This window comes from Rhineura floridana, chromosome 10 (genome assembly GCF_030035675.1).
Source record: "Rhineura floridana isolate rRhiFlo1 chromosome 10, rRhiFlo1.hap2, whole genome shotgun sequence".
Taxonomy (NCBI): domain Eukaryota; kingdom Metazoa; phylum Chordata; class Lepidosauria; order Squamata; family Rhineuridae; genus Rhineura; species Rhineura floridana.
The window spans coordinates 28249565-28359325 of record NC_084489.1 but is presented as its reverse complement, the minus strand read 5'-3'; the positions used below and the strand labels follow the sequence as shown (position 1 = coordinate 28359325).

The following is a 109761-nucleotide window of genomic DNA, read 5'->3' as shown; positions in this document are numbered from 1 at the left end:
TGGCACAGTAGGGCCCCACTCATACGGCGGTTAGGTTCCAGACCCCTGCCGAAAAGCGAAAATTGCTGAAAAGTGGGGCCCTACTGTACTCCTTATTGAACTTGTCTTCCTCCCATTTCTTCTTGCACCGCCGCATCCAGCTCCAGCAGTTCAGCGAAGGCTGCCTGAGGGAGGAGCTGGCATGTACCAAATGTGTGTGGAGCCGGGACACCCTCAACACCCCCCCGCCACCTTCCAAGTCTCCACCTCTTCTGGCCAGGGAACCTGTGATCTGCTGAGCTCCATTAAAACTATCAACAGAGCGTCGCTGCGGCTCCAAGGGAAGGCGCATGCTGTGCACACCAGCAGTAAGGGGAGAAGGCAGCGTGGCGTTTCTCTTCTCAGAGCCAAGCGGCTGGAAAAAGCAGCCACCAAACCAAATCCAGCTGAGGGGGAGCGGCAACAGCCAACCACCTCCACAGACACTGCCGCCATGAGTGAAAGAAAGGGAGCTGTCGCCGCAAGCTCAGGAGAAAAAGCTGCCATTGCAAGCTCTGCCTCAGTAGCCAGTGAGCTCCAACGGCTGCAGTAGTGAGCTGTGGAGAAAGGAGCCGCCTCCGCGAGCTCCGCTTCAGTAGCTGGCGAGCTCCAAGGGCCGCAGTAGTGAGCCACGGAGGGAGGAGCCACCGCCGATCAGAAGCGGCGTAGTGTAAAGCGTGAGATGGAGTCGCCGCTGTGAGCTTCCAACTTGCCGCTTCAACCAGCTAAGGATGGGGGGCACTGCCGCTAAAGCAAAGGCAGCCGTAGCAGCCTCCGCTGACCCAAAAAAACAGCCACCGCTATTCCCAGAGGTGGCAGTAGCAACCTCTGCTTTCCCAAAAATGAGGACAGGCAGGGAAACAGTTGGGTAGAAGGGAAAAAAAGGGGGGGAAACACCAGCTGTAAAGAATCACCCCCAAAACAACCTAACCAAAAAACAGAAAACACTAAAGGTGAAAGAGGAGGGAGGGAAAGACAAAGCTGGGTACAAAGGAACAACAGTGACAGCCCCAATACGCACTCTTACACACGCATGCTACCTGGGGAAAACCGCCGTATTAGTGGAATGCCGAGAAGCGGGACGCTGAAAAGCGGGCCCTACTGTAATATTAAACAATGGTCTTAAGGACAGGGAGAAGCATTCTATTTTACCTGTTAGTACAAAGAGTAGCTTGCTACATTACTAATGTGGAAAGTTATCCTGGTAAGATGTCAGTATAGAGCTAGATAAGTGACTACTCTAAGGCTGCAATCCAATACACACTTACCTAGGAGTAAGTCCCATTGAACCCAATGGAGTATTTCTGAGGAGGCGTGTATTGGATTGCAGCCTAAGAGTGGACGATATCTAGTGGTAGCATGCTGCTTATGTAATAGTACTCTTCCTCCCATTCTGCAGGGTTAGGGGAAGCCTCAGGAGCAGATGAGGGGAGTGCATTTGCAGGCTCAGAAATTAATTACAGCTGCCACAGCATTGGACCTTCCCCTTAAATACAGGGGCAAAAATCTAGCACCAAGGAAGAGCTTGCGGTCTTTTGAACGAGAGAACAGAATGCAACTTCATTTCTCTTACCAACCCTAGTCTTAACCTTGCCTTCAGCATTGGCTTCTTGCAGTTCTCTCTCATCCCTACCCATCTTATTTTGGGGGTGGGGGGGTTGGTGATGGTGGCAGAGCCAACCATAGCTCAGTGTTAGAGCACAGATATTTGCCAGCAAAAAGTCCCAGGTTCAATTCCTGACATCTCCAAGATCAGGTTGGAGATATGGATGGAAAGGGCTGTTCACAAAGTTGTATACCAATTCTTTTGTAAATGGGACCTTCATCCTGTTTGTAAGCTTTCATGGCCACTGAGATGGTGAATATGGCTCTGTCAGCTCAGGTAGGGACTACTCTATGCATAGTTGCATGCCTATAGAAAATAAAGTGTCAGGGAGGATAATTCTATATATGGCTACTAATTGTGGTGACGATATGTGTCCTCCAGAATCAGAGACAGTAAGCCTGTAAGTACCAGTCATGAGGAAAGTACAACAGGATAGGACTTCTACTTGCAGGTTTCCCCATAGTCATCTGGTTTGCCACTGTGGAAAAACACAATGCTGCAGGAGAATAGGCCATTGGTCTTATCCAAAAGTACTCTTATGTAGCCTGTCATTCACCACTCACTTACTGATTTTCCTGCACCCAGGGAATTTTTTCTAAGAATATGTTGTTAACCGAGCAATGCTCAGGAATTTTAAGAAACCAAACCTTTGAAGGATTCAGGCTGCCATCTTGATTGAAAATGGCATCCAGATGTAGAGTCAAACCTGCTCCTTGATCTCAGGAGCCATCATGCAAAATTTGTTTACACTGTCTTAAGAGGTGTCCAAATGCATGATGAACAAATGAACCAATTTTCAAAAATATATAGTAGACTAACAGGTCCTGCGTTGCTCAGGAATTCTAAGAAAGTTTTACAGATATTTATAAATAAAAAAAATCTAATTTGTTAGTTTCTTGGGCTGTGTGCTCCCCAGGCCAACCCAGGGAACAACAGACAAGGATCCAACCCTGAAACAATCCAGGGGAGGAGCTAATATTTAATTAGGGCATTTAAAACCATGTAAGGTAGGGGAAGGAGAGTTCAATCCTGCCAGTTGCTGCTTTGCCAGCATATTCCCTGTAGGGAACATGATGGTGAAGCAAACCTCTGCAGCCAACAGGATTGCACCCTTGGTGAATGGCTCCTACATGTGCTCAGACACTATGCCAGGCCTGCTTGCCCTCTACACCATCCCCTTTCAATGTGTCCTAGACCACTGAGGTTGAGGCCCAGCTGCCCCTGCCACACCAATGCCATCTCCCCCTCCATGGCTACCTACCATTGCTGTTACATTATGGGAAGTGCCTATCTGAGCCACACCCACATCAGCTGAGCCAAACCCACATCATTTGCCACTGCCCATGCAACTGCCTCCTGCATCAGCTATTACCATAACAGATGATAAGAGATCAATCAACTTCTGGCTCAACACAGGCTGGTAGCCAGTTCTCTCTGCTGGTCCTGGGGCTTGTCTCCTCTTCCAGCATTTATTTATTTATTTTTATTTATTTAAAATATTTCTATCCCGCCCTTCTACCCTATAATAGGGCACTCAGGGCGGCTTACAATCAAGCACATACATAATAAAATTGTACGCAATAAAAATCACAAAAACATTAACATAAAATACATAAAATGCAATTAAAATACATAATATATATATATATATGCACATACATATATGCATATATAGGGAGTGGTACTGAAGGGACTACTGAGGTAGAAATTAACATAGAAGGCATAAAATCAGTGTCAGGCTCTACCTTCAGTCCCTCCCAAAGGCTCTCCGGAAAAAGATCATTTTCAGAAGTCTCCGGAAAACCCTCAGGGAGGGAGCAGAGTGAACTTCTTGGGGTAGGCTATTCCAGAGCTTGGGGGCCACAGCTGAAAAGGGTCTCTCCTGCATGCCTGTCAGTCTAACATCTTTCATTCCAGGCACGCAGAGGAGACCCGAGGCAGATGATCTTAAATCCCGGGCAGGTACATATGGGTGTAAGTGGTCCCTCATGCACATTTGTCCAAGGCCGTTTAGGGCTTTAAAGGTTAGAATCAGCACTTTGAATTGGGCCCAGAAACAAATTGGGAGCCAGTGGAGTCGATAAAGCACAGAGGTGATATACTCCCTGCACCATGCTCCTGTTAACATTCTGGTTGCTGCATTTTGAACCAACTGCAATTTCTGAACCACTTTCAAAGGCAACCCCACACAGAGTGTGTTACAGTAATCAAGCCTCAATGTCACCAATGCATGTATCACTGTGGCCAAGTCAACTGCTTCCATGAACGGACGCAGCTGGTAGACCAGTTTGAGTTGGCCAAAAGACTCCTGGCTACCACAGCCACCTGATATTCAAGCAGCAGGGCAGGATCGAGGAGGACTCCCAAACTGCGGATCTGCTCCTTCAAGGGGAGTGCAACTCCATCCAGAATAGGTTGCAACCCTGTCCCTGGTGGAGTTTTCCCCACGAACAGCAACACTTCCGTCTTGTCTGGATTAAATTTCAGTTTGTTAGCCCACATCCAGCCCTTCACAGCCTCCAGGCACCGGTTTAGGATGAGCACTCCCTCCCTGTGATCAGGTGGTAGGGAGAGATAGAGCTGAGTGTCATAAGCATATTGATGACATTGTACTCCAAATCTCCTGATGACCTCTCCCAGGGGTTTCATATAAATGTTAAAGAGCATGGGAGACAGAATTGAACCCTGCGGTACCCCGTAGGCCAATGGCCAGGGGAACGAGCGGTAGTCTCCCAGCACCACTTTCTGCGTCCTGTCCATCAGTTAGGATTGGAGCCACCATAAAACAGTGCCCCCTAATCCCATCCCAGCTAGACTGCCCAGAAGGATACCATGGTCAATCGTATTGAAGGCTGCCGAGAGGTCAAGGGATGCACTCCCCCTGTCTGATGCCCGGTGTAGGTCATCAAGCAAGGTGACCAAGGCAGTCTCTGTCCCATGACCAGGCCTGAAGCCCAACTGAAAAGGATCTAGATAGTCCGATTCATCCAGCAAAACTTGGAGCTGAGCAGCCACTACCCTCTCAATCAACTTGCCCCAAAAGGGGAGATTAGAGACTGGGCAGAAGTTGTTAAGATCCACAGGGTCTAATGAAGGCTTTTTTAAACAAAGGTCTTATCACAGCCTCCTTCCACAATGTTGGCATAGAACCTTCCCTTAGGGAGGTGTTAATTAAACATGCCAACCAGTCAACCACTCCCACTGGCAGATTTGATTAACCAGGATGGGCAAGGGTCAAGAGAACAAGTAGTGGCCCTCAATTCTCCCAGAATCCTGTCTACATCCTCAGGCTTTACAAGCTGAAACGTATTCATAGAAAAATGACCAGAGGAAGCCTCAAGGACATCTGGCACAACTGTAGTTAGTGAGGAGTCCAAGTCAGTCCAAATATGAGCAATTTTGTCTGCAAAGTGTCTTGCAAACATGTCACAATGAGTAACTGAGGGCTCAGAGTCTAATGTAGGGCCAGAGCCCAAAAGACCCCAGACCACCCCAAAAAGCATTGCCGGACAACACTGAGCAGATGCAATGGTGGCAGAGAAGTGAACTTTCTTTACTGCCATCACCGCCACATGATAGGCTCAAAAATGAGCTTTAGCCTGTGTTTGGTCAGAAGCAGATTGTGTTTTTCTCCATCGTCACTCTAGCCGTCTTTCCTGCCGCTTCATCAGGCCCAAGGTTTGAGTAAACCAATGTGTATTACAGGCCTTCCCTGGTGGGAGAGGGCGCTTTGGAGCAATAGCGCCTACTGCCCAGGTCACCTCCGTATTCCAGAGATTGACCAGGGCTTCGGCAGTATCGCCAGCCATGCTGGGACTATCCCCCAGAGCATTCAGGAAACCATGTGGATCCATGAGTCTCCGGGGGCTGACCATCTTAATCGGCCATTCACCCCTGCAAAAGTTACTGGGGCACAAATTCTAGACATTGTCAGGTGGTGATCTGTCAATGACAATGGAGTCACTAAGAACCCCTCCACCCTCATCACCTTTTTCCTGTCCCGAATAAAACACAAGATCAAGTGTGTGTCCTGCCACTTGTGTTGGTCCAGATGATATTAGAGACAGCCCCATGGTTGTCATGGCAGCCATGAAGTCCTGAGCCAGGCCTGTGAGTCTAACCTCGGCATGTATGTTGAAGTCACCCAGGACAATCAGCCTGGGGAACCTCAACACCAATGCCGAGACCAGCTCCACCAGCTCAGGGAGGGAGACTGTTGGGCAGCGGGGTAGATGGTACACCAAAAGAATCCCCACTCTGTCTCCCTGACCCAACACCAGGCACACACACTCAAAGCTGGAGGTGTTAGGGACAGGGTACCTGACGGGAGATAGATTCCCTGCAGACAATTGCAACCCCACCTCCCCGTCCCCTGCATCTAGGCTGCTGGAGTGACACAAAAGCTGGTGGGCAGAGCTGGGAGAAACCTACTCCAACTTGGTCATTTAGCCAGGTTTCAATAATACAAGCAAGGTCAGCGCATTCATCCAGGTTTAAATCCTGAATTAAAGTGGTTTTATTAGTCACTGACCTTGCATTCATCAGCAGGACAGTAAGATCCAGGGAGTTCCCAGCATAGCTACCAGTGTCCCGAGGGTTGGAAGGGGGACCAGAAGGGATGCAAGCATGAAGATGTCTTATATCCCTTCCCCTGTAACAGCCAGTCTGCCTCCCACCGCTATTAAGTCCCCTGCCCAATATAACCTCAATGGCAGGCCCCCAGACTACGCCTACCCCGACACATATTGAAAGGAGCCTGATGCTGAATTTTTTTTAAAAAAAAAGTTAAACAAATGAATAAAACCCTCTTATGTAGTTCCCAATAGCAAACCAATTCCCACCTCCCCTCTCTCTCCTGCTCCCAGCAATTTATGTAACTTCATTTGCTGTCTTAGTAGCACTTCCGTGTCAGTTTGAATAGACAAAAGAGCGTGCCACAACTGACTGCTTCGCTTTGGGCGTGGCAGTTCTCTCCCTTGTTAGCCCCAACTGGCTTCAGCTGGCACCCAGGCCTTGCAGGGAGTAGCAGCTGACACCCGAGGAAGCCTGCAGTTGGAGTTTTGCAGGAGGCCACAGCAGCAAGGTGTAGGTCCTGCTGGGTTTCTCTCACCTTCCTCAGGGCTTGCCTTGGCTAAAGGTGGCTCTTATGAAGGGGAGCTCTCTTCCCCGCCCTCTGGCAGTTGACCTCTCCCTTGTTAGCCCCAACTGGCTTCAGCTGGCACCCAAGGCCTTGCAGGGTGCATTGGAACCTTTGCAGCGTTGGCTGCTCCCTTTTCAGTCCTGCTGGGATCTGCATTCCCTGCAGGCAACATGCTGGTGAAGTACGCTCCTGCAGCTAGCAGAATTGCACTCTCCACTTACCAGCTGGTGAATGGAAGATTCAGTCCTGCTCAGTTTGATTGCATGGATGTGTGTACCCCTACTGAGATCAGACGCACATAGCCAAAGTGCAATGTGGGACAATTTGAAAGCTCTCTTGAAAACAGCCCCCTCCTGCTCTTTGCACACTCTGCCTGCCCCTCTTCCTTCCTGCCCAACACCCCACCCCTTGATCACTCCAGGCAGCCTGACATAGGGTTATCTGGGATTGTCTCAATGCAACATGGTCAAAGCCCAGATTCACCTGATGCAGTTTAGGATTCAGGATCCAATTGGGGATTCAGTTTCCCACCACATTTGATTAAAATCATTGCCGTTTTCATAGGTTCAGTCCTCCATTTTGATTCAAAATGGCATTCAAAAGTATCCAAATATAAATCAAAACCTCGTGTCTAAGGAACTATCACACCAAATTGGGTGATATTAGAGGTGTTCAGTGCAGTCTCGGACACCTAAGCCTGCCATCTTGATTCAAAATGGTGGCCAACAGTATCCAAATGTAGACAAAAACAGGCTCCTCTATCTCAGGAACCATCACGCCAAGTTTTATTATTATATCTCAAGAGGTATCTGAATGCATAGAAGACAGACAAATCACTTTCCATAATATATAGATCCTGCAAGCCTTGTAAGCAGTAGCTTATACAAGTATAACTGATTTCTCCATTTACCATCCAAGTAAGAACTCTTACCAAGCTAGCCTTGAAAGCAATTCTCAAATACTTATTTTGAGAAGTGTTGCAGAGAGGGTACTGTTATCCAGAGCTTGGAAAAGTTATTTTTTTGAACTACAGCTCCCAGCAGCCTAATCCAGTGGCCATGTTGCCTAGGGCTGATGGGAGTTGTAGTTCAAAAAAGTAACTTTTCCAAGCTCTGCTGTTATCTCTACCCCAGGGGCACTGCTGACCTCCATGCCATCTTTCTGAAACCACACCCATCTGCCCCACACTTGATGTCATGTGACATCAGGTATAGGGCAGGTAGATATAAGTGCAGAAAGCAGGACTGAACTCCTTACACATTAGATGATTGGTAGGGAGTTCAATCCTGCTTGGTTCCACTTAGAACTGGCTGGTTCACCTGAACCCTACACAAATTAGACTGAACTTCCTGTGCATCAGCTGATTACAGAGTAGTGTACTCCAAGCTCTACCAGAGCTTTGCAGAAGCTATACAGATTGTGTGTACACCAAGCACTGTAATATAATCCTCACTTCCTTTTGCAGAATCATCACCCTAGTTCTTTATTCAAAAGGACATGAACCATGGAGGAAAATAAATATATTCAGATAAAGTCATACGCTTATGTAGAACATAAAGCTCTTTGCAGACCCTGGAGCAATTCCAAACATCCATTGCAGCTTTTCCCTGCCTTTCCATGGGAAGCTCACCAGAACTGTCTAAGCAATGGAGGCTAGTGGAATTATACCTGCTGGGTGCCTGTGAGGTCACTATCCTCGCAAAAATATCTATATTATAATAAACTATTGAGTTGTACAAATACATAGCACCACAAAGTATCTTGATACAATATTCACCAAGATAAAATTATAGCAGTTATCCCAATGTCATACAATGAGCTTCGTGGCTGTATGAGGATTTGAACCCTGGTTTCTTAGGTCCTAGTCCAACACTAACCATTACAATTTACTAGCATGTGACATGGTTAGGATTATGCTACATGGAACACTATAGGCTGCCAAGATTATCAAGGGCTGCAGCTGGTTTTTAACCAGCTGATTCTCAATGCAAAAGTTTCCAATGGTGAAGGTTTAATCCTATATATATATATATATATATATATATATATATATATATATATATATATATATATATATATTAATGATGATCACTGTAATTGTTACATGCACAGGCCCTATGGCAGTGGTAGGCCTAGTTGTAGGGGAACTATTTCTGGGGTTGCCAGAGCACAGCGTTACTCTCCTGCAGTGCTTGGTCAATCTAGTCCTGCATTTTGCTTCCTACAATGGAAACTAAATGAAGACCATAAGCAGGGTTTGATGTCAGTAATGCTTTTTTGTTGTTTGCCTCCTTCAGCATATTCAGAGTTAGACTGCCTCTAAATTGAAGAAGGAAAGGTATCTGTCAATTTATTGCTATATGGAACCTCCAGCTTCAGAGACAGTCTATCTTTGAATATGTTGAAGTTGGGGAAAATGCTGAAGTTTGGTGATTGGGGGGGCTGCTTGAAGGGGGAGAAGTGTGTGTATATTTTGGGGCCAAAAGCACTTTCTGTTGTTCAACACCCCAGCAATACCATGCAATGAACACACACACACTCTTTAATCATCCTCCCCACTTGCATTTCAATACAGAAGTCTCCAGAATGCTCTCTTCTCCCTGCTCAACAAAGTAATTGCCAATGAACACACACATACCCCGCTACTCTCCCTGCTGCCTCCCCTTACAGCCCTGACAAGGAGACAAGAAGGAAGGAAGGCATGTCCCCAAATCAATATAAGCAAACAGCTCTCCTTCTCAAACCCCAGCTTAGCTAAGAAGGAAAGACCAGCTGCTGCTACTGCTGCATGAATTAAGTAGCCACCATTCTTCTCTCACCCACCACAATAAAAGCAAGGGCTTACTATCTCCTCATCCAAGGAAACCTGAACTGTCTCAATCAGTTCCTCTCTTCTCCTTGTACACACAAAATAAGTAAAATCAATGACTGCCGCCCCACCCAGTTTTTTGGTTCAGCTATAAGTGTGTGTTGAAAGTGAGGGAATGGACTCATGCAGGGCACAGACTCAGAAAGAACAGCAAGCACCCAGAGGAAGAATGCATGGTCCTGATTGGGGGGGGGGCATTGAGGCCCACCTGTATCTCTGCTTATTTTCCTAGTCTTTTGATATGGGAATGAGCCCATTAGCTACTAAGAGAAGGGGGGGGGGAGAATGGGCAAGCATCTACTACCCTCCCTAACTAAGCCTTCTGTAACCATGCTTGTTTTTTGTAACCATTTCCCTTCCAGGAGACAGAGGTTAAGTGCTTCTAAGAAGCCTCTCAGTCAGTGAAAATGTATTAATTGTGGGTATCAGATAAATTTATTTATTTATTTATTTATTATTTTATTTATTTATTTATTTTGTTGCATTTATATACCGCCCATAGCAAGTAGCTCTCAGGGCGGTAAGCAGCATAGGATAAAATACATACATCGTAATAATAAAATCACAAAACATATATGACATAAAGAAAAAACAAAAATACAATTAAACAAAATATAAGAAGATAAAAGGATTAGTATACAAGATTAAAAAGCTAAAAAGATTAGAATGATTAAAGACTGGTCTATGGCTTTGGAGGTTTTAGAAGATTCAGAATTGTGGGATGGCACCGCTACACTTGGCCCAAGAGACCATCCTCACCTGCCTCTAAGGGTAGGGAGAGAAAAAGGCCTACATCACTTGATCCATAGCCTAGCTTTAAAAGGCATGGTGTGAATTTAGGACCAGTATTTGAGATGAATTCCCTGTGGGAATTACTAGCAGAGCAGAAAGCACTGAGTCTTGGTTGGGAGTACAGCTAAGAGAGCAAAAGGATCAATGTAAAGAGCAGGGATCAGCAACTTGTAGCCTCCACCTGTTGGAATACAACACTCATTGCCCCTAATGACTGGCTAGGCCCAGGGTGGCCACTCTGTGGCTCTCCAGATGCTGCTGAACTACAGCTCCCATCAGTCTCAGCCAACACAGCTCATGGTCAGGGATGATGGAAGCTGTAGTCCAGCAGCATCTGGAGAGCCACAGAGTGGCTATCGGGCTGATGGGAGTTCATATTCTGGACAGTCACAACTCCCCCACCTGTGATGTAAAGTAAAAAAGGGTGGGGAGAAAGGAGGTATTGCTACGATGCTAGCAGTTCGTAACTGTTTAACATTCCACTTGTTTTTCTTCTCTGCAAAGTGAAGCTACACCTTAACTTAGTGTAATAGTTTCAGTCCAGTTCTGTCATGTTAAATTGGATATGCAGCAAAGGAAGCACACTGTTGACTAAATGAAATTTAACTCAAAACTTTCCTAAGTTTAAAAAGAAAACACCCTGAAACTTACCCATTAGCCGAGGTATCTCTTTCAGCACTTCTGGGAATTTCCAACTTTCACACATACTTTCATATTGATCAAACTGGCTGGATTTGTGTATACAAGGCAGCCTTCAGTCTTTTTTATGGTATTTCAAAGCAAGAGCAGCAAGTCTTTGGTGTGTGTTTTTTAAAGTAGGAAATATTTAAAGGGACAGCCTTATTTAGTATAATTGCAGACTTTTCTGTTTAACCAATGCATAATGAATGCTTCATAAACTCACTGGTTCCCAAGTGATGTCAAACTCATTTTTTTTTCTTTGGGGGAGCGGGGTCAAGGGCAGTTAGGATTACAAATCCAGATGAAAGCAATACTTTTCTGCTAAGAGTACTAGCTTTTCTCCATAAACTAGCCCCATCTATGTTATCACTACATTTCACTGCAGTGTAGAATACTAAAGGAGTTGCGTTATATCAAGACAGAACATTGGTCCATCCATCTCAGTACTGTTCATTTTGACTGGCACCAGTTCTCAAGGGCAGGGTTAGCCAAAGTGGTGCCCCTCCAGTTATTATTGGACTACAACTCCTATCACACTCAACCAATGTCATGAATGGTTAAGGAGGGATGGAAGTTGCAACCCAACAACATTGGGAAGGCACCTCATTGGCTCCCCCATGCTCTAGTGTTTCAGACAGGGAACTTTCCCAGCGTTACCCAGATAGGCTGGGGATTGAGCGTGGGACTTTCCGCATGCAAATCAAGTAATCTATACCACTGGATATCTACAGGTAGACTTGTACAACACAAACTACGTAAAATGGGTCTCAAGGGTTCTTCAATATGTTAATTCCAGTGTCTAGGCTGGAATGAAAATGCATGGAACATGAAAGTGAAAGAATAATCACCTCAATAAGTAACTCATCCCAAGAGACTGAGCAGGTTAATATTCTCAATATATCATGGCAGCTCATAAAAGGTGCGTGTCCTCCCAAGTAAGAATGAATTTACATACAATGTATATAGACTATATTCTGCTATGCACGTGAATGGGCAAGGAGCAACACAGAACCTGATGTAAGGCTTTCAAGACAGAAACCTGAAAAGAAACATCAAGGCAGAGATTGCCCAGGTGTAGAATTAAGCAGCAGATACCAAGATGTCATACTTGTATCTTGCAATTGTGGACACAGCCTTTGCCAAGAAGACGTAGCTCACATAAGTCGCAGTCAAAAAATTATTTGTATCAGTTAACAGAAAGACATTTTCAAACAAAAATAATTTATTTAAAAATATGACCATTTCTTCAGTACATTGTTCAAAATGTTAAGCGGTCAGCGGACTGGCCGGTGATACTTATCCAAGTCTCTGTAACCTAAGAAGCAGCCCTGAAAAACACATTTGAGCTATGCAGCCACATGAGAAATGGCTTTTGTTGCTTTATTACACAGGTAGTTGGTTCTATCAGCTGAAGTCTAGTGATTTGGATTTATGTTATGCATATTGGATTCTGTTCTATTACTCTTCAGGAGATTGTACTCCCTTGAGTCAGCTATGTTCATTGGTCAGAATAAATTCCAGCATCTGACACCATTTCCATTAATCATAGACAAGCCAGGTTACGTGAGGAAGATAAGGAAAAAAATCTGGTGAATGGTATGTATGTTATTTATGTATGCCATTCACTAATGCAGTAGAAGACATTGTTCGTTCCACAGATAAAACTCTCTCCAGTATGAGACAAAGAAAAAAGCAGCCAGCACTGAAATATTTAGAGCTGTAATGTAAGGAAGACTAAGCACTTTTCCTTTTAGAGAACACCACTGATAACAGTTGTACTGCTTAAGAACACAGCTTCTTGGCAGGTCATTTTTAATTGTTTAAGAACATGTGTCTATTACAGGGGGAAGGAACCTTTTCTCTCTATGGGCTCATTCCTCTCAGCACAGTCCATCAGGGGTCACACACCAGAAGCCAGGAGCAGGCAGAGCCAGAGTGGAGTAGGTATAGCCACCTTTTCTCTTTCCCCACCCAGCAGGTTGCCAGAGAAGGGACATGTTCAGACTGAAGGTCTGAACTGATCCCTTGCAGGGCTTTTGAAATTAGGCCAAGGCTCACAGGTTGCCCACCCCTATTCTATTAGGTCCAATGAAGATTTTAATTTTTCCAGTGCAGTGTTTCCAGTGCAGATTGGAAAGGAGGAGGGGGATGAAATGGCTGAAGACACTTGTTTGTAACTGTTGGAATGATCAGATGGGAGTCTGGCATAGAACTAACAAAACTGACAGATGGTCCCTCATTGTGTTGTCAGGCTCTGGTGAGACTTTGCCAAGGAGGGAAAACTAATGCTGGAAATCTGGACATTAATGGACCCTGAAGGCATCCACTCTTCTTTGCTTGAAAGTAGCTCAATATGGATTAATAGATTCTACTACTAAATCTTGACTACAAGCTAATCAGTAATACAGGATAAGCAGGAGGTTAGGAATTGTTTGATTGCCAAGAGAATATTGAGTTACCTATCTACATAATGTTTTGGATACTTAATGCACCGTATGAATATAGGCCATAAATTATGAACTATCATCAAAAGATTACATGCCTTTAGCATATTGTAGTTCGGCCTGCTTATATTGCGGCGCCTGGAGTTTTCAACATCAAAGCAATTAGCAGGCTTAGGAGTCATAAAGCAAAGTTTTTGGTAACTGGCAGATAGGCACCTGCATAGTCACAGCATTTTGGCTAGGGTAATGCTAGACCACCACCACTTGTGAAGACAATATCTGCCATGAAGTTTTAAAAATATTCTTTCTTTACTACCTCAGATCCTTCACTCTAAGTGCAACAAAGGCACATAGTTGACACAAGGAATCCTAGTAATTTGGCTCACTGTACGAGGCACAATCGTTTCACTTGTTTATCTTTTCTTCCCATTGCCAACACACACCACATATTAAGGAAAAAAGGACACTGTGTCAGAACTGGAGGTAAAAGTTAAATCACATTCTATTCTTTACCTGAGAGGCCTAAAGGAGGAGCCAGTGTCAAAAAAGAGAGGACATTCTGACAGCTTGTAGAAATGTCTGAAGATACTGTATTTCATAGCAATATTCACACAATTGCAATGTACAACTTTTGTTTTACTCTGAGACTTAATACTCTATAATTTGCAGGTGTGCAATTGGAACCTAATGCATGTACACTAGGCCTTATATGCCATTTCTGTTGATTTAAATGGTCTGCTTTCAAAACTAGATAAGGGAAGAGTAAAACCTGGCTTAGATTACCACACTTTCATCCTCCTCCTTCCCATTAGCTATTTTCCTCTTACATGTACAACAGCCTATTCAAAGCTAAATCAAGTGCCTCCTAAAGTTCTTAGCTCTTGTGCAGGCAGTTTTGGTTACAGTGATCCAAATTGTTTTCTGGAAAGTTTAAGTGAGACACTCGGTTTTTCATTTCCCAAAACATTGTCTCGCTAGGTTTTGGAGGGCTTGGGAAGACCCAAGAATTATCTTCCAGAGAGCTCTTTCCATACGAGTTATGTTCCTGAAATGGAGAGTCACAAACTGGGATAAGTCTCTCATCCGTACATGAGGGGGAAGACACAGCATTGCTGAAAACATGGTCACTTGGTGGAAGTTGCCTCTTTTTGCACATTGCTCCAGAAGCAGCTGAATAAAGATTTGTGGTGTCCTTTTCAAAGTCTTCAATACTCTGAGCAGCGGCATAGGATGACACTGCAGAAACAGAAGATAAAGTGTATTTGATTTAACACACATTCAAAACTCTAATATACTTTTTATATTTTGGTTCAGTAAACAAGATCTAATTACTAATAATGTACTTAGATTCTGTCCGTTCATTTGGCTTTATTGCAACTCGGTTCTTCAAATACCCCATTTTAACTCTTCAAGAATTAAGTAAAGGACATCACCTACACAGAGGAAAAAATCCAATCTTCTCATCAAATGTGACTTCTGGAGGAGACAGAAGGAATTATATCTTCTTGCTGTTACTTCTTGAGGGCTGCTTGTTCCTCCCCAGATTAGCTCTCATACTACTTCCTGCCTGGTGAGGACACTCACCAATTCAGCTATAAGAGTGTGTTTAAGAAGAAGAAATGCTAAAAAGAAGGGGACAGGAACAAACCTCTCCCCTATCTTAGAATCCAACCCACTGCTGCTCCCTCTCCTATCCCCGTCTAAAGCCAGCCAGCAAGGAGAAAAAGCCTTAAAGCAGCAGAGCATGGGGAGGTAGAGTGGGGGGTACATTTTGGTTGCATCCCTTTGTGTTCCTTTTAGTGTTAACAGTTAACACAAAGCTACTGCTTTACAGCTGAACAAGCGAGCTGTGTCAAGTTGGTCCAAAGTTGTACGGAAATAGGTGACAGTCTGCCTTCCAGAGCAGGAATGAGAAAGCTGTGGCCTTCCAGTTGTTGGACTCTCAGTTAGCAAGGTCACTGGTCACAGATGATGTGAGTTGTAGTCCAACAACATCTGGAGGACCGCAGAGTCCCCCTGTTTTAGAGCTCATCAGTGCTGAAGGGAAAGTTAGCTAAGCTGCTGAAAAAGTCAAAAGGGCATGGGAGGCTTCCTGATCGAGAGGTAAGTTTCAAGCTCAACAAAGACATATAATGTTTCGAAGTGCTGTGTGGGTAGATATTTCATTGTGTATAAAATGGCCCTTAGGATAAATGAACTATCCCAGTAAACCACTAAGAAAAACATAGCATGTGCTTTGGGTTTTGCCCTCAACTTTGGTTTGTTTTAAGAGACCATTATTTGTAAAGGAAAGAATGTGAAAAATGAAATGCCTTTTGGTGCTTTTTCTAATGTGAAGTAGTTGTGGTAAAAGGTCAAATACAACTAAATTTAACACCTCAGCCTCGTACAAGCAACACTTGACTGAGGACAAAAGCCACAAGGGAAGAGAAAACAGCATAAAAAACCCATCAAGCAACACCTTTACGTGTTAAGTTGGCCAGTATAAGACAGAAGACAAGACAGAAAATGGGGAGGTTGGAACAATAATAAAAATGAGGTTTATCAGCTTCAATTGATGAGGTTTTGATAAGAAAGAACAGCAAGCTATACTCCAAAATGGTACAGCTTAGGCCGGTGGTTTGCATTTTTAAGACCTCATCCTGCAAACTCACTTACCTTTCTTGGTTGCAGATGGAATCAGTTTCAGTTTTCTCAGCATTTCAGCTTGCACTTCAGTCACCAGATGAAGATTAGACATCTCCCTCTTCAGTTCCCAGTACGCTTGCTGAATATTTTCACTGAAACATTTTAAAAGTTAAAACCATTCAGCTGCATTATACTAGAGCAGTACAGTTCCTGTACTGCTATGATTTACAAAAAACTACTCAAAGCAAAAGGAGTTCATTCAAATAGCTAGTGTATTGAGCAACACCATTAAACAATTAAACACCATTAGATCCATGTCTAAGTATTAAAAATTCAGATCTCACTGGGGGACCAGCAGCAGCTATTTTGGCCAGTGTCTCCTATATCTATAAAAGGATGCATAAACCAAGGAGTATCATGCATTTTAGTCTGCAAGGCTGTCACACATTTGAGAGGACCCTGGGCAGGGTGCCCTCCATGGCTCCTTGCAGGCTTAGCTCTCTTCATGTTAGGGGCAGGCCAAGAGGCATTAAGAAAATGGCTACAGGAAATTTGAAAAACAAAGGTAATTTTTTAAAAAGAGGAACCTGACAATTGGTCCTGTGGGCCCCTACTCCAGGGCCTGGCATTTACTCGGCCATGTCAAGTATTGACATGGGGCCTAGCAGTTGGTGTAATGCACAGTGATCAACAGTGACGCAAGAGCTGGGAAAATGTCAGAAAAATATATAAATAATGACTTGCTGGAGCAGACAAAGATCCACCTAGCCCAGCAGCTTGTTTCCAAACAGCCAACTAGCCTCTGATCACTCTGTAATAGGACATGCCAACAGCTATAAGAATGCAAGCAGAGCCTGGCTGCTGGATCTGGCCAGTGGCCCAACGAGTCCAGCATCCTGTTCTCACAGTGGCCAACCAGATGCTCATGGGAAGCCCGCAAGAAGGACCTGACCACAACAGCCATCTTCCTGCAGTTGCCCCTCTGGCATCTGATACACGGAGGCATTATCATTGTTCTATTAATAGTCCTAGATAAACCTGATTAATCATTAAAAAAAAAACCCCAAAGTGAATAACGTTCCAACACATCTTGTGGAATATAAATTCTATATATTCATTATGCATTGCAGAGAGAGGTATTTCCTTTTGTCTGTCCTCAACCTATCACAAACCAACTTCATTGGGCAATCTCAAGTCCTAAAATTATGAGGAGACTGTCCTCTTTCTCTCTCTTTCCAAACCCCCATTCATGTTTATTGTACTCATGGTACAGTGAGAAGCGTTATAATGAGCTTCAAATGTAATTGCATCTGTTACTACAGATGCGTTTGCCACCCTGGGCTCCTTTGGGAGGGAGGACAAGATATAAATGCTGTAACAACAGACATATTCAAGCCCCTAACAGCTTATAATAAATATCTTAGAGAAGACGGGGAGATACGCATGCAGGGTGGTTAAACAATTCCTTCCCTACACTATATAAGCGTGGCTCAGGGTGCTCTTCCCTCACTATATAGTTATATAATGCTCAGGTCCGGGACCAGCAGCCCTCTAGCACTGATCAGGTCGGCAGGAAGGGGCTCTGGGAAAGGGAGAAAATGTCCTCTATCCTTTCTCCCCTCCTGCCCCCATAAAATAGAGCTTGAATACCACTGAACAGGAGCACTCCTCTTGGGGGATGGGGATAAACTCCAACACGTAGGTTCCACTTGCAGTAACTGGGTGATATCCAACCAAGTCATACTCTGACTATGACTTAAGACCATTATTTTCAATAGGTCTACTTTGAGTATGATTATCACTGTACCACCCCACTACCTCTGAAGTGATGTTAGGCACTACAAATCCCACAGTGAAAGAAAGCCGTATTCGTAAATTGAAGAACACCTCGTTTCTGTGAAAAATGCAATTTGTAGCCATTTATAGGAGTGCTCACAAGGACAAGACGTTGCTCTCATTCAGACTATCACAGCCTGAACTCCAGATAAAAATCTTACTCTGCTGAAGACTGCCCACCATGCACTTAAAATTAGTCTCCATGCAACAACTCAGCTTCATTCATTACAAAAAGGCCAGATCTTTGTGCTTCCAATGTGTATTGGTCAGAGTTTTCCTTCAAGATCTGCAAAGTATTTGCATCTCTGATAACAGTTGATTGACGCACCACTGGGAGATGCATTTGGTAGAGGCTTCCTCATGCTATTCATGTAAAGGGTTTCCCCATAAATGTAGGAAGTGGCCCATCAGTATCCCATGGAACTCACTGCAGTTTTCTGTTAAGACTGAATGACTAAAATGAACTACAGTTAAGATAGTTGTTTCAAAACTGGGTGTCAGCACCTTGAATTAATCATTTTTGCTGCTTCTCCATTTAGCATGGATGGATTTATTATATCCCAAGAAAAATGAAGATGTAGAATTTTGGTTTTAGACTTCTGTCACACTCAGTAAGGGAGCCACAGAAAGAATCTAGGGCTTGGAAACACGTTGAAAGGTCTAAAAAAAATCAGTTTCCATTAATATGAGCTATTAAAACTGAGCTTTATTCTTAGAAAAACCTTTCCCTTTCTTGGCTTGGCAGAATGGCTGCAGTGAAAATGGTCATTCTGCCCAAAGTCCTTTTCCTCTTCCAAACTCTCCCCATTTATCTCCCTGAGATATTCCTACAGAAATGGCAAAAATTGCTTGACTCTTACTGTAATGATGGTAAACATTCACACTTAATAAAGCAGTTCTGTATCGCTCGAGTAATAAGGGAGGTTTTGGCATGCCAAATCTGCAACTATATTACGAAGCATCGCAGATTAAACAACTAGCTCATATGATTAATTTTGATCTAAGTATACCTTGGATTTCAATGGAAATTACTTCAGAAATGAAATAGCCATCAGCACGATCACTCCCTTTGTTACCACTAAATGTGCTCTTTCCTCAATCACACACCCTTTCTTGAACACCACCTTGAAAATCTGGATGGGTCCACAAACTCATCCCCTCTTCTTTCATTCCTGATGATGATGTACTGCCTTCAAGTCGATCCCAACTTATGGCGACCCTATGAATAGGGTTTTCATGGTAAGCGATATTCAGAGGGGGTTTACCATTGCCTTCCTCTGAGGCTGAGAGGCAGTGACTGGCCCAAGGTCACCCAATGATCTTCATGGCTGTGTGGGGATTTGAACCCTGGTCTCCCAGGTCACAGTCCAACACCTTAACCACTACACCACACTGGCTCTGCTTTCATTCCTAGATCATACCAAATTTCATCATATTGACAAATATAGGCAATTTGAAGTTTGGGAACAGAGGGGATTGCTAATGATGGAATATCTGTTTGATTGAGGACATCCTTTACAAATTTCTCAATTAGTAAAACGACTCTCTGGGTTGAGAGTCAACTGATATAGAATCTTACAAGTATCCTCCTTTGTAAACACAATTTACAAAGCAGAAGGTTTGCCATTTTCTTTCACATCCTATGAAGCCCAGGGAACTTCTAGCCAAAAAGGCACTATCTCTATAGAAGGGAAAAAGAAAATTTGGCACATAAAGCTTGGGCTAAAGATTTGGGGAGGGAAATCACAGAAGCGGAATGGAGTGATATATGAGTAGGCCCACACTCATGAGCCACCTCAGCCCTCATCAAAGAAAATGCTTTGAAAGTTACACATCGGTGGCACCTCACTCCAGTCAAACTGAACTATATCAACCCCTTCCTCTCCCCTCTGTGCTGGAGGGGATGCCCAATCCATGGCTCTTTCCTACATTTATAGTGGGACTGTAATAAAGTGAGACAATTCTGATGTTTTTCAAATTGCTAGTAAAGTTCTTAAAGCTACAATTATCCTGGATCCGGCCTTGGCACTTCTTTTCCTTAAAGAGGGTTCCATTGTTCCTAAAACTCAGATGTCTCTCCTATCCAGATTCCTACTTGCAGCGAGGCTTGAAATAGCCAAAAATTGGAAGGGGGCAGAACATTTATCGATAAAAATTTGGTTTACCAGACTTTGGCAACTTGTACTAGATGAAAAATTAACCCAAGAGCAAAAAAACAAACAAAACTTCCTTTTGGTGGGATGTGTACCCTGCTTTTTAATTCTATTTTTCTGCTTTCTGGCATTCTTTCTATTTTATATATAAAGCTTCTGTTGCTGAATGTACTCTTTTCCTATTTTATATAGAGTGACATGTTTAATGTACTTTGATTGTTGTTTTACTTGTTTGTTGTTACATTTACTAGAAATCTCAGTAAAACACTATTCACCAAAAAAGAGAGAGAAAAACAGCTCTAGAGAGGTTACAAGGGAAAACAAGGTTAAGGTTATATCCTGACCTATATATACTAAGAATACATAGATTTTTCTTCATTTGTACGAACCCACAGAAGCTCATATGTTACCAGCTTAGGTTGCTTTTATTTAAAACTATTTGAATGTCCTTTGCCTGTGACTACTATTACTGTAATAAAAACAATGTAAGAATCCTCCACCACCACACATTATGTGAATCAAGTTAAAATAATTCCTGTTACCAACACAATTGAACACCATTATCTATAGAACAGAGTAGCTGTTTAAATAACAATTCATATTCAAAAAAATCACACGTGTTGCTGACAAGCGACAAATATTTCACAAGAATATTAGGTAAGTGAATATTGACATTCATATGAAACCAAAGGGTACTAGCTGAAACGAACATTTCAAAGACCTTCCTCTAGGTGTGAAGAGAGTTATGGACTTGTTTTCACAGCCAATGTGAATTACATAAAATAGTTGGATTTATAACATAAAAGTCTGCATGTGCTAATTTATATACCAGGCTGTTTACCAGACAGATGCTTTTAAAAATAAAAAAATTCCTCTAATAGAGTGAAGGGCTGAAAGTGTCACTTAGCAAATGCCTATTTGAATATAGTTCTGGAGAAGCAAGAACATTAGGTAGCTAGCTACCTAATTAAGATGAATATCTAAGAATAAAAAGTATACCATACAGGTTATTAACACAGTGGAAGCCCAATAAACTCTAACATGTCAAGCGTCCTTCCATTTTTCCAATGCAAGCCACAAAATAGCTATTGTGACCTTTTCTACCCAAGTCCTACTTCTCCCTCATGTGGAAAACACGGAAAATGCATTTTTGAGGACTGAAAACATCAATAGTATGCTATTCCTTTTCTCAGTAGGTAGAGTTCACATGCTTAACTTCACATTGTATATATGGTGCCTATGTGCTCAGTCTGTATACTGTGTGCTTGAAATGCCCTACCCTATCCTAGCCAGGACAGCTGTTACAAGAGCAAGAGTAAACAGTGCAGATTCTTCTGCTCTGCAGCTGCACCAGTTTCTCCTGCAGCTTCCCTCCTGTAAGGGATGCTAGGAAGAAGCAATTGGTAAAAAGCAAGACAGACATCTGCAGCGTTCCAAATAAGGCACCAAGTTATATGTTACCATATAAATTCTCACAAAAAAGGTGGAGCTATAATGTGTTGAATCCCTTTTTTTCCCCAACAGCACCTGAAATCTTGTTACTACTTCTTCCAACATGCCTCAGGCTTGGCTTCATCCATATTCAGTGTTGACTGCAGGAGTTAGGCTTCATTTAGAAAAAACTTCTTCTCATAAGTCATCTGAACTGTGACCTGATTGTGTGACAACATTTCTCAACCAGCTAGATCTCAAGCGCTGTCAGCTAATTGCAAGATGGCCACAAAAGAATCCTGCAGATACTTAGGGAGGTCCCACCACAAAGGGTTTCAAAGTATAAGCACTTAATGGGGAAAGATCAGGAAAGGAAGGTAATTGGCACTGGCCTTCTCCTTCCTATAGTTGCAAATTCTACAGTGTTTTGATTAAGAATGTGGTTGACTATATAATTATTATGTACCAATTAGATTCCTGTGTATCAAATAACGTTGCAACCGCTTTATCATTTGCCTTCAAGGTTTGAACCATCGTTCAGAATTGGATAGGTTTTCAGCATCAACAACTTATTTATACTCACAGCCTATTGATTTATTTTAAGACATTTTTACCCCTTGCTATATACGCAATAAAAAGAACACAGCAGCAGCCAACGAAGCATGAGAAACCAACAAAAGCCCAACAGTCAAGTAAACTTACTCCAAAGGTTCTCTGGAACATTACTCTTTCCACTCACCATCTACAGGCCATCAGGATCAGAGCAAAACAAGCCTCCTTAGGAAGACAGTTTGCAACCTGGGTGCCACCACTGAAAAGGGCCCCGACCCATATAATCACCAGCTGTGTCTTTTTAAGGAAACACAGAGCAAGGCCTCTATAGATGACCCAAGTGAATGGGTAAGTTTATAAGGGAAAAGGCTAAACTGACATAACTTTGTCCCAGTCTCTTGAGAGGTTTTAAAGAGGGTCAAAACCAGCACTTTGAATTGGGCCAGAGCCAACTATAAGCCAGTAAAGTCATCTCAAAAACAGTATTATGTGCTTCAAGTGTCCTGCCCCGCTTTTGCATTCTAGATGAATCATCAGTTCTGAGCACTCTTCAAAGGCAGGCCCAATTCAAACTAGTTTAACATCCTCTATCCGAATGCCAGTAGAGTATGACTAACTATGTTCAGGTCGTTCCCAATTTAGTCCATATTCAGTCTTTGGATTTATGTCATCTACCTTGCCCAGTCAACTGCGCAGTAGCTCTAACACAAAGCTGAAGAAAGTTCATGTGATCAACTTACCTAGGAATGCTGTTCTGCTGCTGGACAAACTCTCCATTTGCTAAAGCCCCTTCCTGGGATACAACCTGAAAAAATTAAGAAAACATTTCACTATCAGCTTTTGAAAAAGAGTTGAAAAAGTCTGTCTTACTTGAAGGGGAAAAAGTTTAAAAGAAAAGACAGAAGGCTCAGCCAGCAGAGGTAATGTGGGTTTTCATTAACATTAGGTATCAATAAAGTTTTGATCCTTTGCTGCTGCCTCCACTGCATTCTTGAGACACACTCCAACACAGATATTCTGAGTGGTATGGGGCTCAAAAACGTGGTGAGTAGCATGCTGGAATCCTCAAACGCCTGCCATAACAAGTTTGCAAGGCACTTCACGGATAAAATTGGTCACTTCCATGACAACCTAGATGCCATTGTGATGGGCCTACATGGGGTGTCTGACAGATGGGCCCGTTGTGATGGGCCCTACATGGGGTGTCCGACAGACTCTAGTTTTATAGGATCAGCCTCAGCTTTTGAGGCCTGATACATGATGCTTCCAGTGGTCTGACAACCACATACTCTCTTGGCACTTACCCATGGTGACCAGTTCAAGAGAGTGGAGGGAGGTGGACTTCACGGGCTGGACCAGGGTACAGTAAAAGTTTTTGCCTAAGGGAGTGGTATCTACCACCCTTAAGGAGACATCAGTGTGGCCACTCCTGAAAAAAAATTCATTCTGAGCCCAGTTACAAACTATTGGCTGGCTGCAGTTATGCTCTTCTTGGGGAAGGTGTCTCAGAAGGTAGTGGCACCTCAGCTCCAGGCATTCTTAGAAGAAACTTCATTATCTGGACCCATTCCAGTCTTGTTTTGGGAATGATTCAGCCATAGTTCTACCTGCAGAGCTAGTTTATGAAGCTGTTGGGAATGTCGTTAGAGGCTCTGAAACACAGTAGCATTACTATGCTGAGGACAAAAAGCTCTATTTCCATTAAATCACAGTCATGCGTGGCCATGCAAATCCTGGATTGGTCCCTGGGCACAGTGGTGGGCTGAATGAGAACCAACAAACTGCAGCTGAATCCTGATGATAGGGGTCTTGTGGGTGGATTGTTTGCAGGACCAGGAATTGAGACGGCACCTGTTCTAGATGGGGTTGCACTCCCACTGAAGGATCAGCTGCATAGTTTGGCTGTGCTGTCTGATTCATCATGCTCACTGGAGGCTCAAGTAGCCATGATGGCTAGGAGCGCCTTTTAACAGCTTCGGCTAGTGCACCAGCTAGGGCCATTCCTGGACACGAATAGTCTGGCCACAGTAGCCCATGTGTTGGTAACCTCAAGACTGAATTACTGTAATGTGCTCTATGTGGGGCTGCCCTTAAGGTTGGCCTGGAAGCTGCAAGCTTGTGTAGAATGAAGTGGCTTAGTTGCCAAGTAGAGCTACCTACCATGAGCATACGACACCATTCCTAAAAGAGCTGCACACTGAGTGCTAATTTGCTGTCACACCAAGTTTGAGAGGTTGTGTTGTTTACTTACAAAGCCCTAAACAACTTAGGAGCTTAGGGTTATGTGAGAGAACACCTTCTCCTGTATAGACCTGCCCGTTCATATCTAGATGAGGACCTCATTTTGCAGGCCACTGAAATTTATTTTGCAACACCCTGGAGGAGGGCCTTTTATATTGTACTGCCCAGCTTATGGATCCATCTCTTCTCTGAAATAAGGCAAGAACCAACTTTGCATCTTGGGCACTTGCAAAATACTTTATTTCATCACCCAAACATTTGCTAGTCATTAATACCAAGGTTGTAGTAATTATCTGGATTCCTGTAGATGTTGATGTATTTATCTTTATTAATGACTATTATTACTGTTCCAAATTTATAACCCACTCTTCCTCCCCAAATGAGCTCAAATGTAATGTTTTACTATCTTACTTTATTGAGAATGTATTTATATTGTTGTGAACCACCCTGGAATTTCTCAAGAAATGTTTTAAATAAATAAATAAAATTTGAATACGATAAATATTGTATCTCAACTTCCATTCGCCTCTTACATAGACTATTTGGGCAAAAATACTTATTCAGAAGTTAATGATGGGTGCTTTTATCCATTTTGCATTTTCTTCCCACCAGCAGTGTCATTCCCCTAACAATTAGAAGTGCAAGCATTTAGCTTTAATATAATCATAGTGATTCTAGGTAAACTTGCCCGAGTCATGCCACATTTACAGATGGAAATTTACTGAAGCAGAAGAGTATGACTGTTTAACAAAAACCCACACATAATGAAATTATATTTCAGTCAGTTTCTATGGAGAAAGAAGTGGAAGAAACGATTGTTTATGAATAATTCTACCAAAATCAGCAGGACCCACAAATGTGCCATAAATTACATGCTCAGTTCAGCAAATTTTAAGCAATAGGACTGAAAAGATGCCAGTTTCAGTATCTGCAGGGAGAACTAACATCAGTTCAAGTCAGCATCTTGTGTTTAGCTCCATCTAGAGGATCTTCTTGAAATATGCAATCTAGTTTCTGTTAGGTGAAAAACCTTATGTTAAGCCAAGCTATGTTAAACCAAAAGAATGATGAAAGTAATCAGCAGATTCATATATTAGCCATCAGATAGCATTAACTTGGGAGAGACATTCCATTTGCCATCTCCTCCCAAACTGTCCGCAATTCATTCCTTGGGGTTTTAAAACCGATTAAGATTCTAACTTGAGACAGCACCTACTAAAATGCAGTTATCTAGGTGTGAGGCCATGAGGATCGGCATCAAAATGAAGTTGAGAAGAGGCAGGGGTGAGGGGAGGAGATACTGTACCCACGGTGTACCCCTCATGAAGACCAGTAACCCAAGTAAGGACAAAACAAAACTAAAGTTGCATGATGCATAGCTGACTCCAGCTTCTATGCAACAGTTGAGAATAAAAAAACCCAAACAATTAGTTCTGTAAATGCAAGGGGACTCTGGGAGGGTGAGGGAGGCATACTTTTCAATAAGGACAAGCCTAATCATATTGCAAACCTCTTTTGAAAAGACTATCTTCAAAAGCAGTTTATGATATCCCATGGAAGTCTGCTGTTCAAAAGCTCACCAAATATACCAAAGCCTTCAGGTGTACTTAACAATTTTTGGGATCCTCGCCAGTTCTTTTACAACAATTGATTTTCCCCAAAAGTAGCATATCACCATTCAATTTTATATTTTCATGCACCATCTCTCCCCATCTCTTTAACAAAATCCATAATGCACTAGTACCTTCTGTATAGATTTCTGTAGTTCTTTTCTAAGATCAGTACATTCTTCCCTCAGCTTCTCCAAATCCTGCTCCAAACTGTGCACTTTTAGGGCATTATTCAGCTTGTCTATTTCCCAGCTAGATGGGGTAGAATTCAGAGTCTTCATCACTTCAAAGAAACAAGAAAAGACCTATTATTCAGTCAGAACACAATCTGACACTAAGAATGATAGGGTCAAATTCAAAGTTATTCTCCCATGAGCAAAACAAAGGCTTGAAATCCAAACCTTGAACTTTTAAATTAAAGTGATCATGTTATTAAGAAACATGTGGCAGCAGAATATTTCATGGGTGGGGAAAACTTTCCTGTACAAATTCTCAGATGTTAATTTACCAAAACTGAGTTCGTATTTTTTGTGTGTGCCATTCTTACTGGCAGATTTTCTGAGTTTATTGCCAATTTCCAGGCTTTAAAGTAAACACTTAAGACATCCTGAAGTTATGGAGTGGTTCCAGACCCGAGGCTCCTCAACACATATTGTCTTCCTCTTCTTATTTGCCCCATATGCAACTCCACAATCTGCCAGGAAAACTTGCCTTGAGGCTGCATATAGTGCATACTTTCCATTTGGGCTCCACAGCAAGGCAACACCATGGCTGGGGAGTGGCCCAAACTATGCACTGGGCCATGATTGGGCAGCTTTGGTAGATCCAGGGCCACTTCTTTGGCAGCAAACAGTTCTTCTGTCATTTAGGAAAGTCTTTGCTAGTGGGTTAATTATTAACAGCCAGCTGACACCCCGTTCTCAAGACAAGGTGCTTTTCAGCATGTAGCTGCAATGTAAATCAAGACAGCCTGAGTTTCTAAGTCCATTTCAATCAAATTTCAGACTTGGATTTGGTGCCGAGACTGCCTTGGTTGCCCTGATCCATGCCAGGAGAGAGACAGAGGAAGTGTGACCATGTTGATTTTCATGGTCTTCTCAGTGGCTTTTGATACCACTGATCATGGTATTCTTCTGCACAGGTTGTCTAGGCTAGAGATTGGAGGTATCATAGTGAGATGGTTCCACTCTACCTTGGATAACTGACTTCAGAAAATGGTGATGGGTGCATATTAGTTGCCACCCTGGCATCTATGTTATGTGGTCCCTCGAGGATCTATTTTGTCCCCCATCCTTCATAACATCTACATCAGGGTTGGGGAACACATGGCACTCCAGACGTTGTTGGACTCCTGATTCTCTTCAACCCCAGCCAGCATGGCCAATGATCAAGGATAATGGGTAGTGTAGTCTAGCAGCATCTAGAAGTTCACAGATCAGTCACACCTGCTCTACACAAAACTGTTGAGCAAAAGCCATCTGGAGATCTGGGGTGAGATGTCATAAATATGACGCTTAACATCCAATTCATTTTTCTTTTTTATCTGATTCAGGTGAGACAGCGATGGTGTTAAACCAGTGCTGGGTGCAGTAATGGACTGGGTGAATGCCAAAACACTGAAGTTTATTCTAAGACAGAGGTCTCATTGGTGGGCACTTCATCAGCCCAGTTTAGTGGTGCAAATGCACTGGATAGGGTTAGGCTCTCCTGGAAGAACAGGTTTACAGTGTAGGAGTACTCACTGGTCTATCTTGTCATTGGAGGCACAGGTTGCCTCGCAGCTTTGACCCTGTCTGGACAGAGATAACTAGGCCTCAGTGATTTATGCCCTAGTAATCCCGAGATTAGACTACTGTAATGCATTATACTGGAAGGCACCTTTGAAGATGGTTAAAAATCACATATTAATCAAAATACAGCTGCGAGGCTGTTAATTGCATTGTCACCCAGTTCATTTCTGGGCTCATTTCAAAGTACTAGTTTTGATTTCTGAAGCCCACCATGGCTACCAGGATACCCAAAGGACACTTTTATTTCCACATGTGCCACTGTATTTCAAGACCTTCAGCCAAGGCTCTCCGTGGGTGCACCCAAGCTCCAAGGCACAACAGGCAGCTACAGGGGAAAGGACATACTTATGGGTGGCACCCTGACTGTGGCATGTTCTCCACAGATAAGCTCACCTGGCATATACCCCAGTGTCATGTTGGCACAAGACAAAGATCTTATTTTACCACACTTTTTAATCCTCTGGACAATGTTTCTCTGCTGCTTGGTATTTGCTAATAATGCCAGTGACTGCTTTTATACCGCTCTATTATGACACTTTTAATGTTCTAGTCTTAATAGCTTTTGCTTTGTTCCCCCCCCCCCATTTTAATGTTTTGTAAGCTGCCCCCGGGAACCTGCTGAAGGGCAAGGAATAAAAATCAAGACAAAATAGTGATTTTGCTTGCATTGAACTAACACAAAGTATTTCCCCCTTAACTCATTTCTGCACCTAGTTAAATCAGAAGAAACTTTCCTTCTCTAAACATAGTGCCAGGCATTGTAGAATTTGCAAAGAAAATGCTGATAGCAATATCATCACCAAATACAAAGACACTGCATCCCTAGCCAGGCATTCATTCTCACATGATTATATGCAGGGGGAGGGGAATTCGGTTGCAACTCACTTGCCCCACACCCTCCATCATGTCTCTCTCAATAAGCCATGCTACCTCTGTGTGTCAGATCAGAAGAAGATCTGAAGCAGGAGCCTTCATGCATGTAGGGTCCCCTCACAATTTGAAACCATCAAATGGGAAGTCTACATGCATAGAGTGGGTTCCTGCTTCAGACCAATTCTCTCCAAGAAATAGGGGTTTCCCTGTGTCCCAGAGGTTTGTTCAGGCTTCACCAGGGGCTGAGATTTTAGTGTGTTAGGCCCTGCCCTTTGGAACTGCTTGCCAGTACAAGTCTGGGTGGAGTCATCCCCGCTTTCTTTTTGATATCCTTTGAAAAATGTGTCACTCAGATAGACCAATGGAATTCAACATTTTTTTATCAATCAATTTTTTTGTTGTTAATAATGCTTTTACCAATCATATTACTGCTGTAGTTATGTTTCTATGTTATGCACTACCTCGCTATGTTTTTTCATATGCAAGAAATGGCCATTAAAAGAACGCAAGCATGTGGCCTAAGCACATTCTTGCATTGGAATGTTTCAGCTGCTGCAGAACCTATGGCACAAATGTCATCTCCTGGCACAATTTACATGGTCTGTGTCAGTGTGTACATAACAATTTGTGTGGAGGGGCTGGCATGAACATAAAAGGAAATACAAATGCTTCCTTCCCGTTGCTGGAGATCAAGTCAACTTAGGAAGCAATTCTGAGAATTCCCAGATTGGATATACATTTCCTGTATGAGCAGACATTACCAATGCTAATTGAAGCCTGAGGAAGGAATTGTTATATTAATGTAAAGTTGGAAGGCAATGCCAAAGAATTTATATGGTTAGTAATTAACTCGATGGACAAACATACATCATGAAACGCAGCTAAGAGAAAGCCTATTTGAGGGCCTGTTGTGGCAGAAAAGCAGTGTGCCTATGTATAACTATTATATGTTTTGGAAGGTTATTTGTGCAAAATTTGGTTACCGTATTAAGTGCCCAAATGCATAGAGAACAGACAAAGAAACAATGGTTCCTGAGATCAAGGAGCAGGTTTTTCTCTGTGTTTGGACAGAGTTGGATGCCATTTGGAATCAAGATGCCAGAGTGAACTTTTCAAAATTGCACTGATTCCCCCCACCCCATTCCTTAGAATTCCTGAGTAACACCAGGTACTTTCCGCTAGACAGAGTGTGAGTATATATATTTTATGCAACATATATATATATATATATACACACACCCAATGCCTATCCTTCCCAGTACTGTGAAGCCATCGGTTCCTGGGTAAAGTTAGGAGCTGGGATTGTGAGGTTGCCCTTATAGTTATAAACATAACTGCAGTGGCTGCTATCTATTTCTATTGTCTATTTTATGCTGGCTTTCAGAGTTAGTGATGTTATAAGTAAAGATTTTAAATTGTTTTACATTGTATTTGGGCCTTGCTTTCAGCTTTATATTTACACTTTTGTTGCTCAAAAAGCTGGTTACAAATCTTTTAAAATAATACACATATATAAAACTGGCACACAAAGGAGGCAGGGCAGCAAGGGCAGTCTCATCCTCCCCCATACAGTCAGAATTGTGTGCGGATGAATGCCAAAACAGGGCTTGTTTTCCTTCTATAAAGTGCTTTGTAATGATAATCCTTTATTCAGACAGAGCAATTAGCAGAAATATATGTATAGTAGGCTACAGAGCTTTGCATATATGGATGTGGCTTTGGAGTCAGGCGCATACATTTACACTGATAACAAGGTGCACCTTGTTGAGTTTCCAGGTCGGTTCTTAGCTGCAGGAGCTCCACTTCCTTGGACTGCAACTGTTCATTCAAATTTTTCAGGGATTCAGTGTTCTCTTTCATCTAGTTTGAGGAAGGAACACACTGTCAGGGCTCTGTCTGTCCAGCTTTCCAATCAATAATAAAATCCACACATGCCTGAAGTCTTAGAATTATGTGCCAACCAGGTCTACCTCATGAAGAAATAGCCAAGCTGTCAGATGCTCACTTTGTTTCTAAAGCACTCAAGTCAAAACCAGATATGTTAACGCTTCACAGTATGAAAAGCAGGACATTTTGTTTTGAGAAGACGCAGCACCATATCCTGTGGCCATTAAGTAAGACTGCTCGATTGAGTTCAACTAGTTAGCAGGCTTTCCAAATCAATCACTACTTTGTTTGCTATTCTCTGCCTTTAGCTATTCTCTGCCTTCCAAAAATTCCATACCACACAAATGTATGCGTTTTTGTTTTAATTGCCACCTGCTGCACACTGCATCTCTGGAAGGATTCTATAATCTAAAACCTCTGTAGCATTCTCTTTCAATAGGAAACGCAGGTGGTTGAGCGATGACAGGGCAGCCCAACAGGCCCACTCAAACAAGAGGGAGAGATCAGCATGGCTGGGTAAATCCTGAAGTATGCAAAAGTAAAAGATAATAATTTAAGATCCAAAAGGTTGCAAAAAAAAAAAAAGACAGTTCAAAAAGGGCTGAGCACGCTCAGTGGCCTCCAGAAGCCACAGAAGATTAAATGTCAACTGGAAAACAGAACACTGGGGCAAGCAAAGTAGAGTGCACAGACTTGTTTGAATCCCTTACAGATTAGGTTGGAAATCTGGTGCCCTCCAGATGATGTTGGGCTACAACTCCCATAATCCCTGACCACTGCCCATGCTGTCTGGAGCTGATGGGAGGTGGAGTCCAACATCATCTGGAGGGCCACACACTCCCTACCCAGCTTATTAGTATCATGAGAAAGAACATGACTGGCTGGACCCTAACCTCTATCAAAGTCACAACATCCTTTTATACATTGTGCCCATATAGCATCCCAGCTTCCTTTCAACCTGCTCCAAAACACATACCATTTTATCCAGTTTACTTTTCAGATTATCTCGTTCAATGCAAGCCTCTCGATATGCTTGGTAGGCTTTGTTAACCTGCTCACGACCTACAGAGCTTGTTTTTTCTTCCAAATGGGAGCCAAGAAGCTAAAAGATTAGAGTAAAATGCCAAGATTACATTTACTTTAACTTTATTATTCAAAGTCTGTCAAATTTAAATATTTAAAATGAAACTAACTGCCAATTCACAGCCAGAACTCTTGGGTTTCGGATGGGCCATAGCTCAGCAGTAGAGCAGCTGCATTGGATGTAGGCCCCAGGTTCAGACCCCAGCATCTCCAGGTAGCCCTGAGACAGAGCCCTATCTGAAATCCTGGAGAGCCACTGCCAGTCAGTGAAGACAATACTGGGCTACAGGCACTCATGGTCTGACTCAGAATAAGGCACCTTCCTGTGTTACATTAAATAGACATACACATACTGTATAGACAAACATCCCCCTTTGTGTTTAATCATCCTATCTATTGCTAAAAGACAGGTGCCAGTTAAAAGCATACTAGAAAAAGCCAGTCCTGCCGAGTTCAATGGGACTTACTCTTTGGTAAGGGTGTATAGCATTACAGCCTTAAGTTACCTTGTCTTCTCAAACAAAAAGCTAAATTTCTATCAACTGGTAAACAGTTACTTACCTTTTCTTCTAACACTCTTACTCTTTTCTTTAAGAGGGAGTTCTCCCTTTCTGTCTCTTTCAGTCGTTTCTTAATGTCTTCATAAGCAGTGACCAGTGCAAAATGTGACGCAACAGATTCGTCGCCTGAATATACGGGCAGAGGAATTTCTCCATCCCGCCTATGATGAGTGTCTGCTTTTTCACGGTTTAAAATATCAATGTCATCTTCTGCCAGTTCATCCATGACAGCTGAATAAAAAATCATGTCATTGAACACCAAGTACATATCAAAAACATTTAATATCTTTCAAATTCAAAGAATTATGCTATAGAGCATTTGTTACACTTCTGCCTTTACCACATCTCTCCAAGCTTACAAAAAGCAATAGCTATTTTTATAATCAGTACTGAAACTAAGACCCACCCCGTAATTGTGAAATGTATTATATTTAGAGTATATGTGGGTGTTGGTGGGGGGATCCCTCTAGGGCAGCCTTTCCCAACCAGTGTGCCTCCAGATGTTGTTGGACCACAACTCCCATCTTTCCTGACCATTGGCAATGCTGGCTGAGGCTGATGGGAGTTGTGGTCCAACAACATCTGGAGGCACACTGGTTGGGAAAGGCTGCTCTAGGGAGTTTCTATTAAATGGAGTATAATACTGTGGGCAAGCAGGGGGAGGTACCTGGAAGCGAGTAAGAATAGCTTAGAATCCATACAGTATCAGCATTACGTCGAACTTTGGTTCTAAACCAGCTAGTTGATTTTCCTATCCACCCCAGTTGGACTTCAACAAGAGCTCTCAATCAATACTTCAGTTTAATTGTTGATTATTTTTTCCTCTTGGCAAGTTATGTCTCGTTTTGGTTCAGTCTGAATGCCTATTTTAAAATCCACGCATGATATTGAAATGAACATTCCAGAGTTTAGAGGGACAAGAGATGGCCAAGGGAATTTCCTTTTAGCACAACTTCTTTTGGCAATATCAGAATAATTTACATAATTCAAGAACAACTTCTTTCATGAAAAATTAAACCAATGAGGCATGTTAGGTTATCTCTAAAACAGAAAGCTGGTCAAGAAAGAGTAAATTGCCAATCTCAGTCTTGGAAGATGAAGTATAGGCATCAGATGCTTCTAAACATGAACAGAATGTTGGTTCCTTTCCACCAAAGCCTGTCCTCCTAGACAAGGGATGCTAGCATGCAGTATCTCAGAATTTTAAGTCAAAAACAGTGTTGTTTGGACAGATTTGTCCAACCAATGGGATTCTGCACAATGCATGTGAAAGTATGCAAAAGTTATATGAACTCTATTGTAGAGTTGCGGATGAGATTTCTGGATCATCTCTCATTTCAGAAGTTTTAAAATTATATCATGGTCTGGAGGAGCAAGGGTAGAGAACAAGAGTCTACAAAGGCTTAAGAGCAGTATGTTAGAATCTTCTAATGATAGTACAGTTTACATAAGAACTTCTTCAACTAAGCATTCCTGGAATGAGAGCCAAGTCTCAGAAAGCAATATAACCTCATCAGGTTCCTTAGGCTAGTTGCACCCATGTCAAATACTTAATTCCTTTCCCATTTTATCTAAATTCTGGGTCTTCAAAACCATATCTGGAGCAAATGTCAAGGCCAGCTCCAGCTTTTTTTTTTTCAGGGGAGGGACTGCCAACTTGGCCTTGGAAGACTCTAAACTATCCTAGGGTGGGAGGATGGAGAGGAAAAGGGAGCACAGAGTTAAAAGACCATCCTGTAGCCCCCTGCAACTTCACAAGTGACTGTAAAGCAAGTCAACTAGAAACAGAGGGCAGTGGATTTAGACAGAAACCTAGGCAGCTGCATTGGCCCATAAAAGAAAGAGAGAAAGTGGTGGTACTCACTTTTGAGAGGTTGAATTCCATAGTGGGTCAAGGCTCCGCCTTGGCTACTGCTCATCCCCACTGACCTCCAATTCTACTCCTGGCTGTTTTATGTCTATGCTTAGTTATCTCTGATTCAGTATTCTGGGTACAAAAAGTGAAGAAGTGGGGGAAACGTGTGTTCTCTTTTCCACCAAATATTCTGACTGAAATCTCCAATCCCTTCCCCACCCTCATCAGCTCATTTTGCAATACATTTTTAAGAGCTTAATAATCTCTGTTCACACACGACACTGGCAATTTCCCACACCTTTACAGTCATATGAAACGAACACATTCCTGTTTGCCATGCTTTAAAAACAGGACCATTGGGCACATCATTAGACTTGGCGACATCTAGTAACAGTTAACCTCTGCGGTCAAGTTTCCCTCCCTCCTTTATAATAAAGGTGCTATTCAAAATTTCCACACATATTCTTAATTGGACTTGCTTCTTAATTCTTTTAATTCTGGCTCAGTTTACACAGCACCTGGATAATAACAATCAACCTACAACATAGACTTAAATGTAAAACTCGCCCATCAAGTCTGAAAAAGTATACCTGCATATCAAATAAATAAGCCTGCTTAGAGCCAAAGAAATACAATAGGTCCCTAAGGGTCCATATATACATGGGTAGACTGGGGACTAATGTCACCTCAGAGGATGCTACTTGGTTCAGGTTTAGGGGAAGAGAGAAGATAACCAAAAATAAATAAAAAGTGAAGGAAGTCCATGGCTGAATTAGGTGATTCCGGGACAAGGCTATAAATGGATGCCTGTAAATATGGCACACAGAGTGGGCTGGTTTATGCATAATGGCATCCAAGGATAAGAGCTCCATACAGACATTGTATATGTTGCTATTTTTTTTAAAGGAAATAAAGAACATATCCAAGAGTACTCTATTACCCAGGAGAGTTTACAATCCATGATCGCTGAAGTTGGTGTACACTAAATATTTATAGGCCAATCTGACTTAAATGATTGGACTAGTCCAGCGTTTCCCAACTAGTGGGCCACCAGATGTTGTTGGATCACAATTCCCATCTTTCCTGACCATTGGCAATCTGGCTGAGGCTGATGGGAGTTGTGGTCCAACAACATCTGGTGGCCCACTAGTTGGGAAAGGCTGGACTAGTCACATAGGAGGAACCACAGCAAGTGTCACAAAGCTATTAGGAAGAGATAAGGTGGTGTGGAGCTACAGATACAGCAGCACCCCACTCAATCAGCAGGTTACGTTCCAGACCCCCACCTATTATTATTATTATAGTTTAATTATACCCCACCTTATGGCCAAAAGGCCCTCAAGGCGGCTTACAAGAAAAACACAATTTAGAAATACATCAATAGAACAATACAATTTACAAAAATTAAATAACAAATAACATTATTAAAAAACAGCGATTACAACTTCCAGTGAAAATACAGGGTGGTGCAGGCGCCTGGAGCAACAGAAACATCTCAGGCTGCCCCCAACAAACCTGTGAGTTGGTTCTCTCTCATTCCTTCTATGCTTGCAAGTCTGACACCTTCAGTTGAACTTCTGATCAGCTTCTCAAATGGCAAAATAGAGTAAGCTTTCCCCAGCACCAGCCGGTCCTGCAGAAGCAGGGTGGGTCATGGCTTGCATGTCATTCCCCATCCCACCACCGTAGTTGTAAATGGCAGCAGTGACCCCTTGCTTGGTGGCCACGTAGATATTCTCAGAGGTGCACCCACCGCCCCACCGGATGAGGGCAAGCCACAGCGTACCTGCGAACGCTGAAGTTGGTGAGGGGGTTGCAGGCGTTGACAGCATCGAGCCCCTCCGGCAGCACCAGTACACTGGCCACCTGCCGCAGGGACAAGTCCTACCCGTAGACGCCATTCTCGCCAGCGCTCCAGCTGCTCTGGTTGCTGCCGGGCATCTTCCACGAGACATTGAGCCAAGCGGTCCATTAAAGGCTTGTGGAGCCAGGTACAACAGCGTGTCCAGGGCTCAAAGGGCAGGCAGCCATATCACCTCAAGTGACGAGGGAAAGAGAAACAGAAGAGCTGCTCCTACCGCCATCTTGTATGGCAATTCTACCTCTACACTCTACATCGGCCTCTACACTGGATGTCTAATTTATCCAATGGAACCTCACTGAGAGAATGGAAACATATAGTTACAATTAAAAATAAGTTTATGATTAAGGGATAGCATCCATCTGCAAATTCTTTCATTAGCCCTAACACAATGCAGTCGCTATGTTAGCAATTCCACAGCTAAGACTAAATCCATAGGAAACAGCTCCATATGAAGAGTCTATTATAATCAACAGCGTTACACACGTTCAGTTCTAAATATATTCGCCCCGGCAAAATTGCTATTTTTAAAGGGGCTTTCACTCGATAGTAGTCCCTGACTCCTCCACCCCCAATCTCCTAAGATCTGCCAGAGATCTGCCTAAAAGAGAAAACCTGCTGAAAAGCAGAACTCCTTCAATAAAATGCCCGAAAAACGCCATAAAAGCGGAACAAGCGCCATATGAGTGGGGCCTTACTCTAATTTTATTATTATTATTATCTTTATTTATACCCCGCCATTTTTCCAAAACTGGAACTCAGTTTTAGCCGCCATATTAGCGGAACACCGAAAAGCAGGCTGCTGAAAAGCAGGGCCCTACTGTACATGACGGAATATTACAAGCCGATGTATAGAATTGTTTTTTCTATAGAGATTTTTAGGTAGGGAAAGCATGTGCACTGACATGGGTTATATTAGAGGTTGCCGACATAGAAGTCAACTCCACATATAAATTGCAGTCCAATATGCATCACAAAATTAGTCCCAGCTTCAAAATGTTTGTAACCATAGCAAAAACAAACATAGATTGCCAGCCTTGTAGGGATATTTGTAAGATGTGAAGTCACTCACCCTTGCCACTATTACCACATCATCCACAAGATCTAGATAGCAGGCCCCACGTTCTTAAGAACATGCAAGATGGGAAGCTTGTGTCTGGGCTGTATCATTTCATGTGACTGAATGCTCATTGTTCATTTAAAATATGCATATAATGCCCATTATTAAAATAATACCAAGTTGGTGTACAACAAAACAGCTTAGTACAGCACAATAAAAACAGTTCAATATTAATTGGCACCATAATTTCAGTATCCAGGAATCATTTAGCTGGTATCAGAGCCCAGGGAAAGCTTGAATAAATAATTGATTTTAACAGATATCTCCTTCTAAACAAAATAAATCCTTTATAAATAAACTTAGCATATTATCCATTTATTATTTATTCATTTATTTAACACATTTATATACCACTTTTCAGGCGGACCTCACAAAGCAATTTACTTGTATTTATTTATAAAAACATACATATACCACTATTCATAAAAAAATTAAAACAGTTTACAGCATATCCAAACACAGAACAAAACCATATAAATATTTATCAAAAATTTATCAACTAACTACTGCAGAAAGATACTGTCTCAGTTGCCTGCATAAGCCTGGAAACATAGGAAATTTTTCAGCAGATGTTTAAAAATCAGAACAGATTTTCCAGCAGACATTTAAAATCAGAATAGAAGGTGCCTGCTGAATCTATATTGGCAGAGCATTCCATAGGCCTGGTCTGATGACATTAAAGGCTTGATTTCTTGTGATTGTCAGATGAGCCTCACTAACTCAAGGGATGATCAATGATATTCTGGCAGATGATCTCAATTATCAAGCTGGGATGTAAAGGTCCAGGTAGTCCCTAAGGTACTCTAGACCTAAGTTGCTCGGGGCTTTGTAAATAAATATAAACACCTTGAACCTGGCTCAGTAGCGGATGGATAGCCAGTGCAGAAGTTTTAACAATGGTGTTACATGTTGTCAGCCCTGTGCCTCCATCAGTAGTCTGGCCGCTCCATTCTGCACCAGTTAAGAGCGTCTGAACCAGGCCCAAGGGCAGCCACTCATAGAGCACATTGCAATAATCCAGCCTTGATGTTACCAATGCATGGACCACAGCGCTCAGGCTATCCCTGTACAGAAACAGCTGTAGCTAGCAAACCAGACAAAGCTAGTAAAAGGCACTCCTAGCTACAGAGAACACTTGAGCCTCTAGTGACAGAGATGTATCCAGGAGCACCCACCAAGCAAAGCACCTGCTCCTTCAAAGGCACTGCAACCCCATCCAGAACAGGTAACTTGCCTTTGACATAATAGGCAAAAAACTAGGCTGGAGCATTTTCTCACCAACATGCTAGCTTTGTTCATGAAAGCCATTCTCTTATTCTGTACAGAGGATCACTTAGGCTGCATTCCCAAAACTCACTTGCTACAGACTAATCCTTTATTCATAAAAACATAGAATAGTAGAGTTGGAAGGAGTCTATAAGGCCATCAAGTCCAACCCCCTGCTCAATGCAGGAATCCAACTTAAAGCATACCCAACAGATGGCTATCCAGTTGCGTCTTGAATGCCTTCAGTGATGAGGCACTCCTAGGTAATTGGTTCCATTGTCGTACTGCCCTAACAGTTAGGAAGTTTTTCCTGATGTTCAGTCAAAATCTGGCTTCCTGTAACTTGAGCCCATTGTTCTGTGTCCTGCACTCGAGGATGATGAAGAAGAGACCCTGGCCCTTCTCTGTGCGACAACTTCTCAAGTACTTGAAGACTGCTACCATATCTCCCCTCAGTCCTCTTCTCAGGGCTAAACATGCCCAGTTTTTTCAGTCTCTCCTTATAGGGCATTGATTCCAGTCCCCTGACCATCCTCATTGCTCTCCTCTGAACCTGTTCCAGTTTGGCTGCATCCTTCTTAAAGTGCAGTGTCCAGAACTGGACACTACTCAAGATGAGACCTAACCAGCGCTGAATAGAGGGGAACTAGTACTTCGACACAGTGGAACTTATTTCAGGGTAAACATGCAGAGGATCACACCGTTAATCCTATGATCCCCATCTACAGTTTGTAGCACTAGTATCCAGACACAGGTTTTACTACCATGTCTGAGAGAAACAGGCCAAAGTCTGACGGACTATGCCAATGACAGTGGGCCAAGCATCCAGGAGAGGACACACAGATCCCTCTCCCAGGGATATGGCGGGAGGAGTGGGGCGCATAGCGTTGGCGGAGGGACAGAGAAAGCAAGCCAAGAGAACGCAGGGAATGAGGTGACAGTATAACCACAAACGGGAGAGGCACGTTAAGAGCTAAAGGTTACCTGCGGCCAGCAAACTCATTGCAGAAGTGGGCGGGGACGGGCCCTTTCCAGGTTCCTTTCGTCTCCGGCAGCACAAATCAACAGTGCGATAGAGCCACCGCGGAGGGAAACACGAAAAAGATTTCGAAGCTCCTGAAGTTTGTGCTCCTCAGCCACCGCCTCACGACACTCATCGTTCTCCACCCAGCCCGACAGTGGAAGCGGCACCCCTAACAAGGAGAGAAAACACTCCTAGGACACCTTTCTTTTCAACACTTCTCACACACCAGGAAGCCAACCTTCCGCCCTCTCTTCTCACGTGACCGCAACGGGTACTCGCCTTCCCACCTCCATGCTGGAAATAGTCTCATAGCACCAGTGGCGAAGCATGCCGGGATTTGTAGTCTCGCTTTCAGATTCCGCGATACGGAGCCGGGGAGAACGAAGAGAGACAGGCGAGAGAGGATATAAGCGTGCGTGAGAGTCAACGGTGAGGGTTCTTCCCAGCATACAACGCGGGGAGATAGAGCAAATCGGGATTTGTAGTCCAGTGTTTGGCGAAACTGTGGTGTGAGAAGATTTACCTTGTATCGCGTCCCTCCTTTGTTTTCTCACCTCGGAGGAGAAGGAGCTACTGTTTGCCATCTCTAAAGCTACAGCCCTGTTCACTCTTATCTTGGAGTAAGTCCTACTGCATTCAGTGGGATTTATTTCTGAGTAGACATATACGGGATTATACTGTAAGGATGTTACCAGACGCGAGCTTAATGTTTATGTAAAAACAATTATATACTGCCTTCCATTAAGAGAATTTGATCATAAAGCAATTACAATAAGCTAGTATTAAAATAACATTATAGTAACATCCATTGTACCTAGTGGTGATTATCTGTACAGTATCAATTTCCAGAAAATGCTTGGATAAATAAGTGAGTTTTTTGTATGTGCTGGAACCCACTATAGTTAGAGCTAACCTTAGCTTGATGAAGAGACCATTTCACAAAGTAAGTACTACCAGAGAAAACCCCCCTTCCTGATTGCCACAAGGATACTGCAGGCTGCAGCATACCAAGAAGGGCCATGTTTGAAGATCTTGGTGAATGGGCAGGTCTATATGAAAGACGGAGTTCTGTCAGGTAACCTTATTGCAAACAGGTCATTAGCAATAGATTTATTGGTTTTAACTTACTGGCTGTTCCGCAGAAAGGGTAAATCAAGATTAAATGGGACAAAATGCAGGCTGATATTTTGATGATGATGTGTGGGTGCTGCAAAGAGTTTGCATGCATGAGTAGCACCAATAAGTACTCATCTGAAAACACCCTAAAGCACCTGCCTTGTTTTAAAACAACCTTCACCAACCAGGTGTCCTCCAGATGATTTGGAATGACTCCCAGCACCATGAAGGCTTCCAAAAAAATATCTCGCGGGGTGGTGGTGGGAGGGAAATGCTTGTTCAGCTCAGCTGACCTATACCTTCCATGGGACAGGTAGAGACATGGCTGCATCAGCTGCATGATTGAGTTCCCTGTGAGGAACTCAACTGTGCAGCAAATTCCAACAAAAAGCAGCTTTGCTAGCCCTCTGCTCACCTTTTTTTTTCTGAGCAAAGCCTCTTGTGCTGCAGCTCCAAGGACCTGATAACCAGCTAGTTGTACAGTATGGCACTTGGGAAGAGTACACAATGGACTTTAACAGGTGGGTGGCAAAAACCCACATGTCAATTACCTGATGTCATAATGACATCAGGTGACATCAGGTGCTTGACAGATAGGTTGTCCCACCCACATGTAAAAGTTGGCCTGTGGGGGTGGGGAAAGATAATGATCTGGCCCACCAGGCCAAAAAAGGTTCCCTTTCCTTTTGCTAAACCAAGATTTAGTGCGACATTTTAATATGGTCAGTGAGTTGAAAAACATGAATCTGCAGCTTCCACCATGCCTATACAATCAATCCAAAGGGAGAGAAATCATTTTGGATGGAAGGTTCACTCCCATCTTTAAATATTCACGTGTAATCGAAATGGTAGACAAAATATTAAAGTGATGTATCTCTTGCCTACCAACTTTTGAGCCTCCCAGTTTCTCTTCACTAATTGAGCATCACATTGCTAAATTATGTGGGCCTCCATCTTCAGTCTCTTCTTTTACCAACCATTTTTACTCATTTTGTCTAACAGTACAATCCAAATACTGGGGAGCCGGAAGAAGAGAGGCTGGTGGAAGAGGAGCCAGCGGCAAGCTCTGCGGGATTCTCTTCCTGCTCGGGAGCTGCTGGCCTGGCTGAATCTGGCTCTGTTGGGAGCCGTGCACATGAGCTGGCTGGGAAGTACTGGCTCCCAAGAATTGGCCTCCCGGCGAGTAAGCATTCCCCATAAAGGCCCATTACAATGTTTTTTCTCCGCCGGCCTTTTGGCTGGCAGAGCTTCCAGGTGGAGCAGGACCCCAGGGAGAACACTGAATGTGAGGAGGATCTCACGTAAGTCCCTGCAGCTCCTCCCCATCATGCCACCAAAATGCCCCGTTTTCAGGGTTTCTGCCAGCTCTTCATCTGCCAGGCTGGCCATCCCTGGCGCTGCTGGCAGGCTGCTGGTGGCTCCCTGGCTCGGCCATGGCAAAGGGATGCTGCCAGCAGAGGCGGGACCCTGCCGATTTTAGTTAGCTATAGTTTCCAGCTACACAGCCATCAGTATGTGATGAAAGCATTTGCTAAGGCAGGGGTGGGATCATGTGGCCCTCCAGATGTTGGACTTTAGCTCCCATCAGCCCCAGCTAGCCTAGCCAATGGTCAGGTCTGGTGGGAGTTGTAATACAAAACATCCACAGTAGGTCAGGAAAGGCTGGCCTAGAGTCTAATGACACCTTAAAGTCAAACAAATTTTATTATGGCATGATTTTTTATGGACTAGAGTCTACTTTATCAGATGTATGGAGTGTGATCCCATTTACCAGATATATAAAGGAAGAAATATATATATATATCATATATATATATGGATATAAGGGGTGAAAAACATGTAAAGGTTGGAGCTAAATGGCAACAGAATGCAAAAACTAGACAATTAAGTTAGAGCGTCAATGTATGCAAAATGACCTTTTGCCGCAGCAGTAAGTAATTGGTTGTTATAACAACCAACAGCATCTGGAGGGTTGCAAGTTTCCTATCCCTGTGCTAAGGGAAGGAAAGTGTCAGTGCAGCCACTTGTGATTCACAGCCTTCATTTCTAGGAACTGAACATTCATGAAGGATTTTTGGAAAATAATTTTGGTATCCTTCTCTCATTTCATTAATGTTTTCCTGTTTCCTTTTTTCTGTCATTCTTCAGAAATATGTGGGCTATAGCAGATTCTGGTTTACCTTGAAAATATGTTAATACTTGGTAACTTTCTGTAGTTTCCTTCAAGGTGCAAGAGTTAACTATTTATTTTATTATTTGAATTATATCCCGCCCTTCTTCCCAGCAGGAACCCACTTGCTTTTGAGTGTTTAGCTAGGGCTTTATTATTTGTAGCGTTTAACGGTAACTCTTTATAATTTCTTTTTGTTTGTGTTCTTTTCTTTATATTTCAGAGGAAACAAGTATTCCACTCTGATTTATAAGAGTGAAGATTCTATTATATGGATTCTGTATCAGATAATTTTTATTTAGATAAAGTATGGGTACAATGTGAGAACAGCAGCTGTTTAAAATGGAGACTCTTACAACATGATGATACAACACATATTGATCGCAACGCACCATGGTATTGTTATATGAATCCTGATCCTTGGTTTAATAAATGTTCTGTTTCTGAAGAACATTTTCCTGAGGAGTCTCAGTTTCAAAAACATGGATTAAAGTATGTGTATTCAAAGCTTCCTCTAGGAAGCTTAGTTTTGGTGAAAATGCACACATGGCCAAGGTAAGGTTTAAAAAAAGCTTACATTTAATTGTAGATAATACAGGTTCCCTGTACAATGGAAAGGAAATGATCTGGGAAGTATTAAAAAGAATTATAACTGGGGATGAAGCAATTTTCTAATCTACTTAAGTTATTGGTTCTGACATTGTCTAAAGAGGTCTAAAAAATTAAACCAAAACAGTATGCTTCTGAAGAATTAGGAAAAAGGGGGGAAATGAGGGTTTTTTTAAAAAATAGGCAAAGTTTTTTTGTGATAAAACACAAGCAAATGTTACCTCCAAACTTGTGATTAGAACAGGGAAAGCAAGCAAGGGAGCAATCCAAAGTCCCCTCCCCAGCTGACTAAAGGCCCATGGGATGTAGCAGAAATTGTGCTCCACCAGCAGAGAAGGAGGTCTGTCAGTCGCATCTGCTCTGAAGGCCCCTCCCCAGAATGCCTATGAAAAGTTCCAGGATTGTAAATGTACCACTAGCATTGTTCCCACTAGTAGAGGTCTCCAAAATGGGGTATTCCAGCAGTATGTCAGGGATGGGCTTGGACCCAGAGAGCCTAGGCCCCCCCTCATTCTCCTAACATGCCCCCAAACAGGCTTTTAAGTATGACAGCCCAGGAGCTGTCAGAGTTAATTCAGGATATGTTTTTTTTAAAAGACAAAAACATCCTTCTGTTACACACAGCTCCTGCCCTGGCCACACCTGGCAGGGCTACAGATGTGGAGAGTGCTCTGCTGCAGATCCCCACCTAGTACATAGGATTGCAGTACAGTATTCCATTATATAAGAGACAAGTTATTAAATATTCCTCTGTTGACTTTTTTTGCGTGTGTGAACAAAAAGTCACTTTTTCTTATGTTTTTCTAGAGATATAGGGAGCACGTGTTATATGTTTTATCTTTCTGATTTTTTTCTGAGTTTTTTTTTTTAATTCTATTGTAAGGTGGCCTGGCATTCTTTGTCCTGATCCTGTTACTGGAGAATATGTGACATATGACTTGGATGGAGATGTTGAAAGTCATCATGTAGAGTTTCTGGGGAAACCCCATTCCAAGAGCTGGGCCGCCATAAAATCCATTACCTATTATCCTAGCTCATTCAAGGTAGGAGTTTTTAAAACGCTATTTTTTCTTACAGACAATAAGGTTGAAAACTATATAATTAATGGAGAAACTTATATTCTTTGTATACAGCATAATGAAAGGAAAAGGAAGAAAAATATTATTTGTTTATATACTGTTACCTATTTGTCTTATTTTAGTTTAATCCTTCTCCCATTTGTATTAGTTTTGAATGGTTTTTCTTTTTTCTTAGTTTTATTATTTGTAACTAAGGGTATGTTAATTCTATATTAATAAAGATAAAAACTATATACCATATCTGATAGATATGAACTCATAAAGAAAAAATATTAATCACAAAAATAAAATGGTAAATTTTCAACAAAGTCTTAATGTTGTAGAGGAGAGCATTACCTCTGACACATATAGGCCCTCTTTTATGGCAGTTTATACGTTCCAGCCCAATGGTCAGCACTGGCAGTCATTTATTAATTCTTTATTTTATTCTTGGTGTTTGTACCCTGACTGCCAATAAACTCCTGAATTGAATTTTCACTGATCATCTCTTTGGAGTAGCTTGCGAAGACAGAACTGAATTCAGTCTTGTCACTTCTTTAATGCAAGGGCCAGAGCTTGGAAGTAACTCGTTAGAAATAATGAGTTACTTGTAATTTGTTACAATTTTGCATAACGTGTGGGTAACTTCGTTACATTTTGTATGTAACAGAACGAGTGGTAATTTCATTACTTTTGAGCTGCAAATGTAACTTTTTTGCATTACATTTGGACGTTACTGGGGGGGAAAGCAGAGGAAATCATCTGCTGCTGTGATTGATGGAATGGTGGAGGCAAGATATGTGCCTCAAACCGGGCTTCTGCGCTGTTTAGCTCTTCCCTTGTGCTCTGTGGAGGCACGAGGGAGGAAGTGGAGAGTCAGACAGCGCTGGAGGGCAAGGAGGAGTAGAAGGCAGAAGCAGCAGAATCGAAGTGAAGAGCTGTGGAGGTGAGTGTATGTGTTACCCTTTCCAGCCTACTCTCCTTGCCCCCCCCGCTTGTCCTGCCTCCCTCAGCCTGCTCGCCTGCCCCCTCCGCTTGTCCTCGCACCCCCTCCGCTTGTCCTCGCACCCCCTCCGCTTGTCCTCGCACCCCCTCCGCTTGTCCTCGCACCCCCTCCGCTTGTCCTCGCACCCCCTCCGCTTGTCCTCGCACCCCCTCCGCTTGTCCTCGCACCCCCTCCGCTTGTCCTCGCACCCCCTCCGCTTGTCCTCGCACCCCCTCCGCTTGTCCTCGCACCCCCTCCGCTTGTCCTCGCACCCCCTCCGCTTGTCCTCGCACCCCCTCCGCTTGTCCTCGCACCCCCTCCGCTTGTCCTCGCACCCCCTCCGCTTGTCCTCGCACCCCCTCCGCTTGTCCTCGCACCCCCTCCGCTTGTCCTCGCACCCCCTCCGCTTGTCCTCGCACCCCCTCCGCTTGTCCTCGCACCCCCTCCGCTTGTCCTCGCACCCCCTCCGCTTGTCCTCGCACCCCCTCCGCTTGTCCTCGCACCCCCTCCGCTTGTCCTCGCACCCCCTCCGCTTGTCCTCGCACCCCCTCCAGAGAGGGTGAAAATTGGGAACTGGCAAGAGACTAGGAGGTAGGTGCAGTCTCATACTTCTGTTTGTGTGTTTTGCTTTAGTTATGTGCCTCTCATAGAGCGACTCACACTAGGCAGCAAGAGATGACTACCCCAAGCAACTAATTTGGGGCACCATGCAACAAATTATTAGCTATTTTAATTTTTGGTTGTTGTATATTTACTGCCAGGAAGAGGTACTTGTGAGATTTTCTGCCTCAAATGCCAACATAACTTTTCAAGCTGTGGTACTATGACCTTGACTTGGGGGCAGGGCACCATTTGCTCTTCTGCTTCAAGTAGCAAAATGTCTTGGGCTGCACCTGCTTGCAGTCATTTCACATACTGGACAACTAACATGGCTTTTTGGTGAAGGGCAAGAGAGAATAAGACTATTATCTCAAAAACAGTTGTGCTTGAGGAAAAGATGGCAAACATATGTAGAACTGAACTTTTCTGGAATAATATAGACATTTGCATAGGGTATTTTTTCTACTCATGGAATATTAAATCTTTAAGTCCTAAATCCTTTGTCATCCCCTCCCCCTTGTGCACACCCTTTACACTGTCTTTCTCCCTATGCATGTAGGTCAAAATGACAACTGGTGTAGTTTGGGAATTAACAGAATGAGAGCTGAATTACAACTCAAAAAAGAACTTCCCTGCTGGTGTCTGCTACTGATGTGGGGGGCATTTTGTTAGGGAGGAGTGATGAGAGGGGGTAATTTGCTGCTGAAACTTTTTATCTGCAACCCCTTCTCTGGCCACTTTCCCCTAGCTGATGGAGGTCAATAAGGAAAAATATGGGGCATTCCACTGGTAAAGTGGCAGGCATGGAAAACAGCCCCTTCCATCTATCTCCTGCTTCACCTACCCAAATGCACCCCAGCAAATGCTTTGCACATTGACAGCACACATTTAGTTGGTTTTCTGGTATTTGCTGCTGAAAGTGTAGTTCCATGCTGGGTGCAGCTGGGATGTTCTGAGTTCATACCTTACCACAGCCATGAACTCGCTGGATGACCTTCTGGCCACACCCACGCCAGACATTTATGCCACTTTAAACAGTCATGACTTCCCCCAAAGAATCCTGGCAAGTGTAGTTTGTGACGGGTGCTGAGTGTTATTAGGAGACTCCTATTCTCCCGACAGAGCTCCAATGTCCAGAGTGGTTTAACAGTCAGCCCCTCTTCTCAGACAATTCTGTGACTGGAGTTCTGTGGGGGGAATTGGGGTCTCCTAACATCTCTCAGGACCCTTCACAAATTACACTTCCCAGGATTCTGAGATCATGACTGTTTAAAGTGGAATAAATGTCTGGTGTGGATGTAGCCTTAGTGAGTCATTTTTCTTTCCAGCCTGCCCATCAATCATATGGACATTAAAAATACCTGGACTATTATAAAAGTTAGAATTTTATTTGGAACACCTTTCAACACTCAAAAAAGGACTGTCAGTCATTAGAGCAGTATGACAATGGAACCAATTACCTAGGGAAGTGGTGGGCTCTCCAACATTGGAAGCATTCAAGAGGCAGCTGGACAGCTACCTGTCAGGTGTGCTTTAACTTGGATTCCTGCGTTGAGCAGGGGTGTGAACTCAGTGACCTTAAAGCTTCCTTCCAACTCTACTGTTCCATAATTTTCTGTTAACTGAGACATCTCTCTCTCTCTCTCTCTCTCTCTCTCTCTCTCTCTCTCTCTCTCTCTCTCTCTCTCTCTCTCTCTCTCTCCCTCTCTCCCTCTCTCCCTCTCTCAGCATTCCATAACAGAGCATGCTCAGTACTCATTTGGGCTGTTTTTGGAGTCATCCCCTTTCTGTTTTCTCTCTCACTTTTTTGTATTCTGCAACACTTGGGGTTCCCTCTTGCCCACTAATACTCCTTATTATGTGTGGTATGGATGGTGATACCATGGCTACATAAGCAACAACACTTCCAGCCTGAGCTTCAGAAATAGAGGGAATGACACTCTGACCAGTTTAAGTGGTTAGTATTTAAATCTGATTGGAAACTGTTCAATTTGATACAAGGTGGCTATTAAGCATGACCTAAAAGTTGCAATTCCAAGCATACTTACTTGGAAGTAATTCCCATAGCAGTAAATAGGATTTACTTCTGGGAGTATAGAATCAATCCGTAAGAGTCTCCCAGTAGACACCATACATGTAAGCACATGGCTTTTCCCCAAGAATCTTGGGGACTGTAGTTTACTCCTCACAGAGCTACAATTCCCAGCACCCGTAACAAACTACAGTTCCCAGGATTCTTTTTTGGGGTGGTGGTGGAAATGTGCTTTAAATCTGTCATGTGTATGCAACTTTGGTGAGATAATAGCTGAAGGTAATCAGCCCAAAATGATAACAAATAATCAGTAGGCATTCCCAAAAGACATCCAAATAGTGGGTAAAAAAAAGTGAGAATTACAGAGGCAAACACAGAATGCAGATAAGCAATAAAGTAATCCAAGAGAGAGGAGACACCTTGTCTCTGCTCTCTCCCTCCTGAGCCATGAGGGCAACTCCCAAACCTGAGTGTTGCGCCTCCAAGTTAGTTAGAACTAGGTATGCCTTTCCTATCTACTATGTATTTCTATAAATAAAATAGCTTTTCTTATTTTACGAAGTCTTAAGTCTCAGTGATCTCAGTGCAGGGTAAAAGCCTGCCACTTAGGTAAATGCACACATTGGCACATACACATCTCAGACTGTTGACAATCTCTGCTAATACCTATACAAATTTACATAACATGCATCACCTGAACTCACATGATCTAGAGTTACCTTAGATCTTGCAACATTTGCAAATGAGAAGCAATAGGGTTTTATATTAGTTCTGATTGTCTATTGGGCTATCATAGGGTATGTATTTTTGCCTTTTCTATGGCAAAACTCCAACTTCAGTGGAATTTATGTGATGTGTTCTAATCATTTGAATTTGGCTAATGAATGCTTTATTCTTTTATCAGAACTTTAGCAGTAGTACCAAAATACTAATAAAAAAGGGAAAGAGAAAAAATACTTTACATACATCATTCAGCTGTATTGTTAATTATAGATATAGATATAAAGGATAAACAGCATTTTGTCAAAAGTATTTTTGTCTACATTTTATACCTCCTCCTTGGTTTTCCAAGCTTGGCATGGAATGCTTGTCATACAGAATTAATTTGAAATGCTGCATTATCATAATCATCATCTTCAAAATAAAAAATAAATGTACTGCCTTCAAGTTGATTCCGACTTATGGTGACCCTATGAATAGGGTTTTCATGAGAGGCAGTGACTGGCCCAAGGTCACCCAGTGAGCTTCATGGCTATGTGGGGATTCGAACCCTTCTACTACCCCCTGTGTGTGTGTGTTTAGTTTTAATATTGTTTTAGGCTACTTAGATGTGAAGCAGCCAAGGCCAGCACCTTGTAGGCATTTTTTAAAAAGTAACTGAAATGTAATTGTAGTGATTACTTTTGAGAAAAAGTAAAGTAATCAGTTACTTTCAGAGCAATTGCAATTGTAACTGTAATTACTACTTTTTTTGGCCAAGTAATTGTAACTGTAATTTATTACTTTTTAAAAGTAATCTTCCAAGCTCTGGCAAGGGCTCCCAAACTGTGGCCCATGAGCTTCATTCAGGCGGTCTGCAGTGTTTCTGTGGATTTGTGTTTCAAGGTGAGAGATGCTGTATCCATCACATTAAACATTCATTTTGATTTTTAATTGTATTTTATTGCTTCTTTTACTTCTTATATTGTATTTTATTGTATTATAATTTGAAGTCTATGGAATTCAAATTGTAATAAAATACAACATATAAGAAAAAAAGACGCAATAAAAACACAATTAAAATTATACTGCATCTAGCGCAGAGCATTACTATTGCTAAACAATCAGAAAAATCATTAAGTGGCCAGCCAAGACCCACAGCAGTTTTCAACTTTTAGCTCCAAAGTTGGAGAACCACTGCTGTAATGGATGATAGCTACTCTCAGAACTGACTGAACCATCAATACGTCAGTGAACACACAGATTGAAAAACCTCAAGGATCACAGTTCTGGTTGCTGGCTGTAGGTTTTTTTTAATTCCACGCAGAATCCTATGTTGGTTTAGGGAAAATATGGCAACATGCATCTAACTAAGCATTTCTCAAAAACAGTCATTAAATGGCATGGGAGTGCCTGCATAGTTAACAAAAGTAGCAAAAACATGGTGTGATGAGCCTCAAATTTCTGTAATTTATAAAAATGACATCTATTGAGCTAATAACATGAAATCAGGAATTCATGATCTACCTGATGGGGTCTACAAATGCACCACATTTCAAATTGATCCCATAAACATTGCCACAGGTGCAGCAAGTTTAAAAGGGCTGGCAATTGACACTCTGATTCTTTTTACTCCAGTTTTTCAACAGGCATATATTTTTCTTCCAGTTTTTGTGAAAGCTACTGATGCACTTGTTCAGGGATATTAAGGAAGACAATCTCACTTGTTTTGTAAATTCTGAGCAGTGGTTCAAAAGTTATTAAGATTTTCTTGCCCATTATTAAATGTTATGGCAGCAACTACTGGCAAAATAAGGGAAGGTATGAACACAGACTGACTTTAGAAGTGAAAATTTTACCAGGACTAAAGGTTTGCCAGGACTACAATGTTTGCAAAGGAAATGCATACTGGATGCTATGGGCAATGCCTATTCCTATAGAATATGACAGAAGTGCAGTGGTTAGACAAGAGTTTGCCAACCTTTGGAAATCTGAGAAATTGTCATGTAGGACCACACATCATTGCATCTCCTCCAGCACCCTACCCCACCCTGAAATCCCCCCCTCTGCCAGTGATGATTCCTCTAACAAGGATCGCTCTAGCAATACAAGGCTGAGATGCTTCATAAGGCAATACAAATCCAAAAGAATATGGGACATTTTTGCTGGTCCCAGGAATTTCATCCTCACCATCTGTATTTCAGCCTGAAAGACCAAGGGAAAATATGGGTGCATGAAGGGCAAGTTGTAAGTAAGCACATTTTGTAACATTATGTTATGGGGTGTGTCTGCTAAGGCATCAACCTTAGCTTCCAATTTCCTGGCTTTGTGGAGCTTCAACCAACATGAGAAAGCCTTAACTCTGGATATTTTTTCCCCACTGAATAGTAATAAGAGAGAGTCGCAATAATGTTGTACTCCTGTAACCTCAGACAACAATTTCCTCCAAGCCCAGACTCTAGCATGGAGGACAAAGCTGAAGTGGAGGAATGAGATGAGCATTACCTTGTATGATAAATGTTAAAAGTTAAGAGTTACAGTTCATTCATTCACTACCTTTAATGCACAGAATTTAACTTTTGAAATTCAGAACGTGCTTTTCTTTCCAGGCTAACAGCAGAAAGCTGTTCCAATTATAGAACTTGGCTCCAAGTGAGATCAGTAATTCCCATCTCTTGTTAATTTTAAATAGGCCTTAAAGACTCATTTTTCATAATTAATTTTAATTTTATTTTATTTAAGAAATTTATATATTGCCCTTTGCTAAAAGGCCACACGGCAGTTTACAGCATAACATAATGAACAACATAAGGTACATATATAAAACATAATATCCACAAAATACAATAAATTATAGTTAAATAAATATTATTTATAACAATAGGCAATACATAATAAGTAGCAGTATCAAATTATTCACAATGCCAATCCAGCAAAATATCTACAGCCCTGCAAAATACAATATGTCTAATAAAATATTATCTAATAAACTATTATCTACTCTTCTACCGTAAAACATAATATGTGTTTAACAACAGGAGCTGTATATAAATAGATATAGATAGATGACAGCCTTAATCTAGGATACTGCATGCTGTTCTTCAGAGCTAAATGGTATGCTGGTCTGAATGCTTTTGGGACGGAATTAGATATTTGGGATGGAATTAGATATTAGATATTTTAAACTATTTTAATTAGTTTTATTGCTGGATTTTATGGATATGTATTTGTATATGGTTGTAGACCACTTTGGGAAGCAGCTTTGCCTATAAAATAAAATAAAGCATGAATTAAACTTGTCAATGTATGTTTACTATCAACTGACTGATCTTTCATAAACATTCTGCCTCATTAATAGGGTGCCTATTTTGCCTTTACTGATTTTGTTTGTATTATTTATTATGGCTATAGGCTATCTCCAGAATCAAAGACAACATACCTCTAAGTACTAGGGATAACAGTGGAGAAGGAATAATGCCCTCTTCCCCTCTTTGTGGCTTTCCCTTGGGCATGTGTACCTTAGCTAGTGTGGGAAACTGGGTGATGGAACAGATAGGCTTTTGGTCTGATCCAGCTGGAATCTTCTTATGTATGTTTTGTTTGCTACATACCTCCACTACTTTATTTGTTACACAGACAGGTATTGTCTGAAAAATCTGGACCCTGAAACCACTCTACTATGAAAACATAAAAGAATTGATCTTCGTTCATATTAGTTTGTTTGTATGCAAAATGGTGAAGAGGAATGGACTGCAGTTCTCCAGTTCTAGAATTTACCAATCACTGTTGTTTTAAATAACTAGATCCTGATCTAACTACGTATGAAAGTTAGTCTTATGTCAAATGAGCACCTTAACAATTAACTATTCAAAGTGCATTTGCTTGACAGCTTCATAGAAACCACTATTTTTAGAATCTGGAGTTAACTCTGTATATTACAAACACTTCACTTTGCAAAGCTCTTATTGAAGTCTTAAAACCTGGAGCAAATACTTAATATATATTAAACACAAAACTAGTGATTTCAGCAATGACTTTGTTTAACAAAATCTGGTATGTATCAACTCAGAAGTAAGCCCCTGAGTTTAATTGGACTTATTTCCATGGGCTTGTTTGGAAGTCACTGGGAGTTACTTCTCAGTAGACACATATAGGATTATGCTGTGAGTCAACCATTCTTTTTGATAAATGAACTAATGCAAGAAATATGATGTGCATGATTATAAACTATATATTTTCTCTATTTTTTAATTGGCTGGTTGCTTCACTGCATGGCTCACAGACTCTTCTACAATGTGATATGTATCATATTGTGGAAATATTGTAGAATATGTATGCTTTAATTTGCATTCCTGCATTGAGCAGGGGGTTGGAGTTGATGACCTTATAGGTCCCTTCCAACTCTATGATTCTATGATCTGTTTTCTGGAAATCCTAAAAAGAAAAGACAGTTACTGTCATCCAGTTTTTCTATTTTGTACAGTTATTTAGACAAGCTAATTGATCTAGTAAAACTTAATCAGGTCACTGGTAGCTTGCTGTTCTTTGGGGTTCACTCGTTCTAAGTATAATCTCAAAGACAACATAGTTTTGAAGAAAATGTTTCATGATATTTTCTGGAATTGTGCCCCTCATAGTCCTAACTCAGTTTATGTGGTTAGTGGCACTGTTGGTGGGAAGGTTTGATTATAACCTCCCTTCCATTCAGTTTGAGGAAATGCTGTAATGTTTTTAAGTTTATTTCACCATTTGTGTTGAGCAGTTGTGCTGCGATGTTCTTTTGCCTCCTTAATATTCAGCTTTCAGCAATTTTCAAAGAGTAAATGTCAAAATCCATCCGCTTTTTATGTTATCAAAGTTAAGTGTTGGTTTTGGTACGATATAGGAATACAGCTCAAATATTTGCTTTTGCTCCTTTTCATGTGGATAAAGTTTCTCCTTATTTATTGGATGATCTCTTCTGTAGCTAAATCTCCTGCCAATCATTTAGTAGTTTGATAAAGTGCCCTTAAATCTCCTCTTATTTCTGCCATTTCCACTTCAAATGCCTGCCTATCAATACTGTCCTCTGATTGATCTTCTAAACTCTATCATCTTTTATTCTTTATTCTTCCTCTCATTCTCTGCTTGGCCTGTTTTCTTTTTATGTGACATTGCAAATCTACTCCTTTCTTCTTCCCTTACTAAATTCAAGGACAGACACTTGACTATAGAATTAACTGATGACGGTTCTCAGGCCTTTTCCATGTCATTATCTGAAAGACAAAAAGTCTGAAAGCAGATAGACACAGTCTGTCTTTATTTGGATGTTGTCATAGAGTCTCCTCTCAAGGCCAGAATCGTACACCTTTGTAAGTGTGGCTTAGCTGCAGTTAGCTGCATAGCTTATAGTCTTTGCCCAACCTTTCCTGAAATATCCAGTGGGCCTCTAATCTATAGGTTTCACAAATCTGTACAGGTGGGGCCCACTTATACGGCGGGTTCCATTCCGGACCCCCGCCGTAAAGTGGAAATTGCTGTAAAGCGGAACCCCGTTGAATATAATGGTGCCGTTGCACGAAAATGACGCCAAAATGTCGCAAAATGGCAAAATCGGCTCTAAAAAAGTGAAATAAAAGCCACCGCATTAGCGGAACACTGGGAAGCGGGGCCCTACTGTATACTCATAAGCAATCCTTTGGGGTAGGAATGGGCAATCTCTGGAAATGTAGGTTCATGTACCTTTTAATAGTTATTGGCCCGCTTTGATGCCCTCCCCTCGAGGCTTCTCGAGGGCAGGTTTGATAAGACTCCAAGGAACCTTAGGTATTGTCCATGTAATGCACAAGAGATTGAGACCGTCTTGCATGTTTTATTTTACTGTAAATTCTGTGATTGTCTTAGAAATGATCTTTTATCTCCAATTCTTTCATTATTCCCAGGCTGGTCTAAAAATACATTTTTAAGTGTTCTTCTTCAGGGCTCTGATGAATCTGTTACCTTATGCGTAGGCAAATTTATAAATCAGGCCATGCAGATAAGGAAGAATTTGCTTAGGCCCAAGTCCTGATTTTATTTATTGTTACTGACTATGTTTTATATGTATGTGTTTTAATTCTCCGATTGCTGAGGACTGTGAACTATTGCAATAAAGAAATTTGTCATTTATTTATAAGCGGGAATTTCAGCAGTTGCAAGATGCAAGCAGCCCTGGGCTCCTACAGGGAGACAGGGCAGGATATACATCTGATAAATAAATAATGATAAATAAGTTGCCCTGTGATAGTGCTGCAGGTGTTTAAAAAGCTTTGGCTCCTGAAATGTCCTAATGCAAAAAAGCTTACTATCGCTGCTTTTAAAGGTTGACTTTCCTTAGGCAGATGCTCCAGAAGCCATATATGCGTACAGTAACTAAAAAAATTATCAAAGCCTTTTGACTCTTCCATAACACAAACATAAACACCTTATGTTTAGCTGCGAGTTTGCTAATAGCACCGATGGGCAGCTTGTTATTGTTATGTGCCTTCAGATCGATTACAACTTATGGTGACCTTATGAATCAGCGACCTCCAATAGCATCTGTCATGGACCGCCCTATTCAGATCTTGTAAGCTCAGGTCTGTGGCTTCCTTTATGGAATCAATCCATCTCTTGTTTGGCCTTCCTGTTTTTCTACTCCCTTCTGTTTTTCCCAGCATTATTGTATTTTCTAGTGAATTCTCATGATGTGTCTAAAGTATGATAACCTCAGTTTCATCATTTTAGCTTCTAGTGACAGTTCTGGTTTAATTTGTTCTAACACCCAATTATTTGTCTTTGTTGCAGTCCATGGTATGCACAAAGCTCTCCTCCAACATCACATTTTGAATGAGTTCATTTTTCTCTTATCCGCTTTTTTCACTGTCCAACTTTCACATCCATACATAGAGATCGGGAATACCATGGTCTGAATGATCCTGACTTTGGTGTTGAGTGATACATCTTTTCATTTGAGGACCTTTTCTAGTTCTCTCATAGCTGCCCTTCCCAGTCCTAGCCTTCTTCTGATTTCTTGACTATTGCCTCCATTTTGGTTAATGACTGTGCTGAGGTATTGATAATCCTTGACAAGTTCAATGTCTTCATTGTCAACTTTAAAGTTACATAAATCTGTTGTCATTACTTTCGTCTTTTTGACGTTCAGCTGTAGTCCTGCTTTTGTGCTTTCCTCTTTAACTTTCATCAGCATTCATTTCAAATCATTACTGGTTTCTGCTAGTAGTATGGTATTGTCTGCATATCTAAAATTATTGATATCTCTTCCTCCAATTTTCAAATCTCCTTCATCTTGGTCCAATCCCGCTTTTCGTATGATATGTTCTGCGTATAAACAAATAGGGTGATAAAATACACCCCTGTCTCACACCCTTTCCGATGGGGAACCAATTGGTTTCTACATATTCTGTCCTTACAGTAGACTGTTGTCCAGAGTACAGGGTGCGCATCAGGACAATCAGATGCTGTGGTACCCCCATTTCTTTTAAAGCATTCCATAGTTTTTCATGATCTACACAGTCAGCAGCTTTGCTGTAATCTATAAAGCACAGGGTGATTTTCTTCTGAAATTCCTTGCTCCATTCCATTATCCAATGTATGTTTGCGATATGATCTCTGGTGCCTCTTCCCTTTTTAAATCCAGCTTGGACGTCTGGCATTTCTCGCTCCATATATGGTAAGAGCTTTTGTTGTAGAATCTTGAGCATTACTTTACTTGCATGGGATATTAGTTCGATAATTACTGCATTCCCTGGAATCCCCTTTCTTTGGAATTGGGATATATATTGAATGCTTCCAGTCTGTGGACCATTGTTTAGTTTTCCATATTTGTTGACAAATTTTTGTCAAAATTCGGACAGATTCAGTCTCAGTAGCTTGTAGCAACTCTGTTGGTATGCCATCTATTCCTGGTGATTTGTTTCTTCCAAGTATTTTAAGAGCAGCTTTCACCACACATTCTAAAATTTCTGGCTCTTCATCATACGGTTCCTCCGTGAATAAATCTGTCATCCTGGCTTATCTTTTATAGAGTTCTTCAGTGTATTGCTTCCATCTTCCTTTTATTTCATCTTGGTCAGTCAGTGTGTTCCCCTGTTGATTATTCAACATCCCTACTCTTGGTTTAAATTTCCCTTTAATTTCTCTAATGTTTTGGAACAGGGCTCTTGTTCTACCAATTTTGTTGTCCTCTTCTATTTCTGTAGGAGAAAAAAGAGGGGGGAGACCCCAAAATGCTGAAAAAAGGGGGTTCTTGAAATGAAAATCCAAATAAGTATTATTAAAAAGAAAGCCCAACGCGTTTCAGCCACTCAGTGACTTGGCCTTCATCAGGGGCTGTGAATAAAATCATATATTACATCATGTTGTGGCATATTAATGTCTTACAGCATAAAACCATACAGTGCAACAAGAACAAAACAAATACTTACATGAGCAGGTCTAAAAAGTATATCTTCAACAATTATATTGGCATAAATGTGCATGGGGTTTCTACACTAATTCTGTGCAACTGAATAATGACCATAGAGCAGTATAAACTGGGAATGTGAAACTTATACACTCACAACCACCGCTGAGAAGAACTGTGTACTAATGAAAGCAGCTTTGGTCCCGGAAAGACACTTCACACCAGCTGTTGTAAGTGAAAAGATTTTTTTATGTATGTTTTCATTTTATATGTTTATCAAAGTAATGTGTCCCTGCCATTTTATTTACAGCCCCTGATGAAGGCCTAAATACACACAGGCTGAAACACGTTGGGTTTGGATTACAAATAAAATACATATTTTTCTAGTATTGTGGGGTTCCCCCCTTCTTTCCCCCTTTTATAATTTTTAAGCCATACACTTCTTGGAGTGCTGATGCTTGGCTCCTCAAATGTATCCAAGCAATAGTGTGATGGCGGGGGAAAAAAAACAGTAACAGAGCTTGGTTGTAAGCTGTATAGATGATTCAAACAGCCTCTAGACACAGGATGATGTTCTGTTGATCAAGAAGTGGCACTACTTCTTCATAAGTGGACAAACCTGTTATTAAGATAAAATGGAAATGGACTGCCTTCAAATCGATCCCGACTTATGGTGCCCTGTGAATAGGGTTTTCATGATAAGTGGTATTCAAAGGGGGCTTACTATGGCCTTCCTCTGAGGCTGAGAGGCAGTGACTGGCCCAAGGTCACCCAGTGAGCTTCACTGCTGTGTGAGGATTCGAACCCTGGTCTCCCAGGTCGTAGTCCAACACCTTAACCACTACACCATACTGGCTCTCTGTTAAGATGAACTCAGATATAATTACCATGAATAGCACTTGAACTGAAGACTCCTTGACACTGTAAATTCTTTTGTTGGATTCTAAAACTACCCTGTTCTTGATATCTTCATTTATCCCCAAGCTTGTTTTGAAGCTAATTAGATAAGATTATTGACTTATTGGGGAAAGGCTATAGCTCAATGGTAGAGCATCTGCCTTGCATGCAGAAGTTCCCAGGTTCAATCCCTGGAATCTCCAGGTAGGGTTGGGAGCTGCCTGAAACGCTGGAAAGCCGCTGCCAGTCAGTGTAGACAATACTGAATTAGATGGACCAATAGTCTGAGTCTGACTCAGTATGAGACAGTTTCCTATGTTTCTATGACTGAACTGATAGTATTGAATTCTTGATTTCTATCTGTGTTACAGGTTGTAGCGGTGTGTTCATTTCACATTTCCTAACTTGGTACAGACAACCTCTCGGTCACGATGCTGCTTTTAATGGATGTTTTGCTGGCTTTTTGTTTTATGCAGGATTTTTATACTGCTGCCTTGACTTGTTTTGTGTTTGTTTCTATTTTGTGTTCTTATTATGTTTTTATATGGACTGTGCATTTTTATTGTTTTTATTTGTTTGTAAGCTGCCCTGAGCTCTGTTTTCAACAGTGTAAGAGCAGGATATAAATCCTATAAATAAATATTATATAGTGTTGGAAAGTAGAGTCTAGGCATATATGAAAATGTTAAAAAAAAAAGATTCCTCATATCCTCCCCCAGTTTTTGGTAGTGATTACTATGCACAAAAACAAAACTGGACAATGCAACCATTGTTATGTTTAATTTGCATAATTAGCAAATAATTTTCATAATGTGCACGTTAGCCTGCCCAGATTTGTGAAACTGGAATATGGCAACCCTATCCAAGCTCGACCTCCTCATGGAGAACCTCAGAGCCTTAAAGTGCCAACCTTCAGGTCTGAAGATAGGCACTCCTTCTCCATTCCATAACTTCTCTCTTCATGTGCTCCCTGCACTGTTGGATTGCTGAACTGTGGTGGGAAGGCATCTGGTTCCACTGGGAGGGCACGCATGGGGGTCTGGGCTTTGGCCTTGGTAGTCCAAGAGGTTCTTCTGGGGGCTTCTGTCTGCCAGCCTCAGTCACAATGGTCTCTTGATCTCCAGCAACTGACTCAGAGTCCTGAACTTGATCTGGCTGCTGTGCTGGTGCCTCTGCATCAGAATAATTCAAGGTGGGGGTAGGTATATGACTTGTAACTACAGATTGAGAAAAATTATTTATTGGAACCCAACACATTTCAGGTGATAACATGACCCTTTGTCAAGGGCCATCTTGTACAAGTATCAAATTGGTTTCTCATAAGTTTTCCTATTCTCAACCTCCTGCTGTTTGCTGGTGTGGCACCTTGAGGATCCCCCTTTTTTTGTTTTGAATTATTTTATTTATTTATTATTTGATTTATATCCCGCCCTTCCTCTCAGCAGGAGCCCAGGGCGGCAAACAGAAGTGCTAAAAACACTTTAAAACATAAAAACAGACCTTTTGGGTCCTTCCCTCCTTGCTTTCCTATAACATAAAGGAAAACATAATAAAAAGTGGATCATTTTTAAAACAAAAACTGGAATCTTGGAGGGTCTTAGCCAAAATGGTCAATAACTTCTTTTATACATTTCTTCTTTGAATAAGTCTTCATCTCTTCTCTGTGGATACTCAGCAAACACAAGCCAGACAATCAGTCTTGATTCATTGGCAAACATAGCCATATCTTCACCTTGCATAAAGTGCTAAAGGATCATTAAATTGTGCGTGTTGTAATTGGGAAGGAAAGTGTTGTAAGGATGGCCATTTTAATAGGAACAGTTTGGTGTGGTCCAATAGTTCAGCAAAGCTCATGTTGCATATCTAACACAATGATTGATGTATTTGTTTAGTATGCCTTTTGCCCACAACTTGTACCAAGTAACAGATTCCTCCCCAGATTTTCAAAATTATAATGTTCCTGAATAGAATTGATTTGGGCTTGGAAGTCTTTTTCTTCAGTTTGGTACATCTAAGATGGATGTAGTTTCAGCAAACTGTAAGCAGGCTAGTTTTCATTACTGAAACGAGTCCTCAGCTAATAAGCAAATCTAGGCAGTGAATGTAGAATTGTAGATGGTCCGCTGGCAGAACTGTTCAGTGGATTGGTTGGGATGATTGGAACAGTTTTTCTATTGTGTGGTTTGTCTAGTTGCTTTAAGTTGTCCACTTCATTTGCCAGTTTCTTGCACTTCTCTGTTAGTGTGCTAAAGGTCTTTTACTAGCTTCCCTGTGTAGTTCCATTATTCCAAGCAACCCTTGTATATGTGCTTTCGCTGATTCTTCTGGCAAGCCACTAACCTGAATATGTTATATTGAATTATATATTTTATTTTTGCTTTCACCCTCAGAAGTGCACATTGGCATTATACCATTTGTGTACATACTACACATTCTTTCTGTGCTTTCTGTGTGCTTTTTGCAAAGGTCTGTATACTAAGATCACACTGATATATGTTCCAACTGGTTTCTTAAACTATGGATCATCTCCTGTAATTTTGCCCAAATCTAAACTTCTCTTGGGAACATTTCCAGAACTTTGGTTGAGCTGGATTGTAGTAGCTAGGATTACATTGTTATAAAGTGATTTCAGCCCTTTACTTAAATTCACATTTGTATTTAAATCCTTTTGGGGTCTATTATAACTTCAGCAGTTTCTGGAGATGCATGACTGCAAATCATTCATGTCCCAAAACAAGTTAAAAGGCAAAATCATATAGTTAAAAACAGGGCTGTGGAGTCGGAGTTGTGGAGTCGGAGTTGGTAGAAATGTACCTACTCCGACTTCAAAATAAATTTTGATTGACAATTTTTTAAAAATATAAATTCAAAATGTCAAAGAAGCTTCCCATGAAGTCAGCTGTAGTTGGGCATTTCACCATAACTCAAGGTGGAAAACATTTTGTGTGTCAGTGTATGACACAGGACCCAGATGAAGACAAATGCTGTGATGCCAAGATCAGCGCATATTCAGGCAGCGATAAAAATGCTCCTATGAGAGCTTCCAATTTAAAAAGACATTTACAGCCCTTTCCAGGGCTGTGGAGTTAGAAGCAATTTTGTGTGGAGTCGGAGTTGGAGTTGGAGTCAGACAGTAGAGAAAAAGAGGAGTCGGAGTCGAAGGTTTGGCGTACCGACTCCACAGCCCTGGTTAAAAATTGATTATATCATTAAATGCCTATTAAACATTTTTTTCATCCAAACTAATAATAAAGTATGTCTACACCATTAGTCACATTGCAAAAATCAAAATATTCAATAACTGAAATATATAAAATGCAATACACAGTTATTTGAGCATGTTTAACCCCTGCAGCTATCTTTAGCAGCTAGAAGTACATCACACATCTTCACAAGAAAGATGCAGAGCTGGTCCATGACATTGTGTTGTCTGAGGTGAAGGACAAGATGGTGTCCTCCCCACACACCCATTCCACATACAGAAGCTGACTGGACTAAGAGTTAAATTTTAATTAAGCACTGGCAGTGGGACAGCATCTTCCACTACACCTGAAGGCAGGAATTGTAGCACATACAACTCTGTCCTCCCAACACCTTGCTGCTGCCACCTACACCCCTCACCCCAAATCTGCCATCTGACGCACTCACCTCACTATAGCTAATGGTAAGGTAAGCCCTGACCAGAAGTTCTTTTAGAACATCCCAAACCTTTGTAAATGCTAGACGTTTCTTGGGAACATTGGGGAAAACACATACGGTACTTTCAGCTTTTTAATTTAAAAATGTGCATTAATCTCCATTCAGTATATTTCAATTACTGAATGAATTTTTGGTGAAGCAACTAATGGTGTGAATATATTTTTATAATTAGTGTATTTATTAATGTATGAACTAGTATGTTTGGATAATAACGTTTTAGCAGCAGCCTTTAGCTATATAGTGCAATTTTTATTTTTGTGTTTTACTCTGTGGTTTTACCCTTTAGTAACTGAATTATATTTAGAGTTAAGTATTGCTTTCTCATTGGTTGTGTTTGTTACTCATGATGACATCATGTTGGTACATAATGAGCACTGAAAGTGATTGGCTGATACCATGCATGTGAACGTTGTTTAGAAAAGTAACTAGGAGGTAGAGTCCAGAAGCAATAGGGTCAAAAGTGATAGTTAGATACAGGAGCGAGAGAGGTACAATTTGCAGTAAAATCCTATAAGAAGCAATAGGACAGAATATGTTTGTGAAAAATTGAAACAGTGAGCAAGAAAACACTGAAATATGGGAATTGGTACCAAATAAATTTTGATTGGACAAAATAATATGAAACTGAAATTTTCTTTGGAATTATTTCCACTCTTAGGCTGCAATCCAACACACACTTACCTGGGAGTAAGTCCCATTGAACCCAATGGAGCTTACTTCCAAGTAGACATGTATTAGATTGCAGCCTTAGATGTATTTTGACTAAATGGGTTAGGCCAGTAGCTGGGAACCTGTGCGACTCTCCAGATGTTGTTGGTCTCCAGTTCCTATCAGTCCCTGACAATGGTTAGGAATTATGGGAGTTGGAGTCTGGCAACTTTTGGCGGGCCACAGGTCTCTCACTCCCAGGTTAGACTGGCCTGTCTTAGATTTCTTGCAATCAAATTCCTCTGTAAAAATAGTCCTTTAAAATATTTGTTTCACCACAAGATGGCATACATCCATTAATATATTGGAAATATACTTGCTTGCTTCCTTTATAATTTTATTAGAAATTTCTTATTGTATAGTGCTATTGTCAGAAATGATCTTAAATCAGCTGATACACGTATTTCATCACTATATCATTTCTTTAAAATGTGCACATAATTGTTATGTGTGCATTACTATATTAAACTGAAGAGGTTGTGAATGACACCTTCTCTTGCAATTAATGTGCATTTGCCTTGATAGAGACGCACAAAAGTATGACTACTTTTTTAATTGCAAGTGTTCAAAGGGCAAACAGGTCCTTCATTAGGCACAGTGATTTGGAGCAATTAAGGGAATTAAAATAATTAGGAATTTTTGTTAGCTTATTATATTGCTGTTCTGAAAACAAATGTGATTTTTGAGGAAGATTATGTTAATTGAACCAACTGTGGATATCTGACAACACAATTTATTTTAATTTTTGCTCTTAACACATGTGGCTGGTGTTGTTTTTTAAATTTGAAAGATTACAAACAAACAGCGCTTTGCAATTTTATTTGGTTTATTAGAAGAAATTGCCTTTTTCTACTCTTGGCATATTTCTATGCAAGATAAAATTCCATGTTCAGGAAGGACTCCACCTCACCCCTGCACATGGGATGTCTAACATAACTTGCAATGAGCAAGCCTAAAAATTTATCTTCACCTATTTGGACAGCTATATATAATACATAGGGTTGGATCCAGACATAGTCATGCTTAAGTTAGTCATGTATTCTAACTTAAATCCCATTGATTTCAATGGGTTTAAGTCTGGATTCAACCCATAGTGTTTCATCAGTTGAAAGGATGCTGATAGAAAGCCTAACTGGGATAAGAGTTGCATTTGGAAGCATGATTCATCAAGTACTGCTCTGGGGCATTAATTTTAATAGGTTTTATGTAAGAAGACAATGGATTACATCAGAAACTAAGTTTGTACAAAATGTAAAAAACAATCTTGGGAATTCTTGTATAATTGTTGTTGATCATGCTAATTTTTCCAAGCTCAAAGAGCTCAATAGGGAGTGTACATTAAGGACTCTACCAGGTGTCAGATTTTTCAAACATCCATGGGTTCTAAACAGGTGCTGAATCTTGCTAAAAGACACCAAGCCTGGAAATGTCTCCTAAGCTACAACTCCAAATGCACTTGCATGCAAATACATCGAATTTAAGTTACTGGACCTTTCTTCCAAGTAAACGTTCTTAGGACTGACCTGTAATCTTAAGTGAATCTATGGAAAAATGGGTGCCTTTTAAATGTGCCATCATTTTTGTTGTGGTTGGTTTGTTTTTGTTGCAGGAACTTTTCATAAGGACATAAGAAGAGCCTGCTGGATCAGACCAGTGACCCCTGTAGTCCAGCATCCTGTTCTCACAGGGGTCAACCAGATGCCTATGGGAAACCCACAAGCAGGACCTGACCACAAGAGCACTCCCCCCCGCAGTTTCCAGCAACTGGTATTCAAAAGCCTGCTGCCTCCAAATGCGGAGGTAGAGCATAGCCATTGTGGCTAGAAGTCTTTGATACTCTTATTCTCCATGAACTTGTCTAATCCTCTTTTAAAGGCATCCAAGTTGGTGGCCATCACTGCCTCATCTGGGAGCGAGTTCCATAGCTTAACTACATGCTGATTGAAGAAGTACTTTCTTTTATCTGTCCACTGGATGTCCACTAGGGATGGAAAGCTCTGTCAATTTTTATTCTCTCAGTTTCTCATGTTTCCAATCTTAAATCCAGTTCTCCACATTTCTGTGGTAATTTGTGGTGTTTTTTAAAAAAAATTCCTCATGAAAATTCTTCAGCATTTTAGTTTGAATTTCTCCTGATAAACACATTTTTATAAGCAGTTTTGACTAATGTGCATATTTTGCAAGCCATTTCTCATCATACAATGCATTTTTGCATGTTATTTTCACTCATATTCATTTTTATGCACACTTTCCCCTAATATATGCATTTTTGTAAACATTGGTTGGCGAACTGCATCACAAAATTCAAATAAGTGCAAATTTCAAAGGATGGCTGTGTTTTGGTTCTCATGTTTCAGAAATTGCGAAGTTAATAGATTCAGCTTGAAATGCAAACTGAATTGAAATTCTCACCCATCCCTAATGTCCACAAGTTCTAGTGTTATGAGAGAGGGAAAAAACCTTCTCTATCCCCTCTCTCCATGCCATGCATGACTTTATAAACTTAAATCAGTCACCACATACTTGCCTTTTCTGTAAACTAAAAAGTGTCAAACGTTGCAACCTTTCCTCATAGGGGAGTTGCTCTATCCCCTTGATCATTTTTGTTGCCTTGTTTTGAACCTTTTTCAACTCTATAATATTCTTTTTGAGTTGAGGCGACCAGAAGTGTACACAGTATTCCAAATGCAGTCGCAGCTTAGATTTCTGCAACAGCATTATGATATCGGCAGTTTTATTTTCAATACCTTTCCTAATGATCCCTAGCATGGAATTTGCCTTTTACACAGCTCCCGCACACTGGGTCAACACCTTCATTGAGTTATTCACTATGACCCCAAGGTCTCATTCCTTGTCACTGCCAGTTCAAACTCCATGAGCATATATGTGAAATTAAGATTTTTTGCCCCGACATTCATCACTTTACACTTGCTCATATTAAATTGCATTTGCCATTTTATTGCTCATTCACTGAGTTTGGAAAGGTCCTTCTGGAGCTCTTCACAATCTTTTTGTTTTAATGACCCTGAAAATTTTAGTATTATCAACAAACTTGGCCACCTCACTGCTCACCCCTAACTCTAGATCATTAATGAACAAATTCAAAAACACAGGTCCCAATATCAATCCTTGGGGGACTCCACTTTCTACATCCCTCGATTGGAAGAACTGTCCATTTTTTCCTACTCTCTGCTTCCTGCTGTTTAACCAGTTTCCTGATTCATAAGATGGATTTTTTATTTCATGACAGCTAAGCTTACTCAGGAGTCTTTATTTTTTTTTTTATAATAATTTTTATTCAAATTTTTCCAAAAACAAACAAAACAAAGTCAAAAAAACATAACAATACATCAACAAAAAATGAAAATAAAATAGTTGACTTCCGATTTGTCGCAGATCAGCTATAAGTATATAATATACATCAAACCTGTCCCTTAATGTATACATACAGAGTCCCTTTTCTCCGTAGGCTGTCTTAATTAATCGTCAAATCCCAGTATCATCATTTTATTTTGATCTTTCAACAAAAAGTCTAAAAGAGGCTTCCATTCCTTAAGAAATGTATCTGTCGATTTTTGTCTAAGTAAACATGTCAATTTGTCCATTTCTACTAAATCCATTAATTTCAATAGCCATTCTTCCATTGTTGGTGTTGATTCCATTTTCCACTTTTGTGCATATAATAATCTTGCTGCCGTAATCATATATAATATTATTCTTCCATATTTCTTTTCTATTTGTTTATCCATAAAACCCAATAAAAAAATTCTGGTTTTGACTGAATATTTATCTTTAGAATTTTTTGCATCTTCCTACCTATCTGTGCCCAAAATGATTTTGCCTTTTTACATAACCACCACATATGATAAAATGATCCTTCTTGTTGTTTACATTTCCAACAAACATTAGAAACATTACTATACATTTTTGACAACTTTTCTGGAGTCATGTACCAACGGTACATCATTTTATAAAAATTTTCTTTAAGATTATAGCATAGTGTAAATTTCAAACCTTTTTTCCACATATTTTCCCATTGATCCATTTGTATGTTATGACCAAAATTTTTTGCCCACTTTACCATACACTCTTTTACTTGTTCTTCCTCCATATCCATTTTCAATAAGAGTTTATACATTTTCGCAATTATATTTTCATCATTTGTACACAATCCTATTTCAAAATCAGATTTACTTATTTCAAACCCATACATTTTCTTGTCCATTTTATATCTTTCTAACAATTGTAAATAGGCAAACCATTGAAAACTATATCCTTCCTTTGTCAGTTGTTCTCTCTCTTTCATTGTATATTCTCCATGTACATTTTCTAATAGTTCTTGATAAGTTAACCATTTCTCTTTTCCAGCCATTTCTCTTCTATAAAACGCTTCTTGACTTGAGACACATAATGGTATTTTCGAATAAAACCTTGGTTTATATCTATTCCATATTTTCAACAGAGGACGTCTTATAAAATGATTGTTAAAGTCTACATTTACTTTTACTTTGTCATACCATAAATATCCATATCCTCAGGAGTCTTTAGTGAGGTACCTTGTCAAAAGCTCTTTGAAAGTCCAAGTTCACTATGGCGCTCATCTACACAATGGTTTAGTGTGTGTTTGGTGCTACTCGCATCCCCTTTTAATTCACATGGTACACATGACATTAGTGGCAAACAGAAGCTATTACATGGTTTCCCCCCTGTAAAGCCGTACTAAACCAATCCTCTAATAATATGAAAAGGGAAGGAAAAATGTCTTCATTCTGTATCTGTAGTGCTTGCAGTGCTGTGCTCTGATGCTTTTAGGTGGCTGTGTCAATCATTGCCCTCTCCATGCCCACTCCCTCCTCCTCCCTTCATTCATTTCATTTCCTGTGGGCTGAAGAGCAACTTCCAGCTGCTCTCTCCTGTTCTGGCATTTTTATGTAGCTGCAAATGGTGCCTTTATTTTCTTTTCCCCCTAACTTGCATGCAAAAGCACAACACTGTTCAAATAAAGATTTATATTTCAGCTGTATTGTACCAGTGAAAATACAAATTGTCATGCCCCCTTTGGATGAGTCCTCAGAGGAGGAAGAGGAGGAAGACTGGAGGGCAGCAGCGGCAGACCCAGGATAAGGAACAAGCGGAATCTCAAAGGACGCAGCTCCAGCTCTCCCTCAGCTGGAGAGTGTTCAGGACACAGCTGAAGCCCCTCAGTCAGATTCAGAAAGTAAACAGGAGGCTTCCCTCCCCCCTGCAGAGCAAAGGGGGCACCTGGTTGGCCACTGTGAGAACAGGATGCTGGACTAGATGGGCCACTGGCCTGATCCAGCAGGCTCTTCTTATGTTCTTATGTTCTTATGAGTAATGCATCAATGCCACTGGTCTGGCCGTTTAAGACAGCCAGCTCTTGGGAGCTGGAGGGCTGATTACCTGCACCTGTTTTAGGGATGGGGATTTAAAAGGCAGTTCTTGACTTCAGTGGGCTGCTGACTACAATGTCGTTTGTGACCTCCACGCTAGACCCAGATTCGAGAACCCAGGCCCTTGGACTGTTCTGTTGGCTAACTGGACCCGGAATTCCCCCCTTGACTTCACTTCTTGGACACTGACTCGGTACATGCGCTCGGAAAGACTCCTCTGATCTTCCCTCATCTATTCCCTGTTACGTTCCTGATCTTGGCAGATTTACAACCCAGCCAGCCGCCAGCTAATGAGTTTATGGCCCAGCTTTCACCCTGTTGAAGCTGACACAAATAATCACACTTCTGGGATTTTTTAAAAATGAAACTACAGTAGGGCCACACTCATAAGGCAGGTTAGGGACCAGATGCCTGCTGAAAAGTGGAGCATAGCATCGCCCTCTCCCACCTCCCCCACTGCTCATCCCTGCTGTGGATCGCAGACAGGGAGCTGCCCGCCTGCTCACTGGCCCACCCTCCACTGGCTCCCTCGCTCGCCCTCCCCCCTGCTTGCTCGCTTGCTCACCTTCCTTACGGTGGCAGGCTCCCTGCCACAGATCTCAGGCAGGGAGCTGCCTTCCCACTCGCTGGCTAGCCTGTGCCCACTCGCTCACCCTCCGCCAGTTCCCTCGCTCGCCCTGCCTGCTCACTTGCTCATCCTCATTACAGTGGCAGTAAATTATATAAATTATTTATACATTATAAATTATATATTTGATATATATATTTATACAGTGTATATAAATATCGTATTGTATAATATAATGTAATAACCTTAACTTTTGAAAGTTTGGAAAATTGCCAGAATACAGTACAGAGAGATGCAGAGTGCAGAAATGCTGAATCAGACTGAATCACCAACAATAAAATGGCGCCTGATGCCCTTCTTGGACTCAACTGCTGAGCTACAACTCCCATCAGCCCAACTGTAGTTTAGAAAAGGAACATTTCCAAGCTCTGACAACGTGCTCCAAGAAGGGTGTCGGGTGCCATCAATTTGTGCACTCAGTGTCTCTCTGTATTCTGCAAAACGGAACAAGCACCAAACATATGGAACATGGATACAATTCAAAACCGCCACATTAGCGAAGCACTGAGAAGCGAAGCCCCGGAAAGCGGGGCCGTCTGTAACTGGTAGAACAAACTGAGCATACTCAGTTGCCAGGTAATCAGAGGGAGTGGAAATGTTAAATTAGAGGGTGTGGTCATTAGGAAACTTTGTGATTGATCCTTCCCCTCAGTGTGAATAGAAAACACTGGCATTGAGCCCTTACTGTGAACAGTGCAAATGGAAAATGGAAGTATATACAGCGTCTTTAGTACAAAGTAATGCTCCCGTGTGGGTAAGCCCTATGTCAACCGGATCATCTATATCTATATGATTGTTGACACTCTTGAATAATTCCAATTAAGTTGGTGAGAGACTTACCCTTGCAGAAGCCATGCTGGCTCTGCTTCAGCAAGGCTCATTTATATGCTTGGTTATTTTATCTTTAACAATACTTTCTACCAGTTTTCCCAGGACATGTTAAGCTAACTGGCATGCAATTTCTGAGATCCCTCCTGGATCCCTTTTTAAAAATTGGTGTTACGTTGGCCACTTTCCAGGCCTTAGGTATGGAGGCAGATCTGAGGGACAAGTTATGTATTTTTGCTAGAAGATCAGCTATCTCACATTTGAATTCTTCGAGAACTCTCAGGTGGTTGCCATCCAGACCTGGCAATTTGTCAGTTTTTGTTTTGTCTGTTAAGCCTAGAACTTCATATCTGTCTCAGTTCCGTGGATACCTTTCCTGCAAGAGTTAGTTCAGACACAGGGATCTGCCCTATATCCTCCACTGTGAAGAGGGATGTTAGCTTCTCTGCAATCTCCTTATCCTGAATTAACATTCTTGTCATCCATCTGCTTCTGTAGATGGTCTCCTGTTTTAAATGTATTTAAAGAATTTTTGTTGGTTTTTATGTTCTTAGCAATGTGCTCTTCAAAAAATTTTTAGCATCCCTTCTTGTCATCTTGCATTTCTTTTGCCAGTGTTTGTGTTCCTTTTTATTCTCATTTGGACAAGACTTCCATTCTTTGAGGGAAGCCTTCTTGCTCATACCTTCTTTGACTCTGCTCATTAACCATGCTGGCATCTTTTGGCCTTGGTGGTACCTTTCCTTATCTGTGATATACACTCCAGCTGAGCTTCTAATATTTGTTTTTAAACAATGCCCAAGCATTTTTGAAGTGTTTTGGCTCTCTTGCCTCCATCTGTCAACTTTCTTTTTACCAATCCCCTCATATTTGAGAACTTTCCTCTTTTGAAGTCAAATGCAACTGTCTTGGATTTTCTTGGCAGTTGGTGATTTACATGTATGTTTAATTTAATAGAACCAATTGGTTCAACAACAATTATATCTCGCACCCTGCCATTTAAAATTAAGTCCAGGGTTGCCACTCTTCTGGTCAGTTCCATGCCAACTGTTCTAGGGCTTCCTTTCAGGAGTATTTGAAAGCAGAACCATTTAAGAAAGCATTTTGTGCACTGATGGCACATGTTGTCTCCTTTACTTTGAAGTGATCCATGGTATCACTTTCTTTTGATTACTTTTATATATGGCAGACAAGGCTAAAGACCAAATAGGTATTGTTCAGACATGACACATAACAATACCATATCGATCCTTTTGAAGTGTTTAACAAGCAAAAATGAAATGTTTCCATTAATCGTATTTATGCAGGAGACCATTAAGAAAACCTTAAGGAAACTTTATCTTCCTACAAAAAGTTAGAGTTCTGTGTGTGCAACATCTCTTCTGAATGTGCTTGGATTGACAAGGCAGGATTGCTAAATGAAGTGTTGAAAAAAATTACATGCCTAAAAAGCATGGCCTCTTTAAAGCATATTTTCATTTGTATTGTGACATTTAGGCCCTATGGCAGTAATGTTTAGAAGCTTTACTTGCAACTGTTGAAAGGCTTCTGTAGCTGCTTTTTTGGATGATCACTGTGCTTCTTCCTTCTTGCAGCACAGGCAGTTGTACGGACACCCGAGGTCACCCTTGCAGACACCCAGAAAGTTCCAAGGCTGTCTAAACGGGTACAGGGAGCCCAGGGACAAGTCTGCATAAGGCAGTGCCATTTTGAAATGTCTCAGTAACAAATGTTTTTAGACATTTTACTCTGCTTGGTAGGACATTTGTCAGTTACTAAAAAGGGGTACATGAGAAGCGGATAAAAAGGCAAGCCTATTGTGAAAGGGGGGTATAAGCAAGGCAGGTGAGTCAACTTGTAGGACAGATGGGGATACCATCGGTTTGAGAGGTAGGAAAGTGAAAACATGTTGTTTTAAAGGTTCAAAGCCACCTCCTGTGTATCAGAAGCTGGTTGATTTTATTAACTTTTCATAAAGCCATGAGGGTACTATAGTTGAGTGCCCTATTATCTCAGCTTTGAACTGGAATTCTAAAGTGTTGCTCAGATTGCTTTCATGCCTTGACTGCAAGATATATAAAGAAAACAATTTATTTGTCTTGCTCTTTCCCGTACTCCTGGATATAAAATGTGTTTCTTTTCATAAATTCACATCTGCTGGAATATGATAGGTACTGTGTGCATGTTCGTTTTGCTTTGTGGGTTGCCTAGAGAACATGTTATGGGGCTGCCATATTTGCATGATAACAGTATTTGTCGAGTTAATTCTGTGGGGACAATATAATAGAACAACTGGGCATACGCACCCTCAGTGATAAACACTGAATCTATATTCAGTAAATGTCTTGTCCTTTGGGATGGACCACCTTTAAAGACAGGATGTGAGAGCTCTGCAACTTTAGCCATGCCTGGCTGGAGTCATGCTTAATGCCTAGAGAAAATATGTTGACACAAATGAAACTTGCTGAATTTATCTGCATTTTTTTTGGCTCAGATAACTAATAACTGTAGGGGTATTAATGGGAGAAAATCATTTCATACTTGGTTTCACATTTCTGAGTACCAACCACACAGAGATAGCAAAGTTTAGAACTGAGCAGAGGTGGCCCAAGCCATTTGCTGCTTGAGACAAAGGACAAGATGGCACCCTCCCCAATCCACATACAGAAGATGATTGGACTAATAGTTGGATTGTATTTCAATGCTGGTGACAGGACCATGTCCTCTGCCTTGCCTGAGGGCAATAGAATAGCTTAGGGCACGCTGAAGGAACAGTGGGAGAGTCCCATCCCCAACATTTGCCACCTAAAGTAGCTGTCCCGCTATGCATAATGATAGGACTAGGCCCACTTTGGAACTACAGAATGACAGGGCCCAAGACAATTGTCAACAAACAATGCATGCAGAAGCTAAACTGTCTCTCCATTTCCTGCCCTTCTTAAGGTGGAAGCACCTTTTTCTCTATAGAGGGCTGGATGATCTCACTCTCTCTTACGCACACACGCACGCGTCTTCCTATAAGACAAAAATCCAGCAAGCTGCGCTTCAGTAAATAGAAAATATGATGGTAGAAAGAAAGAAAATATTAATAACTTCTAAGCAATTTATTACTAAGGAGAGTGCAATTTACAATTTCTGCATGAGCAGGGATTAGATTTTGAGTTTAGTTATTGGTGCCTAGCTGCAAGCATTTCTGTTAGATTTGTTTAATTCTATAACATTAAGATAACACTCTGAACTTAAGTCTCTTTAATCATATAGCCTATATTATGGGATTGTATAAATTAAGAATAGCAACCTTTCATCTTTACCCCTAAAGATTTCTAATTGTTTTTTTCTTAGCAAGAAACAACTTTGATTTCAGTTCAGTAAATGTAAAAACTAACAAGCAACATTTACCAAGTTGCAATATATTGCTTGATGAGCAAGTACTGCACTGAATTCTCATTTTTTAGAAAAGGTTCCAGGCCATGCTTGCAGTGCTTAAATTATTGTACACTACGCTTAGGGACAGACAAATGTGTTTCTCTCAGTTTTTCATTTGTCCAGTATTAAGTTCAGTTCTCTACATTTCCACATCAGTTTCTGGGTTGTTTATTTTTTTACAAAAGGTATTCATGAAAATTCATCATATTTTAGTGAGAATTTCTTCTTGTTATGCAATGTTGCCTTCTATACATATTTGTGCAAATAGTATAATGCATTTTTGTGATTTATTCATGCATATTTTGCACCAGTAAATACATTTTTGTATATATTACTTGGCTGGAAAACTGCACTGCAAAATTCTGAGAGGTGTGAATTTCAGAAGATAACTGTTTTGGTTCACACAATTGTTTCAGGAAGTGCAAATTAAGCACATTTTCCTTTAATGTAAACTGAACTGAATTTCACCCCCATCCTTAACTACACTAAGCCTACAAGAGAGGTTGCATAACTATTGAGATTTTTCTGATAAATACTTCAGATACAGATAAATGGTTTCTGTACATAGTAAGGCCTGGCGTATCATATGACCATGTGAAACATTGTATTGCTTTTACAGTTCAGCTTCTTTACGATCCTAATTCTCTGCAAACTACAACGTCTCCATTTGTCTGTCATTATACAGTTGTAAATTACAATAGGAATATTTTATAAAGGATTGTTTGTATGTGCTGCTGATACTGGTTTTCATATTATGGTTATGGTAGCTCTCTATATTTACAGTACATTCATTTGTAATATCCAAAAATGAAGAGGCACAGTTTCACAACTCTACCACCATGCCCTAAGCCAGGGCCAGCCAAAGACATTTTGACATCTTGAGACAGGAAAGTAAATAACCTCCCCCTTATTTAAAGGGAAAAATGGAGAATTTAGTCTTCCAAAGCTGCCATATGAGCTAGCTCTGTGTGTGTGTGTGCCTTATGTAAACTCTGAAAAATTGATGTGCGTATCTAATACAAAGTAATGGATATTTCAGGGGGGGGTATTAAAATGGTTTCATAATTGAATGTTTTTATTGTTTGTGAAACTGCATGTGTATGTAATACAACTAAGACTAGTTGAATCCATGCATATTTTCATACTTTTTTGCACAAATCTGTAATAATGCCAAATTTCAGAAAAATATTACTAATACTTAAATAACTAATATAATATGTTTGTTCCAAAGGCTGATGCATGCAAGTGGAAAAAAGCCTGGTATGAAAGTGCACTGGAAGAAGCAAACAAATTGCTGTCCTGTTCTGCTCAGCAAAGGCTGGCAATATGCTACTTACCAAAAAAGGGTACAATTATCTGGCTTTCTGTCTGTCTCTCTATATTAACTTCATTATCTGTTTATATGCAAAGAGTTTTTCTAGTAATTATAACATAAGCCTACAGTTAAATAATTATTGCAAATGCTTTTTTAAATTATTGCAAATTCTTAAATGAAAACTGGGGCTTACATGCATACGTGCTTCATGTAGGTAGACCCCGCAGTTGCTTGTGATCAGTAGACCCTAACCCCTATGTGTATCTTCTGCTTTGGGTGCTCATTCATGACATGCCTGTAATCTTTGATATGTGGGGATTGAACCAGATTGTGTTCAACACATGTTCTTCCAAGAAGTGTCTGGATTACTGCCATAGCCCTCCATAATGTTTCCTGTGGATGCCTGCATTCACGATGCCCTTGTACTGTGGGCATCCAGAATATAGGGATCTACAGAAAACACGAGTAGCAGGCAGCATGGTGGGGTGGCACCACTAACCTGATTTCTAGTCGGTTGTATCAATGCTGCTTACTGGGAGGTGGAGGGACAAAGCAGCAGTGAGGTTAGCATAGTGCAAATGTGCTGGCAGAGCCAAAGAGGTGCTCCTCCTGGTGTGCTTCCACCCCAACCTATCCACCACCCTACCTGTGTATGTCATGATTAGAAGCAGCAATGCAACCACCATGCCAACGTCTCCTGGAAAACATGACAACTGGAGCTGATAGTACTGTATAGTACAACTCCATGGCAGATTAAACTATCATAGGAAGAAGTGTATGTTGGATGCATGTCTGGAAATCCTGTGTAGGTAGTTAAAGCAGTATAGAAAGGTACCATATGTTCCATTAGTATATAATTATATAGTAAAACAATTTATATTTCAGTACTAGATTTTGTTATTTCAACTTGATGTTGTACATAATAGATCAAAATAACTATGAAAAATAATATTATTTGCCAATATCATTCAGTTATTGTTTTACTCATTTCCCAATTTTTTAGATGTAATAAAGAATAAAGAAGCCAAAACAAAAACAAAATCTGACATGATCACATGCAACAAAACAGTAAGATTTAATATATATATTTACAATCTTAATAAACTGGTAGATCCCAATCTTTGCAAACCAAACTTTCAGCTGCAATTTCTAACCAGTGTTATTGTTGCTGCTGCTGCTGCTGCTGTCATCTTGTGGCAGTGCCCTGATAATGGAATTCCATTCCTGAGGAAGTGCAGTTGTCTCTCATGCAGTTAAGTTTTAGACATCAACTCAAGATATACATGTTTCCCCAGGCGTTGGGGAGATAAATCTGCCTTGAATCTAGCAGTGTTATTGTGCTGTTGTGCTACAATATTTTCAGTTTTAGTTGTTTTAATTATTGTGTGTAGCTGGATGGGTTTTTTTATGATGTGCACCACCCTGGAATCCTCCAGGAGGAAGGACAGTATATAAATGCAGTTCTTCATCATTATCTGTCTGATACAGTTGTTACATTTTTACTAATGCAAGCCTCATTTTTTTCCTATTTCTTTGGGATATTGTCAACAGTTTATTAAAAATCTACTTGAACTAAAGATTGGTATCATTAGTGAATACATTTTTCTCTTTTCTTTGTATATCATGCTTAATCATAACTTTAAGTAAACAGTTTTTTGGGGGGTGGAATAAGACCTGAAGTATAGATATAAATGTAGAATCTCACCTAGAAATGAAACAGAATACCGAAACACTTTACCATGGTAACACTTCTTGACATTGTACAGATTGGTAACCAGTATACATTTTGGAGAAGTGTCAACCAAATTATGTGATGGGAGTGCGATGGGGTAGGGGGGAAGCTGTGATTTTGTTATTTTGTGAACTCTAATAAAGTGCAGGACACTACTGTTTTTGTCTTGGAGGAGTATCATGGTATCACTTTTACAGAAAGGGCAAAGAGCTGAACTATACCTTACCTTCACCACGGGTGTTGACATCCCTTTTGTGAATTTCTCCAACCAGCTGTATCAACCAGCGCAACTCACCATGTGAGTTGGGCCATCAAATTGTAAGATTTTCATGCTCCAATCCATGTCAATGGTGGCTGCTGCTAAGGATGGGGAAATTCACTGCATGTTGGTTGAGGCTCACACACTGAATCCTACTGAAACAATGTGGCTAGGGAAATTCAGCACATGCACACTGATCCCAATAGCAAATGTAAGACATGTATGTTAGATAATAATCAAAATATTAAATACAGACAATGTTCAAGTGTAAACCACATTTATTATATTTCTTAGGAAAAAAACTGGACAAAGAGTTGTGGCGGGGGAAGTAGCTGCAGAACTGGAAGAAAGAAAAAGTAAGTTCTTGGTTAGGTGTCTTTGTTTGGTAATTTTAAACCATCCCTTCAGTGATCTGTTAAAGTTATGATTATTATGCCATGTTGTGTTGTTACAAGATTGTGGTTTCCATGATAGTGGGAAAAACTAGTTTTAAGCCTCAGCATTTCCCTTTCAAACTCCAAACCGCAAAAAGTCTGTTTTTTTAAAGTGGATTTGTTGTGTTAAGGCAACAGAGTGTATTAAATTAACTAGGGGCTACTGCCCCTGCCTGCTTTGCTTGCCAACCACACCTACCCTCACAAAACTCTCCCCACCCCTCACCAATCCCAACTCCCAACATGGTAACCCCTGAAACCTTCACCTTTCACCTCCTGCAACTGCTAAGCCCCTTCCCCTTTCCCCCTTTAGATCTTGCCAAGCCTGCTCCCTTCCCCCTTTAGATCTAGCCAAGCCCTCTCCCTTTCCCCCCTTTAGACATTGCTATGTGCCCCCTTTAGATGTCGCTAGCCCCCTCCTTTCCCCCCCTTTAGACCATGTGGCCTGGAGATCAAGTGAGCAAGCAAATGACTGGGGGGAAGCAAGTCAGTGGGTGATGGCCTGGGCAAGCTGCAGAGCTGGCTCCTGGGAGGCCTCATCCCTGCTATGAGGCCTCCCATGAAGTGGGTTGGCCAAGCCATCACTGTACACCACCAAGCACCAGTGCCCACACGTTCTTGTCAATGTCTGCTCGTTCTCCTCCCCAGCCCCCTGGCTCAGTCACTCTGCAATTCGTAGCACTCATTCTCCACTCCCCTCGCCACCACCAGCATCCACACTTCCTATGCCAACCTGCTTGTCTCGGCTGTTGTGCTGCCACAGCTGGCCCCCTGCCCACCCATCCATGCTGCCGCATAGCTCACTCATTTAGTCACTTGCCAAGCCCTCTGTCCCCTCACCACCCCCAGGCACCCCCAGTCCCCAACCTTGGCTGTCGCGCTACTGCCCCCATGGACACCCTACACCCAGTCAGCCATCTTTATTTCTTGCCACCCTGCTGCTGCACGCCGCCACCGACATCACGTTGCATAATGTCATTATGGTGTGATAGTGTAACATACATTTTTATTATATAGCAAGATTATGCAAATGAGAAGTTCTGATGCGTATTTTAATTCCTCCTGCAAAATACTGACTTTCTTTCATGATGTAGCTTTACATACCTCATTTATTGGTTTAAAATATGTTTACCTTGTCCTTTGATAAAGCACTTTCAGGGTGGCTTACTGCATACATTTTAAAACAGCAATAAAACAAACAGATAAAATAGCAGCATTTTTAACGTTAGTAGATGAGATCAGAGAAAGACACTAAAAGCCATTAAACCACTGAAAAGCTAAGGAAAACAAAAAGCCTTTGGGCCCCTCTAGACATTCTTTTTATTTCCACTCATGATTATTTGCACTCTTGATACTATTGCAATGGTCACACATGATCCCACTTGTGCCTGCAAAGGTATTGGGCAGTCACACTGCTTCACTTCCAATCAGTACATATTCTGTAACTTCCTACTGAAATCCTGTAACGTTTTACACCGCAAATGTTCTGGTTTACTTTTGTCCGGCTTTTGATGCACTATAGCTTGGGATGGGGAATAAATTCACATTAAAAGCTAAATCTATCAAATTCACACTTTCCAAAACATGGGAACTGAAACACAGCCATCCTTTGAAAACCATACTTGTCTGTAACGCAGTTCTCCAACCAAACAATGTTTACAAAAATGCATATATGAGGAGAAAGTGTGCATAAATATGAATATATTCATGAAACGAACATACAAAAATGCACAATTTTAAGAGAAATTGCTTGCAATAATGTGTACATTGGGTCAAAACTGTATACAAAAAAGGTGTTTATTAGGAAAAATTCCACTAAAATACTGGAACTATTCATTTTTTTAAATTGTAAATTGCTGCAGAAATGCGGAGAACTGAATTTAAGATTGGAAAAATGAAAAACTGAAACTGATAGATTCATCCTTAGCTGTAGCCCCTCTAGACAGCAATAATGTGACAGCATTGGGGAAGCATCACAAAACAAACTAAAGCAAAATAAATCCAGCAGTTTTATTGCATTAAGAACATGTTGCAGAACACATCCAAAATAAAACATGAGTCTGGAGGGGGCCCTTTTTTAACCTGGTAGTTAATAGACAAAAATTTGGTACCAGTTGAGGGTGAGGAGGGGGGGTTCTACCCCTGAGGTACCACCCCCAAGAAGGCCCCATCTGTCATAGCTACCCGCCTTACCTTAGAAGTCATGCCTCTGATGAAGATCTTATATCACTGAGAATATCTCAATATGAAATGAAGGACTCGTATTCTATACTCTTACTCTTGGCACACACCAAGACTATTCTCCTCTTCAGAAGGGTTTTTCAGGAAGCTGTCTTCAAATCTCATTTCTCAAAACGTCTGAGCAAATACTTTGGCTTAAGTGCATACATGTTTAACAATATGACAAGCACAGCGGAAGCAGTAGGAGGAAAACGAGGACTTGAATGTGACATGAGTACAATAAGATTGCTGGTGGACATTAGCATAAAAGCTCAAAAACCATACACATGCTCTTATATACTTGAAAGTAGTGGTGGCTGTTGGCTCCATGATAATGAAGCAGTGGAATCCAATCCAGGTTTTTGCCCAAACGTTCAATGAGCTGTCCAAGATGCTGAAACATATAGGTTCAGCACATTGGACAGCTCCTTGACAGTTTGGACTAAAAGCCAGAGCAGATTCTACTGCCCCACAGATATGGAGCCACCAGCAGCCACTGCTTGAAAGATAAAGTAAGGAATAAAGAAAACTGAAAGGAGAGAATATTATACCCTGCCATTGTTTACAGCGATATAGCTGGAGCATCTCCAAGGACAATCAAATATTTCCTACCTTATCCTACAAATGACACAAATAGTCTCACTTGCCTATAGTCCTATAGAGAGGGGATGAGGAGTCTTTGGATCTCCAGATGCTGCTGGACTCCAACTTCCATTGGCCCCAGCCAACTTGGCCAATGGTCAGGGATGATGGGAATTGTAGTCCACTAACATCTGGAGCGTCCCTGTTTCCTCATCCCTGATATAGAGACATCCAGCTGGAGTGCCCCAGTCAGACGGAGAGCTAGATCAGGGAGGGTAGTCAGATGAGGGGTTCCTTGGGGAGCTGGAAGAAGGGAGATGAGCGGAGAGGGTTCTGGCAGACCTCCAACTCCCATGCCCAGCACATCCATGGAGGCAGTTCCTGCCCCTCCTGTGACCAACGCTAGAGCAGTTGGGAAGCAACTCTCCAATTGCGCCATCTACTCCTGTGCAGGAATCCCTGCCAGACACTTCGAACGCATCCCAGCCAATTAGCATCCTGCTTCCCTAGGCCACGCTATCACTTAGCGAAGCCCCACTGTCGGATGTGCCATCTGAGACTTGCCCCCCCTTGCCCTGCATGAGGAGGCGCGAGAAGAGAGACTTTCAAAGGGTGAAACTCAGGTGAAACTGCCGTTTACGCGCAAAAACCTTCCCTACTTAACCCGGTGTCTGCCAAGCCACAAGTGCTGAGTCAACTGTTCCCAAACACTGCAGAGACTGCTTAGTTAGGATAGTCAGGGAAAGTAGTGAGTCAGAGTAAACAGGTATATAAAGTGCACCACTTTGGATGTAACCATAACCTTAATAAAAAGAGAAAAAGACATTCCCCTCACCTTATTCCTGAATCCTTTGACTCTGGGCAGGACACCAGCCTCACTCCATACACATAGCTAATATCTCCTAGCTTCCATCCCATATGCATACCTTTGGGCTCTCCTATGCCAAGACACTCTTCCTTGATATAACTCTTGGGCCCCACTTGACCTGCCTTCCCCTTTATCTATCTGAGGTCCAGATAGGCATGTGGCATTTCATTCTTCCTCTAGTTTCAGCATGGCTGAGAGAGGTATAGTAAGCAAGGCGACAGTGAAATAAGTATTTTATTTATGTGCTCCGTAACACAAAACCGGCATTTCTAGTGCATGTGTGCTGAAGGAAGCCATGCCCCTCCCTCCCACTTTCTCCACTAATCAAGTTCCTTTTGCATCTGATAGTCAGCAATGTGTGTACATGTAGCTGTGGTGATGGAATGTCTCCTTAATCCCTGCTGTTTCTCTTTTCCCTTATGAGCTCTACAATGTGTCTGCAGTCTTTTCTATTTCACTTCTTTCAGACTAGAACCTGTGTGGCGTCTTATTTTATCCATCTGATATCTGATGAGGCTGAATTCTAATCAGCCTGTGCGTGCTTCTTTGGGGACTTTTAGTGAGGATGTTTTTGTGGGCTTGTTCTCTCTCTCTGTATTGTCTATAGTAGGGCCCCGCTTTGCGGCGCTCCACTTTGTAGCATTCCACCGATACAGCAGTTGTCAATTGCAGAAAGGCCCCGCTCCTATGGCGCTTGTTCCACTTTTACGGCGTTTTTCGGGCATCGGGCACCATTTTAGACAATGTTAGTCAATGCGTTCCGCTTTACGGCGAATTTCGCTTTACAGCGGCGGTCCGGAACAGAACCTGCCGTATGAGTGGGGCCCTACTGTATTAGTGAAGTGCTGAGGGTGAGGCAATTTCTTTGCTAATTTATTTAAATGTGTCAGAACCCGCCTCCCTACCTCTGCATCACATTCTGCAGCCCTGGCCCAACTGACTTTGGGAGGGCCTATAAGGATGTGTGCTGGGGGAGGATCTTGTGATGATTTGGAGGATCCAAAGCCATCCCAGAGCCCCGACATCCTTCCCACAAACCAAGGAGAGATTTGAAGCAGCTCAGAAGCAAGTCTAAATATTTTCCTACTCTTTCAGGGAAACTGTTTTGTAAAACAGAAAATTTCAAAACAGACAAATGTTCTTTCAGCCTCACATCTGCTGTTCTGGTAGGGTGTTAGATGGGATTCCCCCCTCCCCACAATGAATGTATTGTATCCTAAATTATTTAACCATTCATGCTTGCGGACTAAACTTTCACCCTGTCTCTTACAAGTTTCCATTTTTGGGGTTTAATTAATAGCAGACAGTTGCTTTCACATATATTACTATAAAGTCTAAATTATGATTAGTGGATACAGAATAGGGCTTAGAAATTCCAGTGACTAAAATTTAGCCTGCACTTATTGTTTAAAGATTTAGCTCAAAACATCTATAAATACAAATTGCCCCTCCTAACATTTCCTCTTATCAAGGGGACACCAAGGGGACATAATCTTTTGAATAAATGATCAAGTGGTTTGTGATAAATTATGCCTACAACTACTAACAGAAAATATTTTAATGACGAGGTGCTTTTCACAAATGTCTAGCAATACCTTTCTCATGTAAAGACAGGATTTGGAAAAAATAGCTTTCCATGTAAAGAAGTTATGTTTCAGATATTATTTACCTCTTCTTGATTAGTTATTCACAACAAATACTTCAACGTTTTCAAATTTTTTAGGAGAAGAATGTTTACAAGTTCACTTGAAATAGCAGGCTCAGAAGATCCATTGTCAAATGAAAATCTAGGTTGGTATAAATGTGTAGAACTCTCTTTAATCAGGAGAGTCATTTTTAAAGTATTCATATCTAAGTAGGATGCAAGACATGTACTTTTCAATATGCAAAATAATGCTTGTTTCTGTAGAATAGTATTGCATTAACCATATATGTATGGTTATACAGAAAGAAACTGGAAAGTATACATAGAGAGAATAACATTTCCACATTATTTGCAAATTGTCCAAAATGTGTAACTAAGGATTATGCATACTTGCTTCCAAGTAAGTGCCACAGAACTCAGTTACCCATGTTTCTGTGTAGATATGTTTAGAACTGGGCTGCAGAAGTATCACTGTAAAAACAAAAAAAATGGTATTGTCAGCTTTGAGATATATATTTAATTGGCTAGTGATTTCACATCAATGTGAAATGGGCAACATAATTGATGTTGTGATCAATGGGGCTTACTCCTAGGTAAAACAGCATAGGATTGCAGTCTCAGTCTCTCTTTCTCCCTGGCCTTTACCACACCCTCTCATATATCTCATCCCCAAGTCCCTTGATATCCAACTTCCTTCCTTCCTAACAGTATGTAATTATATGAAAAGTTTTTCTCCAGCTTCTGTTTCTGATTGTTTTCTTCCCTGCCTCTTTCGCCTGTCCTTTTCTCAGATCTTTGCTTCAAAATCCATTACATGCTCTTATTTATCCTTCCTTAGCCACCTTCACCATCTCCATAGTTCCATATTTCCAATGCCTCCTTGTCTTTCATCATCCCATTCTTTGGCACCTGACAGAACAGAAACCTTCTCTCTATCTCTACTTCCTATTTATTTATTTATTTACAACATATATATATATATATATATATATGCTTGATTGTAATAAAACCTGTAAGTGGTATACAAAAACAGCATTAACACATTAAAATAATCAATAAAAGACACTTAAAAACAGGTATTTAAAAACATTCAAAGGATAATTAAAAACAATAAAAAGGGATTAAAACACATGTCAGCATTTCACATGCCTGAATAGGTTTGCCTAGGCAAAAATGTTTTAAACAGGTTCTGAAAAGAGTACAGCAAAGGGTAGTTACTACCACATTAAAAGATAGATTTCCTACAAATGGGGAACAACTGTGTCTCACCTGTAACAGTGCCAGTTTCATAGATGGAAGTGGATGAGTGGGCATATGTGGGGTAAGGCAACCCCACAAGTAAGTTGGCTACAGTAGAATGCTTTTTTCAAGTCTGATTTCAGCGGGGAGGGGAGGGGACTTTGTGGGTGCCAGGGAAGGCCTTTGTAAATACATATGTTTTTGTGGGCTATGTTGGTGACCTCTGATCTGGATCACAAATTAGTTCACCTTTAAATGTCATGTAGGTAATTATAAGTGATTCATGATTCTTCAGCACAACTTTTATACTTGTACGTGTGTGTGTAATGTGTAACAGAAGAATGAGTGAAAGAATAGTTGGCAGCAGGGGAGCTTAATAGAATGGAGGGTGGAGTCAAAGTGAGTGATAAAGAGTTGGTTGAGAAAGTTAAGGGAGAGTGGAGGGGTTGAGACAGAGTGAGAGGATTGAATGTGATTAGAGAGTGAAGGCATAAGTAAAAGTCTGGGATTTATGATAGCTGTTAAAAAGGTATGCTAAGTTTAGTATAGTTAAGACTATTTGTTTTATAAAATTACTACTTGTTCTGATCTTTTATAAGTAAATTTTACTGATTTTAAACTGTAGGAATATGATCTGATTTGGGGGGTTCTAGGGGTGGTATCCAATATTCCTGTTCCATCAGTGCAAGAGACTTCTGCTTGTGAAATGGAACTTTCATCTCCTCTCCCCTGCAGCCCCCCCCTCAAAATCAGCTTCAAATTAAGGGGTGTGAAATGCCAGTATCTGAGCACTGAATAATACATTGCTTTTCTAAAGTCCATTTGCTTTTTAGCTGCTGCACTGCCACATCTCCGGTTGGTCAAGACAAGGAGCAATGTTGTTGAAATGGAGGAGGGAGGCAGAGGAATAGTTTCCTGTTGTGTCAGCTGAGACTTACTATCGTGCTGTGTTTTGATCAGGGGAAGGCAAAATAATTTGATAAAATGATGTTATATGCTAGTATATAGGCTGCTTACAAAGGATTTTTCCTAAATCCCAGGGTTTAACCATGATCTTGTTTACATTTTTCCCATTGTCAGCTCAGTCCAAATTCCCTAATATGTTGTCTCAGCTGCTGCAAATCCCAGCCATTTCAGCATTGGCAAGTTCCATTTTAACTTTATTGTATAGTTGCTGCCTAGTGTATCTGAGAAATATGATATCCATTTCCCATACTATTACATTTGTCGATAGGAATGCAAACATACAGATCACAGCAGGTATTACTAGATATTACTTAAAAATATAACCCATCATCTATTTTAAAGTAAAACATGTATAGTTGCATATATTCTGTCTATTTTTTTCTGCTCAGTATCAAGGACTAGATATTAGCTGTTCTCCTGACTGCAGAAACTTTAACAGAAACATGCAGGTGACAGATAAAAGAAAAGAAGGAAAATCCTATATACAAGGTGAAGGATAGTCAGCAGCAGCATTGCTATGATAGCTTACAGATAATAAACTAAACATGATTCAGCAATGTTTATATTGTGGCACACATATACAGTGGTATCTTAGGTTGTGCTATGAGCAGCCTGATAGTAACAAACATTTGAAGAAAGCAAAAGAGAAGCTGTCTCTCCAGAAGTGGTTTAAAATATCAATTTTAAAATATTGTGCTTATTTTTGGGGTGTGTGTGACAGAATTCAGGTAGTGCATTGGAAACGATTCAGAGGTGGAGTTGTGACATGTAGATAAAACATATAGGTAACATAACCTATAGATAATTTCAACTCTGGAGGAAACATATTAACATCATTACATGATCAACTATCAAACAAGCTGCCTAAGAATGAAATTGAACTTTCTTCATAAGTACATAAGAAGAGCTTGCTGGATCAGGCCAGTGGCCCATCAAGTCCAGCATAGAATAGTAGAGTTGGAAGGCACCTATAAGGCCATCAAGTCCAACCCTCTGCTCAATGCATCTTGTTCCCACAGTGGCCACCAGATGCCCATGGGAAGCCAACAAGGAGGACCTGAGTGCAAGAGCACTCTCTCCTCCTGCAGCTTCTGGCAACTAGTTTTAAGAAGCATACTGACTATGGAGGCAGAGCAAGCAATTGTGGCTAGTAGCTACTTCCTTAGATGGTTAAAGAAAACCTTCTATCAGTAATCTGTCAGGGAAATTTTAGGCATGGATATTATGTCTCAGACAGGGGATAGACTGCATGACCTGTGAGTTGAGTTTCCTTCTAATTCTACATACATAAAAAAAGGGAAAGATCTTGTAAATTATTTATAATCATGAATACTATGTAATACATTCTGGATTTTGTAAATACACTTTTCAGTCTTAGTTTCATCCTACAACATGAGTCTTCTGTAATACTCTAAATTAGCACATTATAGATGCTAGTTCATATAGTATCACAAGCAATCTATATTAGTGGGTTCACGCAGTCATTTTACATGGTCATGTTTTACAGACATATTGTATTAACTTCTAGATAGATAGATGGATGATAGTGCAAACAATGCTGGTTAGTGGGGAGTAGATCTTGCAGGTGTGCAGTTACTATCATATTAGAAGGGCAAGACTGGATTATTGTAATAAATCACTTATGCAATCCATCCTATTGCCGTGAGAAATTACCTCATACAGATTCTTTGAGGACACTCTACATTCAAGATAGCTTTTTATTGTGTTACCAAGCATGAGAGCTGTTTTTAAACGGTGTGCGAGAACTTTGCTTAGTACTCTGGTAGCCGTGCTTGCAGCAACAGCAAGAGGCTCCTATAAATGTCTCCTGCTGCCCTTCTTCCTTCTAAACCACAGTGGGAGTATTGAAATGGAAATGGACTGCCTTCAAGTCAATCCTGACCTATGGCTACCCTATAAATAGGGATTTCATGCTAAGCGGTATTCAGAGGGGGTTTACCATTGCCTCCCTCTGAGGCTAGTCCTCCCCAGCTGGCTAGGGCCTGCTCCGTTTGCCACAGCTGCACAAGCTAGCCCTTTCCTTGTCTGCAACTGCCAGCTGGGGGGCAACTGGGCTCCTTGGGACTATGCAGCTTGCCCACGGCTGCACCGGTGGCAGGGCACGTAACCCATGACCCATTCACTGTGGGGGTGATCTTTAGCTGGCTCTTGACACCCAGGAGACACGAGCAGGGATTTGAACTCACAGACTCTGGACTCCCAGCCAGGCTCTCCTCCCCACTGTGCTATACCAGCGAGTAGGAGGAGTATTAGTTAACGTTAAAGCAGACAGAAGTAGCTGCTAGCTACATTTATTAATGTTCAGCTTAGAACCTTCTCCTCTATTTTTCCCATCAGTTCAAGTCAGGATTTTTTTAAAAGAAAAATTGGAACTGCCTGGTGGTGTGTGATTATAATTTGCAGACACCACTTCATCACACCTGTGAATTTTTCTTGAGTTGGCATACATGCTTCCTCGCTTAGAGTTACATTCTGTGACATTTAGAAGCATACAGAGTGGGAGAAAGTCTTCAGAACTTGGAATTTGACAGCACTAATACAGAAGAGTGTTATTTCCTTCATTTTAGAAATGGATGAATAGACTGTGGACTGTAGCAGTGGAGTCTTCAGGAGGTGTCTTTGTCAGGAAGAGGAGAAATGGGTGTACTTGATCAGGGGTTTGGGTTCTATGGGAGCCTGGACTACTTAATTTATTTTTCACATTGTTATCAGTAAATGTTTGCATCACATAACATAATACAACTTTTGCATGGTTTGAATTTTTGAACTGCCTGAAGTTCCTTTTCAACTATCAATATTTTCCTTGCCATTCTGCTTCTGGCTGCTCATTAAAAAAAGCCTTGGTTCACCCCCTGCAGGGGCTGGGCAATTCTTACATCTCAAGCATAACATAATAGCAAAATTTGGCCCAGATGCGCTGAGTGCAGCAGACACACCAGATCTCTTGCAAACCAAAAAAGCCTTCACTTTCTCAAGAAAATTCACTAAGTGCTTATACACATCAGTATGTAACCCCCTAAGCTCCGATCTAGACCCAGTTACGCATAAGTGGAGCAAAGAAGTAGAAGCTCAGCTAACACCTGCACAGTGGGAAAAATCCCTACGCAATATTAAACTAGCAATCCATGGCTTTAGGCTGAGGTTAATCCAACAGAAAATACTCCTCTGGGCCTACTGGAAACCAGCACACCTTAAGCGCAGGGGCACTTCAACTTCAGATGATTGTTGGAGATGCAAACAGCCACAAGCAGATCTAACTCACCTGCTGTGGAACTGCCTACTAGCCAAACCCTTCTGGAACGAAGTACAGGCTACAAGTAACTTGGGGCTGATTCATACGGGAGGTAAACTTTGGATTAAAGGTGCAGCTTTTTCCATCGCGATAGATTTGCAAGGTTTACACTACCTTCCAATCCGCTGGTTTCAAGTCACATATGGAAAGGTTTAGTATCGCTGTCACATCTTCTGTCACAGCGCTCACACAGTGCTCGGGACAGTCACTCCAGGCCAGAACTTGCCTTTCTCTTTTGCCATATAAAACCAATGATTATTCCCCTCCTCCTGCTGCTCTGCCTGTTCTCTCTCCCCTCCTTTCCCCTCAGCCTTGCCTAGAAAGCAAAATCTTAACTGTGGGTCCCACCCTGAAGTTTCCCTTTTCTCTTTTGGTTATTGCTGATCTCTGGGAAAAGAACAGGTGATGGGGGGTGAGAGAGAGATCAGCATGTGCATGTGTGCAGCTGCCAAAGTTGTTAGTTGTTATGCACACTGGACTGCCCCATTTCTATCATGCCAGGGCATTGATGCTGCCACCGCTACACCCCCCCTCCCTGTCTTCACAACCCAACGTTCCCTTCCTTCTTGCAGATCGGCGGTACTGTGTGGGAAAATCACGGGTAGTTCAGCTTCACTTTTGCAAAGCCCGAGGGGGGTTGATGGAGAGAGTTTGAACAGGAATGAAGAAAGGCAGTTTACTGGGTGAGAAAAGGGCAAAATAAAGGAGGGCTGCAGCAGTTCAAGAGCAGTCAGTAAGAAGTTGCTTGTTGAGCCACAGGAAGCAAAATGGAATTCATTGAGAGTTTAGTGGACGGAGAAAGGGGAGTATCTGAAAGTGACGATCCATCCCTCAGCAAAAAACATTGGAGCAAAGCACCTATATGCAGTAACACTTCTTGCATTTTCCCCGGATTGGTTTAATGCAGATTTAAAGGGAAAAAACTGCATCCTAGCTTCTCTTTGCCTGCAACATTATGCGAACCGTGGGAATTAAACAGGGATGCAAGTAGCATCCATCTCACAGTAAATCACTGTGTGAATGGGCCCTTGGTTCTGGACAAATCCTTATTAATAGTAGACACCAACACAGTAACCGCAACATTCCTGCCATTAGGTGGCTATCAAAAGGACAGGAAGGATGGTTTCCCCGAGGCATGCTAACAGCAAAAGGAATTGTCCTTCAACCTTGGAAAGCCCAGACCATACCAAGCACAGAGAACGGGATACAATAGCTTCTACAACTAACTGTCTACGAGGAAATTCTGCTTTATAAACTACACAATAAATTCCAAGGGATTTGGAGCACCTTTTTGGAAATCTTCACTGAGTAAAACCTACAGTTGGAAGAAGAAGGAGACGAGTGCAGAGGCAGAAATGTCTCCAACTCAACAGTTGTTAATTTGGGATGCCAGCAGAACATTGGCACTCATTTATCTTAACCCTTATCTGAGCATATGAACCTGACCACTGCATAACATATCAAACTGAATATCAGAAATGAAAATGTATGTAAAGAAAAAGAAAATTGCATGAGGACGAAGGGGAATGGGTGGAAAGAAACAACTTTTATTTTAATAATGTGAAAACCCTAATAACCTACACATAAAAAGCCTTGTTTCAAGTATTATGCCTAGAAATAAAGGGTGCCTTCCAGCTTCATTAAAAGCCATGAGAATTTTGCTGTTGATTTCCATAGGATTTGGATTGTGTCCCCTAGGGGAGGGAAATATTGTATAGGAAAAAGCTTAAATGAATTTCTGCATATATAAATGGCCTTTAGATATAGTTGGGGTTTTCTGTCTTCTGCGTGTATAGTTCAGAAGGAATCTAGATGGAAAAGCTATTAAGCAGTGGATAGCAGGAGAGCTGCAGTATGGGGACAACTTTCTCTTCAATAGTTGGAATTGACAGATGGATTTAAAAGGAGACAAAGTTCCATTCTTATAGTGAAAAAGTTGTGAACCACTTCTTCAGTACAGGGCCAGTGTGATTGTGGTGTCAAAGAATTTGCATGAAAAAAAATAACCAGAAACAGATTTTTTACATTTCCATCAAAAAGAACATATGACCTATAATTCTTAATTCATAGGTAAATAGACCCCAAACAATACCTGGATACACTTGTACACACTGAATTAACTAATGTGACTAATTGTCCATAGAGGTTAACACAATAAGTATCAGCTGAATAAGTAAAAAAAATGCCCTTTCAGTGTAAAGCCTGCTATCAGCAGCTTCTGGGAGTGCCATGCAGTAAATTGACTAGATATCTTAAACATCTAAAGCTCTCCTAAATTAAATTTAAAGAGTGATATCAGTGAAAATTGCTTTGGATTGTATTTAACCCTAACTGTAAGGCTTTATTTGATGATTAATTAGCTGTGACATCCAGGAGCACAACTGAGACTTTCTATTTCAACTACTAAAGGTGCATAAAATAATTGTCTATCCTTAGATTAATTTCTTTGGTTTACTTATTTTTATCTCAAATATAGTTGCATTCTAAAATTTTCTAAAGCTATTTGTATTATACTGGGAAATGAGAACATTGTTTACATTAAATACACTGAACATTGTTATCAGTTCACCTCATTTGAGACCAAAATCTGGAAAGTAAAGAGATTCTAATGATACTGGAAGGAAAAACAGATGAAAGGGAAAGACATCTAGTGGAGATGTTGATAGATTCCTGTCTCTATCTTTTTTTTTTTTTTAAATCACCATATTTACACATTAGAAGGCAGATGTAAACAAGACAAGAATAAAAATTAGAATTATAATAGATCAAACATACAGGGTTAGATTCAGACTAACAGCACAAAAAATGGGCAAGATCCAACATAGCATGAGTGGGTGTCCACTAGCACATTGGGGTTTATCTGTCCTGCTCTTCTCCTTCCATCCCCCCACATGGCTCTAAAATCTGTTCTGGAAAGTTGGGCACCTTTGTGGGTTGGGCCACAGTGGGTGGAGGGGAGCAACCAGAAGTGCCATTGTGATAAAGGAGACTATAAGTGGGTGGACATAATTGAATCTCACCCATTTCATGATCAAAAGTATGTCCCAATATGTTCAGTAGGGCTTGCTCCCTTGTAAGTGTTTTTAGGATTGAAGCCTAAGTTAGTTGAGCTTAATTCCCCTTCAAATCAAAGGGACAACATATTCATGATTAAGTCATATTCAATAGGAACTAAATTCAGCTAACAGATCTCGATCCTACCCACAGTTATTGTATGTAAAACAATGGTTATATCTATTGGAGTCTGGTATATATTGCAATGAAGTGCAGAAATGAGTAATCTGGTAAGACTGATTAAAGAATAAAGAATCTTAAGGTTTATTACTACTGGGATATAAAGCCATTCTGACTACTGTCATACCTATGGCCATGACAGAGTCTTCACTCACACACACTAACTAGGAGGGAGATGAAGGGAGGAAAGCTCCAGAAAAACAATCTAGCAACAAGTGGTTTTAAAGAAGGCATCAGTGAGGAAAGAGTATCTTGGCTTTCTGTAAATTGCCCCCCACTAGTTCAGGTTACTTATTATAAACGTTGGTGCTTTACTCCCAAAAGTATTTAGTGTTAATCATATTCCAAGTAGATTCATTGAAATTAGGGTTGCCAGGTTCTTGGCCTGAGACTGATCCTGTGTCTTTAGGAGAAGATAAAGTCAGCCAAGTGCAGGTGTTCTTTCAACTCTGTAATGGGAAAAACCACAAGGTGGAATTCTCCCTTCCCCCTCCACAACTTTTAAAGATACAGAAGATCTCTTGGTTGCCAGGCCTGGCCTCCAAGAGGTCTTCTGTATCTTTAAAAGTTGTGGAGGGGGAAGGGAGAATTCCACCTTGTGGTTTTTCCCATTACAGCGTTGCCAGAACACCTGCACTTGGCTGACTTTCTCTTCTCCTAAAGACACAGGATCAGTCTCAGGCCATGGACCTAGCAACCCTAATTGAAATTAATGGACATGACTAACTTAGGTTCATTAATTTCAATGGGTGCACTCTGTGTAGAATTTAGTTGGATACAATCCAATTGTTTTTCCAGTAGTTAATGAAAGAATGCCAATTTATTTATTTATTTTTACTGGTTTTATACAAAATTATGGAGGGTTATCAGCATATTGATATCATCAGAGTCTGGTTCGGGGTTTGTCCCAAGTACAGTTCTTCATAGGTTCCCATGGGTTGAAGGTGATATGAATGTAAGTCTTGATGTTGAAGCATATTCAAATTTATACCAAACATTTTGAAATTTTTTCAGCCTCTGTTCCTTTTTTTGGGGGGAGGGATAATCTTATAAGTAAGATTTTCCATGAGAAAAAGTATGACTGTATCATCTTGAATGCAATTAATTTTACAGAAAATATGTATTCCTAATTTGTGTTCATTCATGCTCAGGATGTTATCTATTCTCCAATACTTTGTGTACAGTATTCTAACTGTTTAATTATGTATGCAGTCATTTGACAATGGGTCAATGGAAGGGTGTTTTTTGTATAATTTAGTAAAATTAATATTTGGACTAACTGTACAATACATCTAATCATTCTGTTTATTGCTATTCTGATAACAGCCCCAAACTTACTTGTTATTGGTAAGTCAGCCAAATATGACAAGTTCTCATTTCTTGTTTACATTTGCAACAAATAGGATTGTAATTATTCCTAGTAATTTTTATCTTTCCAATCTGCATTCTATTTTAACCAAATCTGTTGGAATCATATTGTTCATTAACTTAACTTTGACATCAGTGCAACAATTTAATCTAACTAATTTGCTTCAACTGGTTTGTGAGTTGAGCTGTATATTATATCTCTTGCAGTGCAATCCTAACTATGTCTATTCAGAAGTAAGCTGTATTGAATTCAGTGGGGCCTACTCCCAGGTAAATTGGGTTAGGATTGTGCCCTTAAACTGATACGTAATTGGTACAAATAGAGCTGTCAGTAGAAGCCAGTTAAAGTTATTCTAGATTTACCCCAGTGAAAGCAATTACAGCATTTTGTTGCATATGATTAATATCATATGGAAGACTCTTCTTTTTCTAGGTAGAATAATGCTATTTGCCTCTTTCACTTAACGCCTGTAGTCTAAGTAGTTGACTAAGCAATAAATAGCATTATATTAATATAAAAGTATATTAAAGCTAAATTATTAATATTATTGTTTTTATTAGTTGTTTCTGAGACAGAAATTATACTAAAAGATTTGGACCAAATTATCAAGCATATTGCAGCCCCCTCCAGCCCATCTTTTGCATCATTTGTGGATGGAGAGAACAATCATGTGAGGGAAGAGGTATATCAATTATTCATAGCTTCTCTACTAACTGCTAATGATTGGAAAAATCACTTTAGTAGCATTCTTATTTTTGGCTAAGAAACAGAATTTGAAGTATTTACTAAGCCTATAATGTATTTACAAAAATATTCACACCAGATTTTAAAGGGTTGTATATTAGGGAATTATAATACTGTTTGAAGAATAAAATTGTTAAAGGCATATGCCCTTCAATAAGTAGAAGTACATGGATCTAACAAGACCATTTTTGAAATTAATGTTTATCGCTGGGATCCCAGACCAGGGAAGCTGCATCCACTGATAACCTTGTTATTATTTGTATTGCACATATCTGCATCCAAACAGGCAAAACAGCTGCCATTCTAATAATAATCTGCCAAGTTCCATATTTTTTAAAAGGACAGACTATCCGATAAAGGAGCGTACAGCGTTCTGAGAATTTTTATTTCTTTATTTTTAAGGAGGAGGGAGGGAAGAATACTATGTAAAGTAAATTACTGCTACTACTACAGTATAATTCCTGAACATTTTCCAGATATACTAGAGAACAAACAAGTAATATTATACTTATTTATATAATTATGTCGTATTTTAGAAACTTTAGCCTAGTGCATACATTCAAAAGCTACTGTTTAGCAACTTTAACCTAATGCATGCGACACATTCTGTTTCTAAGAAAGCACAATAAATGTAAATTGTATCCTAGGTCACTGATTGGTTTAAGATAATGAACCAAGCAAACATGGTACCAATTCACTGAAATTTGGTTTGAAAGTTGCTTGCAGTTCTTACAAAGACAGAAATGTGGCAATCTGAAATTAGATTTTTTTATTTGTTTCTTTATTACATTTGTATACCACTTTCCAGCAAAGCCCACAATTCTAACTTTCTTGCCATTCATCCATCCAGTATTCTGAAGTAGAAAATGAGATGAGGGAAGGAATTATCTTCATTTTCTATTGACCTGCAATAACCCACATTAGGTTATCCAACAGTATGAATGTATTACAGTCATGACTGTATGTACGTTTTGAATGTATGTACAGTTGACTTGTTTTTACAAGTTCTTGAATCTTTCAGTCGAAATAGTCTTTGAAGTCTGTTCCCATAATAGTTTTGTGCAATATTTAAAATAGCATCCAGTTTTTCTAAAAAAACAAAAATAAAGACAGAATTAATTTTATCTGTTTCTGTATGGAGTGTACAAATGGACCCACATTTTAAGGAACATAGGAAGCTGCCTTATACCAGGTCAGACCATTGATCTATGTAGCTCAGTGTTGTTGACAATGGCTGGCACAGCAACTCTTCATGGTTTCAGGCAGAAGTCCTTCTAGGGCCTACTTGGACATGGCGGGTATTGAACCTGGGACCTTTTGCATGCATATCACTGAGCTGTGGCCCTCCCTCAGTTTTTTTCCTGTAAATTTTACAGGTATAGTCATTTGGAGATTGATTTACCTTAAGACCAAAATTAGGAAGCAATGACCCTCATCCAGCACTAGTTGGTTACAACTATTGTTGTGCAAGAAGTAGAATTTCTGGATAGGAGTCCAAAGCCCCATCTGCATCAGAAGATATTACTAGGTGATTTTTCAGATGTGCTGTACTAGATATACATCTGCATTCAGATTGACTATCCATATGTAAGCCTGTTTCTGTTGGTAGATCTCTCTTGATGCATCAGGTGAAGATCTTCTGTTGCAATATTGTATTTAACATTAGAATATGAATATTTTTTCTTCTAGGTAGCTAACTGCTGCTTGCAGTTAACTGAAAAAAGGCCAATGGAAATCAGCACCCAAGAGGACTGTATTATAATTGATGGAAAAGCTTTCAAGGCTGGAGAGTGCATTGAGAGCATAACAGACAGGTTTAAGGAAATAGATTCTTTAATGGCTGAATTCCAAGACAGCTTGTAGCACTGATAAGAAAGAACCTATTATACTATTTACAGCTTTAGAGTGCATTCTTTTTCACATATATAGGGAGTTCCTTAACAGCAGTTCAACAATGTAGTTAGTGTGAAGTTAGACTCAGTTTAACAGATTTGTTTGCTTTGTTCATTGATAAAATTGCTACAAAACTTAGTCTGTGTTCAGATTAAAAAGTGGATTTAATAGCAAAGTCATGCACTTTTTTATTTTTCTTTTCCTGACAGATACATATTTTCACTGGCTTTAAGCAAATTGTAGATCTCTAAAAATCAGAATGAAATAAAAAGCGAACTTTTTACTTATTCTCACTTAGAATTGTGATATTCTAAGTATCTATTGTATTTCTGAGGCTTTCCAAAATGTGAGTTATTTACAACTCTTCAAGCAATCATTTAAGAAAGTCTTAAAGGAATCTTAACTGGGAATTTCAGTTTTATACCCAGAGCTTGGAATATTACTGTAAAAAGTAATAAATTACAATTACTGTTACATGGCCCCCAAAACTAATACATTACCATTACAATTGCTCTGAAAGGAACTGATTACCATGACGCGAAAGTAATCACTACAATTACACTTGACTCGCAGAGCTTGGAAAAGTTACTTTTTTGAACTACAACTCCCATCAGCCCTAGGCAACATGGCCACTGGATTAGGCTGATGGGAGCTGTAGTTCAAAAAAGTAACTTTTCCAAGCTCTGCACTTGAGTTACTTTTTAAAAAATGGAGTGCTTACAAGGTTGAGGACCTTGGCTGCTGCACATCTAAGTAGCCTAAAACAACATTAAAAATAAACACAGATTTTTTTAATCCATAGGATTAACAGAATGGCATAACAAAATCTCACATCCACCCCCCACCCCTACCCCAACAGTGGCAATACCCCAACACATGTATACTTTTCACTCAAAATCAAATTTTACATTTGAAATTCTGCTTTTACAATACATTTCTGTTATGTTTCATCTTTGCTCAAAGAGCACGTCAGACAAAGAATGTCTTTTTAGAGTCATCACATTGTCACAGGTACGGAACAGGCATACTACTGCGGTGCTTGAAGGCATGCCTGTATTGTGCTGCAATAAACACTATTGTGCTCAAAAAACAAATGTTTAAACACATTTTGATCAATATGGCAGTCTCCTATCATCAAAGAAAAATGCAAACTTTAGTACTTGTCTTCGTCATTTTTTCTGTCAACAGCATAACTCAGAGGTTACTTAATCCTGTACATACTTACCTCGGAGTAAGTCCCATTGCACTCATCGGGTAGACGCGTAGGAGGGAGATTTTTTAATTTGCACAAAAGAACTTCCAGGGAATACCTTCCTCAGAAGACGAAGACGCATCCCAGTTGTTAGGAAGCAAGGAAGGGCAGGAAAGAAAACTGGAAGCAACAGCTGTTTAGGACCCTGGCTGCTTGCTGCTGCAACTTCTGCCTGCCCCTTGCTCACCCCAAAGCCCCAGCTGTGAGGACGCTTTTGGCTCTGCTGCTTACTCTCTCAGGCTAGTGAGAGACGGCAGCTAGTGAGCAGTGGTGGTCTTGCGTCTTTCCACTGCTAAGAGGGGAAGAGAGGAGGACGGGAGGGAGGCAGCAGCCACCACTCACAGCTTTGTGCACCAAACCACGTGCAACCCCCCCCCCCATTTTCTCTCAGCCAGCAAGAATAGTCTCTCTCACTCAACCTCTTCTTAGACCCGACCGTGCCACAAAGCAAACATTTTCCCATGGGGTGCAAAAAAGTTAAAACACTGCAAATGCAGCAAAGTAGCCAGGGAGGGCTACTCCCTCGCAACAAGTGCAAATACAGTGTTCACACACACACACACACATATCATCATCGCTCACCTCCATAGTTCATGTCCATTCTCCTGCTACCTCATTGCCCTCCAGCTCCTTCTCCTTCCACTACATAACAAAAGTTTTCTCCACTCCACCCCTCCGTCTCACTCTCCACCTCCTCCCTCGTCATCTCCTAAACACCCACAGAGCACAAGGGAAGAGTGTCGCTGAGCAGAAGCATGTGATTTTCATCCATGAATCAAGAGGAGCAGAATGCTTCCCCTGCTCCCCCCCCCCCAGTAACGCTAAAACAATGCTGGATACATTACAATTACAGCTTGGAAGTAATAAAATTACTCCTCATTTTATTATAATCAAAATGTGCAGAAATTACCCACACATTCTTTAAAAAGTAATAAAATTACAAGTAATTTGTTTTTTCTAGCGAATTACTTCCAAGCTCTGTTTATACCTTAACTACATGACTTTCTTAGCATGAACCACTGATGGATCAGACATTTATTCCACATATATAATTACAGTTGGGGTGTATTCAGTGGAATTTATCTGTAAACAACTCAGCCATAGAGACTGAATACTTTGTCTAAAGATACTTCCTCTCATACGTGGCAGTCATATTTTGCCTTTTGAATAGATGCTAAAAGATTCACAGGGATAATAGTGGCATATGCAGAGTGTGGTCTCTGGTATTATCAGTAGAAATCGTGGGTCAATTCTAGGAAAAGGCGAGAAATTCTATTCAGTTTGCATTTGAAGCTAAATCTATCAGATTCACACTTTCCAAAACAATATGAGAACCAAAACACAGCCATCCTTTGAAATGTGCACATATTTGAATTTTGCAATGTAGTTCACCGACTAAACAATGTTTACAAAAATGCATATATTAGGGGAAAGTGTGCATAAAAATGAATATCTGAGTGAAAATAACATACAACAATGCATTATAGGGTAAGAAATTGCTTGCAATAATCTGTACATTGGTCAAAATGTCCTCCAAAAATGTGTTTTAATAGGAGAAATTCACACTAAAATGCTAGAGAATTTTCATGAGGTTTAAAAAAAATTCACAAATTGTTGCAGAAATGTGAAGTGAATTTAAGACTGGAAAAATGAGAAACAGAGAGAACTGAAATTGACAAATCTTTCCATCCCTAGTCAATTTACAGTATCTTTTTGTATGTGTTGATCTGCAGCTCCTCATATCACTTGACTCAGCTAAAATATCCAGAAATAGGTTAAAATAAGACAAAGGAAATTGTGATGCAGTGACATGTAACAGCAGCCACTGTACCAGGTCAATATACCACACATCTATTTGTGAGGACTAGATCACACAAAATTATGGTCATGTTAGTCACTTATTTGAAAGGAGAGAAAGAGGAATATTTTAAAGCCCCTTCCTCCCAAAAAAACTCAAAGCCTGTAAACTCCGTCTAACAAACTATTTCTTGAGTTTATCCAGAATAAATAACATTCATGATCTTTACAGAGTTAATGGCTTGCTACAAATATAGATAGGAAAAATGCTCTAGTATAGAGGAGAGTGCATGAAGAAGCAGTAGACCAAGCTGAGATACCCAATGTCATGCCAAAAGATGTGGCAGTAACGTGATGAACCTGAGAAAAGTAATCAGAAGCCAGGAATCTGCCAGAATGCAAAAGGAGAGTGGGAATGCTATTAACAACATTGAGGTCTAAGAGGCAAAATTTGGCAGGGCCTTGACTAAGGTAGCCAGCAAAGGGATAAGGCGTCTGGGCAGGCAACCAATGTATTCTTACTTATATCAACAAGGAAGTTCCTTATATGGCATGGCTGACACCTGAAAACAGGACAAGCAGACTTTCCAGGGAGTCTGCAGACAGTTAGGTAAATTAGTTGTTGATACTAGTCATACTTGCCGTCCTTAGGAGAAGGCATGGAGAAGCGCAGCAGACAGGCAGCAGCTGATAAGACCATGGGAACATGCCCTCACTTTAATACAAAAGTGTATAAAAGGCCAGCACTCACTACCTTCAACTCCGGCTGGAATGAGGGTCAAAGAGAATGCAGGAGAACCATCTGTCTGTCTATTCCATCCATGACATCTGATGGGTGATGCGTTATGACATGTATTTCCATGTATTTTATACCTTTGGCTCTGTAACAGGACTTGGAGTGTAACTCAAGTCTTCCATCTGTTGTAACCTTCTGTAACCAAAATGTGCCTTCAAAGTCTTCTGATGTTAAACATATATCCAGCAATGTCTTTCTTGCTGATATGTATTCCTATTTTGTGTTTCTGCTATGCTGGCTGAAGAGGAAATTTGATAATCTGCAGCAAATCAAACTTTCTAAAATTGGTCTAAAGTGTTGACAGAACTGTAGAACCAACAGAAAAACTACAGTGACCTCAAGTAGGGAGCGTTGGGAAGCAGGGAGAGTAGATATACTGTATATACCGCTCTACCTCAAGGCATGACGAGTCTTGAGAAGACACACATTAATCATGGCACAGCCGTTTGCTGAGAGAGATGCCCAGATGAAAAGGGTGAAGAAGAAATTACAGAAGGCTTCAGGAACAAACAGTTTTCCTGAAGGAAGTGTAAGTACTGACCTAGCATGATACCAAGTCCCACTACCACGTTCTACAAGGTCCTTCCCAGATGATCATTCTAATTGAATGAAGAGGCACAAGGATGCCCAACCATAAGCAACAAGTTTATGCAGACAAATAACCAGCAATTGAAATTTGCTATATCAGTTAAGCCGTGATTTAAAGTACTGTAATTTTCTAGGGTATAAAAAAAAAAAAAAAAATCAGAAGCACCAGTACCCTAGCTCAGCTAGAGTTGAAAGCCTAAAGAAATATAAGAGCCATAGAGAATCCTGCAGCACCAGTAAAGGCGAGCAGACCCCTGTGTTAGGAAAATATTAACATAAGTGTTAATATATTTTAATAGGTTGTAACAGTTCTCTCATATGATAACTTTCGCTACCCTTGATGCCTAAGTTTTCTCACCTGTCTCATTGAGCTTGCAATTCCTGATCTTCCCTGGTGGAGTCAAGGGGTTCAGCTTGCTATTGTATCCTAAAAACACATGAGGATATAACGGAAAAACTATGGGGTTAACACAAATTCTTGCTTTGCTGGCTGCTGCTGGGTTCCTCAAGCAACATCTAAAAGCCTAGGGAGAGTGTCTGGGAGCATTAACGTAACTTGCAGTAAATGTACACATGTTTGTGTTGATGCATGTGTTCACACATGAATATTAATTCACTAATAGGCTTAAAACCTTGTGGTTTAAGAATGTACCTATATCCATCAGATATTTCTATCAAACTTTAAAAAACAAGGAAATTGGGCAGCTATAGTGAATGCACCAGGGGAGCAGGAGACCTGAACTCCTCTCTGAGATATTGAACTGCCCTACAAATTGGTCAAAATGCAAACACCATTTGGGTCGGTCTTTCACAATCCAATCCACTTCCTGCGTAGCTTGGAACAATGTGGTAACGTGCCTCTGAGCAGATGGTGGGTGGTGGCAACACCTGCCATCTCCAAAGCTGGAGAATTATATTTTTGTATGTTTGTTGGATGACAAACTCAGTTGATGAAACAGATTATCATACTTTGGACACATAATAAGAAGACATGATTCACTAGAAAAGATAATGCTGGGAAAAACAGAAGAGAGTAGAAAAAGAGGAAGGTCAAACGAGATGGATTGATTCCATAAAGGACTTGAACTTACAAGATCTGAACAGGGTGGTTCACGACAGATGCTGTTGGAGATCGCTGATTCATAGGATCGCCATAAGTCGCAGTCGACTTGAAGGCACATAACAACAATGTTTGTTGGTGTTCTTACTTTGCTTCTTTTTTGTGTTACTACTGTTTCTACAGAGAATCTAACCTAGAAAATTATATTTCTCTCATTATTTGTCATAGAAATCTGTGTCATATTTATTTTTATTAATTTCAAAGCCTTTTTACTGATTAATGTTATATGATGGTGAAGACAGCCTTTTGTGTTTCAAACTGGAGGTTGTGCTCTATTTCTATTTTGGGCGCATTAACAGTTGAATCTGAAACTGCAGTTTGATGTAAAATCAGACTGATTACAATATGTTGCTACTTAGGCAATGACTCTAGCTGTTAGAAAAAACAAACTTGGTCTGCCCAAGATGCATGTTTTCAGATTGTTATGCTTAAACTACTCCACTTAAGAAATAGTGGGCATGGTCAATTAAAAACATAGAGCACACCTAGAATTTGGCTAGAATATATTTCACCTCTCCCTGTTTTATCTGGTGCAAACTGAGACACTCCTCATGTCCACTGGAAACTATTGTGCAGAACAGCAAGTGCCATTATTCCACAATTGTTTTTTGAGCTTTATTTTAGAGTTGCAAAGTGTTGCTGTACTTCACATATTCACAGAAACAGAAGTAAAAGACAAAGATTTCCTATAGGAAACTTCACTACAATTGCAAAGTAAATCAAACATATTTAAAGTGACTATATGAACTATATCAAATGTTTTAATATTGTTGCTTCCTCCCTGCTAAAACAAGATCAGCACAGCACATGTCTTGTTTCTGTTATTTGGGCTGATTGCAGGTGTTGCCACCACTCACGATATGCTGAGAGGCACATGTCACCAAATACTTCCAAGCTACACATGGGAGGGAGGAGGGGAGCAGGTTTGATCATTTACATATTCAGTTCAGGTGGATTTACTCCTGTGCAATCATGCTTGGGATAGATGAAACTGACCTGGGGGGGGAGAAGGAGGGCAGGAATGGGGGAGGAAGGGGAGGGGGAGGAGGAGGGCAGGAAGAGGGGGAGGAAGGGGAAGGGGAGGGGAGGGGAGGGGAGGAGGAAGAGGAAGAGAGGAGATTAGGGGTGTGGGCACTGGGCAGAGGGGAAGCCCCTTTCCTTTCCAAAAGGAAAACATTGTGAACAGTATCATTCTTTTTCAGGGTTTCCCCCACCTTTTTATTCTACAGCAGGCACATGTAGCCTCCCACCCAAATTTAAACCAAAGCTGTCCCTGGCCACATTCACACCAGACTTTTATTTCACTTTAGACAGTCATGGCTTCTCTCAAAGAATCCTGGGAAGTGTAGTTAGTGAAGGGTGCTGTGAGTTGCTAGGAGATGCTCTGTTCCCCTCACAGAGCTTCAGTCAGAGTGGCTGACTGTCGGGAATAGGAGTCTCCTCTCAGCACCCTTCACAAACTACACTTCCCAGGATTCTTTGGGGGAAGCCATGACTGTTTCACGTGAAATCAAAGTCTGGTGTGGGTGTGGCCCCCTGATTAGGCAAGCCCAGCAGCTGTGAGTCTGCCAGTCAGAACACTGACAGTTGGTTCTGACTGAGCATGCCCGACATTATCATTGAGTTCAATGCAAAATTTCTTAAATTAATTAAAAATCAGCCAGGCTTTCTTATTTTACTTTTAAACTGCGGAAGATGAAGGTCAGAGTATGGGGCAAGGTCAGTAATAGGATTCCAGGTACTCTGTGAACATGGCTGATTTTTAATGAATTTCAACAGATTATGAGAACTCTGACAGAAAAAAGTCCAAAAGGGGTGTGGGTTTTTTTCTCTGTTTTTATGCTTTGTACTCTCAATTCTCTCTGACTGTTTTCTGTATCACCATGAAAATTTAGAGGGTTGTTAAGCAAGTGTTTCTGAGTTCAGGACTATAAATTCTGTAAGGTTTTGTTTTGAAATGAGCTTATGGGAAGCATCAGAATGGCATGGGGAGGGTATTTTCAATTTAACATTGCAGAATGCGAAAAATCCATGCTGGTTATAGTATACAGCCACTCTTGTGGCTGTATAATTTCATTGAGATGTGAAGAATTGCAAATGGCTGGACATATCTCCTCACGCAGGGTGCCTGGCTGAACCCAGGAGGTCTCCTATATACAGTAAAGTGTGATTGTAATTTGTTAGCTTTATGAAACAGAAGAGGAGCCAATTTCCTGGGCTCTGCTAGGATAAGGAATCATCACCTTTCGCAAAAAGCAGAGCAGCCATGATGGACCAAAATGGATGACAAATGGATGATACATCTCCATGCAACTTTGTACAAGCTGCTGGGAGCTCCTTATATCTCTATAAATGGCATTTGTGTGAGACCTTTGCATCTTGGGATGATTCAAACAAAGAAGAAGAACAATGTCACTATTGTTATACATTTTTAATCCATATTAATGTTTAAGTACTAAATTATTTGTATTATTTGATTTTACTAATTGCTTGTTACCCTAAGGTCTCCATGCAGCTTATAACATCGTTAAAAACAAAAAGTAAGTATACCATACCATACAAAACACAATAATAAAACAACTACCACCCCCATGCAGCCACAGAAAGATTTGGCAGCACACTAATACAAATAACATCATATCAAATGACTGGAAATAAGGTAAGTCTTTACTGGGCACTGAAAAGATGTCAATGAAGGCACCAGGTGGACTTCACTGGTAGGTGCATTCCACAGAAGGGGAGCCACAACTGGAAAGGCCCTCTCCCTTGTCACTACCCTCCAAGCCTCCCTCAGTGGGGGGACCTGGAGATGGGCCTCAGAAGAAGAACAAAGGGTCTGGTAGGTTCATATCAGGAGAGACATTCCAGAAGATAATGAGGTCCTGAGCTGTACAGAGCTTTATAGGTCAAAACCAGCACATCGAATTGAGATCGGAAGCATACTGGCAGCCTGTGTGATTGGAACAGAATTGGTGTTATATTGCTGTTCACCTTGAACCCATCAACAATTGGGCAGCCACAGTCTGTACTAACTGAAGCTTCTCAACCATTTTCAAAGGCAGCCCCACATAATGTGCATTGCAATAATCCAATCCTGAAGTTACCAGAGCATAGATTACTGTAGCCAGATTATCCCTGTCCAGATAGGCTAGCATTTGGGCCCCCAGCCTAAGCTGATAGAAGGCACTTAATGCCACTGAGGCCACCTGTGCCTCAAGTGACAGCAATGGATCCAGGCAACCCCCAAAATATGAATCTGCTTCTTCAGAAGGAGTGTGACCACGCACCACTCAGCCAGTCCCTGGAATCACCCTCCAACAGTATCTCAGTTTTGTCTGGATTAAGCTTAGTTTATTGGCCTTCATCCAGTCCATTATCACAACCAAGCACTGATTCAGTACATCCACTGCCTCACCTGCAGAAGATGGAAAGGAGAAATAGAACTGTGCATCATCAGTATACTGATGACAACACACTTCAAAACTCCATATGACTGCACTCAGCAGTTTCATGTAGATGTTGAACAATATGGGGGACATCCCCTGCAGGACCCCATACTGGAGAACCCATGGCACCAAGCATGCTCTCCAAGAACCACCTGGAGCTGGCCATCCAAGTCAGAACTGAACCACCACAATGTGGTGCTCTCAGCACCCAACTCAAACAGTCACCCCAGTTGATAATTATCATCTTGAGACTGTGGTCTTTTATCACTGGTTATTCTTTACTCCCTGACCCACTGAGGTTGCTAATGTGCAAATTTGAACCCTGATTAGATCACTAAATTAACACCACATGAAAAGGTAGAAGAACCTATCAAGTGGTGCATTGCTGTGGGGCAACTGGCATTGGTGTTCTTCACTCAGATTTGTTAGGATGTGTGAAAGTGCTAAAATGGGGATGGGGGACCTGTGGCCTTCCAGATGCTGCTGAACTACAACTCCTTGCATCACCCCTATCATTGACCATGCTGGCTGAGACTCATGGGAACTGGTGCCTTAACAATATCTGAAGGGTCACAGGTTTCCCTTACCCTGTGCAAAAAAATAGTTGCATATTTTCTCCTTTGGCATATCTGACTGAAACATGTGAGCATATTTTTTTTAATAGCAAAGGTGAATGTAAAAAGCAGATTACTGAGCCTCACTTCAGCCTATAAGGAAATGAAGAATGGATTTATTTGGGAAAGGAACATGAAAAAAATGGACAGGAGTAAAATCACATTATTCAGATCTTTCTGTAACTTAACAGTCTACATACAGTCTACATACATAAAGGGCACTGGCAATAGTTTATTTCTCAAAAGCTTTTGGTAAAATTTCAAAAGAAACTACCATCCAAACCCAGCTGTTCCTGCACAGAGACTCCATCAGCACTACATTGGAACTGCTGACTAAGGCTGCAATCCAATACACACCAGGGAGTAAGTCCCATTGAATCCCACGGAGCTTACTTCTGTATTAGATTGCACTGTAAAGCTGTAATCTTCACCCCACTTATTTGGCAGTAAGCCCTACTGAATTCAATGGAACTTACTTCTGAGTAGGCATGGTTAGGATTGCACTGTTAAAGACCATGTGCCTCCCAGCCAATGTCAGGCTTCCAGATGAGCCCCAATCTAGTGGTTTAGCTAAATAAATTACCCATGCCTCTTGACCAGACCTGAAAACTCTCCAGTCTTACTTCCTGACTGTGGCTTGACCTTCTCTGAGTTACCTTCTGAAACTGTTCTTGTCTCTGAGCCTACTTTGTTCTTTGGCAACTTATGGCTTTGTGTCGTCTTTCTGATTTGCCACTTTGTTCCAGCAGCACAAAGCTGTGACCTGATGTTTATCCCATCCTGTTCCTTCTCATTCTGATTCCCCTTTCCTTTTTCCCCTGATGTTAATTTCTCACTGTCCTCTGCCTAGTCAGTGTGTGCTGTTCCTGCAACCATCAAGTGAGCATGCTGGTGCTTAACTCTGCTTCCAATTCTAAATGGAACACAGGAAGCTATCTTATACCAGGTCAGACTATTGGTCTCAGCTAGAGATGGGGAAGAAATCTGATTCAGTTCACTTTTAAAGAAGGATCTATACATTTCACACTTTACAAAACAATACAGGAACCGGAACACAGCCATCTCTCAAAATTTGCACTTCTTCAGATTTTGCAATGCAGTTCTCTAGCCAAGTAATGTGTACAAAAATGGGGTAAAGTGTCCATAAAACGCACATATTCATGAAAAGAATGCACAAAAGTGAATTATTTTAGGGGAAATTGCTTTGCAAAAATGTGTATATTCAACAGAATTACAGGCAAATATGTATATTAGGAGAAATTGCTGGTTTCTTGAGGACTTATAAAAAATTTGCAAACGTGGAAATGTGGGAAACTGAACGTAAAATTGGAAAAAATGAAAAACAGAGAGAACCTGAAATCAACAGATTCACCCATCTCTAGTCACAGCCCAGTACTGTCTACTGTTACCAGTTCTTCAGGCAGAGGTCTTTCACATCACCTGTTACCTGGTCATTTTAACTAGGGGTGCCAGGGATGGAAATCTAGGACTTACTGACTGCTTGCAGAGGATGTGCTCCAACACTTATATATTGATTAAAATAGAAGTTGAAAATGTTTCTGTTTATGCATAAACTAAACGTGAGGGAGAGGGCATCTTTCTTAGGTGACTCCAAGAATGCCTTTCAGTCTAGTATGTGTTTCTTGTTAATGTTATTGGTGAAACACAGAAAGTGGCAAAGCCCTTTCAAAATCAAATGTACATTCTAGCCAATGTAGGTTTAACATTTAAATTACAGATGAGGGACATGTTCCTGAAGAAAAATGGCCTTATAACATGAGATGGGGGGGGGGGGAATCAGCCAATCCTGGCTTAAGTCTATAGCGATCTGGTCATAAAGTCCATCTTTGACTTTTTGTAGATCACAACACACTACCCTAAATATGGATTACTAGAGAGATGCATGCTGTAGACCAGTAATGGGGAATCTCTGGCCTGCCCAATGTTGGATTCCAGCTCCCAGCAGCTTCAACCAGCATAGCCAGTGGTCAAGGATGATGGGAGTTGCAGTCCGCCAACATCTGTAGGGCCACAGAGTCTCAATCCATGCAAAAGCCTGAGAAAGAAGATGCTTATGTTTCCCTTCCCTTCCTAAGTATGCTGAACAAAATACCTGCTATAGTTTTTCACTAGCGCTCCTACTCTAGCAAATACTTTCTAGGAGAAGCCTGAGGCTGTCTTTTAATTCTGTAAACCCGGACACAAATGGCACCTCTTTTTTTAGAACATTACCTACCAAAAGGTCTAGGATGAAAGACCACTCCGTATTTCTGCCATGAGTTTACAAACATATTCTTGCAGGAGCAAACCAACATATTAAATAAAGTTAACTTATACTTTGTCCATAGACCTTTGTCTTTCTCTCAGCTGGCTGCCCTTGGGAACCTTCTAGTCAGGTACAATGCCCTCTGAGCATTGTTGCTTGGAAACAGAAGTGCAAACATATAAGTGATCGATTTTATTGCAAGGTAGAGGGATCGTGTAGAAGCTTCCACTTGCTTTTTTTAAGAGTCATTGCCAAGATTAAGAGGAATGGTATTACTGTAGTTATACATTTCTGGCAATCTTAATCTCTTTGTTTACAAAATAGCCAGCAGACTGCTAAACTATTCACATTTATCCCTCCTTTGAAGACCTTAAATACAAATGCCAGAAGATGTTTCCCTTTGTCCATCTTGCATCTTTTTGAAGGACTGAGGCCACCATAATCTTTTGCTATGAATCAGATAATGCTGATTTCTGAATGGGTTGATGCTGTGGTTATTCACAATAAGCAGCATATTCTTGGATTTAAAAAAAGAAGCTTCCTTCCAGGGTTTCTTTCTCTTTCATTTATAACAATTTTCAAGGAGCTTTGGGGTTCATTTGCACAAGCACATTGTTTTATGTCAGTCAAATACATTGTCAGTTATTATTACCCCCTATTTATTTGTTAGTTATAATGAATACTGTACACATAAACATGCACATTGAAAAAGTTGGGGGACTCTTTGCTCGTTTTAATTCACATAGAGAAACATAATGCTTAAAGTGTGCCGTGAGATAATTAGCTTTTATCAGCTAATTCAAAGGATCGGAAGATTATCACTAGCCACCCAGTAGTGGCTAAAAAACATACAATGTAGCAGTCACAACAGCATGGAGAAGAGGTTGTATGGAGCCTCTATGCTAAGGGTGGGGGCTTGTGGGTGGGTGGTTCCTATGTCCAAGAGATAAGTCAATTGTCTCTTCTGGATGGAGTTGCATTCCTTCAAAAGGAGCATGACTGTAGCTTGAGGGTACTCCTTGATTCATCTTTGTCACTAGAAGAAGCCCAAGACCTCTGTGTCTAGGAGTACCTTTGGCTGGTACTCCAACTGTGGCCATTCCTAGACCAAAATAGCTTGACCACAGTGGTCCATGCACTGGAATCCTCAAGACTTGATTACTGTAACACACTTTATGTGGGGCTGCCCGTGTATCTGATCCAGAAGTTGCAACTAGTGCAGAATGCTATGGCAAGACTGCTTACAAGAGCAGGTTACTGGCACATGTTACTCCTTTGCTAAGAGAGCTGCATGGTTTCCAATTCACTACCAGGCCAGGTTCACAGTTCTTGTGTTAATCTACAAAGCCCTAAGCAACTTGGGCCCAAAGTATCTTAAGGACCTGATCTTCTGTTGGGGCACTTTTGGTGGTCTCCCCTGTCCCTGATGTTTGGTCAGCCTTCACCACAGACCAAACCTTTAGTGTGGCAGGCCCTGCCCTATGGAACTCCTTGCCAGTAGAAGTCCAGTGGGAGTCATCCCTGCGTCATCCCTGCTTTCTTTAGATAAAAACAGTGTGATTCAGACAGGTCTTTGGAACGTCCAATTTTTAGCAACCAATTTTATTGATACATTATTGATGGTCTTACTGATGTTATTATTGCAGTATTACATTTTCATGTTGTACAGCACCTTGTTATATTATCTTTGAAAGTGCAGTTTATAAATAGCATCTGAAGGGAGTCATCTGAACTCCCCTTTTGTTGGGTTTCAAACATGTTTGCATAGTTAAATACACATTTGGAACCCAGCTTGGGGTGAGAGAACCAAGGGGGAAATTAAGACTGAAGAATTAGTGGGTGGGGAAATGATTGTTGGAAGATGGGCAAGACCAATTCCTGTTTGGGTTCTTTTGTTTGTATACCAGAAGAAAGATAGAGTTAGAGTCCTCCAACTTAGAACGAGGTACGACTGTTTTAAGCTGCTATGATTTAAATGCAGGGTAAATGCCTGCTTCTTAGGTACACACAGTGGCACAAGCAGCTCAGAATGCTGAATTACTCTGCATATGCATAACAATGATTAATACAATCTCTTCCCTTTAAGCCATCTCCTTCTGTTCTGGTTTGATCATACAAATTTGTGTAAGCATCTCAAGACAGAGTTATGTGACTCTAAGGCTGCAATACACACTTGGGAGTAAGTCCTCTTAACTCCGTGGAGCTGACTTCTGCATAGCCAAGCACAGGATTGCACTGTGTCTCTCCAGGTGTGTTTATAGCACTGTAGGATGAATGAATCTGCCAATTCCCATTCCTCCAATTTTCAGTCCAGTTCCCTACCTTTCCACATCAGTTTGCAAATTCTTTTTTTAAAAAGTCCTCTTAAAAACTCATCAGCATTTTAGTGTAGATTTTTTCTAATATACACATATTTGTATGCAATTTTGCCTAAAGCATTTTTGTATGTTGCATTCACAAATGTATGCATTTTAAACACTCTTTACTGTAGTAGATGCATTTTCTACACATTTCTTGGCTTAAGAACAGCACTGAAAACTTTGGAGAAGCATGAATTTCAAAGGATGGCTGTTTTTCAGTTTGTGTATTGTTTTGGAAAGCATGAATTGGGTTTGCTTTTAAATACAAATTGAATCAAACTTCTCCCATACTTTTTTAAAATACTTTTTTAAAACAGGGGAAGGGCTGTAGCTCAGTGGTAGGGCATATGCTTTGCATGCAAAGGTTCAAAATTCAATTTCTATAAAAGACTATTGCTTGGAATCCTGAAGAGCCAATACTAGTCCATGTCATTAGCACTGAGATAGATGGTACTAAATGGCCTGTGTCAGTATAAGGCAGATTCCTTTGTTCCTAAAACAGGAAAGAGACCCAAGGGCTACAGTGACTCCAAAACCTATTTATGTATTTTATTTACAACATTTATATACTGCTTTATTGTAAAAAAAACAATCCTCAAAGCAGTTTACAGAAGGAATTGAAATAATAAAATTATTAGCAAAAACAGTTAAAGACAGGTATTTAAAAACATTCAAAATAATAAAACCAACAATGAGTTAAAAACAGATAAACGGGATTAGTAATAGTGGCCTAAGACAATGAAAAGGTAGTCTCTTGATCTCAAGGCTTCTGGGCCTACTTCAGGATCTTTTTATTCCTTTTTGCAACTGGGACATTTTGAAGCAAAGCTCCAGAAAGACGGTTTCCAGTCGGCCACCCTACCTCACAGGGATGTTGGGGAAACTCCATATATATACACACTGGAGATGTAAAATACATACACCCTATATAATAGTTTATTGTCAAAATCAGTTGGTCAGTGCAGTTTTTTTAAAAATCAAATCAGTATTAGTTTCCTATGTAATAAAAGCAGTGACTCCTAGGTAAGCCCTGCCTACTGCTCTAAAAAAATAGGATTGGAGGGGTAGAGAAAGATTTACAACACAAACACAATCCTTTGC

The 109761-nt window shown here is 40.9% G+C and overlaps 2 protein-coding genes across 9 annotated transcripts; one reads left to right on the top strand and one right to left on the bottom strand.

Moving 5' to 3' along the window:
* Positions 1-12329: 12329 nt before the first annotated feature.
* AZI2 (5-azacytidine induced 2) lies at positions 12330-39634 on the bottom strand. Of its 3 annotated transcripts, none has more exons than XM_061586408.1 (9): positions 39281-39634; positions 34059-34181; positions 32196-32425; positions 31528-31653; positions 30401-30524; positions 26136-26284; positions 22891-22955; positions 16209-16330; positions 12330-14786 (listed from the first exon to the last, which is right to left on the bottom strand). In XM_061586408.1, the coding sequence occupies exons 2-9, from the start codon at positions 34111-34113 to the stop codon at positions 14425-14427; spliced, it is 1233 nt and encodes a 410-aa protein (XP_061442392.1). In that variant the 5' UTR covers positions 34114-34181; positions 39281-39634; the 3' UTR covers positions 12330-14424. The 3 variants fall into 3 exon arrangements, with proteins under 3 accessions (XP_061442392.1, XP_061442393.1, XP_061442394.1); XM_061586409.1 differs by having other exon boundaries at positions 30425-30524; positions 39281-39632; XM_061586410.1 differs by lacking the exon at positions 34059-34181 and having other exon boundaries at positions 39281-39633.
* On the top strand, positions 39367-94559 carry ZCWPW2 (zinc finger CW-type and PWWP domain containing 2). 6 transcript variants are annotated; one of them, XM_061586415.1, is made up of 9 exons: positions 39367-39940; positions 42830-43161; positions 44099-44258; positions 73840-73954; positions 74927-74991; positions 76209-76270; positions 81742-81809; positions 83983-84044; positions 86457-86613. In XM_061586415.1, exons 2-9 carry the CDS (start codon positions 42878-42880, stop codon positions 86538-86540), a joined length of 900 nt encoding a protein of 299 aa, XP_061442399.1. In that variant the 5' UTR covers positions 39367-39940; positions 42830-42877; the 3' UTR covers positions 86541-86613. The 6 variants fall into 6 exon arrangements, with proteins under 6 accessions (XP_061442399.1, XP_061442400.1, XP_061442398.1 ...); XM_061586414.1 differs by lacking the exons at positions 73840-73954; positions 83983-84044; positions 86457-86613 and adding exons at positions 45105-45219; positions 92345-92466; positions 94218-94559 and having other exon boundaries at positions 39372-39940; XM_061586411.1 differs by lacking the exons at positions 83983-84044; positions 86457-86613 and adding exons at positions 92345-92466; positions 94218-94559 and having other exon boundaries at positions 39385-39940.
* The last annotated feature ends 15202 nt before the right edge of the window (positions 94560-109761 follow it).

Excerpts from the sequence above, each read along its gene's own strand:
- AZI2 (XM_061586408.1), bottom strand. The coding sequence starts at position 34,113 with ATGAGCAGTAGCCAAGGCGGAGCCTTGACCCACTATGGAATTCAACCT. Across the intron at positions 16,331-22,890 it reads CAGCAGAACAGCATTCCTAG|TGAAAATATTCAGCAAGCGT; the intron begins GTAAGTTGATCA and ends AAAATGTTTCAG. Across the intron at positions 14,787-16,208 it reads TCCATCTGCAACCAAGAAAG|TGTCATCCTATGCCGCTGCT; the intron begins GTAAGTGAGTTT and ends CTGTTTCTGCAG.
- ZCWPW2 (XM_061586414.1), top strand. The coding sequence starts at position 42,878 with ATGGATTCTGTATCAGATAATTTTTATTTAGATAAAGTATGGGTACAA. Across the intron at positions 45,220-74,926 it reads CGAAGTGAAGAGCTGTGGAG|ATGTAATAAAGAATAAAGAA; the intron begins GTGAGTGTATGT and ends CCAATTTTTTAG. Across the intron at positions 92,467-94,217 it reads ACAATCATGTGAGGGAAGAG|GTAGCTAACTGCTGCTTGCA; the intron begins GTATATCAATTA and ends TTTTTCTTCTAG.